This window comes from Dendrobates tinctorius, unplaced genomic scaffold, assembly GCF_039654945.1.
Source record: "Dendrobates tinctorius isolate UK_male_01 unplaced genomic scaffold, ASM3965494v1 ptg000032l, whole genome shotgun sequence".
Classification (NCBI taxonomy): Eukaryota; Metazoa; Chordata; class Amphibia; order Anura; family Dendrobatidae; genus Dendrobates; species Dendrobates tinctorius.
In genome coordinates this window covers 7,454,184-7,572,471 of record NW_027361700.1, presented here as the reverse complement: position 1 = coordinate 7,572,471, position 118,288 = coordinate 7,454,184, and the positions used below count along the sequence as shown (strand labels likewise).

At 46.4% G+C, this 118,288-nt stretch overlaps 3 protein-coding genes across 3 annotated transcripts; 1 reads left to right on the top strand and 2 right to left on the bottom strand.

Moving 5' to 3' along the window:
* Nucleotides 1-19,131: 19,131 nt before the first annotated feature.
* On the bottom strand, nt 19,132-22,563 carry LOC141086386 (uncharacterized). Its single transcript, XM_073572370.1, has 7 exons — nt 21,557-22,563; nt 21,327-21,471; nt 21,181-21,255; nt 20,960-21,043; nt 20,652-20,862; nt 20,297-20,453; nt 19,132-20,183 (listed from the first exon to the last, which is right to left on the bottom strand). Exons 1-7 carry the CDS (start codon nt 21,712-21,714, stop codon nt 19,208-19,210), a joined length of 1,806 nt encoding a protein of 601 aa, XP_073428471.1. The 5' UTR covers nt 21,715-22,563; the 3' UTR covers nt 19,132-19,207.
* A 3,999-nt stretch (nt 22,564-26,562) lies between these two features.
* On the top strand, nt 26,563-45,420 carry CNP (2'',3''-cyclic nucleotide 3'' phosphodiesterase). The gene is made up of 4 exons (XM_073572366.1): nt 26,563-26,711; nt 34,341-35,016; nt 36,293-36,423; nt 38,555-45,420. Exons 1-4 carry the CDS (start codon nt 26,610-26,612, stop codon nt 39,014-39,016), a joined length of 1,371 nt encoding a protein of 456 aa, XP_073428467.1. The 5' UTR covers nt 26,563-26,609; the 3' UTR covers nt 39,017-45,420.
* Nucleotides 45,421-48,316: 2,896 nt separating this feature from the next.
* On the bottom strand, nt 48,317-112,556 carry DNAJC7 (DnaJ heat shock protein family (Hsp40) member C7). The gene is made up of 14 exons (XM_073572364.1): nt 112,398-112,556; nt 104,236-104,324; nt 86,094-86,218; nt 83,517-83,630; nt 83,348-83,422; nt 75,017-75,135; nt 72,644-72,797; nt 71,912-72,076; nt 58,588-58,679; nt 57,701-57,774; nt 54,049-54,195; nt 53,798-53,950; nt 53,572-53,634; nt 48,317-50,581 (listed from the first exon to the last, which is right to left on the bottom strand). The coding sequence occupies exons 1-14, from the start codon at nt 112,469-112,471 to the stop codon at nt 50,544-50,546; spliced, it is 1,482 nt and encodes a 493-aa protein (XP_073428465.1). The 5' UTR covers nt 112,472-112,556; the 3' UTR covers nt 48,317-50,543.
* Between the last annotated feature and the right edge of the window lie 5,732 nt (nt 112,557-118,288).

Below are 118,288 nucleotides of genomic sequence, written 5' to 3'. Positions count from 1 at the left end.
TTCAAAGGACACCGGTGAGTAAAAATCGGACAGCACTTGCACCCATTGACTTGCATTGGTGAGTCTCGTCCAAGAATCGCAGCAATATGCAGCATGCTACGATTTTTTTTTTTTTTTTCTCCGTCCGATTTTGGCTGAGAAAAAAAATCGCAAATGAGATGTCACCTATTGAATAACATTGGTCCGAGTGCAATCCGATTTTTTTATCGGATTGCACTCGTCCGTATTTCTCGCCAGTGAGTATGAGCCCTTAGCAATTAAAAGGTATTAACCACTGAGGACTCTCAATTCTAATATTTTTCTGGTGATAACACCTTTGTCCACTAGTGGGTGCTATAGTATAAAGAACAGTCCTGCTGAACTAGCTATGTCTGCCCTTTTTTCTTTACACTGCGTGAACATACCAGAGCTGACACCTATTCTATTCTCAGAGAAAAAAAAACTGATGAAAATCGGTGATGAAACTAGGTACGCTTTTCTCATATGTTAAAAAAATCTGATATCTGAATGCCGACTAAGGTATTTTTACATATTTATGTTTTTAATGCAATTTTTGAAGGCAAAAGTTCATATTAAATAAAGGCTCAGTAATTTTTTACAGATGTCTCTCACTTATGATTCTTTCCTGGCTTTAGCTTTTTAAAAAAAATGTTTACAAATAAAAAAACTTGAACATACATCGGCTCAAAATTTTTTGTGTGCACATACCCAAGGGGTAACTGAGTGGCAGGAGTATGGCCAAAAACTGCAGCACAATGTAGTAATCAGCCGCATGATTTTGTGGGTGAAACACCTGCTCGCCCTGCAAAAGTAAAACACACACCTGACACTATGCTGAGCTCTGTTTCACAAGTCCATGAATCGCGGATCAGGATTGCATTGCAACACTTGGGCAGACAATCGGTTCTAGTGTGGCGCCCCTGAGGGTTCAGTCGCCACAGAGGTACTGCACCTCCTCCTGAGGTGTGGTACCCCACTATCCAGGTAAGGTGGAGACACCTGACCACACTCCAACACCTGCACCCCACACCACAAAGTAGTGTAGCAAAGCACCTTCGTCGGCTCCCTGCTTGGAGTGTAACATAGCACCCATTGGTGGCTCCCTGCTTGGAACACGAAACGTGCTGGGAGGTGGGTGGAGTTTAGTTTACATAAAAGAGCGGGAAGAGTTGAGTCAGTCGTTCAGTCATTCATTCAGTCAGTGAGTGAGGATGTAGAAGGACAGAGAGTGAGAAAGAGAAGATCCCCGGGAGAGGGATGGAAGAAGGAAGTGCTGCAGCAGGCCACAGTGATCTGGGTCTGCTGGCACAGGAAAGAGACAGAGAAAGGAAGCTTGATGCTCCATTGGGAAGAAGGATTAGCACAGAATGTAAGGAGAATAAGAGAACAAGGAAAAGGGTTAGAGGAGAACCCTTTTCAACTTCTAAGCGCAAGGCCGGGGCCCGGTCCCCGAGGTTGTATGGATACTAATGGTCCTGCAGCAGACACCGGAGGAATAGATGTAGTGACCACTTTATTCCCACACAAGACTTGGGGGCACAACAGCAACAAAATAGTGAGCCGGGACTTAGTAGTAAGGAGTCCCCGAGCATGCTACAGCTGTCTGCTGTACAAATAGAGTTCATAGGAACATCTGACAGGAGGAACTCCAGTGTAACTGGTACAAAGACTGTGCACAAAGATACCTGCGGAAAAAGGCACAGGGTTTGAGATTAGTCAGGGTAGAGGGGCCCTGTGACAATACTGCCCCCACCTCCACCTCCGAAGCGTCGACCTCGACGATAAAAGGTCTTGACGAATCGGGTTGTACCAATACAGGGGCTGTAGTAAAACACTTCTTTAATGCCAGGAAGGAATTTTTTGCGGCCACGGACCAATTTTTTACATCTGTCCCTTTAAGAGTGAGGTCCGTCAAGGGTTTTACCACCTGCGAGAACCCTTTAATGAACTTCCTATAATAATTAGCGAAGCCCAGAAATCGCTGCAACCCCTTCAGATCATGAGGCTGCACCCAATCTGTAATGGCCTGAACCTTTCCTGGATCCATGCGGAATCCCTCCCCGGATACAATTACACCCAGAAAAGACAGTTCTTGCATAAAAAATGAGCACTTCTCCAGCTTAGCATACAAATGGTTCTCCCGGAGTCTCATAAGCACCGTACGCAGATGATGCAAGTGTGACTGACTGTCCTCAGAGTAAATCAAGATGTCATCCAGGTAAATGACTACGTAACGTCCAATCAAATCAGAAGAAACAACATTAATAAAGTTCTGAAAAACCGCTGGAGCGTTAGTGAGGCCAAAGGGCATAACCAGGTTTTCAAACAGCCCCTCAGTTGTCAGGAACGCTGTTTTCCATTTGTCCCCCTCCCGGATCCTTATAAAGTTATAAGCCCCTCGTAGATCGAGCTTAGAAAACCATTTGGCCCCTGTGAGTTGATTGCATAGATTTGGAATCAACGGGAGAGGGTACGTGTTCTTAACAGTAATTTTGCTCAGTTCTCGAAAGTCGAGGCACAGTCGCAACCCACCATCTTTTTTCTTTACAAAGAAAAACCCCGCTGCCACGGGTGAGACCGAGGGCCGAATATGCCCCTTGCGAAGGCTTTCTTTAATGTACTCTTTCATAGCTTGGCGCTCAGGCCCGGACAAATTAAACAAACGAGCCTTGGGTAATTTGGCTCCAGGTACTAAATCGATAGCACAATCATATGGTCTATGTGGTGGGAGCGCCTCAGCCTCGCTTTCGGAAAACACATCTTTAAAGTCTCTCAGAATACCCTCCAGACCGACAGATGACACAGATACAGATTTTATCGGATTGCCAAAAGGAACCAGGTTACAACACAGACCCTTCACCCAATCAATAAGAGGATTGTGGCGTTGCAACCAGGGCATTCCCAATACCAGTCCTGCAGGCAGATTATTCATAATGAAAGAACTTAAATTTTCCACATGAGTGGAACCCACTTTCATAGAAAAAACTTCAGACATAAAAAAAATTCCATCCCGGGTAAGAGGGGATGAATCCACAGCCACAATTTTAACAGGGTCTTTTAACCTGACTGTCCCTATCTTATTAAGAGTCACAACTTGGGCATCAATCAGATTAATGGAAGAACCACAGTCAACAAAGGTGGTGGTCATAACAGAACCGCCAGCAATTTCCAATTCAACCCGGAGCACCATTTTTGTACGTGATAAAAAAAGGACCTGGGAGTCTGGACAACCTCCTCGATTGTTGCCTAGACTCAGTCATTTCTCTAATGGTTTCTCTGAAGGGCAGGAGGGGCAATTCCTTTTCCAATGTCCAGAGGCTCCACAGTAAAAGCATAGTAGGTTGTCTCTACGGTGCCTTCTCTCTTTCTCCTTAACCGAGACTGACCCAACCTTCATGGGCTCAGATACAGGTGCAGCGTCACACAATTTGGGGTACAAGGGAGACTCTTGTTGCATCATTCCTCTAGCACGGAGTATCCGGTCCATACGGACCGCCTGCATCATGGCGTCCTCCAGGGTATCAGGAGGCGGATGTAATGCCAGAGCGTCCTGCAGACGGTCAGAAAGGCCCCTGCGAAACAACCCCCTCAGGGCGGCATCGTTCCAGGATACTTCAGCGGTCCAACGTCTAAACTCTGAGCAGAACCATTCAGCAGAGTGCCTTCCCTGTGTCACACTCATCACCATATCCTCAGCCAGACGCACTCTATCAGGCTCATCATAGATGTGCCCCAGAGCCTCAAAGAACAAGTTCACTGACATACCTTCCGGAGCAGAGGAAGGCAGAGAGAAAGCCCATGCTTGCGGAGCCCCCCGAAGTAGGGAAATAATGACCCCCACCCTCTGGAACTCATCCCCGGAGGAGAGGGGCCTTAGAGAAAAAAAAGCTTGCATCTTTCTCTGAAAGACCTGAACTCCTTTTTATCCCCTGAGAAAGGGTCGGGCAATTTGACCGGAGATTCGGGAGACGCTAATGACACATCCCTACCCCCAGAACTAGAAGCCCCTGCATTGACAGCCCCCTGCACAGTAACCACCAACTGTTGCGGGGTATGGGCCATCGTGCGCTGTTCCACATTGGGTTTATGGAACATTTGGGTAAGGTGCTTGACCTGATCAGCCAAGGCTTGTATGGGATCCATGAGGATAACACACACTTTTTTTTTTTTTTCTCTTCAGAGGTAAAAAAACCCTGAAACGGTCAGTTATAATGTCACGAACACCGCACTGCACTTGCTCACTGAGCCAGAGCGCGTGTCCTGGGTACAAAGACTGTGCACAAAGATACCTGCGGAGCGGGCAGCAGTGGTGACAATGCATGCTCCAGGACCTGAATCACGTGACTGCTGGGGGCATGGCCTAAGCTCCACGGAGCTGGGAGCTGCAGGGAAACTCCTAGCAAGGTAACTACAGGACAATGTTACCAAGGGGCATAGACAGAGACAGAAATCAGATCAAGCCGAGGTCAAAGCACGAGATAGCAATACAGTACCAAAGGGTTAGACAGAATGGATAGCAATAGATCAGAAAACCAGAACGGGGATTAGACGGTACAATAGGGGTAAACTGTAACGGAGTAATGATAGCCAAGCCAGGAGGTCAGAACCAGAAACGACAATGGTACCAAAACGAGAGACGGAGTACAGAGTGAAGGAACAAGCCGGGTCATACACGGGAAGCAATAAAACAATGCAGAATACACGCACACCAGGGGTCAGACACACCAAAACAGCAGTATAACTGACAGAGAATGCTAGTTTGGAGTGAGTATAAATACCCCTCCCAGATCCAAAGAGAGCCCGGCAAAAGTTAACCCTGTGAGAACAGGACATTAACCATGTCCTAAAGATGACAGTAGCAAGGAGTCCCCGAAGCAGGCTACAGCTGTCTGCCGTACGAGTAGAGTTCATAGGAACATCTGACAGGAGGAACTCCAGTGTAACTCAGTACTGTACTAGGAGTACTTCATTCAAAGGCGCTATAAGAGGAGACGTTCAGAAAAGGCACATATGTTGGCGGAGTGTTGGAAAGGAGTACTTCATCTTGTCTGGAAGTTTGCTGAGCTCCTGACCCGGAGGACACGGCACGGATGCGGGCACCTGTACCTGCAACAGACTGTGAGTAAAGCTTTGGAACTACATGCCCTGGTGTCCTCCACTTATTCCTGAGCCAACCTGCCCAGCACTGCTACATCCCTTGCACCTGATACTACACCATCTACGTGTCACTTCACCTACACTGCCCTGGGACTACAGCCCTGCCTGTGGAAGACTATAACATCATTGCTGCACCACACCATCTGTCCCAGAGGATCTGTCTGCAGCGTCGGCTTACATCTCTATTGCTGAACACCACAGGTGGCTTCACGAATCACATAAACTTTCATCACCATAAGCACACTGCAACAACTCCTTTTGCAATGGGCGCCCAGGGCCACGGGCCAGGACCCAGCTTCCGTGACATCTCCCATTGAAGCTCATCGGGCCCGGTACCGAGTACCCCTCAGCCCTGGGAGGGCGACCCACTAGTGGCCTCACATAACTACTTCATAGGCATACATCTGGCAGCTGCTGAAGTTCAGGTAAGGAGACCTGGTGATCAGACTGGGTTCTGTGTTGTGAGTATGGCCCGTGTCTCCCGGACATGTGGAACCAGCATAAGGTCTAATTCAGACATCCGTTTTTTCTCATACTTGAAAAATCGGTCCTATATCATCAGTGTGGTAGATCAGATTTTCATCAGTGTGTCTGTTTTACCATCAGTTATTTTCTTATATGTTAAAAAGGCAGCAAAGTTTCTCCTACTTCTTACATTGTTAAAATGAACAATTCATGGATTGCATACAGATAGCATCCGTGTTGTGTCTGATCTTCATGGCTCTGTAGACTGGAATGGGAGAGTTTGATCCTTTTGCTTAAAAAAATGGACATGTCTCCACTTGGTCTGCAAAAAACACGTAAACTAAACCATAGACCAGGCTCAGACTGGCTCATATAGCAGCAGATGATTTCCCTTATGGGCCTTCGTGCAGCATTTGGTCCCCAACCCTTAGATTGGCTTAGTTCACTTTATGAACTACAGGTGCTTCTCACAAAAATTAGAATATCATCAAAAAGTGAATTTATTTGGGTAAGTGCACACGTAGTTTTTAGGTTGTGCGGATTTTGTTGAAAAATCCGCAGGTAAATCTGCAGGACAAAAGTCCTGCGGTTTATCTGCGGATTAGCCTGTGGTTTTGCCCTGCGGTTTCACACCTAATAATTAGAGTTGAGCGACTTTGGTCGGATCGGGTTTCATGAAACAAAATTTGAGTCGGATGAAACTGGTCCGACTAGGGCAAAAAAAGTCGGAGTTTTCGTCCGAAACCCGACCCCAATGTAAGTCAATGGGGAATAAAAGTTGTCCAATTTGTCCTGAGTACACCGATACCCCATATGTGGGGGTAAACCACTATTTGAGTGCATGACAGACTCTTTTTAATGCAAAAAATAGTTTTTGCATCACCACATTTTGAGAGCTATAATTTTTCCATATTTTGGACCACAGAGTCATGTGAGGTCTTGTTTTTTGTGGGACGAGCTGACATTTTTCTTGGTACCATTTTTGGGTACATGACATTTTTTGATCACTTTTTATTACGATTTTTGGGAGGCAGAATGAACAATTTTATTTTATATAAAAAATAATTATTTTTGCATCGCTTTGTTCTGGTAGCTATAACTTCTTTATTTTTCCAGAGATGGAGCTATATGTCGGCTTGTTTTTTGTGAGACAAGATGACGTTTTCAGCGGTACCATGCCTTGTTTGTTTGTTTTTTTTATAAAAAAGGGTTAACTTTTGGGACAGTTTTATAGGTCAGGTCGTTATGGACACAGCGATAGCAAATATGTGAACTTTTATTGTTTGTTTTTCATTCAAATATTTATTTGTTGATACAATAAATATTGATTTTTTTTATTACTATTATTTTACTTTTTAAAATATTTTTACAACTATTCAACTTTTTTTAACTTTATTCTTACTTTTACACTTTGTCCCACTATGGGACACTCATTTTTTCAGGCTGATCGCTTAAAACCAGGGGAAGAGTCTTGAGGAGATCATTTGCATATTCCCAGTGCCTTCTGGGATAAGTGAAGAGTCTCAGCGAGCTCAACGATCACTGGGTTTTGGCCGTTGCAGCTGAAAAGAGGAAATCGGAATTTTGGCTCATCTTTCATCGTTTTTAAGAAATCTCAAGATGGAAGAGGCCAGGAGCCATTTGGTGAGTTGCATTTCTTGCTACATGTTCACAGATTTACCAGTGGAAAAGCCAAACTTCACATGCCACAAATGCAAGATTGTGTCCCTGTTGGAGGAAAAGTTGCAAAATCTCGAAGCACGTCCCAACTATGTATTTATCATATTACTACCATAACCTGGCGTTGCATTATGTCCAAATGATTAGATTCTAACTCTAGGCTATGGGAAGCCAGAGCACATGTTGAAGACAAAGACATTCCTTTGGGAGGAGGGAGATCACTCACTGGAATCTCACGTTACAATGAGTGTGCGTGTAGAGGGCTGAGAGAGAAGGAGGGAGGGTCGCTTATTTCTGTGCAGCTATGACTGTAGCAGAAAGTTCTGGAAAGTGTGTTATTAAGGGAACCCATAGGTCTAAGAGATACTATACTGGAGTATCTGGAGAAGAATAACCTCATGACCCAATATAAATATGGGTATACAAGGCACCGTTCCTGTCAGACTAATCTGAAAAGCTTTTATGAAGAGGTAAGTTCTGGACTGGACTAAGGGAATGCAGTGTACATGGTGTACATGGACTTTTCAAAAGCTTTTGATACGGTGCCACACAAAAGGTTGATTCTTAAAATGAGAACAATCGGGATAGGGGAAAATATGTGTAAGTGGGTTAAGAGCTGGCTCAGGGATAGAAAACAAAGGGTGGTTATTAATGGAGCACACTCGGACTGGGTCACGGTTAGCAGTGGGGTACCACAGGGGTCAGTTTTGGGCCCGCTTCTTCTTTTTAACATATTTATTAATGACCTTGTAGGGGGCATAGAGAGTAGAATTTCAATATTTGCAGATGACACTAAACTCTGCAGGGTAATCAATACAGAGGAGGACAATTTTATTTTACAGGAGGATTTATGAAAACTTGAAGCTAGGGCTGATAAATGGCAAATGAGATTTAATGGGGATAAATGTAAGGTCATGCACTTGGGTAGAACGAACAAGATGCATAATTATGTGCTTAATTGTAAAAGACTGGGCAAAACTGTCACTGAAAAAGACCTGGGTGTATGGGTGGGACGACAAACTCACATTTAGTGGCCAGTGTCAGGCAGCTGCTGCAAAGGCAAATAAAATAATGGGATGCATTAAAAGAGGCATAGATGCTCATGAGGAGAACATAATTTTACCTCTATACAGTAGCGTAGCTACCGGGGGGCAGAGGGAGCGGTGGCCCCGGGCCCCGCGCTCTCAGGGGGCCCACCCGGCGCTACACTACAGATGCACTTTGCAGCAGAGAAGGGAGAGTCTGGCCGCTATGGGCCCCTGAGCAGGCGGGTGCGCCCAGTGCCAGCAGTGGGCCCCACGCCCATCATCGCAGGGTCAGCGGTGTCGGCTACATGCCGACACAGCTGACCGCATTGATGACAGAAAGATCGAGCGCTCCTTCTCTCATCATCCCCCTGTCAGCGTCTGACGTCACCGACGCCGACACTGACAGGGGGCGCGATGACGTCAGTACCCGGCGCCTGCAGTCGGAGATGAGCGGGATCAGCACAGGAACCAGGAGGAAGAGAGGTGAGTATTTAGTTTATGGGGGAGTGGTGCATTATCCTACAGAGGGTGGCTATGGGGGTGCATATGCATAGGGTAGCTATGGGGGTGCAATACAGAGGGTGGTTATGGGGGTGCATATACAGAGGATCGCTATGGGGGTGCATATACAGAGGATCGCTGTGGGGGGTGCATATACAGAGGATGGCTATGGGGGTGCATATGCATAGGGTAGCTATGGGGGTGCATATACAGAGGATGGCTATGGGGGTGCAATACAGAGGGTGGTTATGGGGTGCATATACAGAGGATCACTGTGGGGGGTGCATATACAGAGGATGGCTATGGGGGTGCATATGCATAGGGTAGCTATGGGGGTGCATATACAGTGGATGGCTATGGGGGTGCATATGCATAGGGTAGCTATGGGGGTGCATATACAGAGGATGGCTATGAGGGTGCATATACAGAGGATGGCTATGGGGGTGCATATACAGAGGATGGCTATGGGGGTGCATATACAGAGGAAGGCTATGGGGGTGCATATACAGAGGGTGGCTATGGGGGTGCATATGCATAGGGTAGCTATGGGGGTGCATATACAGAGGATGGCTATGGGGTTGCATATACAGAGGATGGCTATGGGGGTGCATATACAGAGGATGGCTATGGGGGTGCATGTACAGAGGGTGGCTATGGGGGAGCATATACAGAGGGTGGCTTGGGGGTGCATATACAGAGGGTGGCTATGGGGGGTGCATATACAGAGGATGGCTATGGGTGTGCATATGCATAGGGTAGCTATGGGGGTGCATATACAGAGGATGGCTATGGGGGTGCATATGCATAGGGTAGCTATGGGGTGCATATACAGAGGATGGCTATGGGGGTGCATATACAGAGGATGGCTATGGGGGTGCATATACAGAGGATGGCTATGGGGGTGCATATAAAGAGGATGGCTATGGGGGTGCAAATGCATAGGGTGAATATGGGGGTGCATATACACAGGATGGCTATGAGGGTGCATATACAGAGGGTGGATATGGGGGTGCATATACAGAGGGTGGCTATGGGGGTGCATATACAGAGGGTGGCTATGGTGGTGCATATACAGAGGGTGACTATGAGGGTGCATATACAGAGGGTGGCTATGGGGGGTGCATATATTACAGAGGATGGCTATGGGGTTGCATATACTACAGAGGGTGGATATGGGGGTGCATATACAGAGGGTGGCTATAGGGGTACATTATTCTACAGAGGGTGGCTATGGGGGTGCATTATACTATAGAGGGTGGCTATGGGGGTGCATTCCATTTTAGAGGCTGCCTATGGGGGTGAATTACACTACAGAGGCTGTCTATGTGGAATTCATTATACTATAGAGTCTGCCTATGGGCAGTGCTTTATGTACAGTATAGAGTCTGCCTATGGGGAGTGCATTGTACAATATAGAGTAAAAAAAAAAAAAAAAAAAAAAGCATTATTACGTTCTAGGGGACAAAATTTGGGCACTGTTTTCTAGGGCACTTGCACCCGGCCTTAGTATTTTCTAGAGGGTTGCTTTAAAATTTAGAGGTCACACAGGGCCACACAGCAGGTGCATTAATAGGGTCACATACGACAGCAGCGGATCAGCATTGGGGCATCAGCAGGATGAGGAGTTTGTGCAGGTTGGGGATAGTCCCGTTTTGGACAGTGCTGAAAATGTGAGACGTGAAACATGTCTTTGTTGTATTCTCTGTAGCCGAGTCCTGGCTGGAGAAGTTTTCATGTCGGACTGGGCCAGATGGAAAAGACATGAAAAGTGAACGGTTCCCTCAGAAAGAACGTCAGCGGTAGGTTATTATCTGTAGCTGTGCTGTGATCTCTTATACAGTATGTTCTGTAGGACGGGTATCTACCACTGACCATATGGCGGTAATATCAATGTTGGTCTTTATATAGCAATTATTTTCAGTAACAGCGCGGTCATCTGCTGAGGTTCTCCTCCACTATTAAGGTGCGTCACCCAGTTATAATCAAGGTTACCTGGTTAGGGGCCCACTCAGAAGTTTCGCCCCCCCTGAACCAAAACCCTAGCTAGGCCTCTGCCTCTATATAAGTCACTAGTGCGACCACACTTAGAATACTGTGTACAGTTCTGGTCTCCGGTGTATAAGAAAGACATTGCTGAACTGGAGCGGGTGCAGAGAAGAGCGACCAAGGTTATTAGGGAACTAGGGGGTCTGCAATACCAAGACAGGTTATTACACTTGCGGTTATTTAGTTTGGAGAATCGAAGGCTTAGGGGTGATCTTATTACAATGTATAAATGTATGCGGGGACAGTACAAAGACCTTTCTAATGATCTTTTTACTCTTAGACCTGTGATGGGGACAAGGGGGCATCCTCTACGTCTGGAGGAAAGAAGGTTTAAGCATACTCACAGACACGGATTCTTTACTGTAAGAGCAGCGAGACTATGGAACTCTCTGCCATATGATGTTGTAATGAGTGATTCCCTACTAAAATTTAAGAAGGGACTGGTTGCCTTTCTTGAAAAGTATAATATTACAGGGTATATACACTAGTTTCCTTAATATTGCGTTGATCCAGGGAGCTAGTCTGATTGCCGTCTGTGGAGTCGGGAAGGAATTTTTTTCCCCAATGTGAAGCTTACTGTTTGCTACATGGGTTTTTTTTGCCTTCCTCTGGATCAACATGTTAGGGCAAGTTAGGATAGGATATGGGTTGAACTAGATGGACTTAAAGTCTTCCTTCAACCTTAATAACTATGTTACTATGTTACTATATTTACATTATTGTGACAGAAGGTCCTGGGAGTAGGACCAGATTCCTGATTAGCGCATTGGAGAGGCCATGGACCTGAAGGCCTGTGTGTTGGACGGACAACCTGAATAGCACATGGAGAGGCCATGGAGCTGGATGGTCACTGTGTTGGAAGGTTCCACAAGGGGACTGGATTCCTGAAGAGCACAGGGTGAGACCATGTGTGTGCAGAGTCTGTGACGTCACTGTGTTGGGAAAGATACGGACCTTCTGAGGGTCTGGACTGTCGTGCCCTTGTCCCAAGGCATCTGCTGAGACAGTGATCCCAGTAAGGCATTTTCCCTAGGAGAGAGGACTGACGAGGAGTTAGCGTGTGGAGCAGGAGCTCCTGTAAGGTCACTCCAAACAAGGGGGTTATGGGCAAACAAGTATCTGCTATTGGAACAGACTGTTAATGCCTACGATGCTCCATGGATGTTAATGAACTGTGCGGTCACCCATGGTAACTGGACTTAGTAAGGTCCAGAATGTTTAGAGACTGCAACTTAATGTCGTATCTTGGTGCCTGTTGTGTTCCGTGGACATTAATGAACTGTTCGACGTGCGGTCGCCCACGGTAACTGGACAAAGAAGTCCAGCGTGTTTAGGGACTGCGAGTTTAACCATGTACTAGGAGGTGCTATGGACTATTTGTGTGATGTGTAGCATGGCGGTTTATGCTAAATAAAATAAACCCAAATAGACTGTTTTGTGGAGAAAACGTGCCCGTGTGCCTTCATCCCTTTGCTAAGCGAGTGTCCCCCAACACATGCAGTAAGCCCTGTCTTGCACACCCTGCATGGTTAGTACCTAGTGGCACCTCCTTTTGCAAGTATCACAGTTTGTATACTCTTTTTGTAGCCAGACAAGAGTCTTTCAATTCTTGTTTAAGGGATTTTCTTTAATTCTACCTTGGAAAATTCTTCCAGTTCTGTGAGATTCCAGGGTCATCTTGCATGCACTGATATTTTGAGGTCTAGCCACAGATTTCCAATGATGATCAGGGGACTGTGAGGGCCATTGTAATACCTTCAGCTCGTCCCTTTTGAGGTAGTCTATTGTGGATTTTGACGTGTGTTTAGGATCATTATCCGTTTGTGAAAGCCATCCTCTTTTCAGCTTTTTTACAGATTGTGTTATGTTTGTATCAAGAATTTGTTGACATTTCATTGAATCCATTCTTCCCTCTGCATGTGATTTTTTTTTTTCCTGTGCCATTGGCTGCAACACAATCCTGAAGCATGATTGATCCACCTCATTCTTAATGGTTGGCGAGATGTTCTTTTCCTGAATTTTTTTTGTCCTTTTTTTATCAAACATACCTTTGGATCATTGTGGCTAAAGACTTTTATGTTAACCTCATCAGTCCACAGGACTTGTTTCCAAAATGCATCAGGCTTGTTTAGATTTTTTTTGCATACTTCTGACGCTGAATTTTATGGTGAGGATGCAGGAGAGGTTTTCTTCTGATGACTTTTCCATGAAGGCCATATTTGTGCAGGTGTCTCTGACCAGTAGAACAATGTAATACAACTTCAGAGTCTGCTAAATCTTTCTGAAGGTCTTTTACAGTCTAGTGGGGGTTCTGGTTTGCTCTCTAGCAATTCTACTAGCAGTTCTCCCTGAAATTTTGCTTGGTCTTCCAGATCTTATCTTGACCTCCACTGTTCCTGTTAACTGTCATTTCTCAATTACATTTTGAACTGAGGAAAAGGCAACTTGAAAACGCTTTTCTATCTTCTTATACTCCTCTCCTGCTCTATGGGTCTCCACCATTTTCATTTTCAGAGTGCTAGGCAGCTGCTTAGAAGGACCCATGGCTGTTGTGTTTTGGCACAGGGTTAGAGGAGGCTGGGTTTTTATAAAGCTGGGACATTTGCATCACCTGACCTTTCCTAACGATGATGGTGAACAAGCCATAGCCCTAACAGACTTAAGGTCTGAAACCATGGTCAAAGTTATCTGAGCACACATATCTCCAGAGGTCTCCAAACTTTGCATTGGCCATTTTCCTTTTTGTAATTTTTAAAATGTATAAAAGAACGATATGTATTTTTTTGCCTAAAATACGAAGGAAATCTGACATCTTTAACTTTAGGCCTTTCAGATATCACTTCAACAGTAATCTTTAGCAGGGGTGCCCAAACTTTTTCATGCCACTGTAAAAAGACGCCGGGGACACCGGGGCTAGCAGCGGATACTGCGTCCAGGTCCATACGCCCAGGCACTACACCTGCACGTGTTCATGTAACCTGATCTACTGATACAAGACTGTTAAAGCGCCTCAGGCATTAACCCCTTAGGATTATAAGAAATTTATTTTTCTCTAACATTAATTGGTTCAAGTATCAAAAGATATTAACCCATACCCACCAGGCATAAACTCTTACAGGCATAAAGCCCCTAGAGACTTAAGCTCCATTGCCTGTTCCAATTTCTCCCGGATTCACCAGAGCACTACACGTGTTATAGACAGTTGGTCATTGCAGTAACCTCCAAAATCACTGCCTTGTAATAGGATCTTATATAATTCTCCACTATTAACTTCATCATCTGCAGCAGTCGGCAGACTGACAAAGGCCAATTGTAGGCCGAAACGTCCTTTGTGACTGCCACAATAAAAACTTATTTTCAAAAAGGATCATTCAGTTGAGTGCCAAGTTACTTTTTTATTAGAAACTTTTATTTAAGCTGCATTGATGTATCTGAAAGAACAGTAAACAAACACAACTAAGTTAAAAACTTAATTTCAAGAGATACGTTCATGTCCTTAGATCCCCATTTACACTACGGAGCACGTAGATCATGTGTCACACGGATGCATTGCTATTGCTTGAGCATCACCATTTCGATATACAGGGTGGGCCATTTATATGGATACACCTAAATAAAATGGGAATGGTTGGTGACCCAGATCGGCGCGCTGAATTTGCAGAATGGACAAAATAAAAATTGGAACAGGACCCCCAGTTTACACAGAACATTATGTTCAGTGATGAGGCAAACTTTTTTGGGTGGGCCATTTATATGGATACACCTAAATAAAATGGGAAAATGGCTGACTTCAAAATGGCCACCATGGTCATCACCCATCTTGAAAAGTCGCCCCCCCCATATACTAATGTGCCACAAACAGGAAGCTGATCTCACCAACCATTCCCATTTTATTTAGGTGTATCCATATATATGGACCACCCTGTATACTCCCTGTAAGGTAGCGCCTATTGTTCATGTTGAGAGACACTCACTCGGTAGCGGATTAATCACGTCAGGCATGGGTTGTTCACATAAATCAGTCCATCTGGTTTATTGTGCAGCATAAACCATATAGCAGCAACAGTCTTACATCAGACCAAATGAAGATTCATAGTGGAGCTCCGCTCCCTTAGTCCTGTGGTCACACAGACTGCGCTTTGTCCAGCAACCAGGCTTTACGATCTCAGTTAATTCCCCCTGTCCGGGTTACCTCTTAGCTGCTTCTCAGTCCTGACGTCCCTTCCCTCCTGGGGACTGTCCAGTACTCACAGGCTATTACACACAGGCCACACACGGTCAGCAGCATCCACATGTGCGCTTCAGGAAGGCAGCCCACCTTCCAGAACGACAGCCTTCAGGGACCTTTCCACATGGACCAATCAGATCCAGGCACTCACTCATGTGACCTACCGTGGTCACCTTATATGGTCCGTAGCCACACCCACAGCATCACATGGCTATGACCTCATTGCAGGTCCTTCAGATTCACAACCACACACATAGGCTTTACTTCAGATATGCCCCTGGGTGGGTTTGTAGGTGACTGGTCCTACCCGTCTCACCAGTCACCTGGAAGCTCACCCTGACACACTGTAAAACCTCAGCAGTACCTCTGCTGATTAACACACATTCAAGCTTCAGTCTCAGGACCACCCACCCTGGAATACATAACGGTCATTTACCATCCTGCCGTTTCTCCTATTTCCATTACCACAATGGACATGCCTGTATGCCTGTCCTGGGGTACCCATACAGTGCCCCCTAGCGGACACAGTGGTCACTGCACCACATACCTCCCCCCTCTGTTCAAACTTGTGGGGTTGAACACATGACATCACCCAGGGGTCTCGAGACCGGGCACCCATGTCACCTTGCCCTACCAGTCGAGAGGACCGTCTCAGTCTGTTTGGTGTCATACGGCATCATTTTTACGTTAGGCCTCCCCCTGCCCCAGCAGTCATTATATCGGTCTTGGGCTTTTGTCTTCCAGTCAAAGTCCGTCTGCGTCACCAGACACTTTTTAGTCTCCACACTTTCCCTGTCTGCTCCGTCCCCCGACTTTTCTCTCCACGGCCAGCTCTCCTAGTTGGTGCAGTCATAAGTATTACTTAGAGTCGAGCCCCCTGTCTGGTCTGACCCATTTAGTACATCAAAGCAGCTGCTGTCTAGGTCTCTCAGTCTCATACTGTGAGAGGAACTACCACTTGTAGATTTGCGACGTTCACGTCTTGCTGAAGGTCTTTGGCCAGCCACCATCTCATTATTTGGGGTGTACCTTCTGGTCCTTATACCCCGGGATGCAGGCTGCCGCCATCTGATGTTGCACATTTCTTTATTAAGCTGCAGTCGGTCCAGTCTCAACTGCTCTATCTCCGGCAGGTATGTCACTCGGTATTCCAGGAGCATCTGGAAGTTCCTTAGGCTTTCCATGGAGCCAACCACAATGATGGGAATCATGCCCTCTTCACCAGATACCTGGACTTCACCATCAGGAGGGATCCTCACCCTCGCCACACCGGAGATATCCACAAGGTTTTACATCACTTTACCAAGCCTTCCAACGACTCTCTCCACCAGATATTTGGGTACCGGAATTACATCTTCCCCCAAGCCCAGCCGATTCTTAGCTTCCCTTGCCAGCTCTAGACGTCGAGCAGCTTTCACATTACTCCGCCTGAGCATCTGTTTAGCATGGAGACATTGCAGATGCATATCCATCAGAACAGCTAACCGGTTTGCTGTGTCTTCCCTGTTTGATAGTACCACCAACTGCCGAGTCTCAGGTGCCCAGTGCACTTTACACGCTTTGACTGCCTTTTTAAAAGCCTCATGCACACCTTCATCGGTACAGGCTTCTTGCACGTCTTCGGGTACGTCAATCATGCACTTGAAGGTCGTGGACTTGCTCTCTTCCTGGACAGAAGGCTCTGGGTTTACCACGGACACTTCCCTCAATACAGTTGTCCCGACCGGGGGACTATCTTGTTCAACTTTCCGCTCCAAATCTTCAGGAGATTTTACCTCTTTGAGACCCCTTGCCAAGATGGGTACTGGCAGTTCCGTCTTGTCATCACTCGGGTCCGGCCACTGTAAGTCTTCGTCCACCAACTTCGTCTCCCGCAGAAGACCTCTTAGGCTACTTTCACACATCAGGTTTTCGGCGTCAGGCGCGTTCCGGCGTCGTGCCGGAGCGCCAGATCCGGCAAATGTTTTGTAAAACCGGATGTGACGGATCCGGTTTTCTGACGGATCCGTCTTGCGCATGACAGCCAAAACCGGATCCGTCTCATCCAGTTCATCCGGTTTTCGATCCGTTTTTTGACGGATTACACCGGATCCGGTTTTTAAAAACGCCCCTTGTGGCCTTCCGAACGGGATTGGCTACTGAAAAACTATATATACCGTGTTCCTACAGCCCTTCTTTGACAGGTTGTAGAGGAGAAAGTGCAGGTTGGAGAGAAGAGCAAGTGACTGGCGAAGATGGATGTTGTGATTGGAAATATTTTGAAGAATTTGGCGGATTTTACAGCGGAGGCGAATCGTTTGAGGGTGATTGTTCTGGAGAAGGAGAGAGCGAGACAGCAGCGCATCAGGCATCGTAGACGACGTTTGTGGATCCACCCCATCACAGCCAAGAGAATGACGCGTGGGGTCTATTCTACACTCTGCATGGACCTTAGACGAAACCCAGATAAATTTTTTGGATATGTTCGGATGAAAATGGAGAATTTTGATTACTTGGTGGAGCGCATTGCACACCTCATAACAAAATCGGACACCTATTGCCGCTTCTCTGTTTCACCCGCAGAGCGTCTGATGGTGACTTTAAGGTAAGCCACATTTATTGGATATGCTCGCATCAGAGCACACTTTCACTGCAATCTTGTTGGTGGTAGTTTGTATCTCCAAGTGTTATAGCTGAGTTTTGGTATGTAATGCTGTTATTTTAAACTAATTGATTGTTTTTTAATTCCCCACAGATTTCTTGCAACTGGAGAATCCCTTTCGTCACTGCATTTCCAGTACAGACTCGGGATTTCCACCATATCTGGAATAGTGAAGCACACATGCCGTGCACTGTGGGACTCCTTAGCTGAAGAGTTTTTACCAGAGCCCACAACAGAGAGGTGGATTGAAATTTCAGAAAAGTTTCAACAGATATGTCAGTTTCCGAACTGCTTGGGCGCTGTGGACGGGAAACATATCCGCATTGTAAAGCCAGCCGGATCGGTATCGGAATAATTACAAGAAATATTTTTCAATTGTCCTCATGGCCATCGCTGACGCGGAATACAAATTTATTGCTGTTGATATTGGGGCCTACGGCCGCTCCAATGACTCTCAAGTTTTCAAACTGTCTGCCATGGGGCGTAAACTGTATGGAAACACCTTCCAGTTCCCATCCCCTAGACCGCTGCCGCAAACATCTGGTCCACCTATGCCATTTGTCTGTGTAGGGGATGAAGCCTTCCAGCTGTCAGAACACCTTTTGAAACCGTACGGTAGCAGAGGATTGTCAAGAACAAAACACATTTTTAATTACCGCCTCACAAGAGCAAGAAGAATGGTTGAATGTACCTTTGGTATTCTGACAGCCAAATGGCGGGTCCTATTGACTGCAATCAACCTCAAGACAGAAACTGTGGACGAGGTGATCAAAGCTTGCGTGGTACTCCACAATTTTGTTATCTGCAAGGAACCCATTTCCATTGAGGACACCTCTGAAGAAACCACCTTGCAAGATTACCATGACATTACCACTAGAAGTTCTGTGACGGTTTCAGTAATGAGGGACAATTTTGCACTATACTTTATGTCACCTCAAGGCAGAGTACACTGGCAGGATGACAGAGTGTGAAAGATTTGTGCCCTTAACCAAACTTGTGTACCTTCTGTACCAACAGTATATACCTTTGCCAACCAAAGTTGGCTATCTTGCCATGGTCTTACTATTTTTACCTTTAGGCCACAGGTGTGTACCTGGTTGTGTTTTATGCAAAGTATTTCACCTTTTAACAAAAGTTGTGTACATTGTTAGGAAATCACCAACAATAAACACAACTTTTTAGGTGAAATACTTTGCTTCAAACACAACCAGGAACACAACTGTGGCAAAAAGCTAAAATTTACCCACAGTTATATACCTGGTTTTGAATACCTTTTTACCTTTGTATTTAACCTTTTTTTTAAACATATTTCGCCGCAGAAAGAAATGACAGACAACCAGTGTAAACGATAATTTAACTTTTATTTAAATTTTTTTTTTTTTGTAAACTGTTTTTAAAGTTAAAAAAACTTTTTTAATAAAGGTTTGAAACCAACTAGTCATTTTTATTACAAAACACACATTATAAATTGGTGTAGTGTGGGGTGGAAATACTGCTGGAGGGGCTGCGGGACACTTCGACACTGGGAGTGTGGAGAGAGGACTTGGATCGTGGTGGGGAAGGAACAGTTAGAGGTGAAGGTGTGGAAAAAGCTACAGAATGGGTGGACATGTGGGAGGCAGAAGAGGTGGTGGGTGGTGGAGTGGAGGGTTGGGCAGGGACTGTAGGAGCAGATGATGTTGATGGAAAATTGTATGGGGAAGGAGTTTGGTACAGGGAAGGAGTTTGGTACGGGGCAGGTTGCTGGAAGTGGGGAGATGTCTGGTACTGGGGAGGTTGCTGGTACTGGGGAGGTGGCTGGTATGTAATAGGAGGGGGAGGATGGAAAGTGGCTGGAGGGGGTGCAGGTGGAGGAACTACTGGGGTGGGAGGAGGAGGTTGGGAGGTAACGTGCTGGAGAGCACCGTGGCACGAATGCATTACATGCATCTGCTGGCTAGGAGAGAGTGTTTCCATGCGCTCCACAACAGACCTGAAAAAGGTGTGGTTTGGCGAAGATCTTGCTTCTGAATGCATGGTTTGCAGAAGTGTCTTCACCTCCAGAATGCTGGAGTTGATCTGCTGAAAGCCTGCGGAGATTTGCTCTGACAAGACTTTTAGACAGTTCTGGAAAGATGCATTCAGATGCAAGAACTCTGGCGCATAAGTCTTTTCCTGACCCCTCTGCCGCTGCCGCCCAGTACCCGCAGGTGTACTAGAGGTGGCAGGGGCAGAAGGGTGGTGTAAAGGGAAAGCGATCTCCTCACCAGCAGCTTCATGTAATGTAGGCGGCCACGATGCTCCTGTGCTGGTGGATGGGATAGATGGGTCGAATGTGTGGGAAGGCTGGGAAGGTGCAGATGTACCGGGGCGGTCGAAGTGTCCCTCGGTGCCGGTCTCCTCAGGGATCGCCTCAGAAGGGTCCAATCGTGCAGGCTCCTGAGTAATGCTCACCGTGCTGTGGAATAAAGAGAAAAAAAACAATTAAAATAGTGACATGGCATGGCCCTGGCTGAAAAAAAATTGTTACATCTAAACATTTTTTTTTTACATGTGGTGTGTAATATTTACCTTCTGGTGACCATTGTATCCCGGAGGAACGACAGGGCTCGTGCGTACTTGTACTTGCTCCTGCATCCTCCAGATCCACTCGGGGCCCGCATCTCTTTATTGAACTCCTTCTTGAAACGATCCCTCACAGACCGCCACCGCTTCACAATTCTGTCCCCTGAAACGAGAAAGGCCAAAGTGGTTAGTATACAACATCAGTGTTTCCCAAACTCCAGTCCTCATGGTCCCCAGGGGTCATGTTTTCAGGATTTCCATAGTAAATAGAAATCCTGAACACACGATCCGTGGGGACCACGAGGACTGGAGTTCGGGAAACACTGGTTTACATCAAGCAACCGGTACTGTATATACTTACACTCTTTAATCTGGGCCCGAGCATCGAGGTCCTCCCAGCGGTCCACAAGGAGCGAACAGATTTCCTCCCAGAGCCGTCGGGTAACAATCAGGTCAGCATGGCGGCGGTCAGCCATATTCCATAGCGGCTCCCTTTCTCTGACGAGATCGATGAGGTGGTCCACATCTATTCCTCCATCCTCACCGTCAGAGTCGGGAGCACGCTGTGAAGGCTGTTAAAGTAAAATAGAAAAATAGCACAATTAGTCACCACACTTTAAGACATGAAATAAAAAGTGTACCAAAATTTAACTTAAATATTATACTTACACGCTGGTGACTGCCGCGTTGCTGTCGCCGACGACCCTGGGAGGCACTGCGAGGACCTCTTGGCCGAGCACCAGATTGGGAAGACTAGAGAAGAAAAGAAAAAAATGTATGTGCTTGGATGTTGCCATATTTGTTTGCTGTGTGATGTCTGCGGTACATTGTTTTCTATGTGTTGTGTGTAGTGTGATGTTGTGTTTCTGCGTTTGATGAAAAAAACTTACCAATTGTGAGCCCACTCCAGGTGTCTGTCCACCCCTTTCTTCTTCTTCTGGGAGCTCCTCTTCAGCTTGTGATTCCTGTTTTGAAATAAAAGGCAATGAATAGACATATATTACAGAGATGATGGATTTTGGAAATAAAAACTTACCGTCAAACGCTGACGATGTGAGGGAGGGCTCCCAGAAGAAGATGTGGTGTCCTCTTGCTGGCCAGACTCCATGGCTGTGGGTGGTGCTGCTGCTACTGCTGCTGCCAGTGCTGCCAGTGCTGCCGCTGCTGCATCTCTTGGGCGGCTGTTGAATAAAGAGAAACAAAGGGCCAATGAATATCTTGATATTCCATGGCCCTAGTTTTGAGGAATGGGGATTTGATAATTACCGTCTCTCATCTGCTGGTGGACTCCCCTCCCGTTGTTCGGCATTCTCCCTTTGCTGCTCCATTTGTGGTGGTGGTGCTGCAGTGGTCTCCTGCCTTCTCCTGCGCCTGGTTCCAGTCTTGGGTGGCATGTTGGGTGTGGCTGAGTGTCCCACTGTCATGCTTTTATATATGTGTGCTGTGGGCAGAGCTACTGAGCATGCTCAGACCCAAAAAACCGGATCGGATCCGGCGCATTGCGGCGCTCATAGACTTTCATTGTGTGAAAAAGCCGGACGCGCCGGTTCCGGAGGGTCCGGCTTTTTCGCCGGAGACAAAAAACGTTACAGTAGCCGTTTTTTCCAGACGCCGGATTGCGACACATTGCCGGATCCGGCGAAAACCGGACGAAACGCATGGCCATCTGGCGCAAATGGGGGGGGGGGGAACCGGATCCGGCATTGCATTTCGCCGGATCCGGTTTTTGTCAAAAGAGCCGGATCGCGCCTGACGGCGAAAACCTGATGTGTGAAAGAGGCCTTACAGTTTCTTTGAGCACTTTCACATCTTCTCTTAGGCCTCTTTCACACATCCGGTTTTCAGCATCAGGCGCGATGCGGCGAAAAGTGTAAAAACCGGATCCGGCGCCGGTTGCCACCGGATCCGGTTTTTCCCCCATTCAGTTTCATTATTGCCGCATCGCGCCGGATACCTATGCGGCGTATCCGGTTTTTGCCTGATCCGGCAAAAACAGCCTGTCCGGCGTCTCGAAAAAACGTTCCATGTAACGTTTTTTTCCAGCGCCGGACCGGCTTTTTCCACAGCGCATGCCCGGACTCTGTGAATGTTAACCCCACAAGTGCCCGGCGAGAGAGAGATCTCTCTCTGTCACCCGGACACTTGTGAGAGATCTCTCTCGCCGGGCACTTGTGGGGTTAACACTCACAGTGTCTGGGTGAGAGAGATCTCTCTGTGGGGTTAACCCCACAAGTGCCCGGCAAGAGAGAGAGATTCTCTTGCCTGGACACTAAGTGTTAACCCCCCATGTCTCTCTCTCTCCACCCCCCTCCCCTCCCCTCCCCTCTCCTCCCCTCTCCTCCCCTCACCTCCCTTTCAGCAGCTGTCTCATTGGCTGCCTCTGTCCACCTCGTCCTGCGGCTCCTTTAATAATGTCCGAGCCGTATCGTCTCGCCGCACACACATCCGGTGTCACGGCTGCAGGCCGGATCCGGCGGCCCGGCTTTTCGCCGCACGCCGCCGGACCCCACACACCGGATGTGTGAAAGTAGCCTTAGGGTCTTATTAATATTTTGCTACGTTGACAGGTGATCTCTGAGCTACAAGACTTCTTTCTCCAGCTCATCCACTCTGTGCTCGGCCGTTTGTCTCAGGGCCTTGAATGCCGAGAGCTCGGACTCTAGGTGGCGCAGCTGCTCAAACTGCGTGGAGTTGGCGACTTCTATACTCACCACCTTTAAACATTCCTTCGCCAGCTGTTGACAGATCTCTTTGCGCTCTCTCTCTGAGTTTCGTATGTGCGCTTCTACCTGGTGAAAACTGTCAACTCACTCTTTCCACATGATACAGGAAAGATTTATATTTTTGTACCGTGTTAGCCAGTAGATAGAAAAATATTTAGAATTGAGAGTCCTCAGTGGATGATACCTTTTAATGGCTAACTGAAAAGATGGTAACACATTGCAAGCTTTCGAGACTACTCAGGTCTCTTCTTCAGGCTAGACTAATACAAAATCTGAAGAGTCACATATTTATGCACAATACAACACAGAAAAAATGCAATGGATAAGACAAGTGACGTGAAGCAGAACTATCAATATAGGAGAGGGAGAAACATAAATATTGGACCAGTACATAGATAAGGAGTCCGGATGTTTTATGGTCCTCTGATTGGGGTCTCCTAATGTATCTACCTAATGATCTACTAACAGCTAAATCAAATGGTCATTGCTCAATGCTAATTCTCTTGGATCTCTCTGCAGCATTCGACACGGTGGATCATCAGCTCCTCCTCACTATGCTCCGTTCCATTGGCCTCAAGGACACCGTTCTCTCCTGGTTCTCCTCCTATCTTTCTGACCACTCCTTTACTGTATCTTTTGCTGGTTCCTCCTCCTCACATCTTCTGCTTAGGCCTCTTTCACACTTCAGTTTTTTGCATCAGTCACAATCCGCCAAAAGGACGGATGGCGGATCCGTTTTAGTACTGATGACAACGGATGGCACCCGTCCGTTTTTTTGACGGATCCGACAAATGAAGAATTTTAAAGGAATCGCAGCCTGGAAAAGGAGAGAGAGAGAGAGAGAGAGCACCCAGAAAGAATTTCTGGTTAAATGAGTGTCTGGAGGATCCGCCACAGAAAAAAACGTTGCAAGCTCCGTTTTCAAATCTTTGAGGATTGTGACGGACAGGAACTTTTGGCGGATCCGCAAAAAAAACGGATGCAACGGACAGCAATTCGTCACTATCCGCCATTAATGGAAGTCAATGGGGAAAAAAACGGATCCTCAAAAGAAAATTGCGGATCCGTTTTTTTCAAAACCTGGCGGATTGTGACTGATTGTAAAAAACTGAAGTGTGAAAGAGGCCTTACTGTTGGGGTTCCTCAAGGATCAGTCCTAGGCCCCCTCCTCTTCTCCTTGTACACTGCCCCTATTGGTCAAACAATCAGTAGATTTGGTTTCCAGTACCATCTCTATGCTGATGACACCCAATTATACGCTTCTTCTCCTGACATCACGCCAGCCTTTCTAGAAAACACCGGTGATTGTCTAAACGCTGTGTCTAACATCTTGTCCTCACTAAATCTGAAACTGAACCTGTCAAAGACTGAACTCCTTGTGTTTCCTCCTGCTACTAATGTACCTATACCCGACATTGCCATTTCTGTGTGTGGTTCCTCTATTACTCCCCAGCAACATGCCCGCTGTCTTGGGGTCATACTTGATTCCGAGCTTTCCTTTTTCCCCCACATACGATCACTGGCTCGCTCTTGTCATCTGCACCTCAAAAACATTTCTAGAATTCGACCTTTTCTTACTTTTGACTCCGCAAAAACTCTTAGGCTGTGTGCCCACGATGCGATTTTTAAGCGTTTTTGCCGCGATTTTCGGCGCGAAAACGCTGCGAAGACGTTTAAAAAACTCGTACAGAACGCACCCCATGCATTCCTATGGCATTCCGCACATGCTGTGCTAATGCTGCGCTTTTTTCCGCGGCGGAATCGCGGAAAAAAACGCAGCATGTTCATTCTTTTTTGCGGAATCACCAAGTATTGCCGCGATTCCGCACCCATAGGAATGCATGAGAACCGCTTACTTCCCGCATGTGGCTATGCCCACCATGCGGGAAGTTAAGCGTCTCAAGTGCGGTTGGTACCCACGGTGTGGAGGAGAGGAGACTGTCCTCCAGGCCCTGGGTACCATACCCCTGTAAAAAAAAGAATAAAAAATAAAAAATCGGGGTATATTTACCTTCCGGTGTCATGCGCAGTCTTCCCGGGCCTCAGCGGCGTTCCCAATAATGCCTTGCGGCAAGGTCCTGTGATGATGTAGTCTCGCGTTACTCTAGCGGTCTCGTGAGATCGCTATAGCAACGCGAGACCAACGTCATCACAGGTCTCACAAGGCATTGCTGGGAACGGGAGCGTCGCTGAGACTGCGCGGGACGTCGGAAGGTAAATATACCCCGATTTTTTTTTTTTTAATCATTTTTAACATTCTATATTTTACTGTTGATGCCGCATAGGCAGCCTCAATAGTAAAAACCTGGTCACACTTGTCAAACACTATGTTTGACAAGTGTGACCAACCTGTCAATCACTTTCCAAGCGATGCTTCAAATCGCTTGGAAAGTGCTTGAATATCGCACGCGAAAATCGAGAACATAATCGCAGTAAAATCGCGTGGAAAAAACGCGCGATTTCTGGGAAGGAGTCCGGTTTTCAGTGTCCGGATTTAAACGTAACGTGGGCACATAGCCTTACTGTTTCTCTTATTCATTCTCGTCTCGACTATTGTAACTCTCTTCTAATCGGTCTCCCTCTTACCAAACTCTCCCCTCTCCAATCTGTCTTGAATGCTGCAGCCAGGATCATATTCCTCACCAATCGTTACACCGATGCCTCTACCTTGTGCCAGTCATTACACTGGCTACCCATCCACTCCAGAATTCAGTATAAACTTATTACCCTCACCCACAAAGCCCTCCATGGCTCAGCACCACCCTACATCTCCTCCCTTGTTTCAGTATACCACCCTACCCGCGCCCTCCTTTCTGCTGATGACCTGAGGTTAGTATCCTCAATAGTCAGAACCTCCCACTCCCGTCTCCAAGACTTTTCACGTGCTGCGCCAATTCTTTGGAATGCACTTCCCAGGTCAAAACAATTAGTCCCCAATCCCCACAATTTTAAGCGTGCCCTGAAAACGCATTTATTCAGACTGGCCTATCGCCTCAACACATTAACCTAATCTATCCCTGTGTGGCACAGCCAAAAGTTTTACCATAACCAGATTTCCCGCATCATGTTCCCACATGCTTTATGCATCCATTAGCCCTTTGTGTCTGTACTGTCACACACCTAACATTATGGCTGGTCCATACAATCAGGGCAACTGTTACCACCCACCTTTCGTGTCTACCTCCTTCCTCATAGACTGTAAGCTTGCGAGCAGGGCCCTCATTCCTCTTGGTATTTGTTATAATCTACTGTATGTGATTATTGTTATGCTGTAATGTCTATTGTCTGTACAAATCCCCTCTGAAATGTAAAGTGCTGCGGAATATGTCGGCGCTATAGAAATAAAATGTATTATTATTATTATCTAGCTCCCAGCGATCTCTCTGTGTGCACAGTATATAGTACTGGAGCTCTCCTCTGTGTTACACTATGGCAGCTCTCGGTGCGACACGCGGCCTCTGCTGTGGTGACGCGGTGTGTGAGGATGAGAAGCAGCACATTGTGTGCCCACAGTACAATGCCCAGTGTAGGGGCTGTGGAGGGGGCGTGCATGGCAGGAGAGCAGTGCCCATACAGGAGGGAGGAGCCGGACAGATATGGCCTCCTCCCTGCTGCTCTTCACTGGCCCGCGCTCGCTGTTCCCGTCATTTGGACTTTACAACCCGCTGTGGCAGCTGACAGGGGGCACCTGCTGGAAGGTAGGTTGCTCTGTGCCCGTGTGGTGCTCGGGCAGGGCTGGCAGCAGCTTTTCTTGTATCAATAAGAAAGTGAACGCTCCATGTGTGAGGAAGTGGCGGGGAGTGGCGGCTGACCACCCACAGGGAGGACTGGGGCAGCTGGTGCCTGTCTGATGGGAAGGTGGCAGAGACGGCATGAGGGTATTTGATGACTGGCACATGCCCCGGTGTCTGTGTATTAGGAGAAGACTGGCACATGCCCTGGTGTCTGTGTATTAGGAGAAGACTGGCACATGCCCCGGTGTCTGTGTATTAGGAGAAGACTGGCACATGCCCCAGCGTCTGTGTATTAGGAGAAGACTGGCACATGCCCCGGTGTCTGTGTATTAGGAGAAGACTGGCACATGCCCCGGTGTCTGTGTATTAGGAGAAGACTGGCACATGCCCCGGTGTCTGTGTATTAGGAGAAGCCTGGCACATGCCCTGGTGTCTGTGTATTAGGAGATGACTGGCACATGCCCTGGTGTCTGTGTATTAGGAGATGACTGGCACATGCCCCGGTGTCTGTGTATTAGGAGAAGACTGGCACATGCCCCGGTGTCTGTGTATTAGGAGAAGACTGGCACATGCCCCGGTGTCTGTGTATTAGGAGAAGACTGGCACATGCCCCAGCGTCTGTGTATTAGGAGAAGACTGGCACATGCCCCGGTGTCTGTGTATTAGGAGAAGCCTGGCACATGCCCCGGTGTCTGTGTATTAGGAGAAGCCTGGCACATGCCCTGGTGTCTGTGTATTAGGAGATGACTGGCACATGCCCTGGTGTCTGTGTATTAGGAGATGACTGGCACATGCCCCGGTGTCTGTGTATTAGGAGATGACTGGCACATGCCCCGGTGTCTGTGTATTAGGAGAAGACTGGCACATGCCCCAGCGTCTGTGTATTAGGAGAAGACTGGCACATGCCCCGGTGTCTGTGTATTAGGAGAAGCCTGGCACATGCCCCGGTGTCTGTGTATTAGGAGAAGCCTGGCACATGCCCTGGTGTCTGTGTATTAGGAGAAGACTGGCACATGCCCCGGTGTCTGTGTATTAGGAGAAGACTGGCACATGCCCCAGCGTCTGTGTATTAGGAGAAGACTGGCACATGCCCCGGTGTCTGTGTATTAGGAGAAGACTGGCACATGCCCCGGTGTCTGTGTATTAGGAGAAGCCTGGCACATGCCCTGGTGTCTGTGTATTAGGAGATGACTGGCACATGCCCCGGTGTCTGTGTATTAGGAGAAGCCTGGCACATGCCCTGGTGTCTGTGTATTAGGAGAAGACTGGCACATGCCCTGGTGTCTGTGTATTAGGAGATGACTGGCACATTCCCCGGTGTCTGTGTATTAGGAGAAGACTGGCACATGCCCTGGTGTCTGTGTATTAGGAGATGACTGGCACATGCCCCGGTGTCTGTGTATTAGGAGAAGCCTGGCACATGCCCCGGTGTCTGTGTATTAGGAGAAGACTGGCACATGCCCCGGTGTCTGTGTATTAGGAGAAGACTGGCACATGCCCCGGTGTCTGTGTATTAGGAGAAGCCTGGCACATGCCCTGGTGTCTGTGTATTAGGAGATGACTGGCACATGCCCCGGTGTCTGTGTATTAGGAGAAGCCTGGCACATGCCCCGGTGTCTGTGTATTAGGAGAAGACTGGCACATGCCCCGGTGTCTGTGTATTAGGAGATGACTGGCACATGCCCCGGTGTCTGTGTATTAGGAGAAGACTGGCACATGCCCTGGTGTCTGTGTATTAGGAGATGACTGGCACATGCCCCGGTGTCTGTGTATTAGGAGATGACTGGCACATGCCCCGGTGTCTGTGTATTAGGAGAAGACTGGCACATGCCCCGGTGTCTGTGTATTAGGAGAAGCCTGGCACATGCCCTGGTGTCTGTGTATTAGGAGATGACTGGCACATGCCCTGGTGTCTGTGTATTAGGAGATGACTGGCACATGCCCCGGTGTCTGTGTATTAGGAGATGACTGGCACATGCCCCGGTGTCTGTGTATTAGGAGAAGACTGGCACATGCCCCAGCGTCTGTGTATTAGGAGAAGACTGGCACATGCCCCGGTGTCTGTGTATTAGGAGAAGCCTGGCACATGCCCCGGTGTCTGTGTATTAGGAGAAGCCTGGCACATGCCCTGGTGTCTGTGTATTAGGAGAAGACTGGCACATGCCCCGGTGTCTGTGTATTAGGAGAAGACTGGCACATGCCCCAGCGTCTGTGTATTAGGAGAAGACTGGCACATGCCCCGGTGTCTGTGTATTAGGAGAAGACTGGCACATGCCCCGGTGTCTGTGTATTAGGAGAAGCCTGGCACATGCCCTGGTGTCTGTGTATTAGGAGATGACTGGCACATGCCCCGGTGTCTGTGTATTAGGAGAAGCCTGGCACATGCCCTGGTGTCTGTGTATTAGGAGAAGACTGGCACATGCCCTGGTGTCTGTGTATTAGGAGATGACTGGCACATTCCCCGGTGTCTGTGTATTAGGAGAAGACTGGCACATGCCCCGGTGTCTGTGTATTAGGAGATGACTGGCACATGCCCCGGTGTCTGTGTATTAGGAGAAGCCTGGCACATGCCCCGGTGTCTGTGTATTAGGAGAAGACTGGCACATGCCCCGGTGTCTGTGTATTAGGAGAAGACTGGCACATGCCCTGGTGTCTGTGTATTAGGAGATGACTGGCACATGCCCCGGTGTCTGTGTATTAGGAGAAGACTGGCACATGCCCCGGTGTCTGTGTATTAGGAGAAGCCTGGCACATGCCCTGGTGTCTGTGTATTAGGAGATGACTGGCACATGCCCCGGTGTCTGTGTATTAGGAGAAGACTGGCACATGCCCTGGTGTCTGTGTATTAGGAGAAGACTGGCACATGCCCCGGTGTCTGTGTATTAGGAGAAGACTGGCACATGCCCCAGCGTCTGTGTATTAGGAGAAGACTGGCACATGCCCCGGTGTCTGTGTATTAGGAGAAGACTGGCACATGCCCCGGTGTCTGTGTATTAGGAGAAGCCTGGCACATGCCCTGGTGTCTGTGTATTAGGAGATGACTGGCACATGCCCCGGTGTCTGTGTATTAGGAGAAGCCTGGCACATGCCCTGGTGTCTGTGTATTAGGAGAAGACTGGCACATGCCCTGGTGTCTGTGTATTAGGAGATGACTGGCACATTCCCCGGTGTCTGTGTATTAGGAGAAGACTGGCACATGCCCCGGTGTCTGTGTATTAGGAGATGACTGGCACATGCCCCGGTGTCTGTGTATTAGGAGAAGCCTGGCACATGCCCCGGTGTCTGTGTATTAGGAGAAGACTGGCACATGCCCCGGTGTCTGTGTATTAGGAGAAGCCTGGCACATGCCCTGGTGTCTGTGTATTAGGAGATGACTGGCACATGCCCCGGTGTCTGTGTATTAGGAGAAGCCTGGCACATGCCCTGGTGTCTGTGTATTAGGAGAAGACTGGCACATGCCCCGGTGTCTGTGTATTAGGAGATGACTGGCACATGCCCCGGTGTCTGTGTATTAGGAGAAGACTGGCACATGCCCTGGTGTCTGTGTATTAGGAGATGACTGGCACATGCCCCGGTGTCTGTGTATTAGGAGATGACTGGCACATGCCCCGGTGTCTGTGTATTAGGAGAAGACTGGCACATGCCCCGGTGTCTGTGTATTAGGAGAAGACTGGCACATGCCCCGGTGTCTGTGTATTAGGAGAAGCCTGGCACATGCCCTGGTGTCTGTGTATTAGGAGATGACTGGCACATGCCCCGGCGTCTGTGTATTAGGAGACTGGCACATGCCCTGGTGTCTGTGTATTAGGAGAAGACTGGCACATGCCCCGGTGTCTGTGTATTAGGAGAAGCCTGGCACATGCCCTGGTGTCTGTGTATTAGGAGATGACTGGCACATGCCCTGGTGTCTGTGTATTAGGAGATGACTGGCACATGCCCTGGTGTCTGTGTATTAGGAGATGACTGGCACATGCCCCGGTGTCTGTGTATTAGGAGATGACTGGCACATGCCCTGGTGTCTGTGTATTAGGAGATGACTGGCACATGCCCTGGTGTCTGTGTATTAGGAGATGACTGGCACATGCCCTGGTGTCTGTGTATTAGGAGATGACTGGCACATGCCCTGGTGTCTGTGTATTAGGAGATGACTGGCACATGCCCTGGTGTCTGTGTATTAGGAGATGACTGGCACATGCCCCGGCGTCTGTGTATTAGGAGAAGACTGGCACATGCCCCTGGTGTCTGTGTATTAGGAGAAGACTGGCACATGCCCCAGTGTCTGTGTATTAGGAGAAGGCTGGCACATGACCTGGTGTCTGTGTATTAGGAGATGACTGGCAAATGCCCCGGTGTCTGTGTATTAGGAGATGACTGGCACATGACCTGGTGTCTGTGTATTAGGAGATGACTGGCACATGCCCCGGTGTCTGTGTATTAGGAGATGACTGGCACATGACCTGGTGTCTGTGTATTAGGAGAAGACTGGCACATGCCCCTGGTGTCTGTGTATTAGGAGAAGACTGGCACATGCCCTGGTGTCTGTGTATTAGGAGATGACTGGCACATGCCCCGGTGTCTGTGTATTAGGAGAAGCCTGGCACATGCCCTGGTGTCTGTGTATTAGGAGAAGACTGGCACATGCCCTGGTGTCTGTGTATTAGGAGATGACTGGCACATTCCCCGGTGTCTGTGTATTAGGAGAAGACTGGCACATGCCCCGGTGTCTGTGTATTAGGAGATGACTGGCACATGCCCCGGTGTCTGTGTATTAGGAGAAGCCTGGCACATGCCCCGGTGTCTGTGTATTAGGAGAAGACTGGCACATGCCCCGGTGTCTGTGTATTAGGAGAAGACTGGCACATGCCCTGGTGTCTGTGTATTAGGAGATGACTGGCACATGCCCCGGTGTCTGTGTATTAGGAGAAGACTGGCACATGCCCCGGTGTCTGTGTATTAGGAGAAGCCTGGCACATGCCCTGGTGTCTGTGTATTAGGAGATGACTGGCACATGCCCCGGTGTCTGTGTATTAGGAGAAGACTGGCACATGCCCTGGTGTCTGTGTATTAGGAGAAGACTGGCACATGCCCCGGTGTCTGTGTATTAGGAGAAGACTGGCACATGCCCCGGCGTCTGTGTATTAGGAGAAGACTGGCACATGCCCCGGTGTCTGTGTATTAGGAGAAGACTGGCACATGCCCCGGTGTCTGTGTATTAGGAGAAGCCTGGCACATGCCCTGGTGTCTGTGTATTAGGAGATGACTGGCACATGCCCCGGTGTCTGTGTATTAGGAGAAGCCTGGCACATGCCCTGGTGTCTGTGTATTAGGAGAAGACTGGCACATGCCCTGGTGTCTGTGTATTAGGAGATGACTGGCACATTCCCCGGTGTCTGTGTATTAGGAGAAGACTGGCACATGCCCTGGTGTCTGTGTATTAGGAGATGACTGGCACATGCCCCGGTGTCTGTGTATTAGGAGAAGCCTGGCACATGCCCCGGTGTCTGTGTATTAGGAGAAGACTGGCACATGCCCCGGTGTCTGTGTATTAGGAGAAGCCTGGCACATGCCCTGGTGTCTGTGTATTAGGAGATGACTGGCACATGCCCCGGTGTCTGTGTATTAGGAGAAGCCTGGCACATGCCCTGGTGTCTGTGTATTAGGAGAAGACTGGCACATGCCCCGGTGTCTGTGTATTAGGAGATGACTGGCACATGCCCCGGTGTCTGTGTATTAGGAGAAGACTGGCACATGCCCTGGTGTCTGTGTATTAGGAGATGACTGGCACATGCCCCGGTGTCTGTGTATTAGGAGATGACTGGCACATGCCCCGGTGTCTGTGTATTAGGAGAAGACTGGCACATGCCCCGGTGTCTGTGTATTAGGAGAAGACTGGCACATGCCCCGGTGTCTGTGTATTAGGAGAAGCCTGGCACATGCCCTGGTGTCTGTGTATTAGGAGATGACTGGCACATGCCCCGGCGTCTGTGTATTAGGAGACTGGCACATGCCCTGGTGTCTGTGTATTAGGAGAAGACTGGCACATGCCCCGGTGTCTGTGTATTAGGAGAAGCCTGGCACATGCCCTGGTGTCTGTGTATTAGGAGATGACTGGCACATGCCCTGGTGTCTGTGTATTAGGAGATGACTGGCACATGCCCTGGTGTCTGTGTATTAGGAGATGACTGGCACATGCCCCGGTGTCTGTGTATTAGGAGATGACTGGCACATGCCCTGGTGTCTGTGTATTAGGAGATGACTGGCACATGCCCTGGTGTCTGTGTATTAGGAGATGACTGGCACATGCCCTGGTGTCTGTGTATTAGGAGATGACTGGCACATGCCCTGGTGTCTGTGTATTAGGAGATGACTGGCACATGCCCTGGTGTCTGTGTATTAGGAGATGACTGGCACATGCCCCGGCGTCTGTGTATTAGGAGAAGACTGGCACATGCCCCTGGTGTCTGTGTATTAGGAGAAGACTGGCACATGCCCCAGTGTCTGTGTATTAGGAGAAGGCTGGCACATGACCTGGTGTCTGTGTATTAGGAGATGACTGGCAAATGCCCCGGTGTCTGTGTATTAGGAGATGACTGGCACATGACCTGGTGTCTGTGTATTAGGAGATGACTGGCACATGCCCCGGTGTCTGTGTATTAGGAGATGACTGGCACATGACCTGGTGTCTGTGTATTAGGAGAAGACTGGCACATGCCCCTGGTGTCTGTGTATTAGGAGAAGACTGGCACATGCCCCGGTGTCTGTGTATTAAGAGATGACTGGCACATGCCCTGGGGATTGTGTGTGCCCGGATGACTGTATTTAGAGTTCTAGGGCGGTAAATGCCCTGTTTGTGTTGTATTAGAAGAAGTGCAGATGTCTGTGTTTCCTCCTGCACCACCTGTGTGTTAGCTGCAGAGTGACCAATCTAATATACAAGAGGCAAATTCTGTATAATCCATTGTTGTATTGCAATTATATAAAGTATTATATGGTGCCATCTGTCCCGGAGCCAGTGGGCTCACAATCTTCTTTCCATTAATCTTACATATTGGGGTTAGATAGACAACGTACATCTCGGTAATCACTTGCTTTCCACCCTGGTGAGTATTAGGGTTGAGGATTTATTTTATTACATATCTGCTGCATAATCTGATATGACAAAGGATATAATTTGGGGGGAAGTCCAGATTATTGCTATTCTTTAGTCCATAAATTTGGGAAGAGTCTTGTAGACTTGGGTTCTTTCCCATCTTCTCAACAAGAAGATAAAGTGTTAATTCTCCTGACAATGGGCAGCCTGTTGGTCTATGTGGAGATGTCAGTGGGTAGCAGTGAATGGTATTGACCATTGTGTCGGGCTTACATACTACACTCATGTTTTGTTTATAGGGGGGATCTATTGGTTGGGTTATTGGGCTGAACAATGGCCACTTTACTAAACAGAACTGATAACATTCCTCTGCCTCCAAAAAGGAATACAAGATAATATTCATATAGTAGTCGAGAGCTAAAAATGTGTTTGGTCAAACTAGAAATATATACTGTAATAACTGTACTGTAGATTAATAACACATCCTATATCATTCTCATTAGGTTGGATCCATTTTGAATAGGTTTATACCAGAAACAGCCAAGGTTCTCCACCGCAGGATGTCCTCACAAGCCTCAAAAGATCATCCAGACGGCCAGAAGCCCCCTCTTCTAGTGGATGACCACACTGTGGCTACAATTAGAGATTCCAAAATATTAGTTCTTTTGAGGGGTCTTCCCGGGAGTGGTAAGTCGACCCTAGCAAGAGATATTGAACAAAAATACAAGGACACCTCTCGACTGATCTCTGCTGACCAATATGAAATCAAGCCGGTGGTGAGGAGCTCTGGTGGAGGAGATTACTCTAAATTGGATGATGAGCTGTCAACTTGCTTAGAGAAACGTGAAGCCAGTATGGTCATCCTAGATGACACCCACCATGACCGAGAACGACTTGATAAGCTCTTTGATATGGCCAACACCTATCATTTCACAGTAGTTATCCTGGAACCTAAGACACCATGGAGACTGGACTGTGCTCTGCTGAAAGACCGGAACCATTGGAAGCTATCATTGGAGGAGTTGAAGAACCTGAGGCCCACACTGGAGAAGGAGTTTCTGCCACTGTACTTTGGTTGGTTCCTTGCAAAGAGGGATGAGGATTTGCTGAGAAAAGCCAGCCATGATTTCTTGGAGCAGCTGGGAAACCTTAAGGCCTTCAAGAAGCGTCTGCCAGCATGTATGTGTTACTTTTATATTGTTGCAATGAGGTGGCTGTTGTTGTTTTTTCTTTCTTCTGGTGTGTTTGGTTACCGTAACAAGTCATGATGGGATGTATTAACTGTGTCATTATCTGGACTATGATTCCAGAAATTTCAACATTTCATTTAATATCTGGTGGCCCAACCTTTCCTGTAAGAGTAGATAGCTGGAAAAATATTGTCTTTGTTGTTTAGACTTGTCAACTCAAGTTAACATTTGTGCTAATTGTCTTTTTTTAGGTTGTATTCTATCTGCTTAAGAGGACTTAATTTTATTTCCAGCCTAGAAAACTTAAGACCTTTATAGTTTTGCAAAAATTTTGTGCAATGTGTAGACGCTTACAAGGTTTGCAATTTTTGATATTATGCCAGCTCCACCATCTTTTTTTTTTGGAAAGTCCTTAGTTGGTAGGAAGCATGGTCAAGCTCGACTGACAAATTCAACAAAATGCAATCCCCTACTCCCCCCAAATATTGTTAATTATGACAGAAATATACACTAGGACATGGCAGATGAGCGACACACAAAAATTACACATGCGTTTCAATGAATGTGGTGTATCAAGTGGACAAAATATCAGTCTTGGTGAATTGGAGCCTAAGTCTGTCTCTGGTCCAACAGTTTGTGAAATGAGTCTTTCTTTAGTTAAAGTTGGAGAGAATGTGTTTCTAGAAAAGACAACCACTAATCTTTTGTAGAAATATGTTCTGGTAAATTGTTGAGTTCCTTCCTGCCCCTCAAACAGCAGTAATGAAAACTGTAATCTTTCTGGTTGGGCAGGAGATACAGGAGATGTTTAATGTCAGTGCACGCCTTATGGCCACCTGGTTTTTGCCTTGTTAATTTAGTGTAGCTTCAATAAGAACACCCATAGCTAAGACTGGCGTAGACTGCATACCAACCTATAGCACATGGTGATGAGTCCAACCTGCATATTCCATTTAGCACAACATTAATCCTTGAATGGGACTTTAAGTCCGAGCAGTGAGGAACTCAAGAACAAGAGGGTCCCATTCTTAGGAGAGACGGCCTTGCCAACAGTGCTCTCCATAGCAGAATGGGAGTTATGGAGACCCTCCTAGAGAACAGTAAGATTTTAACCGTCTTATCCTAAAGGAATAACCTTCAAAAGGTCCTCCATCTGCCCGCTTCTCATACAGTTGGCATGCAATAGGGGGTAGCACCAGGAATTGTCGAAGAGATCTGATGTAGTTTTTGTACATATTCTTATTTTTAATACTTTTCTCTTCCAGTTGGCTATGAAGACAAACAAAAATTGGATCTTCTGAAGCATTTTGCCAAATCTCCCAACATTCTACACTGCACTGCCAAATTCTGTGATTACGGGAAGGCTTTGGGGTCAGAAGAATATGCCCAACAAGAGGTGAGTGGTTATTGGATAGGTGACAACTGTATATTGGGACATAAGCATATATGAGTCTGGTTGCATCAAAGATATCAGCACTCATATATAAAAACAATTTCAATTTCAGGGTAAACAGTGAGATGCTGCTGAGTTTCAAGAAAAGTCATTAGTTCAAACTTACAAAACTGCTTTTTTTTTTTTTTTTTTTGAATGCGCCAAGCAGAATGCAGGAGTCAGGAATATTACTGTCTGACAACTATCTGACATTTGTTGAAAGCTCTAAAGTGTAATCGTCATTTTAACTTTTTGTCATAAGTCAGTAGTACTTGGGAAACTAAGAATATATTGTAATTATTCTTATTCGGGACACCTGCTTCTTTCTCCTATTGGACTGATCTTTCGTTCTTAGAATTCTTAATTTTCAGATAAAATCCATCTTCAGTGAATAGAGACTTTCCCATTACTGAGATAAGAGATGACGATTGGTGCTAATAAAGTGCTCGCTGTCCTTTGAGGAGAACTTGCAGTACGTTGTCTGCCTCCAGCTCTTCCCCCCTCATATAAGATGATAGATGCTGCTGTTAAAATTATATCTGTCATGTAAAAATCTGTCTTTACTGAATACAGATTTTACAAATTTTACCCATGAATTGAGAATGAATGATCAATCCAGAAGCAGATTTTTCTGATAGGATATATTACAAAGTTGCTTCTTTTTTTGTGTTCTGCTGATTTATGAAATGAAGGTCACTCTTTAAAGGGAACCTGATAGCGGATACATGCTGCCCGATCCACGAGCAGCACGTATCAGGCACTGGCTGCATGAACTCATTCAAGTATGTTTGACTCTGAATTGTTGCGACACATCGGAGATAAACATACTTAAAAAGCCGCAGGAGACAGAGCCACTTGGGAGGCTAGTCGGGCAGGGGGATCACTAACAGCTTCTTCCCACCAGCTACCCTGGAGGGATAGGTCTCTCCCTATACATTTGTGCAGGTACCCGACTGTCCTACTAGTCTCCCGTGCAGTTTGGTCCTTGACAGCTTCTAAAGTGTCAAGAAAACAGAGAAAAAACACTTAGCACTGCTGAATCGCCCTGACCTCAGGCAGCATTCCAAGAGGTCCAATGTCACACCACTGAGTTTTGCCAGTACTGCCCCACTTAGAACGGGTGCTCAATCCAAAAAGCCACAGTGTGAAAGATCCAAATGCAAAGAAGAGAAGGATGGCACTCCCCATTCAAACAAATTCAAGGCGTTATTCAAGATTATACAGGCATCGGCAAGGGAGAAATGTGCAAAGTATGGATTACGGCTGTTTTGCGCTACCGCGCTTCAACGGGTCCTGATCAGGACCCGTTGAAGCGCGGTAGCGCAAAACGGCCGTAGTCCGTACTTTGCACATTTCTCTCTTGCCGATGCCTGTGTAATCCTGAATAAAGCCTTGAATTTCTTTGAATGGTGAGTGCCATCCTTCTCTTCTTTGCATTTAGAGCTTCTAAAGTGTGTTTTTCTTTAAAGTGCCGCAGCGTTTGAGTCAAACATTCCTGACTGAGATCATACAGCCAATGCGTGATACATGCTGCCTGGTTCACTTTATACTAGTGTTATACATTAGATCAATATCTTCAATATTTGCCAACCCTGCTGATTTTGGGGGAATGATCAAAGACGTAATGTGTTTGGAGGCCTCCAATAGTTGCCTGACGGCAGGTGCCGATGTAAAGGAATCCCGCACATTGGGTTCCAGTAGCCAAAGGCAGTGACTTATTCACCTTGGAAATTGGCATATGTACACTTTTATGGGGAGGTCAAGGTTGTAGCTGCTGGCTGATTACCTTTTTAATCATCGCCTCTGCTCCCATGATTTGGCTCTGGTGATTCTGCAGCGATGACATTGTGGGCTCATGACATGACTTGCTAGGCCAGTGATTGTCTGCAGCCGCAATGTGACCTATGGGTGTGATGTCATCAATGTAGTTTCTGCAGTTTTTAACACCTTAGTAACCCATCAGTCCTTATTGGAGACATTCAGCCTTTACTATTCAGGAATTGTTTTCTGGTTCATTCAAGAACTTAAAGTGTTTAATACTGATATTGTGCCAGCGATATGACTAAGTGTGGTGTGTCCGACGTTCTCTTTACAGACCGTGAAGAAGGCTTACTCGAGGGGCTACACTCTGCACATCACCACTTTATTCGCCACCCCCAGAACAGTCGGAGCACAAGTAGAACTCACAGCCGACCAGCTGCTGGTATGGCCTCTAGATGCTGAGAAAGAAGTGATGCCCAGGGATAACTTACCTAGGGGAAGCCGTGCCCATATCACCCTGGGCACCGCAGCGGAGGTGCAGGATGTTCAAACTGGTATTGACCTTTTGGAGTTTGTAAAATTGCAGCAATCAGAGGGAGATGGGGAAGGTTTGGGAGAGGTGACCGGACTGGTCGCTGGTAAAGTCTCTTACTATGATAATGCTATGTGGATGCTGAACCTGTCTAGAAAGATTGAAATGAAATCCATCTTTTCAGGTTATTATGGGAAACCTGGTGTTAATGTCCCTTTACGGGGCAGCAAAAAGGGTATGTTAAGTAACTGTCAAATTATGTGAGTGATGACAACAAAATAGTTGGTCCAAACTTTTTTTTTTTTTTTTTGTAACTTTTCAAGGTATCACTTATTTTTCTAACCTGTATCTAAATCCTCCATCTTGTGAAAATGAAATGATGGTACAGTTAAATTGTGTTTTTGGACTTTCTCATATAGTATGTAAAACCTAACAGCAGTAACTGCTTTACACATAGGTTATATGTAGTATTAAGTCCCTTTCAGGGGTGTAACTATAGTAGGTGCAGGAGTTGCAATCACACCCAGAGCCTGGAGCCTAGGGGGGTCTGCAAGGTCCCTTTAACCCATATGAAAAGACTATTACTATTAATGACCTGTGATCATTTGGGGCCCTGTTGGAGCTCATGGCGCCAATGTGTAATCTCCAAGTAACGTCACCGGTCCCTTTAGTGACTAGATTGTCTAGCAGGCATGTGGCTTCTTGTCTTCACTTGTAGTACTCAAGTAGTAAAGAAAGTTTTATTTGCTATATAATACACTGCTTCCTCATGCTCCACAGACTTGTTTTAGGGTACCGTTACGCTTAGCGATGCACCAGCGATCCCGACAACGATATGGATCGCTGGTGCATCGCTAAGTGGTCGCCAGTGAGCTGCCACACAGGCAGATCTCACCAGCGACATAGGAGGGGTTGGGGGTCGCTACTTACCTGTCAGACGAGGTGATCCTGACGTCCTCCCGCCCTCGTCCACGCGTTGCTCGTCGGCGCCACAGGAAGCGCCCGACGAGAAACGGTCCAGGCCGTTCTCGCGCGATCAGCGATAATCAGCGGGGGAGCGGTCGGAGGTAAGTATCACATGTAGCGATATCACTGGCAATATCGCTGCTGTGTCACAAAACCAGCGACGTTTCAGCGATATTGCTAGCGATATCACTATGTGTAACAGGGCCCTTTAGACACTCACCTTCATTCAAGTGGAAACAAAAGGAGATAACGGAATGAATCAGGAGGCTTCAGGATGGTAGCAAGTAGGAAATATGTAATAGGAAAGATTATTGGTAATTTGCCTTTTTTTTTTTACTATTATTGAGTTTTAGAGGGGATGTATTTTTGCAAATGAAACTGGGTTTTAAATATGTATTGTTAGAATTGCTATAAATGGCCGCATTGAGTTCAGTCGTAGTGGTACCAAGTTAAATATCTTGGTTGCTTACGTCATTTTATTCTCGTGAATCTTTTTTTTTTTTTTCCTCTGGTGGGCGGTTTTGATCGTTCGGATAGTAAATGTAGAAATCTGAAGCCAAAGTTGTATTAGAAATCTTCATTCTAATATATTAGTGATGATACGCACATAATGTTCCTTGATTTTTTTATTTTTTTTTTGCTCCCAGGGGCAACTTCTGAGGTGTGTGGTTTCCACTTACCTCTCTCTCCCATGGGCCAAACAAAAAAGTGTTTCTCAAATTAGAGGTGACGATTTCAGGGTAGAAGTCCTTTTTAGCTACCAGTTATATCTGGTCACATTAGGTCGGCCCGAAGTATGGACTTTAATAATTTTAGAGAACTGGCTTGCACACAACCTTTGGAGGATGTGCTATGAGACCAGGGAACTATTCCTCCCAAATAGCCATAAAAATTAAGAAAGTTCAGTACACACTCTGGAATTGATGCAAGGGACCAATTGGGTCTCCAGAGTTTTGAGCTTCCCGGGTCTTTATGTGATCATATATATGGTTCGATGAAAGGAGTGGAGGTTGTTGGAGCTGTGGTACATTGTCCCATGTCATTCTTTGCGACGTCAGGTGATGGAAATGACGTTCTTCTACTTGTTTCTGAATATAGTGTGTTCACTGCACATTTGAGGTCTGGAAGTGTTTTGAGCATGGCTTAGTCTATGCACTTTCATTTTGTTCTTTAAAGGGAATCTGTCACCCCTTTTTTTTCGACTATGAGCTGCTGGCACTACCATCAGGGGCTTAGCTACAGCATTCTGTAATGCTGTAGATAAGCCCCCGATGTAACCTGAAAGATAAGAAAAACGAGTTATATTATACTCACCGGCTGGCGGTCCGGTCTTGCTCCGATGGGTGTTGCGGGCCGGCGCCTCCCATCATCTAACAGTGACGTCCTCTTCTTTGCTTCCCGTCGTGGCTCCTGCGCAGGCTGCTCTGCCTTGTTGAGGGCAGAGTAAAGTACTGCAGTGCGCAGGTGCCAAACCTCTCCCTGCGCATTGCAGTACTCTGATCTGCCCTCTACAAAGTAGAGCAGTGCGCCTGCACAGGAGCCACGACGGGAAGCAAAGAAGAGGACGTCACTGTTAGAAAATGGGAGGCCCCGGACCGGACCGCAACACCCATCGGGCCAAAACCCGGACCGCCCCTGGGTGAGTATAATCTAACTCATTTTTCTTATCTTTCAGGTTACATCATGGACTTATCTACAACATTACAGAATGCTGTAGCTAAGCCCCTGATGGCGGTGCCGGCAGCTGATACTCGAAAAATGGGATGACAGATTCCCTTTAATTGTCATAAGTAGACACTGCTTCATGACCAAAAGTAAAATGTTTATAGAACCTCATAAATTGTACTCCAGCCTTAAATTTACCCTTAATATAAGATCTACAGAGGTTACGTAGAAATGGTCACATCGAACACTTACAATACTATGAGAAGCCTTCTGCATTGACAACATATCTAGTTAGTCTAATGAACCTATGTTCAGACAGGTTTTTTTTTTTGAGCGAACCCACTGGGAGCAGCACTTTATTGGGTGCTGCAGATCTAGCAGTTCTCTGAATGCCGAGCTCTGTATAACCCCACCCACACCACTGATTGGCTGCTTTCTGTGTACGCTGTGCATAGTCAGAAAGCTGCCACAGTGGTGCGTGGGCGTGGTTCAACTACCTGGCAACAGGCCATGTAATCCCCTGGTTGTATCTCCTGCTCATAAAAACAAATGAATTAAAACCAAAATACAGCAAGCAGCCCATTAAGTGACACATTGCTGGAATCATGGTCTGTATTCATTATGTTCCTCTCAAATTAAGTAGCAAAAATCTGGTGTCAAATTCCCTGTAAAATTAAAACTCTATTCAATGAAAAATTCTATATTCAATATTTTTCCTTCATATTTTCAAGGACGCCTGAAGGATAAAAAAAAAAAAGTACATGTCATTTCTTTATAAACCCTGATAAAAGATCGCTTCAAAAAAATTAAAACTCGAAAACTTCCTCCCAAAAAGGATCTCTTGTACAGTGGCTTTAGCATAAAAAAAAACCTTGGTTTTGAACTCCTCAGCCTCCTAAAGCCCTGTCTGATTATAGCCTGATGATTACCAGCTCATACATATATTTTCAGTGGTATTTCTCACTATCGGTTAGGTCTATTTCTGGCGGTCCGTACATTCTAAAGCCCATGGGGCTGGAAAGTTCTGCATTAGTTTCTATAAGGAAAACTGGTTTCCATACCAGACAAGAAATAATGTTTTGCTATTTATTATTTTTGATTTTTATTACTTTTTTGCTTTGCGTTCTACTGACTTATTACAAACATTAATTTAGTTCTAAAATTGCCGCCTCTTCATATTTGTGCCTTTTGAAACAAAAACAATGCAAAAAAGATATTTCCATCGATCACTTCTATCTGAAAAATGGTTTAAATTTCTATTGACCTTGTTAGCCATCATCCGTGCACAGTGTGGAGCAGGGTCGTGGGGCGCCGACGTGTTACCGCCTTCTATTCCGGATCGGAATGTGAGCAATGTAAATGCTTGGGAAGAAGGATGCACGGCGTTCCAGTACTTACCCTAAACTTATACACTAACTTGGACATAACTATTTATAATGTGCCCATGTCATACGCAGTGGGGCAGGCAGTTTGTTTTAGGCGTAGTGAAAAGAAAAATGTAATGGTGCAATAGATGAAGTCGATTCACAGGAGACCAGCTTTGCTCACTATGGATCATTCATCCTTGTATCAAATAATAGTGTCCATACATATAAGAACCAACCCACCCCAATGATCTAATGCAGGGTTCCCCAACACCAGTCCTCAAGGCCCACCAACAGATCATGTTTTCAGGATTTCCTGAGTATTGCTCAGGTGATAATTGCTTCACCTGTGCAATACTAAGGAAATCCTGAAAACATGATCTGTTGGTGGGCCTTGAGGACTGGAGTTGGGGAACCCTGATCTAATGTGTATTTGGCCACCGAAAACTCTCCTGACTGCAAATATAAAGGGAAAGAATCATCAGGTAAAGGACCATACCAGCAGTTTTTTCTTCTTCTTTATTCCCCCTTAGTTATTAATCAGTAATGAGTGCGTTGAAATACTTACCAATTGCTGTCTTCTGCCGTTCCCAGCCCAGCTCCGGTCCTCTCCTTGATCTCTTCTTTGTAGATTAAAGCTACAGGGTGTGTGCACACGTTGCGGATTTGCTGCGGTTTTAAAGCCGTAGCATGTCACTTCTTTGTGCAGATTCCGCAGCGGTTTGGCACCTGCTCCATGACCGCAGGAAAATCCACAGATAAACAGCAGGTCTTTTGGCCTGTGGATTTAGACAAATCCATTTAGACAAATCCAGCAGAATCTGCAGCGTGTGCACACACCCTTAGTGTGCCGTTACACTAAGCGACGCACCAGCGATCCCGACAAAGATACGACCTGGTAAGGATCGCTGGTGCGTCGCTAGTGAGCTGCCAAACAAGCAGATCTGCTTAACGACGCAGCAACGATCCGGTGAACTGTTTAGCGACCTCGGCGGTCGTTGGTACCTTGTCACACAGCAGCTATTCTGACGACTCACGCCTGCGTCCCTGAGTTCTGCGTCACCGAGGTCGCTCGTTGGTGTCAAACACAGCAATGCATGCTGGACAGCAGGACACCAACGATCAAAAAATGGCCCAGGACATTCCAGCACGATCAGCGATATCCAGCAGGGGAGCCGGTCACCGCTATGTGTCACATGTAGCGAGATCACTGTTGCATCACAAAATCGGTGACACAACAGCGATCTCGTTATGTGAGACAGTGCCTTTAGAATAAGGATCTATTAGGCTCACACTTAGGCCACATTCACACGGTCAGTATTTTACCTCAGTATTTGTAAGCCAAAACCAGGAGAGGAACAATCGGAGGATCAGTATAATAGAAACACGTCACCACTTCTGGATTTATCACCCACTCCTGGTTTTGGCTTTCGAAGGTAAAATACTGACCAAATACTGACAGTGTGAACGTGGCCTAAGAAAGCCATGGTGTTGACAGGGAGAGGATTAAATTAACCCTTCACGGTTGATCCAGTTATTTCCAAATTATTCCACAGAGTGTTGCTAGCAATTCAAATGACCAAATGGAGACGTGTCTCTGTATGGGACGATCCCATTTATTTTAGTCACTTCTTGTATAATATTCTTCTTTTATAATATTTTACTTAATTATGCAAAGTTCTCAACTACCAATAGCATTTTATCCCAATTACAAAAATTTATCTTAAAGCAACAAAAATGGACAAATGAAACCTTCAGCTTTGATTTTAGTTTTAACCCTTCACAGTGTGAGCCGAAGAGCGCTGCGGAGCTCTGGAAACGGCAGAAAAGTGATTGGGAAGTATCTAATTACACACCTTACTGATTGCCCCCTCTTATCAATCAAAAATTGGCTGGAGTGGGCCTTTAAACTTATACATTCCCGATTCCTTGTTCTCCCAGGAGATAGGTAACTGGATTTGGTTTCTTGCTCTCCCCTCATTAAGGGATCATGTAGGAGAGACTTGGAAACATGAGCTTGTTCAGTAGACAGATATTTGTTGGGTATGACCGCCATTGAACACATCTATACATTATATGAACCCATTTTTCTTAACCACAAATAGATATTGTGGTGATTTTTTAGGACTAATAGACTTGTTTCAGTCCTTTATGCTTGTATTGTTTTGGCTTTCTGTTGTCTTAAAGGGAACCTGTGATTGGATTTTCAGAGAGCAATAATGTTATAATGCTTGGTCAAACCTATATAAGAAGAAATTGTGAAACTTTACACTTCGTACGTAAATCGCTCATCAGGAGTCATCTGGACGGTGTTGGTGTGGTGAAGAAAGGCAGAACGGATGCACTGACATCAAGGACACGGTGTCCTTCATCACTGCAGTACCGCCATGATCACTCTCGGGGAGCTACTTAGGCACAGGGCATCTATTGTAGAAACAGCTTACATAGTAAACTTTGATTACAACATGGCCAGGATTAGAAAGGACCAAGCACTATAACAGTGTGGTATTGGTTTGCCCCCAGAAACACTAGTGACAGGTTCCCTCTTAATTTGTTTAGTTTCTGACTTATGACTGTTAAATAACTTAATAATGTATCAGACAAAAAATGTAAATTATTAAACATGTCTTATAAATATTACCAAATTGTTTAATAAAAAAAATAAATAATAAACAGTATGGTGTGTGATGAAATTCTGGGTACCAAAGGGATATATACAACAATGCATATTGAAATATTGGAGGAAGAGCAGCTACATGAGAACGTTAGAAGAAGCGGATCTTGGAAGATTTGGTCAATGTAGAAATCAACCAACATCATTGGTGCAACTGTGGCCCTCTCTAGATGCTTACAGAATGGTGGACACATTTTTAAGGGGGGAAGGTTAATTTTACAAATGAGCAAAACCCGGCACTTAGACAAAATAGTAAGAAACTTTTGAGGCTGTGTGCCCACGTTGAGTGTTTTTGAAGCGTTTGTGCCGGCTCAGACGCTTCAGAAACGCTTAAAATAAGCTTCCCATTCAGTTTAATGCATTTTTGGCTTTTTGTGCCAATGCATGCGTTTTTTTTCCGCTTAGCAGCTAAAAACGCAGCATGCTCATTTTCCGCATAGCTGCGCGGTTTCAGCCATTTCCAATGTTCCCAGAAACCGCGTGGAAAAAACGCATCAAAAACGTGTTTCTGGGAAGAAGTCCGGTTTTCTGAGCGTTTAAAAACGCTAACGTGGGCACATAGCCTAAAATCTTGGTCTATTGGTGGCAGCAGAAGTGAAACAAGCTAGAAGCTTTTGAGTCATTGGAAAGTACCTCTCTCTATGGAACACTGGTGGATTGTACAGCTGTCACTGACACATCAGGCTTAAGGACATGAAAACTATTTCCCAGTCTAATATTTATCATACCCCTCCCTCCAGCCCCAAGGGGAGAGAAGGGACTATATACAAAATTGGCAGGTACTGAATATCGGGTGGATAAAATGGGCCACTCAACAAAGAAAATGCTCGTTTGTTTTAAAGCTATTGGTCACCTCCAGAAATACTAATTAGCTACCTGCAGATATAGGGGTAACGTGCAGGTAAAATATATAATAAAATCACCCCATGTAAAAATCAAAGAGGTTTTTCAAAACAAACACATGGCTAGATCACAAAATAAAAGTTGGGCACGGCCAGAAAGGTGCCATACGTGAGCCCTAGCCTTCCATGTTACTGTAGATGTATACTTTTTCATTGGACTCTGCAGCATGGAGATTTTGTACTATACCCCTTTCCCCCTCATGCTCCTATATGCCAGCCAGGGAACTCCAGGCACGTTTAGCATTTATACTGGGAGCATTCCCGGCATAACACACACTTGGCAGAAGGAAAGCCTTGCTGTGAACATAGCAATGGTTATTTGTAAAATGTCTTTCTTTTAGAACATTATCCCTGTAGAGAGATTTCAGATGCTTTTTTTTTTATTATTGTAACAGAATTATTCAGCTTAATCTTACCGGTACTGCTCATTTACACTAAATACTGAAAGGACATAATTTAAATCTACTCTTAAGTAATTCAATGCAACCATTTATTTGAAATATCAACCATAAATCATTCTCAACTTCTTGCTGTAAGGCTATGTTCACATCAGTGCATAAAAAACATCCGGAGAACTCGGCCGATTTTCATCCATAGTTATTCGTATTAAATCCCTGTGCCATCCGTGTGTCTGTTTCTATACATCAAGTACCGATATGTTAAAGGGGTTGTCCTCTCCTACAGAATGACTGCAGACTTGTGAGTCACGCACCCTGCGCGCTGTGTAAGGATACCCTTGTGTCGGTGGTCATGTGACCACAAGTACGCAATGTGAATACTCCCGGCCACATTCCAACTAGCTGAGCGTGCCCGTAAACAGTCTAGTCAGAATGTGGCCGGGAGTACGCCTATCACAGACTTGCCGGCTCAGAGAATGCATGCGATATGGGGATTTCCAAGTCTACAGTCACATAGATTTTACCATGAATTTTGGCAACATATCCGTAAAAAGTCGATGCTACAGAGATGATCCGTTTTTTTTTGCGCACCCATAAGTCTGAAGAGTTGATTCTCATATAGAAACTAGTGAAGGCTGGCATTTTGTTTTCCCCCACAATCAGACTTAGTCCATGAAGAAACCATATACTTATTAGAACAGCCCAATTGAATAACATTGGCCCTAGTGAGCCCATGTAATGTCAGTTGTTTCATGGACAGCAATTGGATCGAAATATGGTCATGTGACCACAGCCTTACATGACGGAGTGGCACAGAGAGCAGTATGGAGAGCAATGTGCCCACTCAGGATTATACATGTGCCCCACCCACTGCTTTCTGTGCCAACATGTCAGACTCGCCTCAACGAGGAAACGAAACTAAAGCAAAGACAGAAACAGAACAGCAGGTGTGAATCACCGAGAGGAAAGCAACGAGGCATGTCCCCAACAAGCGTTACCGGCTGATCTAGAAGACAAGCTCTGTAAGGAAGACCCTTCAGCGGCAAACCAACTGGCCTGCTCTTGGTGTACCCCATAAAACGCAGCTTTTGAACCCTAGAAGCCCCCCCAATACAGAAGACATAAATGTCTTTTCTTTTCCCCCACGGAATTCCACATCGGACCACAAAGGCTGCATTAGATTTTTGTTGGCAGATGATGTTACTTGTGATCATCAGCCCAAAAATATCCAACATAGCCACTTGGCGTTCTAGCAGTCATTCAGGAATTGGTTATAGCAAATCATTAGTTTCACCAAAACATCAGAAAATCGTTCATTACGGTGAAAATCAGCCATTTAGGACGACTTCTAGTTTGGTAACAGATACTGTTATGTCCACCCCCCCCCCCCCATAAAAAACAAAAGTGGCTGCAATTTTGTGGGATGGGTTGACATCTTGACTTTGCCATTTCCGGCTTCAAAATGACTCCTGTTAAAAGGTTCCCACAATTAAACCATTTTCTTCAAATGTAGAATCTGCATTTTAGGTACAAAATGGGAAAAAAAAAAAAACTACAATAGCGAGAAATTTGATGCACTACATGTAAGGAGAAGCTGTGGTTTAAAATGCTTTTTATTGAAATCCTTCATATTTACAAATGTAACTCTGCAGTGAATGGAGCTTTCAATGGACACACATTATGGCCCACATTAATAAAAAAAAAAAACTGGGTTCTTCGCGCTTAAGTTCCAACTCTGCCACTCCATATTTATCAAAAGTGGCCCTTTACAAATGAAAGTGGAGCCAGTTACACCTCTGCAACTGTAAGCATGGTGGTATACTTCCCAATGTTACAGTAAGTGTTACATGTCACATCTATGCTGTAATTGTGAAAATTACATTTTTTTTTTTAATATGTTAAAATAGTACAATTCCCAATGAAAAAATAAAAAAAGCTGGAGTCCAAGGCGTCGTGTGTCGCACATTAATATATAAAAATCACAAACAAGTCACAAACTGCGATTTTGAACACGCGTTTAAAACAGTTGCAATAAATGTATTCGTTTCACGCCTTTTTAAAGACTGCTATACACTGTCTAGAATGTGTGACTTTTTTGCAACTTTTATGCAGAAATGCCACCATAGAAATGTTGCATTTCACACCAAAAACTTTTTCAATTCATTTTAAGCTTTGGCATAAGTACTGAAAAATTAAGTCATAAATGGCATAAAAATTGATACCTTTAAGTTAGGCATTTATGACAATGAAACGTCACAGTTTGCGCAAAAGTTTTGTGCAACCGCAACGATAAATGTCCCATTATCAGTTTATTAAAGTAGCACTCCGAGGATTTTTCTGCACATATGTTTACTCATTAGCATAAAAAATGCTAGCCTTGATGAATCGGGCTCATGCTCTTCCTGCCATGTTCAGTTTCACTGCATGTCATTTCATGTAGCTGAGAAAATAATTTCTGCTGCTATCTAAAAGGGAAGTGGTAAAGTAGGAGAGCCTATACAGTGATTAGCTGCAGCTCCCCTAATACATACACCAACAATCAACATCTAAATACTGCGTGAAGAATCTTTTCCCTGCCTCCAACTTGTTTGAGCTTACAGAGAAACTTATCACAAGCAGATGACAGGGGAGACATTACTGACCTCTACCTCACTGCTCTTAGATAGTACTCAGAGTAGAGCAACTGCAGCGATGAGATGCCACCAGCTGCAAAGCCAGCGGTATCATGCAAAGAGTAGCTTACATTAGGGGAACCACATCAGAGGAAGAAAATGGATAAATATGGCAGACAAAAATATACTGGAGTGCTGCTTTAAGTAGAACATATTTTGGTAGACAAATCTACTACTTCTTACAGATTTGGGCCTTTATCTACTAAAACTACCCAAGTGTTGGCATTTCAAAGTACAAAGAAACGTGCAGTTATTCTAAAGTGTTTTTTTTCTTGCAGCCCACATACCTATGTTCAATTTATACACAGAACACAAAAAAAAAAAACAAATAAAAAAACTAAGCCTAATAAAACATTGAAAGAGTCCAAGTTGGTTTACTTATCGCTGTCTTGTCACGCCGCAATGTGTACCAGCTGGATAACATCGCAACTGCATGGGCAAGGGCTAATGGAAACCAGGCTTACGATGCTCTGAACCATTCCAAATGTTGTGTCTCAAAACTCAAGTAGATTTCCAGCGATCCCATTCTGATCTGCCCGGATCAGCAGCAGCAATAATTAAGAGATCCAGTTCTGCTACAGGTAAAATCATATGCAACTTCCAAGTTTGTGTGAACTCGGATCAGATTAATCCAGAGACGTGTAGGTGGGGATAACAGAGTCTATACACGAGTGGTTCTGATGCATGATAAAAGGAATCCAAATATGTGTATACAGGCAATTCCGGAGAATTACAGAACCTTCCGCGTAGGAGCTTTGAAGTAGGCAAAAGGGGATGAGGAACAAGTGTACTCCCCTACCCAAAGACACCAAACACTCTGCAGGCAGTGCGATGGACGAAGTTATACTTATTAGGCTCTTACATTTTATTTGAGAATTTCATTCATGCCTTGCTCAGTTTTTCCTTCACACATGAGCACACAAAGAGGTATTTAAACCGAGATGGAGTCAAAATAATATTAATTAAAAAAAAAAAACACACTTCTCTAATAAACAGAGACATAAGATGCTGCTGACGTTGAGAAGTCTGATTAAATATTGTCCTTATTCCAGGTTAAAACACTTGTACGGAGAAGGGATTGGAGGGCAGGAGGAAAGGCAGGTGGGATACAAGACTTTTTTGAGAGTGGAGGTTCAGGGACGCGGGCTTGTTAACCGAACTGGAAAAAGAAGTTTCCGGGTCCAGATGCTGGAAGAGATAAAGAGAGTTTATTAATAAACAGCTTCTAATGTACACATGTATCAGACAGAAGAAGCATTAAAGAGTATACAATATTTAGAGGATCACCAGATTTTTTGCTACCCAGAGAGCAGCATGATGTAGAGGCAGAGGCCCAGGTTCCAGTCATGTGTCACTTACTTTACTGCGTGCTGCAGTTTTGATTAAAAATGGTTTTATGTGCTGCAAATCTCATAGTTCTCTGAACGCTGTATAATACCGCCAACATCACTGATTGGCAGCTTTCTGTCTATGCACAGCAGACAGAGAAAAGAGCAAATCAATGGTGGGGGCAGGGTAGGAGTACCTGGTAACATTGCCAAAAGTAGTCCTACAGTGAATCTCCTGATAATGTTATAAAAACTACCATGCAGCCCTGTTACAGATACATGACTTAAATCAGGGTCTCTGCCTCTACATCATGCTGCTCTCAGATGGCATGGCAAACACCTGGTGACCGATCAGTTGAAGCAGTCTATTTATAAGGGGTGGCCTCATGAGGACAACCCCAATCCATGTGTCTTATTAGGGTATACGAGTCAGAAATCATGTATCCGAATGGCCACCATGTAGTACAACAACTGGAATCCGGTGGCTAGCCTCAACTTACCCAATCAATATTATTTTGTCATGGGGTATGTGAACTTTTGCAACCAATTATCTTTCATTGTTCCAATGCATCAAAAATAAAATTAAGGCATCTTCAAAGAGATCTGCGCTGCATACATAATTTATGTTTTCACCATATCACTTACAAAATTTGCTTTATTTGCATTTTTAATATGTTTTGGGATAAAATGGTTGCAAAAGTGTGCATGACCTTAAAATAAAAAAACAACTAAATACATATATACAGTGTTTTATCACTTTGGCACGGCAGCATGAGTCCTACCCAGCTCGGCACATATATGGCAACCGAGCACAGCATGCGTATCATCTATATAATGGTGTCAAGAGAAGGGTCCCCCGAGCAGCTGCACATTACATAGATAGATGTACAGTGTCTGAGTGTACACTGAATACCCTTCTCCTTACAGAATGTGCACAATACGGTCAATTCACAGCAGATCCTTCTTAGCCATTCATTTGCATCAAGTCTCCATTGATATGAAGTGTAAGAAACAAGAGAACACAAGACAAATCTGTGTGTTATCAGGGCCTCGTATAAAATTAAATAGTAGCAGCATTTTATTTTTTTTCACCAGTAGAAGTAAAGAAACTTTGTAATATAAATGACATATGCTTCTTTCCGCATCTAATCAGCCACTTTTTCTCAGCACTGGTCAATCATTTTAAAAACTGCTCAAATCTGTTTACAGATCTGTCTTCAGTGGGAGAATCAAGTTATACATTTGCCTATGAATCTACAGTGAGGGGAGCTGGTGAGAGACAGGAACAGAGAGACGCAGAGAAACTGCTGAGACTTCTGGTGCAGAGGGGGAAAATGCTAAAAAAAAAAAAATACAAGGTACAATTCATAAAAATGGCCAGAAATAACAGTAGACCTCATGTACACACTCAACAGATTATTCTGAAAAGTCGCTTGAACGTGTAATTACACTTTACATGGTCAGAAAATAACCTTTTAATCACATATACCATTTCTGTGGAGGTGCTTATTATTTAGGATAGGAAATATAAAAAGACGGACAATTTCTACTTTATCTTAGAGCTGGATCAGAAAATGGCCCCCGAAAAATGTTTTCCAACCTTAAATGGGAATAGGTCAGTAGGTTCAACCTGCCTAAGCCATCTATATGGGCATGTAGGTCATAAAGAGTTGTAAATTATAACTTGATATATGCGGTCTGATGTTTTATGCCTGAGAAATCTACATTTTTCTTAATAAGTAAATGAGTTGTTAAGGTCTATGGGCTGGACATAGATCTCACCGAGAATCGGCTTCCAGAGATTATTTTATATGTAAGGGAGTGTTACCAGTGTGAGACATAGATCAGAAGAGCAGACTGTCAGTCATAAAACGTCTCATACTGGTGTCATCCCCTTCCATTTTAAAATAAGCTCTGGAGGCAGATTATCAAGGATCAGTGTCCTGCTCATAGATCTTAACGGCTGTTTTACATATTAAGAAAAACATGGATTTCTCTGGAATAAGACATCGGATCGCAAATATCAAGGGATCATTTTATTGAACTTTCTGTGATCTACATGCCCATACAGACAGCTTAGGAAGATTGATCCTAGTGACAGATTCCCTTTAAGGTCCCTATACATATTAGAAAAACGTTGGACAAATCTGTCAATTTTGGCGGATCAGCCTAGCATCTAGTGTGTAGCAGGGACTTCCAACTCTTGGAATTCCAACAACTACTCTCAATTTGCCTCCGGAGATATGCCCATGACAGACGTAGCTGTCAGCAGATTTCTCCACTCTCCCCTGAAAAGACAAGTACTCAGCCTCACCAAACACTCATGTGGACAATGGAGTTGGGAGAGACAGATGTCGGCAGGTGACGTGACATAAGATGAATGGGCACTTGAAGGGATGAAAGGCCATATTAAGACCCTAATTAATAAGATAATGCAGCCATTACTGATGGCAATTTGGATGCTATGTCCTACAACTGCTTGGCATAGGAGGGAATTTTGTTTTTTTACCATCAGACCTGTAGATTTATAAATCGTGGTGATGTTGGAGAATATTTGGTTACATTAATTCCTAATAAAAAGATGGAGATTCACTTATTAATGGCAGAATATGTGCAGGGCTCCAACTTTCCAACAAGGCCATGAATGAGGGCTGAGGAAGGTAGCCTGGAATACCAACGTTCCATAAACGAATAACTGGTTTCACCATTCTGAAAAGAGTATCTACAGGAAGAGCCAGACATCTTCTGCACATATCCTTTCCTTATAGAGCAGATAATGTATCAAGCCTTCACACCCAAATGGCTCTTGTACAAGCCAAATTTGTTTTTCTATGTTCTCCATAAACTCACCCTCAAAGCTGAAGCCTCCGGGACTACTGAAAAATGCCTTAAATATATTGTTGGCATCAAAATCTGAAAAAGAATAATAAATCATTTTAATTTGATGACGATACATGTGAAGTGATGAGTGGCTCCATAATTAGGGTTGTAGATATCAACCACATAGAGAACCACCAACTTGTCTGTCCATGGATCGGGTAATGTTACATAGTTTGGCCACCACACAATGTCTCACCTCCCATGTTCATTCCATCCTCCTCCAAGTCCTGCCCGCTGTCATAACGAGCTTTCTTCTTCGGGTCTGACAATATTGTAAAGGCCTCACCAACTTCTTTAAATTTCTTTTCCTCCTCCTTCTGGATTTCTGTCGTTGCACCACTGTGTCTGTCTGAAAACAAAAACCAGAAGACGTGTGTGTAGAGATCTGTGAAAAGCCAAGATCAGGTCATTAGTGAAGGTATTAGTTATGGTGGACAATCAGATCACCTGGATGATGCATAAGCGCTCGTTTTCTGTATGCTTTCTTGATCTCATCCTCTGACGCATTCTTGTCTACCCCTAGGATCTTGTAGTAATCTTTCCGCTTGCTCTTCTTTAATTCCAGCTGTGCATTCTTGAGGAATTGCTTGTGTTCTGGTGAGAAAAGGGTGTAAGGAGAAAAATGTCCAATGAAAGCCTCATTGTTTCCCCATACACTATTGTCTGCTCACAAATGTGGAGAACCCAGTGAGGGCTCTTCTTGGTACAGTGGCACGCCATCTGCCATTCCCACCCCCACCACACATAATGACACATAAACAAACACTGGGGTATGTATTCGACAAATGTTGGGCTTTTGCCCAGACCACCAACTTCCCTGAAGTATGCGCTTACTATGGCATTGTCCATGAAAATCTAAGCTATGCGAACATGTGTAATGCCTGACTGCTATTTTGAACAATGCATCTCAACTCCTCTGGCATGCAAAATTAAAGTATTTAATTTGTCATCATTTCATCAAGGCTGTGCGGGTATTAATAGGCTGTCCAGCAATTAAAAAAATATATTATGAATTAAAAAAAAAAAAATTCTGATCTCACAATGCTCTGGTTCCAACTATTACTGTATATACTTGAGTATAACCGATGATTTTCAGCCCATTTTTTGGGGCTGAAAGTCCCCCTTCTCGGCTTATGCGCGAGTCATATACACCAGGGCGTCGGTGGGGGTGTCAGATCATACTGACCCTCCCACTGGCGCGTCTCTGGCCCCTATGTTCAGGGTCACCTGGTACCGCTCATTAAAGTCATGAATATGCGCATATTCATAGGGCTAAGTGACAGCACATGTGAAAAAGACTTGGGTATACTAATAGATCACAGACTGAATATGAGTCAACAGTGTGATGCAGCAGCAAAAAAGGCAAATGCAGTTCTAGGATGTATTAACAGAAGCATACAGTCTAGATCACGTGAAGTCATTATTTCCCTCTACTCCTCTTTGGTCAGACCTCATCTGGAATATTGTGTCCAGTTTTGGGCACCACATTTTAAAAAAGACATCAACAAACTGGAGCAAGTTCAGAAAAGAGCGACCAGAATGGTGACCGGTCTGCAAACCCTGTCTTATGAGGAAAGGTTGCAGGATTTGGGAATGTTTAGTTTGCAAAAGAGAAGACTGAGAGGAGACTTAATTGCTGTCTACAAATATCTAAAGGGCTGTCACATTGTAGAAGGATCAACTTTATTCTCATTTGCACAAGGAAAGACTAGAAGCAATGGGATGAAACTGAATGGGAGGAGACACAGATTAGATATTCGAAAAAACTTTTTGACAGTTAGAGTGATCAATGAGTGGAACAGGCTGCCACGAGAAGTGGTGAGTTCTCCTTCAATGGAAGTCTTCAAACAGAGGCTGGACAGACATCTGACTGGGATGATTTAGCGAATCCTGCTTTGAGCAGGGGGTTGGACCAGATGGCCCAGGAGGTCCCTTCCAACTCTACGATTCTATGACCGCTGAAGGAAGGAAGGAAGAGCTTCCGGAGACCGTGGGAGAAGCAGGGGCTGCATAGACTGCGCCAGGAGAGGGTAAGTATATGCGATATTCACCTGTCCCTGTTCCACCGCTGCACGCCGCTCTGTCCTCTGGCTGTGACGCTCAGGTCTGAGGGCGCAATGACGCGGTTAGTACGCGCCGCGCCCTCTGCTGCCTGAACAGTCACTGACAGAGGGACCCGGAAGACAGAGCGGCGCGTGGCGGTGGAACGGGGACAGGTGAATATCTCAGGTGGCGGGGCCCTGAGCCAGCGGCAACACTGGCACCTGGCCCCCATAGCGCGCCGATGTCCCCGCCTGTTCAGGACACCAGCACCTGGCCCCCCAGCGTCGAGAGGTGAGCATGTCATTTTTTTTTATTTGCATATGGGGCCATAACCTTTATGTACCAGCATATGGGGCATAATCTATGGCGCATCATTATTAACCTTTGTGCAGCATTATATGGGGTGTATTTTGTATGGAGCATCTTATGGGGCCCATCATGAACTGTATATGGAGCATTATATGTGGTATATTTTGTATGGAGCATCTTATGGGGCCCATCATGATCTGTATGGAGCATTATATGGGGTGTATTTTGTATGGAGCATCTTCTGGGGCACATCATGAACTGTATGGAGCATTATATGGGGCTCCTGATCCAATATGGATATTCAAAAACATTTAACCTATTGATGTCTCAATTAATTTTACTTTTATTGGTATCTATTTTTATTTTTGAAATTTACAAGTAGCTGCTGCATTTTCCACCCTAGGCTTACACGTGAGTCAATAAGTTTTCAGTTTTTTGTGGCAAAATTAGGGGGGTCGGCTTATACTCGAGTATATACGGTACTTTTCTCCAAAGTATAGCTGATTCTGGCACAGTGCTGTCTAGCCACATGACCGCTGTAGCCAGTGATTGGCTGCAGTAGTCATGTGACTATACGATACTTGATTAGCTGTAGTGAAGCGTGAATACCAGAGGTGAATCGGTAAGGCAAATATGATTTCTCTTTTTTGTGAATAAGCGCTTTAAAAGAGATCTGTCACAAGGAGTTTGGTACTCCATCTGAAAAGCAGCATGATGCAGGGGTTGGGATGCTGATTACCACAATGCATTACTTGGTTGCCTGCTGCAGTTTTAATAAAATCACTGCTTTATCTGTGGCAGATCAACAAATTCGCTGAATGCTGATTTGTATATAACCCCACACAAACCACTGATTGGAAGCTTTCTGTGTTCACTGTGCATAGGCAGAAAGCTGCCAATCACTGGTATGGACAGGGTTATACAGAGCTCATGTCTATAGAGTTCTACATGGCAGGAGGTTTACTAGTTCTCTACTGATGATCTGCTGCTGATAAAAATCACTGTCTATCAAAACTACAGCAAGCAGCACAGTAACTGACACATCGCTCTAATCAGGGTCTCTGTCTCTACGTCATGCTACTCTCAGATGAAATAGCAACTGAATCGATCACCAGGTTTTTAACAAACAGGTCTTTAAAAAGGTCATCTTTAAAATGTTTTCCGGGACTTTCCATTCCGTGGTACAAGCAATAATAAGCTTACAGCGAGCGATAAGCAGTGACAAACTAAGCTAAGGTATCAAGGTTATTACCAGCTGAGGCGCACTACCAGCTACATTTCAGTGGATGTCACTTTAAAAAAAAAAACAAAAAAAAAAACTGTGGACCTCTGCATGAGGATCACAAGGTCAGATCACCAGAGTATCGCTGCCATAGTACAAACACTAACATGTCACTACATTGCTGACATCTGACTTCTTTCACAAATTCTGAAGTTGTTATTCTCTGAAGAAAAAGAAGGCACAGATGGCGCAGAACTGGACACTGGGGTAAAATATATGACAATATGACAAATTCAGGAAAGCTCCCCATTACGGGCGCCCTGCATTGTACTCAGCCTTTTCAGGTTTTTGTAGATGCATTCTATGACTACAACTATGAAAGCAGGTAAGAAAAATCCACAGGTGGGGATGGAAAGTTAAAGATGTATATTCTAAAAGTCTGTGTTTCAATATGTCAGAAATATTTAACACAGCACATAGTAAGAGAACGTACATGAGAGCGCCGCTGCAGAACGGTGAACCTACCTTTTGTATTTTCTGTCTGGTAAACTTTCTCATAGTCTCGAACGGCTTCTTCATATTGTTCTGTGTCTGTGTAACTGAACAGAAATACACGTTTTTTTATGTGTGACGTTATTGAGGCTTGGGCTAAGAAAGATCATGAAATGACGGATTTACAGGTGCTAAAAGAAGCTGGACTGGGGTCTGGCAAAAATAGCAAGGGCCAGGGTGTTGATTACTGAGCAGTCCCTTCTAAACCGACTGATTGGGGGGAGTGATCGTGTGGTCAGCATACTGTGGACCCATGTGATATTTTTGAGCTCAATAGTGGAGAGGCACAGGCCGTTTACCATACAGCAGAGAGCTGAACAAGCCCCCGCATGGGTGGAGGACTGGCGCTGTCATTCTATCTATGGCATTCTTACTCCGGTCACTTCTACATTAGATCAGGGACAGGGGTGACAGACTGGCGCTCTCATCCTATCTATAGCATTCCTACTCCGGTCACTTCTGCATTAGCTCATGACGGGTGGTAGACTGGCACTCTCATCCTATCTATGGCATTCTTATTCCGGTCACCTCTGCATTAGATCAGGACAGAGGTGGTAGACTGGCGCTCTCATCCTATCTATGGCATTCTTACTCCGGTCACTTCTGCATTAGCTCAGGACAGAGGTGGTAGACTGGCGCTCTCATCCCATCTATGGCATTGTTACTCCAGTCACTTCTGCATTAGATCAGGACAGGTTCCCAATAACTGCCATTCACGCACGCAGCCTGGCAGATACCTGTAGGCCTAATGTCACCAACCCCGCTACCCTCTTCATGCAGAAGGGAGTGCGCACCGTTACCACATTAATATTAGAACCAGGCACATGAATACGTTGACACTGCGCATTCTAGTTGCTTACCATTGGGCTCGTCGTAAATACGCCTTGATATACGTTTCGTCCAGTTTTATTGCATTCGTACAATCATCTATGGCCTCGTCCAGTTTCTTGAGCTGTAGAGATCACATCATATAGATTTATATTCGGTGCAATAATTGGATTTAAGATTAAACATTAAAGGGTTTTTTCCGAGAACAAAGTACATTTTAATCCGTAGATCTTGGAATAATACTACCTTCCATAATTAGATGTGCTAAAAATAATGTTTCTGTGCTGAGAAAATCTTATAAATTGTGCCCCTGCTGTGCACTGTGTAATGGCCGGGTCTGATCGTACAGGAACATGATCTGGTCACACCAGAGCTCCTGGGCAGGGAGGAAGTGAAAGAGTATACAGACAGGACAGCACAGAATTACAGATGCTTTCTGTGAGGTAAAACATTTTGTTGCCCGTTTTTTAGCACATGAGCATTTATCACATTTTATAACAAGAAAAAAGCAGCTGTGATCCCACACTATAATGTCTATACACTTCTGCTTCCTCCCCTGCCCAGGAGCTGTAGTATGATCAGACCATGTACCTGAACGGTCAGACACAGCGATTACACAGTACACAGCAGGGGCACAGTTATAAGACTATCTCCGCACAGGAACATTTTTTTTTTTAAACACATACAATCATAGATTTATTTTTTTATCAAAAATCTATTGATTTAAATGTACATTATTTTGTGGGACAATCCCTTTAACGCCATCATTACTATTTAAATGGGACCCCTTGAGAAAGCAGTGTTATTTATCACGTGAAACGTGTCATTTGTTCTCCTTTCTGTAAAATCTTCGGTGTATTCTGGCACGATGGGTAGGAATTTTTACCTTTGACTGTACTATTGGAGAATAAGGTGTCAGTTATTGAGGAACATGTTTTTACAGATAAGTATATATACACCCACCTGTGCATGTTTACCTCATACATTAGTTTTATAGATGTATACACTGCTGGTTACCCCACTACCTGTCTTTTTTATGTTATTGTTTTCTAATTGTTCACTTAAATCTGTGTAACGAATAAATATACTCTTTAGCCTTTAAACTCCAGTTTTCCTCCATTTTTATGCCATGCTTTAAGAAGTGGCCTTTTCAATATATTTTTTGCATAGTTGAGGCAAAATTCCATGGCTGAACTTGAAATAAACATGGATTTTTGTGATAAACTCACCGTAAAATCCTTTTCTTCGAGACACTCATTGGGGGACACAGGTACTGTGGGTGTATGCTACCGCCGCCTGGAGGCTGACACTAAGTGAAAAAAAGAGGTTAGCTCCTCCTCCGCCATATACACCTTCGCCCCGATTGCAGGCAGAAACCACGTTAGTGCAAAAGCAGTAGGAGAACAACAAAAATCAGCCTTAATGCAGATAACATGTCTAGAAAAGAACCACCCTAATATCAACAAAAATGCACATTAATTAAATAAACAAGAGCCAACTGGTTATCAGGGTGGGTGCTGTGTCCCCCAATGAGCGTCTCGGAGAAAAGGATTCTATGGTGAGTTTATCACAAAAATCCATGTTCTCATTCGCCTCATTGGGGGACACAGGTACTGTGGGACGTCCTAAAGCAGTCCCTGGGTGGGAAGTTGACTCACCGATCCAAGCTACATGCACCTTCTGTCTTAAGGTGCACCACCGCTGCTTGGAGAATCCTACCTAGGGTCGCATCCACTGAAGCCTGAGTATGGATATTGTAGTGTTTGTCAAACGTGTGCAGGCTGGACCAGGTTGCTGCCTTGTAAACCTGTTCCATCGAAGCCTGGTGCCGAAGCGTCCAAGAGGCGCCCACTGCCCGAGTAGAGTGTGCTCTGATCCCTGCTGGAACCGGCGCACCCCTGATGTGGTAGGCCTCCTTAATAGTCAGACAGATCCACCTGGCTAAGGTCAATTTTGAGGCTGCAAGTCCCTTCCTGCGTCCCTCAGGGAGCACGAACAGCGTCTGTCTGCCGAAAGGGTGCCGTCCGTGACACGTACCTCCTGAGGGCTCTTACCAGGTCCAATGTGTGAAGAGCCTTTTCCACGCGGTGTACCGGTGCTGGACAAAGTGAAGGCAAGACAATATCCTCATTAATGTGAAACGAGGAAACGACCTTCGGCAGAAAGGGGGGAGCTGGTCTGAGGACCACCTTATCCTTGTAGAAGGTGAGAAACGGTGCTCGGCAGGACAGGGCCGCCAGCTCCGAGACTCACCTGATGGAAGTTATGGCTACAAGGAATACAACCTTCCAGGAGAGGTACGACAAATGGAGCTTCCTGCAGAACACTTAGGACCAGGTTAAGGTCCCAGGCGTCCAGGGGCGCCCTATAGGGAGGTAGCAAGTGGGAGACTCCCTGGATGAAAGTTTTCACCTGCATATTTGTAGCAATTCTGTGCTGGAAAAGGATGGCTAAAGCCGATATATGTCTCCTAAGGGAGCTCGGGGCCAACCCTGAGTCTAAGCCAGACTGGAGAAAGGCCAAGATGTTGGGAATAGAGGATCCAGAGGAGAATAACCGCGGTCTCGACACCAAGCAAAGAAAACCTTCCAGGTGTGATGGTAAATTCTCGCTGAGGTAGGCTTCCGGGCACTAACCATTGTAGCGACCTCACGCCCAAACCCCGCCTGGGTCAGAATCCAAGATTCAACGGCCATGCCGTCAAACACAGGGCCCCTGAGCTCGGGTGGAAGATCGGGCCCTGGAACAGTAGATCTGGGCGCTCTGGGAGTCGCCAAGGAACGTCGGCGAGCAGCTGCACTACGTCTGCGTACCATGCTCGACGGGGCCAGCAGAATTGCTGGAACCCCTTCTGTCTTGATTTTCTTGATGACCCTCGGAAGTAGTGGCAGCAGGGGGGAACAAGTATGGGAGGCGAAACTGGTTCCATGGCAGAACCAAAGCATCCACGGCGACCGCCTGTGGGTCCCGGTACCGAACGACAAACCTGGGTATCTTGGCGTTCACCCTGGAGGCCATCAGGTCCACACAGTTGGCAAATCTGCTGGAAGACCTCGGGGTGCAGTGACCATTCCCCGAATGCAATACCCTGCTGGCTGAGGAAGTCCGCCACCCAGTTTTCTACACCCGGGATCTGGACCGCCGATATCACCGAATGGTTCCTCTCGGCCCAGTGAAGAACGTGCCCTACCTCGCGCATGGTTGCTCTGCTGCGGGTGCTCCCTTGATGATTTATGTAAGCCACTGCCGTGGCATTGTCTGATTGAATCCGGATGGGGGGGCCTGCTAGAAGGTGTTGAAACTATTGCAGAGCCAGCCAGACCGCTCGTATTTCCAACAAGCTGATTGGGAGGCGTGCCTCCCGTTGCGACCATTGTCCCTGGGTAGTGTGGTGGCGAAAAATGGCTCCCCAGCCGAGGAGGCTGGAGTCGGTTGTGACTACTAACCACTCGTCTGGGGGAAATGGTTTCCCCTGAAGCAGGGAGGAACTGGCTGTCCACCACTCGAGCGACTGCCTGACCTGAGAGGCTAACCGGCACCGGTGATCGAGCGTGAATGGTTTCTTGTCCCAGGATGACAAGAGGGCGTGCTGCAGGGGGCGAAGATGAAATTGGGCGAACGGAACCGCTTCCATTGCTGCCACCATTTTTCCTAGTATCCTCATCCCGAAACGAATGGTGTGAGGGACTGGTTGGAGAAGTGTCCGGACTCCCTGCCGGAGCGCTAGGGCTTTGTCTCGAGGGAGAAATACTAACCCTCGGCAGGTGTCGAAGGTCATCCTAAAAAAGAAATTTTCTGGGCTGGGACAAGGGATGATTTCTTCATGTTGACTAACCACCCTAAGTGGGAAAGGGTAGCGAGCGTGATGCTGACACTCTCCTCGCATGCCCGAAACAAAGGGGCCTTGACCAAGAGGCCGTCTAAGTACGGCAAGACGACTATGCCCCGAGAGTGCAAGATGGCCATGACGACTGCCATGACTTTTGTGAACACTCTGGAGGCGGTGGCTAGCCCGAAGGGCGGCACTGCAAACTGTAAATGTAGGCCACTGATGGCGAAGCGTAGAAACCTCTGATGCGGAGGAAAAATGGGTATGTGCAGGTAGGCGTCCTGGATGTCGATAGAGGCCAAGTATTCTCTCTGTCCCATGGCCGATATAACTGAACGGAGAGACTCCATTCGGAAATGTCTGATCCTGTTGAATTTGTTCAGGAGTTTCAGGTCCAAAACAGGCCTGACGGTCCCATCCTTTTTGGGGACCGCGAATAGTTTGGTTTCGAAGCCATGAGCCCTCTCGTGCTCCGGCACAGGGATAATGACTCCGCTGTGCTGGAGTGACTCGATGGCTCCTAGCAACGCCCTTGTCCGGTCTCCCCTTTGGGAAGACGGGAAAGAAAGAATTGCTTTGGGGGGTACCTGACAAACTATCTTGTACCCCGAGGACACCAGCTCTGTCACCCATAAGTTGTGTGCTACGGTGACCCAGACGTGGCGAAACCAGAGTAGGCGGCCGCCTACTTTGCTGATGTCGCCTAAAAAATGCTTCGAGTCATTTGGCTGAGGATCTTTGGGACCTGGTTCCCCTCGATTTGGGCTGGCGAGCACGCATCCTCCCCAACGGGATGGCTCTATATGAGACCTGTCAATCCCTATCCTGGTTGGAGCAACCTGGAGCGGCAGAGCTGGCCGCTGTAGTCCACCCGGGGTTGCGAAAGGCCCGAAACCGTGCCTGAAACTGGTGGCGAAACGGCGGCTTGACCCTTTGTTGAGGGAGAAAACTGCTCTTTCCCCTGTGGCATCGGAGATGAGCTGGTCTAATTTTTCTCCGAATAGGCGGCCACACTGATAAGGCATCAATGACTTCTTGGAGGTTGAAACGGCCCGCCATGTCCTTAACCATAGGGCTCTGTTAATGGAAATTGCATTTGCGGCCGCAAGCGCCGTGCAATTGGCGGCATCCAAAGAAGCATTGATTAAGTAGTCCCCAGCCATAGCGATCTGACTCGCGATCTATGATACCTCGGCAGGTAGGCCCCTATCCTGCAAGGCTCTGTTCAATGATTCTGACCAAGAAATCATGGCCTTGGCTACCCACGTTGCCACGAACGAGGGAGAGAGTGCTGATCCTGATGCTTCAAACACTGAGTGAGTCAAGCTCTCTAGGAGACGATTAGTGGGATCCTTAATAAAAGAACCACTAGGTACAGATAGTATTAAGTTACGTACCGGTAACGGTATTTTTCGGAAGACCATGACAGCACCACGAGAGAGGGGATCCGCCCTTCAGGAACAGGAAACCTACAGATACAAAAGGGCGGCACCTCTCCCACGCATCAGTCGGTTTACAGAGCTTGAGAGGCTACCATGGTTAGTGGCACAGCATATATACAATCTATATATCCAATTTACAATTTATATACAAATCTCCCACATAAGGTAAATCCGTGAAACAATCTTCTAAAAGGAGTGCACACCTATACGTGAACAAGGGAGGGAACTAAGGGTGCTGTCATGGGCTTCCGAAAAATACAGTTACCGGTACGTAACTTAATACTTTATTCGGACTCCCATGACAGCACCACGAGAAAATTACAGAGATGTAAACTAACTTAGGGAGGGATTACAGCCTGCAGCACCCTTAGCCCAAAGGTGAGATCCGAGGAGGCACCCATATCTAACCGATAGTGGTTAAAAAAGGTGGAAGGAGATGACCAGGTGGCCGCCTTACATATCTGGTCAATTGACACTCCAGATTTCTCTGCCCAAGATGACGCCATGGCACGAGTGGAATGCGCCCTCAGATTCTGTGGAGCCGGACCGCCACCTGTAGTAGGCAAGAGCGACAGCCTCCCTAATCCACTTTGCCAACGTGCATCTTGATACCCTAAACCCTTTCTTAAAACCTTGGAAGGATAGAAACAATGCGTTCTCTTTCCTCCAAGGATCAGTAGCTGATATATATTTTAGTAGGCATCTTTTAACATCTAACGCATGAAGCTTCTGCTCTTTAGGGTTGGTAGGATTAGGGAGGAAGGAAGGGAGAACTCTCTCGTGTCCTGTGAAAGTGTGACGCTACCTTGGGCAAGTATACCGGGTCCGGTTTTAGGATTACTCTATCCTGTAAGAACTCTGTATAAGGGGGCAACCTGGAAAGTGCCTGTATATCACTTATTCTACGTGCGGATGTTATTGCTACCAAAAAAGCTGTCTTAAGGAATATAACCTTTAGCGAGGCCAAATCTAGAGGTTCGAATGGCTTCTCTGTCATAGCTGTAAGGTCTAAATTTAAGTCCCATGGTATACATTTATCCCTGTGTATGGGTCTAGATCTAGTAGCCGCTTTGATGAATCTGGCCACCCAATAGTTTCTGTCAATATCACAGGTAAATAGGGCCCTCAAGGCTGAAACCTGTACTTTTAAGGTACTTGTGGAAAGACCCAATTCGAGACCCCTCTGGAGGAATTCTAGAATCTGTTTTGTGGGTATTCCATCCCGGATATTAAACTCAGAGGTGGACAGGAATCACCTCCAGGTTCTAGCATAGATATTTGCAGTAGTTTGCTTCCTGCTTTTCAGGAGGGTATCAATAAAATTTTTGGAGAAACCTCTATTCTTCAACAGTGCCCTCTCAAACACCACACCGTCAAATGGAGTCCCGCTACTTGTGGATGGTTGATTGGCCCCTGGTAGAGGAGATCCGGAAGGTTCGGCAGTACCCAGGGATCGCATACTGACATGGTACTCAACCATGCGAACCAGGTCCTTCTGGGCCAGAATGGGGCAATTAATATGACCCTTGCTCAATCTTCCCTGATCTTTCTTACTACCAGAGGTAAGAGGCTTAATGGTGGAAAGGCATATGCCAGAGAGAAGTCCCATTTTATCAGGAAGGCGTCCACTGCCAGTGGATTTTCCCTAGGGTTCAGAGAGCGGAATGTTTTTTCCTTTCTGCTTTCTTTGCTGGCAAAGAGGTCTACCTCCGGCTGACCCCATTTACGGACAATCTGGTTGTAAATGTCCGTGTTTAAAGCCCATTCTCCTTGCCTTAGGGCCCTGGGGCTTAGAAAGTCTGCCTTCATGTTGTCTTTCCCTCTGATGTGGAGCGCAGTTAAAGATTGAAAATTTTCCTCGGCTATCTGAAAAACACGTTCCATTATCCGCATCAGGGCCTCGGAGCGTGTTCCCCCTTGGTGGTTGATATAGGCTACTGCTACGTGGTTGTCCGAGAGAATCCTCACATGATGACCCTGTAGGTAACATAATGAGTTTTTTAACTGCCAACTCAATCGCCAACAGTTCCCTCTGGTTAGATGAGGTTTCAGTTTCGGAGTCCCAATGTCCCTGCACCACTATGTCCCCCATATGGGCCCCCCAACCCAAGGGGCTAGCATCTGTGGTTATTATGCGGGTTATCTGCGTCACCCAGGGCACCCCTGAGGATAAGTTATTGTCATCAAGCCACCATCTAAGAGATGTAAGAGTCAAAGGGCTCAAAGATACCTGACCCTGTAGAGACCACTCTAAGGCCCTGCTGCTAACTAGGACGTCTCTCTGAAGGGATCTAGTGTGCCCTAATTGTGCCCTCCTGACTGCTGGGATACATGAGGTCAGAGAGCCTAACAGACATGGCTTGCCTGAGGGTCATGGAGGATTTATTAATTGCCCGAAGTACCTGCTGTTGTATATGTTCTAACTTATCTGATGGCAGAAGACACTGCTGAGGTCTCTGAATTTAAACAGTAATCCTAGGAACTTTTGGACTCTTAGGGGCTGAAATCGGGATTTCTCGTAATTTATTATCCATCCGAGACTCTCTAGTCTGGATTTAGCCTTCTCTATCTGGGATAGACAATGGTCCACCAAATTCCCCACAATCAAAAAATCGTCTAAGTACGGGACAATCAAGATATCAGCAAATGAGCCATGACTTCGGCCACTATCTTCGTAAATACCCGGAGCGCTGCTGAAAGATCAAAAGGAAGAGCTCTAAACTGAAAATGAAGGATTAGACCGTCCATTGAAACCGCCACTCTCAGGAACTGCTGGAAGTCTGCGTGGATAGGCAGATGATAGTTCCCGTCTTTCAAATCCACGACTGCCATAAAACACCCTTCAAACAACATCTTTATTGCTGACTGATGGATTCCATCTTAAAGGTGCGATTAACCAAAAACTCATTGAGGGAACGTAAATTAATAATGGTTCTAAATGATTTATCTGGCTTTTGGCTCAGGAACAAGGGAGAGTAGAAACCTCTACCTCTCTCAGGACCTTTTTCAGGCACAGACCCAAGATTTCTGCTTCTAAAGCAGCTTGTTCAAGAGGCGAAGATCTTAAGGGAGTTGGTTTAAAGGTATCCCGCGGAACATAACTAAACTCCAACTTGAGTCCGGTGGATATTACGTTCCGCACCCAGTCACTGTTGGTGATCTGCAACCATGCCGGGAGGAAGGCTGACAGTCTACCCCCCACGGGAATTGCTAGTCATTGGCCCGGTTTCTTTCGCTCTCTTGACGAACGACTGAACATGAAGCCTGTACCTCTTTCTCCTTCTATCCTCCCATCTGGGACGGTCTCTATTAGGTGAAGGATTGCGCCTTCTCCCCTGACCGAATTTCCTTCTATTGAACGGACGTCAGTAGGATGCGGACCACAGATTAGGGAACTTTTTCTTATCGTCCCCGGCTTTCTCAAGCAACTCATCCAGGACTGCTCCGAACAAATATTCCCCTTCACACGGGATAGTGCAGAGCTTTGACCTGGATTGAATGTCTCCCTGCCAGTACTTTAGCCACAGGGCTCTACGAGCCGCATTAGAGAGTCCTGCTGCCCTGGCGGCCATTCTCACCGCATCAGCAGAGGCCACCGCTAGGAAGGCTGCGGCCTCCTGGATTACTGGTAGGGCACCAAGAATTGTCTGTCTAGACATCCCTTGTTTCAACTGAGACTGATCTAACCAGATCATCATGGACCTGGCCGTACATGTTGAGGCTACTGTTGGTCTTAAAGAACCGGATGCCATCTCCCAGGTACCTTTAAGGAACGTATCTGCCTTCCTATCTAGAGGATCTTTAAGGGTCCCCATGTCCTCGAAAGGTAGTGAGGATCTTTTTGATGCCTTTGCGATTGCCGCATCTAATTTAGGGGCCTTGTCCCAAGTGTTCACCGCCGGATCATCGAAGGGGTATCTACGTTTGAGGGCTGGTGGTAGCAAACCCCTCTTATCTGTTTTTTCCATTCTCTACGGATTAGATCTTGAATCTTTTCGTTCAAGGGGAAGACCCTTCGCTTTCTCTGCTCCAGCCCCCCGAACATGACATCCTGCATGGATAATTGAGGTTTAGGCTCCTCCACTTCCATTGTTCCTCTCACCGCCTTTACCAGCTTGTCCACCCGGTCAAGAGGCAGACAAAACCGGCCAGAATCCTCTTCCTCCGAGGAGGATGAGACATGGGAGTCCTTACTTCTCCATTCTACCGAGGACTCCACAGGGTCCCCACCCCTTAAGCTCTCCGGTTGGGACAGCGATTTCAGGGTTTCTCTCATCTCTGCCCTGACTATGTCCTTTAAGCTTGCAGCTATTACGGGTGATTCTTCCACCACTGTCTGCTGGATACAGGGGGGACACAACCTTTTGGGGCATGAATCCGGTAATGGGCATGCACAAAGTGCGCGGAAAAGCGGCCCGACAGGAGGTGCATGCAGCGTATAGGAATGTGTGCGTCTTCACTTTTCCGGCCATACTGTATCTGCCAGGCCTCAATACTGCCCTGTTGGGGGGGGCACTCCTCGATTACACGCAGAGTGGCTCTAGGGTTGGGGTGCATCACTTATCCCCAGTCCTGTGTCCCCACGTGTCTTGGACGTGCCGAGCGCTGCTCCTCTGAAAAACACGCGTGCCTCAGCTGCGGGCAGGCCGTCGGAAGAAGCGTCCTGCCGGTTCTTCCGGTTGCGGCCTAGCCCTGCTCTGAAGCCGGGGGCTCGATTCATTCGGCGCCAGCCCAGGCAACGGGGGGCGGGCCGCCAGAAGTGACGCGGAGAGGGGAGGCGGGACTTCCGCCCGCGGCCTAGCACCGGCCGAAGCCGTGGGCTGGATTTTTAGCATCTGCCCGCGTCGGGATGGGGGGAGTGGGCCGCCGACCACCCTGAGGAAGCGTAGCCGGACGTCAGGACACGCCGCCATGCGCACCAGGTGGGGAAAGGGGACTACCTTCGCCCGACCGAACGAGGCTAAGGGCTCCAGCCCTGTGGACGCTGCTGCAGGAGCCCTCCAAGGCCATCCCCTCCGTGACGACGCTTCCAGTTCAGGTAGAAGGGAGTGGAGCCACATTCAGGACAGTGCAGGCACCCTGGCTCCATCGTTCCTTACCCGGGATGAGGAGAGGGACCGGCCGCCTTGCAGCACTGCAGTCTAGCATTGTTGGAGCAGTGGGGGCCGCACGGACTATGCTTGTGCCTCTGTACAGCCCATGGTTTGAATACCTAGGGGTGGTCAGGGCTCAGTCCGGCATCGTGTCCCGCGTTGCGGGAGAGGATACGTGGAGGCGACACTCGCACGTGCTCGCCCGTTGATGGTTTGGGAAATCGGACCCTTTCGATAGGGTCCGTTGCCCCTGTCTTATCTTCATGGAAGGTAAAAAATAAGAAAAAAAGTCTGGGGAAAAAAGACCAGACATGTCCCACGTTGCGGGAGAGGATACCTGGAGGCGATACTCGCACGTGCTCGCCCGTTGTTGGTTTGGGGAGATCGGACCCTTTCAATAGGGTCTGTCGCCCCTGTCTCATCTTCATAGAAAAAGGGAAAGAAAAAAAAAAAAAGTCTGGAGAAAAAACAGACGTGTGTGCCTCCAACAGACACTAAGCATGAACTGGTTTCCGTCTGCAATCGGGGCGAGGGTGTATACGGCGGAGGTGGAGCTAACTTCTTTTTTTTCCACTTAGTGTCAGCCTCCAGGCGGCGGTAGCATACACCCACAGTACCTGTGTCCCCCAATGAGGCGAAGGAGAAAAATGTACCTGGTTAAATGTTTTTTTTTCCTATTTAAAAGGGGTTGTCTGGCCTTTGGTCATCAATATCAGATGGGTGGGGGTCCAATATCGGGCACCCCAGCGATCAACTGCTTTAGGGCTCCTATTCAATTGCTCCATACTGTTTTCTGGCTCTGTTCACCATTTACATCCAGCCAGCACTGAAAATAGCTGATGGGTGGGAATGCTGTGTGTCGGACCCCCACCAATCTGATATTGATATCAGTATCTCTCATAAGGCCAGACAACTTTATAGGTACAAGAACAATGGCAAAAAGAAGGAACAAGTCATTTCCTTAGTTGTTTGCTTATGTAGTGTAATTGTAAAGAGGTGGAGGGGACCCTCATGTGCCTACTGTCTCCTGAACGCTGTTCACATGTGTCATCTCAATGTTCTTAATATGTACTGTGTATATGTTAAAGGGAACCTGTCACCTTCTTTTTCAGCTATAAGCTGCAACCACTGCCTTTCGGGGCTTGTCTACAGCATTCTGTAATGCTGTAGATAAGCCCCCCAATCCAATCTGAAAGATAAGAAAAACAAGTTTTATTAGGGTATGTGCACATGCTGCGGAATGCTCTGCGGATTTGGCTGCACGGATTTTCCAAAATCCGCAGGTAAATCTGCGGATTAGCCTGCGGTTTTTCATCTCCACAATGGAGGAGATGGCAAACCGCAGCGGAATCCGCAGAAAGAATTAACATGTCAATTCTTTCTGCAGTTTTGAAACCGCGGAAAATTCCGCAGCATCTGCACAGCGTTTTTTTTTCTCCATAGGATATTATGCTACTGTACACCGCAGCAAAAACTGCTGCGGATCCGCAGTGGCCAAATCCGCTGCGGAGCCGCAGCAGAATCCGCAGCGTGTGCACACAGCCTTATACTCACCCGGGGTCTGACCTTTCCTAGCCCCTGCACACTGCAGTACTTGGCCCTGCCCTCAACAGGGCAGATCACTGCGCCTGCACAGGAGGAGCCACAACACAAAGCAAGGAACATGACGACATCGCATGAAGATGGGAGGCACCGGACCCGGACCTGCGACACCCATCGGACCGGACAGCCCCCGGGTGAGTATAATAAAACTTGTTTTTCTTACCTTTCAGGTTAGATCGGGGGCTTATCTACAGCATTCTAGAATGCTGTAGATAAGCCCCGAAAAGACACTGGCTACAGCGTATAGCTGAAAAAGGAGATGACAGATTCCATTTAAGGATTAGGGATAGAAGTAAGAGTAGAGTAATAGTGGGGGTAGAATACAGGGGGACACATTAGAGATAGAGAATAGGATAGATAATAGTATCAGTTTAGGCATAGGCAGCAACGGGTTAAGCAAATGGGAGGGGTCACAGAGCAGCCCAGGACAGGTTATATGAGTAGTGGAGCAGACAGTGGTTGGCTGTGGGGATAAGTCTGCTACGGCAGTAAGGGGTCCCAAGCGGAGAAGAATGCAGTTGGGCACCAGCTCAACAGGACTATCCCCAAGAAGGATCCGAGGTCTAATATCAGGGCGAGAGCAGGTGAGATGGGCGTTCCCAGCACTTTTCCCAATTGGAACCGGACGAGGGACTGATAGGGGGCTGGTGACTTGGAAGGCACAAACTATCCAAAGAGACTGCCCGGAAGGCAGGGAAAAGTAAGGCACGGACAGAACAGAGTCTGGCTAGAGGTACGGCTGTGAACGCCGGGAGGAAAGAAAGGTTACAGAAGGAATAGAGCCTGCCCGGAAGGCAGGGAAAGTACAGGATACGTGGCTCTGTGTGAATTGTGCTGCCAAGTTGATGAGTGCCCTTTTGAAGTTGATGAGTGCCCTTTTGATAAGTTGAACTGTTGGAAAAAGACCAACTCCAGAGTGTTTTGTGGAACTGGGAAATCAGGAATCGGAGTGACAGAACTGGAAGGAACCCTGACAGTAACCGTGAGTGTTCTGCTGCATGTGCAGCAAAAAGGACACTGTATTTCATCTGTGGGGCGCCAGGGTGTGGGAACCGTACAGCCCATTGCCACGACTACCACTCTGGCCGTCTAACATAGTGACGTACTGTTATACATGAGTGGGTTAATTGGGGTACTTTACCCAATGCCCATAGCAAGGACAAAGCAGAAAGAAGCAACACATCATTGTGGCAGTGGAACAAACAGACTAGCAGGTAATTCGACAACTTTTCTGCTATTTTAACAGGTATTTAGAATAGACATTAGAGTGGGAATATAGACGGAATATCCCGTATATTCCTAGATATGTCAGCAGTTGTGCATAATGTTACCATATACAATCCAGAACACACTGACCACGTTGGCAACACGAGTCCGGTCTACAGCTTACCTTCGCATTGACAGTGCCACGATTACAATACAATTTGGCATTTGTTTTGATATTATTGGGGTCTATGCTGAGAGCTTCTGAGTAAAGTCTGTAGGCCAAGTCATAGTTTCCTTCTTTAAACGCCTGGTTGCCTTCTTCTTTCTTGGCTTTTAAGGCCTTGGCATTCTGAAACAAGCAAAGATAGTGCTACGTTACAGCATGAAAAGCTTTTAGAGGAACGCAGTCTCACGGCCATAGTAATAGCCCAACAACCCTGATGGTATTCATGATCCCAAGGGTTGGCACCCAATGCGCCGGTTTCCTTCATCTGTACACCAACATCCAATCTAGTAATGAAATACATGCAGATTTTGGTGAACATTTCACCCTTTGCATTGCAGAAGGTGAAATCAATTGAGAAAATCTATGTAACATCCAAAAAAATTAGAGAATCCAGAGTGCCCTCAATTTTTTTTTTTTTTACAACCTTCTGGATTTGATGAGTGGATTATGCTATGAAAATCTACAGCATTCTGTAGCACGTGTATTCCTCCTCCCCAAAAAAAACAGAATTGTGTGTAGTCACACCTCCGCTAGATGTATATTCATCCAAAGTCCAGATTAAAAAGAATTATACACTGAGAGGTTATATTATCTGCTTTTCCAGTGTGCATTCTGCCCAAGTAGAGAGGACGCAACTGGCAAAGCAGAAGAATGTAAAGCCTAAAAAGTGTACATTTTCACGGCACATACCCTGCAGGCTAATCGCGCTTTCTGGTGATCCGGGAACATTTTTAGAGCCTGCACAAAAAACTGTACAGCCTTCTCAATACAGTCTTCATAGTATAGACACAGACCCCGCACATACAGTGCATCAGCATTTGTAGAGTCCATCCGTAAGATGTCGCTAAAAAAAATAAAGAAAAAATAAACAAATCAGATTAGAAAAAAAAAAACATTTTGCATAGTGTTCAACTAAACCTACTGTAATTTGTGAAATATTCACTATTAAAGGGGTTGTCCGGACCAAATTGATAAGTCTGCAGTGACTCTGTGCCTGCAGACTTATGAATCCCCACAACACATGCACTGTGCGAGGTTTCGCCGGTTTCTGAGCAGAGACTGGACAATATGTATGAGTTATACATACTCCGGGCCAGTGGGTGTGACCTCTCTTCCATACACTTGTATTGAGCAAGGTCGCGCCCTCTAGACGGCCACACCCACTGGACGGCTGCATCACTAGATGGGGAACAGCCTTGCTCTATACACTTGTATTGAGTGAGACCATGCCCACTAGACAGGCTCTGGCCGGGAATACGTATAGCCTACACATACCCTCCGATCCCTGCATCGCACAGTGCGTACGCTGGGGGGATTTACAAGTCTGAAGGCACACAGAGCGGCTGCAGACTCATTGATTTGGACCGGACAACTCCTTTAAGGTAAAGATGTTGTACAGGATTGATGGTAGGACACCGGTAATTCTGCCCCAGTCACTTCAGTGAAGTCCAGTTTGAACTCCTAACACCTAGTATGGAATGGACAAGGCAACTGTTAGGTGGATTCATAACTGGCTTAGTGATCGGACCCAAAGAGTGGTCGTAAATGGCTGCACATCCAGTTGGAAGAATGTCTCAAGTGGGGTACCACAGGGCTCTGTCCTGGGCCCTGTATTGTTCAACATCTTTATCAACGATTTAGATGAAGGAATTGAGGGTAAACAGATTAAATTTGCTGATGACACAAAGCTAGGAGGGATAGCTAATACTAGAGAAGAGAGAGAGAGGATTCAAAAAGATATTAATAAACTGGAGAAGTGGGCAGCAACTAACAGAATGGTTTTTAACAGGGAAAAATGCAAAGTACTACATCTGGGCAATAAAAATGAAAAAAGCATATACAGAATGGGAGGAATAGGCCTAAGCAACAGAACATGTGAAAAAGACTTGGGTATACTAATAGATCACAGACTGAATACGAGTCAACAGTGTGATGCAGCAGCAAAAAAGGCAAATGCAATTCTAGGATGTATTAACAGAAGCATACAGTCTAGATCACGTGAAGTCATTATTTCCCTCTACTCCTCTTTGGTCAGACCTCATCTGGAATATTGTGTCCAGTTTTTGGCACCACATTTTAAAAAAGACATCAACAAACTGGAGCAAGTTCAGAAAAGAGCAACCAGAAAGGTGACCGGTCTGCAAACCCTGACTTATGAGGAAAGGTTGCAGGATTTGGGATTGTTTAGTTTGCAAAAGAGAAGACTGAGAGGAGACTTAATAGCTGTCTACAAATATCTAAAGGGCTGTCACATTGTAGAAGGATCAACTTTATTCTCATTTGCACAAGGAAAGACTAGAAGCAATGGGATGAAACTGAATGGGAGGAGACACAGATTAGATATTAGAAAAAACTTTTTGACAGAGTGATCAATGAGTGGAACAAGCTGCCATGAGAAGTGGTGAGTTCTCCTTCAATGGAAGTATTCAAACAGAGGCTGGACAGACATCTGACTGTGATGATTTAGCGAATCCTGCTTTGAGCAGGGCGTTGGACCAGATGGCCCAGGAGGTCCCTTCCAACTCTACCATTCTATGATACGCACACATGTCCATGGGTTGTCTGAAGTAAGCAGCCATTTTTGTCTTTCTGTATAAACCCTTCTAATGTTTTTCTTTTACTTTCACATTACAGGTGGTCAGTGCAGCCTCCATGCATGCTACAGATATGCGTGATCCTTCAGTTTACTACTGCAGCGCTAAAGTTGTGGTTGTAAAGAAAACCTGCCATTAGTGATGAGCGAACATGCTTGGATAACGTGCTGAGTATCTTGAGCATGCTTGAATAATACGTTTGAGTCTCTGTGCCTGCATGTTTAGCGGCTGTTAGTCAGCTGCGGGGATCGCCTGTTTGTCTAACAGCAGCAACACACGCAACTGTAGGGACTCGAACGTATTCTCCCAGAACACCTAAGATACTCTGATAACATGTTATCCTAGCACGTTCGCTCATCACTACCCGTCATGAAAAAAAAAAACCTTTATCTTGCAATGAGAGAACACCAGTCTACACATGTAATTCCAGCTTTAAAAACAAAAGCAGAACTAAGACGCATATACACACCTAGCAACAGACTGGGCGTCTGGGTAGCGGCCAAGCAGCGCCAGGCATTCGGCTTTTAGGATTTTGAAGCGATGGCAGGCAGGGGCCAGATCTAAGGCTCGATCCATGCAGAACACAACCTGACACAAGACAGATGAAGCAAATGACTAGAACACAGCTGAGCATTGAAAGAAATATGTAGAAAATTCGGCATTTTATGATGTTAATAGACCCCTGCAGGGAACTTTCCGTGGTCTCCTAGAACATATGTGCGCATTTTATAGTATGTGTAGAAAGGGAGATGGAAGAGTAATGGGAGGACTAAGTGGGCACCGAACATCTGCTTTCTATATTACTGCAGTGCGGACACTTTCCTTTCACTGCCAGATCTGGGCAATGCAAGAACAGAGTCATGAGAAAACAGTGTATAGATTTAGGGAGCCTTCTAACACAATGTTTTTCAGTATAACACTGCATGTTTAGGGTTTTTCTTTTTTTTTTTAAGCAAAAAACTGCAGATCAATATTTGCTAGTAAATAGGGAAATATTAAAAGTAGTTTTTGGCATCAGAAAACCCCTTTTCCCAGCTAGAATTTATTTTAAAAAACTAACCTGGCTCACCCTTCCCAGGTCCAGTGCTGAGTCTCTGCCACGGATCCCAGTGTCTGCTATTGTCGACAGTGTTAATGTCACATCAACAGCGCTGCCGCCAATCAGTGAGCTCAGCAACTCATGCCATCAATGCAGGCAGAGCTGCCAAGTTCAGTGATTGTCTGCAGACCTGTTGATGTGACGTTAGTGATGCAACAATATTAGGGACAGAAACTCAGCGCCGGACCTGCAATACACAATATATACACTGGGTAAGAGGAAAAGTGCACTAATAGGATTTATTGCTGTAGTCGCCAAAACTGAATCTGCAACTGTTTAAACTTTTAAGATAAAATTTACTTTATATTTTCATAGCAGTTGGATTTGTGTTTCTGATGCAGAGCTTCAGCTTTAAAACAATAACTAAACTTTTGGTTAACTTTTTATATGCTGTAGGCCCTTTAAATTCTGTGCAGATCAGTGGAGGGTCCGGACTCAGACACCAACTAGTCGCCTAAAGATCTTTTAGACATGTACAGCTCAGGAGGCAGAACTACAGCTCCTGCCCTCAGAGCGCACAGAATAGCAATAAAATGGGCAGTCATAGCCTTACAAGTGATCAAACTATCGCTTTCAGGGGATCGGAAAAACAGGATTTTTGGGTTACTTACGGTAAAATCTGATTCTCGGAGCCTTCATTGGGGGACACAGAAACCATGGGTGTGTGCTGCTGCCACTAGGAGGCTGACACTATGTATAGAAAAAGGTTAGCTCCTCCTCCGCAGTATACACCCCACCGACCGGCACTCATTTCTTCAATTAGTGAGAAAGCAGTAGGAGAAGTAACGAAACAGAATGAAAACAGAACAGACAACTCAACTGTAATCAAACATAAGAACAGGAGTTGCAGAATATGGGAGGGTGCTGAGTCCCCCAATGAAGGCTCCGAGAATCAGATTTTACGGTAAGTATCCCAAAAATCCTGTTTTCTCTATCGCTTCATTGGGGGACACAGAAACCATGGGACGTCCCAAAGCAGTCCCTGGGGAGGGAAAAAGCAAACTTCCATTAGATCTGAGGACTCACCACCACCGCCTGCAGGATCCTTCTGCCCAGGCTGGCGTCCGCCGAAGCGTAGGTGTGGACCTTGCAAAATTTGGCAAACGTGTGGATCGAAGACCAGGTTGCCGCTTTGCAGAGCTGCTGTGCAGAAGCTCTGTGGTGCACCGCCCAGGAGGCACCCACTGCCTGGGCAGAGTGAGCTCTAATTCCAGGAGGGGGCACTCGATGCTTGACCCGGTAGGCCTCCAAAATTGCCGATCTGATCCAGCGAGCAATGGTAGCCTTAGAGGCCAGCTGACCTTTCTGCGCGCCCTCTGGAATGACGAAAAGAGAGTGTCTTCCGCAAGGGAGATGTCCTAGCCAGGTAAACCTTCATCGCCCTGACCAGGTCTAGCTTGTTCAAGGAGCGCTCCAGAGGGTGGATTGGACCCGGACAAAAGGACGGGAGAACAATGTCCTCATTTAGGTGGAAAGTGGACACCACTTTAGGTAGGAAGGAAGGCGGAGGCCGCAGGACCACCTTGTCCTGATGGAGCACCAGGAAAGGGGGGGGCGACAAGAAAGGGCTGCCAATTCCGACACTAGCCGGATGGAGGTGATGGCCACCAGAAAGGCTACTTTCCAAGAGAGAAGGGACAGGGAGACTTCCCTGAGATGTTCAAAGGGAGACCGTTGAAGAGTCTCCAGAACCAGATTGAGATCCCATGGATCCACGGGAGCGCGGTACGGAGGTGCGGCATGAGCCACTCCCTGCAGAAAGGTTTTGACCTGCGGACGGGAGGCCAACGTCTTCTGAAAAAGAATGGAAAGCGCTGAAACTTGACCCTTCAAAGAGCTGAGGGCAAGGCCCGCATCTAGGCCTGCCTGGAGGAACGCCAGGATAGAAGGGAGAGAAAAGGACATAGGCGAAATGTCATTGTCCTCGCACCAAATGAAACAGGCCTTCCACGTACGATAATAAATTTTGGAAGACGATTGTTTTCTAGCCCGAATCATGCCATGAATAACCCGATGTGAAAAACCTGACCGCTTCAGAACCGCGGTTTCAACAGCCACGCCGTTAAATTGAGCGGCAGAGAATTGGGGTGGCAGATTGGCCCTTGAGACAGAAGATCTGATCTGTCTGGAAGCTTCCAGGGGGCGTCCGCGAGAAGGTAGATGATGTCCGCGAACCAAGCTCTTCTGGGCCAATCCGGAGCGATGAGGATGACTGGTACCCCTTCCGCCTTGACCTTCTTCAACAGCTTGGGAAGAAGAAGGGGAGGGAACAGATAGGGGAGCTTGAACTGTGACCAGGGAATGGTCAGAGCATCGGCGCCCACTGCAAGAGGATCTTGGGCCCTGGATACAAACTGTGGGACCTTCCTGTTCAGTCGAGACGCCAGCAGGTCCACGTCCAGAGTCCCCCAATGACGGCAAAGCTGATGAAAGACGTCCGGATGCAAGGACCACTCTCCCGCCGCGAGACCCTCACGGCTGAGAAAATCGGCGGCCCAGTTGTCCACGCCGGGAATGTGCACGGCGGATATCGCTGGGACTGATGCCTCTGCCCAGTGGAGAATCTTGGACACCTTCGCTAGCGCCGAGTAGCTCCGTGTCCCCCCTTGGTGGTTGACATATGCCACTGCTGTGGTATTGTCTGTCTGAATCCGGATCGGCAGACCGTTGAGAAGCCTTTCCCAGTGAACGAGAGACAGAAAAATCGCCCGTATCTCGAGGACGTTGATCAGCAGGGTTGTTTCTTGAGTTGACCACCGGCCCTGAACAGTCTGATTGCGAAACACTGCACCCCAGCCGAGAAGGCTGGCGTCCGTTGTCACAGTCTGCCAGTGAAACGGAAGGAACGACCGGCCTAGAGAAATGAGAGGTGACGTCAGCCACCAATTGAGGGACTGTTTGACCCGGGATGAAAGGTGAATTGGATGATCCAGGGAAAGAACAGACCTGTTCCACCGAGACAGGATGGCCTGTTGAAGCGGTCTCGAATGAAACTGAGCAAAGGGAATTGCTTCGATCATCGCCACCGTCTTTCCCAAGACTCTCATGGCAGACCGGAAAGATGGAAGCTGTGAGCTCTGCAGCGCTCGTACATCTCGCCACAGAGATATCCTCTTCTCTTCTGGGAGAAAGACCCTTGATCGACGGGTGTCGAACAATAAGCCTAGAAACACAAGACGTTGAGTCGGAACCAGGCAGGACTTCCTTTTGTTTACGAGCCACCCGAAACTGGACAGGGTGTCGAGAACGATGGTAAGACTTGAGAGTCTGGTGAAAAGACGGAGATTTGATTAGAATGTCGTCGAGGAACGGAAAGAGGACGAGACCTCTGATCCTCAACAGGGCCATCAACGCCGCCATGATCTTTGTATACACTCTGGGCGCTGTGGCGAGCCCGAACGGCAGGGCGACAAACTGGTAGTGGTCCTGATGAATAGTGAAGCGCAGGAATTTCTGATGCCCGGGAAAAATGGGTACATGCAGATAGGCATCCTGAATGTCTATTGAGCACATTAATTCCTGCGCCTCCATGGAAGCGATTACTGAACGAAGGGACTCCATCCTGAAATGTCGCAGGCGGACCCTTTTGTTCAGTAGTTTGAGATCCAGAATGGGCCGAACTGCGCCGCCTTTCTTTGGCACTACAAACAGGTTTGAGTAAAACCCTGTGAATCGTTCTGTTTTGGGAACAGGCACAAATCACCCCGGAGCTGAGAAGAGAGGCGATGGATGAAAAGAAACACGGAACTAGGGCGGGGTCTTTTGGAGGTCGGGACTCGAAGAAGCGATCCTGGGGCCGAGAGACGAACTCTATCTTGTATCCTGAGGATACAACTTCCCTGACCCAAGCATCTTCTACCAAGGCAAGCCAGACGTCCCTGAAAAAAAAGGAGTCGACCGCCGCGTGCTTGCGGCCTTCGTTGGTTGGAAAAAGTTTCTGCCGTAGCGAGGCGGCGGAAAGGCCGAAACTGACGTCTTGGAGGGGGTCTACGAGGTTTGGACTGAGGGAGCAGAGAGCTTGTGCCTCCAGTGGTGTCCTTAATAATCTGGTCCAGCTGGGATCCGAAGAGACTCGCTCCCTGAAAAGGCAGATTGGTAAGGGACTTTTTTGATGACAAATCAGCTTGCCAAGCCTTGAGCCAAATTGTACGCCGGATTGCAACTACGTTGCTGGACGCTTGAGCTGCTCAAGACGCGGCATCAAAGGAAGCAGAGACCAAATATTCCCCTGCATGGGAAATCTGGTTGGGTAGCTCGGCCAGTCGTTCTGGTTGGGCTCCATCAAGAATGCCTTGGCGGAGATCCTCCGCCCAAGTAGCTATGGCCTTTACTACCCAAGTGGAAGCAAAGGCCGGGCTTAGCACCGTCGCAGCCGCTTCGAATGCTGACTTTGCTAAGGATTCTATGATCCTGTCGTTAAAATCCTTCAGAGACGCCACAACTGAAATCGGGAGGACCGTGTTGTTAGATAGTCTGGACACGGGAGCGTCTACAGAGGGGGAAGCCGACCAGCTGTCGGTGAGCTCTTGAGAAAATGGATACAACACGCCGAAACGCTTCCCTCTTTGAAAGCGCCTGGTCAGATTTTCTCTTTCCCTGGTGAGGAGCTTACCAAGCGAAAATTCTGGAAGGCGCTTCTGCCCTTCTGAACGAAACCTCCTGATCTGAGGGTTTCGCAGGGGAGTCTGTGATCTCGAAAGTATGGTTAATCGCTGCAATGAGGTTCTGTACCGTAACCTTCATGTCCGCGTCATGGTCCGAATCCAGCTCTAAAATCTCTTCGGATGGCGCATCAGAGAACGCTTCGCCTGACTCGGATGAGGAGGCACGGGAAGGAGACTGCTGGGACGGACTACGTGGTGAGATGGGGCGAGGAGAGGATTCCGGCCGGAGATCCTGCATGGGCCTTTTGTGGCTCGTGCCAGCTGGCTCAGATGGAGCCTCTTGTGACCTGCTGGATCCTGCAGATGTGTCCAGGGGCAACTTATCAAGAACGGCTACCAAGGACTGAGACACCTTGGTGAGATCCGCCACTGATTTAGATAGGGAAGAAGCCCAGTCAGGAATGGGGGATTCACTCTCATGCAGAGCAATAGGTGGCTCCTGGGAGGCGGGCTGAATGGGATTGCTGCAGTCAAGGCAGAGGGGAGTGGACTGACCTGAGGGAAGTTGGCGTTTGCAAGAACAACATGCAAAAAACTTTACTAAAGTATAAGTGGAAGAAGGGGGACGAGCCCGATCAGGCTTAAAGTTAGACATAATGAGGAAACAGTCACTGGAGGAGTGCCGGAAGGTTAGGGGACAGGAGGCAGAGGAGGGTGTCAGTCTGCAGAGCAGAGCCTACTCACGGTCCAGTGTCCTGTAGATGCTTCCAGCAAACGCTTGTTGAGTCCCCCAATGCTGCACCACTCGTTTGGATCTGCGGAGCCCCCGATGGGGAAGAAGACGGAGTCCGGCTGACAGGCAGAAAAAATGGCGGCCGCCTGAGAAGAGCCGGGTAGAAAAGCGCGCGCTTCCTTGAGGAGACAGGGAGAAGGAAGGGGCAGGCTGACCGCAGTAAGGAGGCGGAAGATGGCGCCGCCCGCTGCCTATGGGCAGTCTAGGGGGCTGAACACCGCCCCCGGAGCGCAGAGACCGAGAAAGAGAGTGGTGGGCGGGCCTAGAGCGGGCGGGAGAGAAGCCCGTCTGAGGAAGAAGGCGGGGGGCGTGGCCGCAACGCCGAAGTAGGCCCAAACTGAAGCCGGGGCCTGTAGTAGATGCGTCGGCCGCCGGGAAGCACGGGGCGGCGCGGAGACAGCGCCGCACTGCCGCGGCGATCGCTCCTCAATGGAGCCATGACTAGCCCGGCTGCTAACCATCGCTGAAGTAAGTGCAGCCGGGAAGGAGGGAGAGATGGAGACCTGACTGCAGCCCGGCTGCTGAAAAGTACTGAGATAAGTGCAGCCGGGGAATTCAGGGAAAGGAAGAGGCTGCTGAGGGATCAGGGTACTATACTTACCCTCTAGTCCTGACGCTGTTCAATGTCTTCTGGTACCTGTGGAGAGAGATGTACCTCTATCATCCAGCCAAAGGATGTCCGCGTCTCTTCCGGACCGACAGGCTCTGGTGGGCGAGTGGGTGGGAGACGGGGGACGGGGACCAGTTGGATCGCCTGACACACGTCCGTGCTCGGGCTCTTGGTCCTTCCGTGGAGAGCTATGAGGATACGGGGTGGCAGTACACGCTGTACTCATAGCCTCCTTGTGGGACTACAGATGTGACTATTCACTCTGTATCCCTCCGGAAAACCTGAAAAGAAAACGACGCACACTGAGGTAGATATGGGTCTAATCAAAGACCCGTGTCCACCTCCTACTGACACTAAGCTAAACTGAAGAAATGAGTGCCGGTCGGTGGGGTGTATACTGCGGAGGAGAAGCTAACCTTTTTCTATACATAGTGTCAGCCTCCTAGTGGCAGCAGCATACACCCATGGTTTCTGTGTCCCCCAATGAAGTGATTGAGAAAGTAAAAATGTAGAAGATATAATGTTTAAAGAATATACAAGTTTTAAAACAGACTCTCTTTGCCAGTTTAAGAATAAAAAAAAAGAAGAAACATTTGGTATTGAACCACCCATAAAAATTAAATCTATGAAAATACAAAAGTGATTAATCCATAAACACCGCAAGGAGAAAAAAAACAAAATAAACAAAGGCACCACATCTGCTCTTAAGGCTGTGTGCCCACGTTGCGTTTTTTAAGCGTTTCCCCACTTGTGGACATCGGGCCCTCATACCACCCTCATGGAGTCTGACAGTTTGAGGAGACACATGGATATTAGTGGCCTGCTGGAGGTAATTTTTCAGGGTTCTGGAACTGCTCCTCCTTGCACAAAGGGGAGAGCGGTTCTGCTGTTGGGCTGTTACCCTCCTACGGCCCCCTCCACATCTCCTGTTAGCTGCTCCATGCTCTGGACACTGTTGACAGACACAGCTACCCTTCTTGCCACAGCTCGCATTGATGTGCCATCCTGGATGAGCTGCACTACATGACCAATCTCTTTGGGATATAGACACTGCCTTATGCTACTGTACCTCTAGGGGTGAGAGCAACCACAAAATACAAAAGTGACCAAAACAGCCAAAAAGGATGGGAAGAAAGAAATGTTCTTTGGTCCCCACCTGCAGAACCACTTCTTTATAGAGGTTGCCTTGCTAATTGCCTATCATTTCTACCTGTTGTCTGTTCCATTTTCACAACAGCAGGAGAATCTGATTCACAATCAGTGTGGCTTCATAAGTGGACAAGTTGATTTCCCAGAAGTGTGATTGACTTGGAGTTATATTGTGTTAAGTGTTCCCTTTATTTTTTTGTGCAGTGCGCATTAAGAACGCAAAACTTAGGGCAAATGAAAAAATAAAATGGCGTTCAAAATTGGACTGTCTCTTCCTGTCTGCAGTGCTGATGTCATTTCAACAGCGCTGCAGAAAATCAGTGAGCTCAGCAGCTCATGCTGTCTACTTGACTGGGAACCAAAGTTCTCTGAAACTTGTAAAACCCTTTTAATTTGAAGCTGCCAAATACTGGATATTAGTGGCATTGCTAAAAATGTTGCATAGTCCTGAGCAAGCCCACCCACATTATGCAGCAGCAAGAGGAAGACAGAGTCCAGGCACGCCTGTGCGGTATATAGAAATACCCATAGAGAAGTCAGCTTACCTTCCGGAAATCCCGCTTTTCAAAGTCGGCTTCCCCAATCCTTTCATACTCTAATACAGCTGCTGCGTTCTTCAACTGAAAGGAAAAGACAAAAAATGGTGAAGATGTGGCGCAGTAGTTCTCTCTTCTGTGGGCACATACCTTCCATGAGGACATTACCATCTCTTACCTCCTGCCTGGTCTGCTCGTTATTTGGCTCCAGTTCTAATACCTTCTGAAAACACCGTGTAGCGGCCATAGCATTTCCCAGGGTCAAGTGACACTTCCCCTCTCGTTGATGGCCCTAGAATTTTATAAATTGTGTAATCATTAGTGATGGGCGTAAGTGCTCGTTACTCGAGTTTGCCGAGGGCGCCCTGGGTATCAGGGTATCGCGAGTGCTCGAGTGAGATGTTCGTGTCCCCATGGCCACATGTTTTGCGGCTGTTAGCCATAAAAGACGAAGGGATTGACAGTGTTTAATCGGCAATCCCAGCATGTTTTGTGGCATGTCACGCGAGCACCCTCGGCAAATTTGAGTAACGAGCACTTACACTCACCACTAGTAATCATTAGACACATTGCAAAGGGTGAAGAACGGAGGAAGAATTTGCAGAAAGAGCAGGAATTTCTTTTGCCTTTTTCTTCCAAGAGCCATATCATCCCCCCCCCCGCATCGACATAGTAAAATGAAAAAATGAATGGTGTCACTCACAGAGCTATGTATTGTACAAAAAAAAAATAAAGTGAAATGGTGAAAAAAAAATGCAATTCCATTATTTTTTGGGTTTTGTTTTTTCCAGTGTACATTGTGAAGTAAAACAACCTGGCAATAGGGTTTTGCTAGTTGGTGTGATTACGGCAATACCAAACTTTTAAAGCCTTTTCCTTTATATTTCAGCAGTTTAAAAAATTGATAACTTGCCACAAAAAAAGTGGTTTACATTTTTCGATACCTGCAACTTTTTTACTGCTCTGTCAGTGGACCTGTGCGAGAGTTTGTTTTTTACGTGTCAAGCTGTTTATATTACTTCAATTTTGGGGAACATTTGACATTTTAATGGCTTATCATTACATTTCTTCTCTTGGGGAGGAAGAAAGCCGGTGATCCAAAAAATGCTAATTCTGGTGGTTAAAGGATTTTTTTTTTTTAACAGATATTTGTTAATGTGTTTTTTTTTTTTTCTACACATTTTTAATGTAATGACCCCTTAGGCCTGTTTCACACATCAGTTTTTTCTGTGAGTTGTAATCCGCCAAAATGGCGGAAAACGGATCCGCCTGCGTACAGACATCAATGTGTGGCACCAGACCGTTTTGTATTTTACGGATCCGGCGAAGGAAGAAATTTGGATCGAGACAGACAGAGAAAGAGACAGACAGAGAAAGAGACAGACAGAGAAAGAGACAGACAGAGAAAGAGACAGACAGAGAAAGAGACAGACAGAGAAAGAGACAGACAGAGAAAGAGACAGACAGAGAAAGAGACAGACAGAGAGAGACAGACAGAGAGAGAGACAGACAGAGAGAGAGAATTTTTTCTCAGCCGCCAGATCGGGATTTAGGCTTAAATTTACTGCAAAGGCGATTCTGCTGGGCATGAGCAATGTAAAGTGCGGATCCGGCCAGCCAGAAAAACGTTGCATTATCCGTCCAGTCTTGTCAGCGGATGCCAAAATCTTGGCGGATCCGCAAAAAAACGGATCCAACGGATGGCCATCCGTCAAGATCCGCCGGTAATGTAAATCTATGGGGAAAAAAACGGATCTGCCAAGAAAAATGGCGGATCCGTTTTTTTTTTTTTGCAAAACGGCGGATCTTGACTGATGGACACAAACGGAAGTGTGAAACAGGCCTTAGGGGACCTGAACCTGCGACGGCTTGATTGCCTATTTCATACACTGCAATAGTGTAATATAGAAGTGCATTGTGAAATTGATGATCTCCTATGATGTTCTTCAGTAGGCCACAGGCTGACAAGATCCCATGACTGCATCGTGCAGTGGACCAATGGCTGACAGCCTATCATATTGAGAGCCATTTACATGCCTGACAGTAGTACTTAAAGTGGCATTCCCATCTCCAAGATTCTATCCCAATATGTAGTAGGTCTAATAATAACATTAGTAAATACCTCTAATTAGAAATGTAGCATACCTTTTCTGGTTCGCTATGTCTCTTTCCTCATGTGCAGGCACTGCAGGACCTTAGATACCCATGGTTACGACCACCGATATAGTGACAGTTAGCTGGTTGCTAGTGGTTGTAACCATGGATACCTAGGGTCCTGCAATGCCTACACATGAGGAAAGACACAGCGAATCAGAAAAACTATACTAAATCTCTAATTGGGGGTATTTGCTAATAATATTATGCCTACAACATATTGGGATGGGAACTTGGAGTTGAAAATACCTCTAAGAAGATAAACTGATGCGATCAGAGTCAGCTGCTCTCAAGTGCCTGCAATGTAACACAGCCAGCACCCACACTATATCACAGGCTCAGTTTTTGAGCCCATTTCTTAAATTAATAATGTATGGCGGCTGTTGCAAATGGCTAAAGTCTGCATGTCATTTTATGTACAGACATGTTTCTGCAGTGAGTGGATGAGATTATTCTCCTGCGGATTCACCAAAAGGAAAGGCTGCCGTTTACCATTACCTGTGAATGTATTCTATGCTACGCTTCTACAGGACACAGCGAAGAGGTGTCCACAAACACCAAGGTATCTCCTCCCGAAAACAGCAGAACCCGCAGGACCTACCTTCACAAAGGAGTCATCAAGCCGAACCGCTTGCTGGGCGTCTTCCAGAGCCTCCCGAAACTTCCCGAGCATTATTAGTGTAGCTGCTCGATTTCCATAGTAACTTGCGTTTTTGCTTGAGCAATCTGTAATCCAATAAAATCTGCATCAATAGAAAATAAAATTGGACTAATACAAGTCAACTAGAGAAAGCCTGCAATTCCACTTAGCATCCTTAGATGGTGCCATTCTCCTGTCAGTGGAAGACACACTCCCATGAGAATGAGCGCAAAATTTACCTTTGGGAAAACGGTAATTAGACCTACCGGTAATTGTGTTTCCAGGAATCCATCCTGACAGCACACTGGAGGACGTCCTTCTCATCCGCAGTGGGACAGGAAACCACGGGAGTTTAAAAGGATCCTCCCCCTACCACCCTTCAGTGATTTCACAAAGTAACACATCTGGATGGATTCAAACAAATTTTTATTTAAACCAACATTTTTCATTCACATGTTACATCACAGTTGTATGGACGTGTTTATCGGGAGGGAACTAATAGTGCTGTCAGGATGGATTCCTGGAAACACAATTACCGGTAGGTCTAATTACCGTTTTCCAGGTCACCAGCTGACAGCACACTGGAGTAGTACCAAAGAATATTGGTCCTAGGGTGGGACTACCGCGGGGAGTACATTTCTCCCAAATGCCAATTGTGCGGAGTCCACGTCTAATTTATAGTGTTTAGAGAACGTACTGAGACTGGCCCCAAGATGCTGCTTTGCAGATCTGCCGAGGCTCCCCTCCTCTCTGCCCATGATGTGGCCATGGCTCTAGTTGAGTGGGCTCTAAGGCTCCCCAGGGGGCTCTGACCCTGTGCTCTATACGTTGTGCTAATAATGGATTTAATCCACCTTGCTATTGTGGATTTCGACGCCTTTTTCCCCTTATTCGGGCCTCTGAACTGGACAAAGATTATTATCCTGCCTCCAAGGCCTGGTTGCGTCCAGGTACCTGAGCACTGTTTCCCTGACATCCAGGTTATGGTAAGCTTTTTCCTTGCTATTTTTAGGAAACTGGCAAGATGAGGGGAGCACTACCTCCTAATTCATGTTCGAGTCTGAGATAACCTTGGACAGAAAAGCCAGGTCGAGTTTTAGGACTAACCGGTCACCGAATATTTGTAAGTAGGGATCTTGGACCGATAGGGCCTGAAGTTCCCCTAGTCTTTTGGCTGACGTAACTGCCAGTAGGAACGCAGTCTTCAGAGAGAGGTTCCCGATACTTATTTCTGCCCCTAGCTGGTATGGCTGTCTACATAGCGCATTGAGAACTAGGTTGAGGTCCCAAGGAGGGACGGTCTTTCTTATCAAGGGTTTATGCCTCTGCACCGCCCTCGAGAACCGGGCTATCCAAGGGTGAGCGGATAGGGTTGTGTCGTAGAACACGCTTAAGGCCGCAATCTGCACTCTCAGAGTGCTGGGTCTAAGGCCCTTTTTGAACCCTGCCTGCAAGAAGTCAAGGATCTTCGGGATGTGGGGTTGGTCAGTCTCGACTGTCGCCTCTCCACAAAAGCTGCAAAATTTTTTCCAGATCTTGTTATATATTGCTGCTGTCACGGGCTTCCTACTTGCTTGCAGAGTGGATATGACTTCGTCCGATAGACCTCTTGCTCTTAGGACCTGCCGCTCAGGATCCAGGCTGATAACTTGAGCGCTTCTGACCTTTGGTGGAAGACCGGTCCCTGGTTAAGTAGGTCTTCTCTTTTTGGCAGAAGAATGGGAACTTCCTGTGATATCTTCCTGAGTAGGGGAAACCAACTTTTTCTTGGGCAATAGGGGACCACCAATATGACCCTGGCTCTGTCCTCGTAGACCTTCCTGAGAACCCGTGGAATGAGAGCTAGAGGCGGGAAGGCGTACAACAGGCCCCTGCTCCAGGACTGTGATAGAGCATCTATCCCTTTTGGGTTTCCCGCAGGGTTCAGGGAGTAGAAGGCTCTGACCTTGGTGTTCCCCTTGTCCGCAAACAGGTCTATTTCCGGTTGTCCCCAGCAGTCGCACAGGCTGCTGAACACCTCGTCGTTGAGTTTCCAGTCTGTTGCGGTTATTCTTCTTCTGCTGAGGAAGTCCGCAACTTGGTTCCTGGTGCCTTCCAGATGTACTGCTGAGATTGAGAGGACCTCTCTTTCCCCCCATCTGAAGATCTGTTCGGCTAGGCTCTGTAGTGCCGGGTGTCTCGGTCCGCCCTGGTGGCGGAGAAAGGCTACTGTCGTGGTATTGTCCGACGTGCTTGTTCTTCACCCGAGACCATGCGACGAGTAGTACCTTCCAGACCGCATGTAGCTCTCTGAAGTTGGAAGACCTGTTGCTGTTCTCCTGACTCCATCGTCCCTGGTAGTACTTTCCACAGTCGTGTCCACCCCAGCCATACAGACTTGCGTCTGCGGTTACTACGATTTCTGAAGACTGAGTCCATGAGACACCGGTTTTTAGGTTTCTCGGGACGGTCCACCACAATAGCAACCTTCTGACCTGGGGAATTAACTGTACTTTCTCGTCCAGTGAGCCCCGCCTTCTGTCCCAGGACGCTAGGACTGCCCGTTGTAGTTTGCGGGAGTGGAATTCACTCCATGTGACACAGGAAATGCACAAAGTCATCAGCCCCAGGATCCTCATTGCGTCTCTGACCGATACCCGGTTCTTTGAGAACTGACGAATCTTCCTTGGCATGCTGGTCTGCTTTTACTCTGGAAGATAGGACATTCTTCTTTCAGAGTCCAGCATGACCCCCAAAAATTTTATTCTGGGATTGGGTGTAAGATCTGATTTTGACCAATTTATGATCCAACCCAACCTCTGCAGCGTGGAGATCGAGGACTGACAGTCGACCCTGAGCTGGGCTGCTGAATCTGCTACGATTAAGAAGTCGTCCAAGTACGGGACCACCGTGATGTTTCGGTGTTTTTAAGTAGGCCACTACTTCTACCATTACCTTTGTGAAGACTCTTGGGGCTGATGCTAGGCCTAAGGGGAGGAAGCGAAACTGGTAGTGGTGTATCCTGCCCTCCTTTTCGACCGCAAACCGGAGATATTTTTGGTGGTCTGGGTGGATGGGGACGTGGTAATACTCGCTGTTTAAATCGAGCGTGCACATTACCACCGCTTCTCCCAGCAACGGAATCGTGGATCTTATTGATTCCATCTTGAAGCGTTTGTATGCTACCCACTTGTTTAGGGGCTTGAGATTTATTATGGTCCTGGTCTCCCCCGATGGCTTTTTTATTGCGAAGAGGCTCGAGCAGTGTCCCCCCCCTTTCCTCTTGCGCGGGTACTGGCATGATTGCCTCCATTTCTAGGAGGTCCTGGATATCCAACCACATGGGGGAGGTCGGACAGAGTCGTGAGCTGCTCACTAAGAACCTGTTCGGGGGTAGGGAGTTGAACTCTATCTTGTACCCTTGAGAAATTACCCGTAGTACCCAGGGGCTGGTGGTAACCTCCCGCCATTCTCCCCTGAATTTGAGCAACCGCCCCCCTACTCTGATGGCGCCATTTTTTCCGGGAGCTAGACTCTGGGCCGGAGAAGATGGTATCTCTGCTCCTATTTCTACCCTCGCCCCCTTTGGGGTAGCTCCATCGACCCGACTTTCCCTTTCCTCTGTGTTCCGTTCTCAAGTTGTAACGGGGTCTACGAAAGGGCTGATACTTTCTACGTTTCTCTTCAGGGAACCCCTTTTTTTTTTTTTTTACATCTGATGCCTTCTCTAAGATATCATCAAGCACGGGCCCGAAGACTCTACTCCCCGAGAAGGGAATTGAGCACCGTTTATTCTTTGACTGCATGTCACCTGACCAACTTTTAAGCCAGATAGCTCTTCTGGCTGTGTTGGACAAAGACTGGCTTCTGGCCGTGAATCTAACGGACTCTGCTGAGGAGTCAGCCAAAAGCCCCGTAGCTAATTTTAGCAAGGGAAGGGATTTTAGAATAGTTTCCCTCGGAGTTCTATCTGACAAGTGTTCCTCGAAATCATCTATCCATAGATGCATGGAGCGTGCCACTGATGTCACGGCTATATTTGTTTTTATGACTGCCGCTGAACTCTCCCAGGCCCTCTTTAAGAGCCCGTCTGCCTTCAGATCTAGGGGCTCCTTTAAACTTGGAGTCCTCGAACGGAATGGCTGTCTTTTTTGATACTCTCGCCACTGGGATATCGATTTTAGGGACCTCCTCCCAGACCTTGACCTCCTCTGGGTCAAACGGCAGGCGAAGCCTGAAGTCTCGGGGAATAGTTAAAGGGGTTGTCCGGCCTTTTCACATAATCTCAGTACATATCTGGGCTGCAGAATTATGACAATAAGTAATTTACTTTCTGTCACTAGTTTGCACGGTTTTCTAGATATTCTGAACAGAACGTCCAAGGGGGGATGGTGTTATGGCACTGAAATGAGAACTAGTCGTAACCTCCTACTCTACACCAAATATGTTCTCTATAGCAACAACCCCACCCTCCATAGCTACAGGCCCTCCCCGTCCTCATAAAGAAGCCTATCCCTCCTCACACAGTAACAAATTCTTCCCCTCCAGCAGCCTCAGTGCAGAGAGCAGAGAGCTGCTCCTCCCCCAGACACACACTGAACAGTTATCTATGGAAAGTGAAAGTAGTGAGGAGGAGTGAAAATCATCCTGTATTCTGGGCCGCTCCATGATTACAATACATAACTCATTATCAGTAATTCCTTCCCTCACTGTCCCAGGCTGCTGGCAGCTGTGAGAACAGACTGTGTGATGGCCAGTGATGGGGGTCTGCAGCTTCTAATCTGCACAGGGGATGGCAGTCACTGATGTAATCTGTTGTGTGACAAAGCCTCTGCTGTGTGAATGAGACAGCTCTGTGTCACTGATGTCTTCACACAGCAGCAGATTTGGTGCAGTGTATGTGCGAAGCTCCACCAAACTCCCAGCAAGCTCCAGTGACCAGCACCACCCACTCATTGGCTGGCAGTAAACTGCACCAACACTCATCTTTATCATCATCATTCCAGCATTGGAAAGAACACAGCAGTGATCCTGTATTTGTGAAAGCAGCACAATACATACATACATACACCCCCCAACACTTCACACTGTTACAGCTGCTGATTGGACAGGCTGCTCCCATCAGTATTTGTGTCATTAGAGACACAGTGCTCACACATACACTGAAGGGTGGTAGGGGGAGCATCCTTTTAAACTCCCGTGGTTTCATGTCCCACTGCAGATGAGAAGGACGTCCTATAGTGTGCTGTCAAGTGGTGACCTGGAAAATAAATAATAATAAAAAAAAAATTCAGTTTTTTTCATCCTTACACCTAGATAAAAAAAACGTTATTATGACAGAGAACCGGCCTATTAAGGACCCAATTAGAGAGATTTTAGACGTTTGCAGGTAATTTTATATTACAACCCATGAGGAATCTTCACTTCAATTTCCTGTGGTAAATTGAGGAAAAATAGTTTAATCCGAGAGCACTTAAGAAAGCACTGCAAATTACAGCTGGTGACAGTCATCATGTACATATACGATCATGCAATAAAGAGATGATCAGCGGCAATCTGCAGTAAGTGTTCACTGTCCTATACTGCCCCTGCAGGGGAAAACCAGCATTACACAGCTCCTAATGAAACCAATGGGCTGTCCAACTAATGTAGGGTCTCCATGAGCTTCACAGGGAGTGACGTGAAAGGGGGATTATACAGCAGTGACACTCATTTTGTCACCTAGACCAACAGTCAGCATGCCCGCGGCCCTTAAGGGAGAGGGAGCGATCAATGCCTTTAGGTTCCACCTCCCTGCAGGCAGGATCAGCACCTTCTGAGAGGTAGTCAGTACAGAGGGTGTGAATCAATCCCCAGGACGTGGCCAAGTGACCAGGTCAGGTCAGCGATCTGTGCCCTGCGAGCCCAGCATGTGGCTCTTTTCGTTAGCCAGCCTGGCATGACGTCCCTTGTATTGTGCTCGACTGAAGACCGCGCCAGGTCGGCTAGTCAAACACAGATTAGTGACCGAGTGACAGTAGTAGGTCTGGCGGCTTCTGCCGAAAACATGGAAGTTGTGCGAGTACTGTACTTGTAAAATGCATGGAAAAAGCCCATCATTTAGGATTATCTGGTGTATTGAGCGCAGGTAACCCGCCATCACGCTGGGCTGCGGGCTACTGTTGGGGCCACCTCTTCCCGTAGATCACTACCAGGTAACCAGCATTGGTGACTGCACTACAGGTCTGCTCCCCGGCTAAATATATCCCACATTATACCCCCCTCTCCATACCCCAGGCTACAGACAGGAGCGTCAGCTGCTCAGTCATCCCGCCTGTTTGTAGAGATGATCCATATGGCTCGGAAGCCATGACATCTGCTGAGGTTACAGACTAATGTGAGCTCAAAGAGGTGAGGCAGGTCCACGGTGTGTGACGGGGGGCCGTGTACTGAAATCCATGCAGCACAATGCAGGCGATCAAAGGGGACACAGCATGTGCAATTATCAATCAGACATTTACAGACTCACCTTGACACCTTAAGCATCAGGCCAATTTTCGCCTTAAAATGCCCACCACCAACACAAATCAACAACTTGACTGCAGTACAGTACCGAGCGGCAGTTCAGAGACAGGAAGCGGCAGTGACCCTATGGGAATGTGACTGCAGTGTTTATACACCGCGAACACTGTCAGCTCTGCTGTGCCGTGCCAGCTCTGATCTCACTGTAGCTGTGTGTGATTATAAGAACAGACCATCAGTCATTACATGTCTCACACAGGTAATGCCCCTTTCATTTACAATAAGCTCTGGAGGCAGATTCTCAGCAGATCTACAGTGGGAGAAATAAGTGTTTGATACCTTGCTGATTTTGTAAGTTTGCCCACTGACAAAGACATGAACAGTCTATAATTTTAAGGGTAGGATAATTTTAACATTGAGAGATAGAATATCAAAAATAAAACCCAGAAAATCACAATGTATAAATTATATCAATTTATTTGCATTTTGCAGTGAGAAATAAGTACTTGATCCCCCTACCAACCATTAAGGGTATGTTCCCACGGTCAGTATCTGTCAGCGCTTTGGACGCAGCACATCTCCGCTCCATCCAAAGCGCTGCCGGCTTTTGAACGGCGGTGAATCCGCATGTGTTTATTGAACCACACAATCACTGTGTCGTATACATTGCACTGGTAATATTTATCTTGCAGAGATTGAGCGTTTCCGCAAGATAAATAGACATGCTGCGGTCTGGAAAGACGCGCCGCATGTCCGGTTACGTAGTGAAGCCAGAGGCGTCCTTGCATGCATAGTGGAGATGGGATTTCATGAAATCCCCTCTACTATGCTATAACATCTAGCATTACGCAGAGTCCAACCCGCAAAGTTTACTGACTGTTGAAACATACCCTAAGAGTTCTGGCTCCTACAGAACAGTTAGATGCTCCTAATAAACTTGTTACCTGCATTAAAGACAGCTGTCTTACATAGTCACCGTTATAAAAGACTCCAATTCACAGACTCAATTAATCAGTCAGACTCTAACATCTACAACATGGGCAAGACCAAAGAGCTTTCTAAGGATGTCAGGGACAAGATCATAGACCTGCACAAAGCTGGAATGGCCTACAAAACCATAAGTGAGATGCTGGGTGAGGAGACAACTGGTGGTGCAACAGTAAGAAAATGGAAGAAATACAAAATGACTGTCAATCGACATCGATATACGGCACCATGCAAAATCTCACCTCGTGGGGGATCATGAGGAAGGTGAGAGATCAGTCTAAAACTACACGGGGGGGAACTTGTTAATGATCTCAAGGCAGCTGGGACCACAGTCACCAAGAAAACCATTGGTAACACATTTTGCTGTAAAGGTTTAAAATCTTGCAGTGCCCGCAAGATCCCCCTGCTCAAGAAGGAACATGTGCAGGCCCATCTGAAATTTGTTAATGAACACCTGGATGATTCTGTGGGTGATTGGGAGAAGGTGCTGTGGTCAGATGAGATAAAAATTGAACTCTTTGGCATTAACTCAACTCGCCGTGTTTGAAGGAAGAAAAATGCTGCCTATGATCCAAGCACCATTCCCACTGTCAAGCATGGAGGTGGAAACATGTTTTTGGGGGTGTTTCTCTGCTAAGGGCACAAGGACTACTTCAGCACATCAATGATAAAATGGATGGAGCCATGTACCATAAAATACTGAGTGACAACCTCCTTCCCTCCACCAGGACATTAAAAATGGGTCGTGGCTGGGTCTTCCAGCAAGACAGTGACCCAAAACAGACAGCCAAGGCAACAAAGGAGTGGCTCAAAACGAAGCACATTAAGGTCATGGAGTGGCCTAGCCAGTCTCCAGACCTTAATCCCATAGAAAACTTATGGAGGAAGATGAAGCTCCGAGTTGCCAAGCGACAGCCTCAAAATCTTAATGATTTAGAGATGATCTGCAAAGAGGAGTGGACCAAAATTCCTCCCGCCATGTGCGCAAACCTCATCATCAACTACAAAACGTCTGACTGCTGCTGTGCTTGCCAACAAGGGTTTTGCCACCAAGTATTAAGTGTTGTTTGCCAGAGGGTTCAAATACCTATTTCTCACTGCAAAATGCAAATAAATTTATATAATTTTTACAATGTGATATTCTGGATTTTATTTCTGATATTCTATCTCAATGTATAAAATTAACCTACCCTTAAATTATAGACTGTTCATGTCTTTGTCAGTGGGCAAACTTACAAAATCAGCAAGGGATCAAATAATTATTTCCTCCACTGTATGCCTGGCCCATAGACCCTACCAGCTCATTTACATATAAGTAAAAGGTTGATTTCTCTGGAACAAGACATTGGATCACAAATATCAAGGTGTCATGTTATCCAGCCTCATTTGACCTATATGCCCATACAGACGGCTTAGGAGGGTCGATCCTACTGACAGATTCACTTTAACAATTTAAATGTTATGCCATTCATGTGCAGCACAAAATAAAACATTAAAAAAAATGCAATTTTTTGTGGTTTTTAATTTATTGATGAGCGAACGTGCTCGGATAAGGAGTTGCAATTTTACAGCATCTTCTCATGGTAAAAATGATTTTGTAATATGATTTTCAGAGTCAGTACAATTACTGCAATGTTAAGGTTATGTGTATAGTTAAATGGTGAAAAAAAACCTGAACATTTGTATATAAAAAAAAAAAAAACTAACAAAAGCAAAATATGGTTTGTGTAGCCGTTCTCTACTACTTGTAGTGTTTTAATCTTTTGAAGTTGATAGAGCTGTGGGGGGGGGGGGGGGGCTTTATTTTATAGAAACAAATTGCAGGAGATAAGATGTTTTGTTCGGTTCTTATGGCATTTTTGGGCGGGGTTCCGGTGACAAAGTTTCCCAAAAACGCAATTCTAGCAGTTCATTTTTTTCCTGTACAGGTTAATTAATTCGACCAAAAAATAGATACACACACCTCTGAAGACCACGAATAATGCGCTTTAAGTGCAGCTGTCACATTGACCAGCATTATGTAGGGACAGAGACCATGATTCCAGCAATGTATGACTTACTGGGCTGCCTGCTGCAGTTTTGATCTCTGAATCCTGAGCTAACCCCACCAACAGCCCTGATCGGCAGCTTTCTGTGTACACTGTGCATACTGGGAAGAGAATGGAACGGAAAGAAGGACCTTTCCTGCGCTGCTGAAGACACCAACAGCTGGTTCCACAGACTGATGGAAGAATCCAGGAGGCGAGATACAGAGAACTGAGGTTTTATTAGCTGCAGGTTTCAAACTTTACAGACTTCATCATCAGGACAAACTCTCTGTAGTTCGCCTCCTGGATTCTTCCATCACAATCTGTGGAACCCACTATTGGTATCTTCAGCAGCGCCAAAAAGTCCATCTTTCCGTGTTATCCTCTTCCTAGAATTCACGTAGTGGATCTGCAGACGTTGTTTTGTCTCACCACCCTGCCAGGTGAGTATTTCCCTGCACCTCCTGTTTATCCATCATCTTCCAGGTAAGACCGTATATTGCGCTATTGTTTTCTAGCTCGCCAATTGTCTACACTGTGCATAGGCAGAAAGCTGTCAATAAGTGGTGGGGGTGGGATTATACAGAGCTAATGAATATGGAGGACTACACGGCAGTAGGTTTACTAGTCCTCTACTGATAAAACAAGCATTTTATTAAAACTGCTTCAAGCAGCCCACTAAGTGACACATTGCTGTAATCAGCATCTCTAGCCCTACATCAAGCTGCTCTAAGACCTGCTGACAGATTTAAAGGGGGGTTTACTAGCAGTGGGCAAAGCAGTAGCCAAATGCTGACACACACATCCAGCGCTTCAGCCCACATACACGATGACCTAACTACCAGTATATCCATCTTCTGGAAGGGGTTAATATACCCAATTTCAAATATTTATACTTGGTCCTTTTGCAAAAGAAAATAACTTTAAAAAAAAAATTCTTATTATAATACTCTGGGAACTTTTGGATCTTTTTTTTTTTGTTTATGGAGCAAAGTGAGGTGAGGGTTTGTTTTTTCCTTAACAAGCTGTCGTTTACCTTGGTACCATTTTGAGACTCATGATTTTTTTATTTATTTAATGTTATATAAGGTATGATGAAAAAAAAAAAATTGCAATTCTGTTGTAGTTTCATATTTTTATTTGCAGTAACCCCTATGCAGGATTTACTTATTTTACTCATTTATATAGCGCCATTAATTCCACAGAGCTTTACAGACATTATTGGCACTGTCCCCGATGGGGCTCACAATCTACATTCCCTATCATAGAATCGTAGAGTTGGAAGGGACCTCCTGGGCCATCTGGTCCAACCCCCTGCTCAAAGCAGGATTCGCTAAATCATCCCAGTCAGATGTCTGTCCAGCCTCTGTTTGAAGATTTCCATTGAAGGAGAACTCACCACTTCTCGTGGCAGCTTGTTCCACTCATTGGTCACTCTGTCAAAAAGTTTTTTCTAATATCTAATCTGTGTCTCCTCCCATTCAGTTTCATCCCATTGCTTCTAGTCTTTCCTTGTGCAAATGAGAATAAAGTTGATCCTTCTACAATGTGACAGCCCTTTAGATATTTGTAGACAGCTATTAAGTCTCCTCTCAGTCTTCTCTTTTGCAAACTAAACATTCCCAAATCCTGCAACCTTTCCTCATAAGACAGGGTTTGCAGACCGGTCACCATTCTGGTCGCTCTTTTCTGACCTTGCTCCAGTTTGTTGATGTCATTTTTAAAATGTGGCACCCAAAACTGGACACAATATTCCAGATGAGGTCTGACCAAAGAGGAGTAGAGGGAAATAATGACTTCACGTGATCTAGACTGTATGCTTCTGTTTATACATCCTAGAATTGCATTTGCCTTTTTTGCTACTCAGAATAGGATTAGATACACGGCTCAGCAGCCGGTATCACAAAGGTTAGGATTAGATGCATGGCTTTTATGTGCAATATAATCATTATAATTTGTTATAACTAACCACAGTTGGTTACTATGCCCAGGCAACGCCGGTCATCATCCTATTAGCCACAGCCACCGGACAACTACCAGTAATATCCCACATCATCCCGTCAGCCTGGAGTCAGAACCAGAGCACTGAGTGGATTGGTCCTAACTTCCATACCGGGGATCCCTTTAAAAGGGGCCTGGCGTCAGAACCAGAGCGCAGAGTGGATTTGCCCTGACTTCCATAACAATGATTCCTTTAATAGAAGACTGAGGTGAGAATCAGAGTGCTGAGGGATTTACCCTAACTTCCATACCGGAGATCCCTTTAAGAGAGGCCTGGGGTCAGTACCAAAGCGCAGCGTGGATTTGATCTCACTTCCATACCGGGGATCCCTTTAAAAGGGTCTGGTGTCAGAATCAGAGCGCTGAGTGGATTTGCCCTAACTCCCATACCGGGGATCCCTTTAAGAGAGCCTGGGGTCAGTACCAGAGCATTTGAAGGCAATTGGCCTGACTTCCATACCGGGGATCCCTTTAAGAGGGGCCTGGGGTCAGTACCAAAGCGCAGAGTGGATTTGCCCTAAATTCCATACCAATGATCCTTTTAAGAGACCCTGGGGTCAGAACCACAGAGCTGAGTGGAACTGTCCCAGCTTCCATACCAGGGATCCCTTTATGAGAGGCCTGGGGTCAGAACCAAAGCGCTGGATGGATTTGCTCTGACTTCCATACCAATGATCCCTTTAAGAGGGAAGATGTGCCTACGGGATGGAGGATGTGTGCTGGGGATATAGGCACGGGAGGGGGGGGGGGGGGGGATTCATTTCTGTCATGTGCTCTCTGCTCCTTTCAGGGGGGCAGACAATGGCAGGGAGCTTATGTTCCCAGGGATGCTAGATTTCTCCCACCATGTCAGTGTCTGCTGAGGTGTTGTCAAGTGGGAAAACTGTTGCTCATAGCAACCAATCACAGCTCAGCTACCTTTAACCAGCTCTGGTGAAATGAAAGCTGCTTCGTGATTGGTTGGCGACACACACACATATATACAGTGCCTACAAGTAGTATTCAACCCCCTGCAGATTTAGCAGGTTTGATAAGATGCAAATAAGTTAGAGCCTTCAAACTTCACACAAGAGCAGGATTTATTAACAGATGCATAAATCTTACAAACCAAAAAGTTATGTTGCTCAGTTAAATTTTAATAAATTTTAAACATAAAAGTGTGGGTCAATTATTATTCAACCCCTAGGTTTAATATTTTGTGGAATAACCCTTGTTTGCAATTACAGCTAATAATCGTCTTTTATAAGACCTGATCAGGCCAGCACAGGTCTCTGGAGTTATCTTGGCCCACTCCTCCATGCAGATCTTCTCCAAGTTATCTAGGTTCTTTGGGTGTCTCATGTGGACTTTAATCTTGAGCTCCTTCCACAAGTTTTCAATTGGGTTAAGGTCAGGAGACTGACTAGGCCACTGCAACACCTTGATTTTTTCCCTCTTGAACCAGGCCTTGGTTTTCTTGGCTGTGTGCTTTGGGTCGTTGTCTTGTTGGAAGATGAAATGACGACCCATCTTAAGATCCTTGATGGAGGAGTGGAGGTTCTTGGCCAAAATCTCCAGGTAGGCCGTGCTATCCATCTTCCCATGGATGCGGACCAGATGGCCAGGCCCCTTGGCTGAGAAACAGCCCCACAGCATGATGCTGCCACCACCATGCTTGACTGTAGGGATGGTATTCTTGGGGTCGTATGCAGTGCCATCCAGTCTCCAAACGTCACGTGTGTGGTTGGCACCAAAGATCTGGATCTTGGTCTCATCAGACCAGAGAACCTTGAACCAGTCTGTCTCAGAGTCCTCCAAGTGATCATGAGCAAACTGTAGACGAGCCTTGACATGACGCTTTGAAAGTAAAGGTACATTACGGGCTCGTCTGGAACGGAGACCATTGCGGTGGAGTACGTTACTTATGGTATTGACTGAAACCAATGTCCCCACTGCCATGAGATCTTCCCGGAGCTCCTTCCTTGTTGTCCTTGGGTTAGCCTTGACTCTTCGGACAAGCCTGGCCTCGGCACGGGAGGAAACTTTCAAAGGCTGTCCAGGCCGTGGAAGGCTAACAGTAGTTCCATAAGCCTTCCACTTCCGGATGATGCTCCCAACAGTGGAGACAGGTAGGCCCAACTCCTTGGAAAGGGTTTTGCACCCCTTGCCAGCCTTGTGACCCTCCACGATCTTGTCTCTGATGGCCTTGGAATGCTCCTTTGTCTTTCCCATGTTGACCATGTATGAGTGCTGTTCACAAGTTTGGGGAGGGTCTTAAATAGTCAGAAAAGGCTGGAAAAAGAGATAATTAATCCAAACATGTGAAGCTCATTGTTCTTTGTGCCTGAAATACTTCTTAATACTTTTGGGGAACCAAACAGAATTCTGGTGGTTTGAGGGGTTGAATAATAAATGACCCTCTGAATAAACTTTTCACAATTTAAACAAAATTAAACAAAGAAATAACATTCTTTTTTGCTGCAGTGCATTTCACACTTCCAGGCTGATCTACAGTCCAAATGTCACAATGCCAAGTTAATTCCGAATGTGTAAACCTGCTAAATCTGCAGGGGGTTGAATACTACTTGTAGGCATTGTATATATAGGAACCACATTGTTGGAGTATAGGGAAAGATGCCAGATTAGTATAATTTGCTATATTAAGTCATCAGCTACTTATATATTAAATACAAATGTAACCAACCCTTCAATGACCGGTGCTTAGCAGGGAAGGAACTCTATGCTCAACTTAAATAAGTGGATGCAATTCACAGCCGTAAAAGTTTTATTCAATACAGATGTGGAATGATTACTGCCCTGTGATAAATTTGACTTTAAACTTTATGATTGAGCGCCGCAATTGTCTTCTGGATGTAATATACAGTATGTGATCTGGCAGGAAAGGAAGAGACATCTATAAGGAAACTGGTACCTTCGGTGCGTCACCCTGAGTTAAGGGAATACACTTGCCACTCATCCACTAAACGCTCTCTATCACGCATAGACTATATATTTGGTTCTGGCGGTTTGGCAATGTGGGTGGCTGATATAGAGCATGGAAGTAGGGGGATCTCAGACCATAGTCCAGTTATACTTAAACTCAAATTTGGGTATGTGAACAATGGGACAGCTTGGAAGTTGAATCCTTTCTGGTTAAAACTGATGGGGTCTCCTGACAGAAAGATTGATCAGTTGAATTGTTTCATTGCGTCCCATCCGGAACCCCCAAGATATTAACTTATTCTGGGATGCCCTTAAGGCATACCTGAGGGGCTGTTTGTCCTCCACGATCTCTTATATTAAGCGGGTGACCGCAAGGAAAGATGACGAGGTGGAGCAACGACTGAAAGACGCAGAGGCTACATATATATCTAACCAAACTAGCGGGAACAGGATTGAGTGGCTGGCTGCCCAAAGGTTATATACTCAACATGTGGATACTAAATCTAAGCGCAAACTATTCTTCACCCGTCAATCCTATTTCGAATTGGGGAACCAGATGGGCGCATTTTCGGCCTATCTGGTGCGCCAACATAGCATCTCTAATACGATATTGCAGATTCGCAGGGTGGACGGTACACTGGTGTCTTCGACCGAGGATATTCTCGGCTGTTTTCAGGATTACTACAGGTCACTATATGAATCTAAAAGTGACTTTGACACTTTGGGGTGTTTAGACTATGTGTCAGATATATCATTCCCCACATTAGATTCGGAACAACGAGCCCTTAGGAGGAGAGATAGGAGATAGATAACGCTATGACAGATCTGACTTCTGGGAAGGCCCCTGGACCTGATGGGTTACCTATTGCATTATATAGGAAGTACCGGGATATACTGACGCCACTACTGGTAAAGGTCTTTCGGGGAATATGGGGGGGGAATTCTATGCCTGAGTCCTTTTATGGGGCTAATATCATAGTGCTTCGGAAGGAGGGGGAAGGACCCTTTAGAATGTGGATCCTATCGTCCCATTTCATTAGTGAATGTTGACTGTAAAATTTCTACCAAGATTCTAGCTACCAGGCTGAATTCCATTATATTGAATCTCATACATCCAGATCAAACAGGCTTTATGCCTGACAAAAGTACCTCTATTAACATCAAAAGAGTCCAGTCAATAGTCCAATATAGCTCCCTGGTACCAGACAACAGATGGGCATTGGCATCGTTGGATGCGGCCAAGGCTTTTGACTCTCTTGAATGGCCTTTCCTTTCAGCATGTTTGCAGAGGTATGGCTTTGGCAATAAATTTATAACATGGATCAAAATATTATACATGAAACCTAAGGCCCGTATTATAATAAATAATTCTATATCTGAGTCTTTCATGTTGCATAGGGGAACTCGTCAGGGTTGCCATCTTTCCCCGGCTCTCTTTGCCCTTGCGATTGAGGCACTAGCAATACATATAAGGTCCTTCCCCAATATCCGAGGTATAGATATAGCAGGCAGGGTAGACACCATTGGCCTATATGCCGATGACATGGCAATATTCTTGAATGATGTGGAAGAAACTTTGTTGCAGGTGATATCCCTTATAGATAGATTCAGTAAATACTCAGGTTTACATATAAATTGGGAAACATCTGCCCTGTTACCCCTTTCCCATGCTCCGACTCCCCAGCTAGAGGCTCTCTCCTCGCTGCCTATCGTATCTAGTTTTAAATATTTGGGTATCCACATCTCTAATAATAGTACACTTGATCTACAACTTAATGTCCAACCGCTGCTGGACCTAGTTAAAGCTAAATTTGTGTCTTGGAGTAGGCTCCCATTATCTGTGGCTGGACGCATTAACCTGGTTAAAATGATATTACTCCCTAAATTTGGCTACTCGCTCCAGCACAGTACGGAAGCGGTGCCTAAGTCCTTTTTGTTAATCTTAACTCTCTGGTCACGTCCTTTATTTTGGGGGAAAACTAGGCCCAAACTTACACTGTCCATTTTACAAAGACCAAAGAAGAAAGGTGGGGCGGCGCTGCCAGATTTTTTTCCTGTACTACTTGGCTGGGCAGGCTAAAGCTTTAAATAAATGGATGCCGGGTAATTGCCTCCCTAATTTTGAAAGCCACCTACTTCACGCTGCACAAGCGGATTGCCCATTGGGTTTCCTTGAGTTTGTAAAAACCAATGCTCCACGTCTGCTACCCCTGCTCCGGCTGGTACGATTAATATGGAGGCAAATTAAGAAGGTAATAGGGTTTAAAGATGTTGTAGCTGAAATGCCCCTGTGGAGTAATAACTATTTTCCGGAGCTACTGAATCACCCATCCGCCGTTTTTTGGGCTCAGTATGGCATTTCTTCAGTGGGAGACTTGTATGACCAAGGACCTTAAAGTCTTTTGAACAGTTACAAGCCGCGCATGATATCCCGAGGTCTCAATTTTTTCGCTATTTACAGCTGAGATCGGCTCTACAGTCACACATGAGGGACAGGGGTGTGGACCGTACCATTTCGTCGTTACCTCTGATAGGAATTCTTAACTCGCAGGGTCCCCAGGGTCTCATATCTTCTTTGTACACATATATGCTGTCAGTAGGGGCAGAATCGGCCATAAGCTCTATAAAGATGAAGTGGGAACAACTCATCCCTGATGCGCAAAGAGAGGAGTGGGAGGAGATTCTGGAGTCTCCGATTGTAGTATCACCATCTATCAATAACAGAATGATACAAAAGTATATAATAAATCAATCATATTTGTCTCCGTTGAGACTTTTTAGGATGAGTCGGCTTCAATCATCAAAATGTATGTGATGTCACTTGCCAGATGCTGATTTTATTCATATGGTGTGGCAATGTCCCACTATTCTACACTACTGGAAAGAGGTGACCACACTACTGACATCCCTGGTGCAGGCCCCTGTCCCTCTAGAGCTATTGGTCTGCTTGTTTGGGGTATGGGAGGAGGAGATTGGGATCGCTATGCTGGGGTCTTCTTGCACGAGACGCTGTTTATGGCGCGGAAGGTGCTGGCACTGCGGTGGATGGGGGGCTCATGTCCTACTCTTAGATTTTGGATCAAGTTGGTAAATTCAATTGTTCCATATGAGCGCACGTTATACCAAAACAGGGGATGCCCAGGTAAATTTGAAAAGATCTGGGAGAGGTGGAATTCCTCTCACCTCACTTTGCAAGACTGAGACATTACATGTGACACCATATGATATAGGAACCAAGCTGCGGAAATAGTAGATATTAGTTGATGTAGTGGGAGTTGTAGCTTAGGAGGTTGTTAGATCTTACTGTTGCAAGATATGACAAGGTTTGTGAAACTGGAATGATATACATGTAGTAAAATGCATAAACAATTATCCTATATATATATATGCTTGCAAGGAAACATATATATTACCTTGTTTATCTATAAGAGTGTGCAATTTTTTTTTTTTTTTGTATTATATTTTGCTATGGACGGAGACACGTGTGCTTTGTATAATGCCTATTATCACAATCATTGTGTATGTTGTACTTTCTTTGCATCCTGATGTTTAAATAAACGAACTTAAAAAAAAAACAAAAAAACAACTGGTACCTTCCATGCTTCTCAGTGCCACGGCTATCCAACACGAGCAGGCAAGCTGGGCGATGGAAAGGCATCAAGCCTAGTGATGCCAGCAGTACTCACCAATGGCCTTCGTATAGTAGTTGCAAGCTTCGCTGTACTCCTTCTGCACATAGTACGCATTGCCCTTCTCTTTGTAAGCCTCGGCCTCCCTGTAACATAGAGAAAGAGAAAAAAAATCAGGCTATCATCTTGTAGTAATCCCTCAGGGGAGAAATGGGTAACCAAAGTTATTTTTCCTAATCATGATCAATCCCTTTAAAAGAAGCTCTACGTAAACATTGAACGATTTGAACAGAAGACTAAAGTCCAGCTTTAAGGCTGGGTTCACACATAGCGGAACTCTCACGGAAATTACCGCGAGAGTTCCGGAATTCCATTCCACGGGCAAATCGCATTTTAAATTCCCACGATTTTCCCGCGGAAAAACTAGCATTTGGCAAGCGTAATTAGCTTGCAGAATTGCTAGCGTTTTCCAAGCGATCTGTAGCATCTCTTGGAGAACTGATTGACAGGTTGGTCACACTCGTCAAACACAGTGTTTGACGAGTGTGACCAACTTTTTACTATTGAGGCTGCCTATGCAGCATCAATAGTAAAAGATAAAATGTAAATAATAACAATAAAAAAAATATATATATATTCTCACCTTCCAACGTCCCGCGCAGCCTTCCCGCCTAGCCTTCCCGCCTCTCTCCACGCTCCCGGTCCCAGTAATCCTTTGCAACAATTACCGCGATGACGTCTATTCTCGTGGGATCGCAACGTCTCGCGGTCATTCGCAATGACGTCGCACAAATGACCGCGAGACTTCACGATCCCGCGAGAACGGACGTCATCGCTTGGAAAGGCTTACTGGGACCGGGAGCGTGGAGAGGCGGGAAGGCTGCGCGGGACGTCTGAAGGTGAGAATAACTATATTTTTTTTATTTTAAATTCTTTTTTTTTTTACAGGGATATGGTACCCAAAGCCCGGAGGACAGTCTCCTCTCCTCCGGACGGTGGGTACCATCCACAAACGTTCTGCTTACTTTTTGCATGGTGTGCACAGCCACATGCGGAAAGTAAGCAGAACAATGCATTCCTATGCGTGCGGGATCGCCGCGATTCCGCGAAATTAATGAGCATGCTGCGTTTTTTACCGCAAAGCAATTTCACCGCAGTAAAAACCGCAGCATTAGCACAGCATTGCGGAATCCCATAGGAATGCATGGGATGCTTATTTTTCGCAGTAAAAACCGCCGCGGAAACGCGAAAAAAACGCCACGTGTGAACTCAGCCTAAAAGACAAAGGGTGTTAGAAACACTTGTCCAGCCGTAGGCTGTTCCCAACAACTCCCCTTTAGTATTTTGTATGGAGAGAATAAACACCCCCCCATATACATTAGACGGCAGTCGGTTGAATGATGGCTAGATGATAGTTCGGCAGGCAGCATCTCTCCAGATTCTTCCATACACAGGACAGCACCTTCTGCCGAGCACACCTGTGTTCTCTAGTGGAAGATACAATGCCAGACATTTCTGGCGGCGGCTTATTTCAGGAAGAACAAAAGGATTGACAGTTAAAGATCCAGCATGTCAGATTTCTATCTTGACAATCATCTGTCCAGAAGCCTCATGACTGTCTGAAAAAAAAACATCAATCTTGGAAGGTACGACCAATGTTAGATTAATGTCTATTCGGGGTTTAAAATGCCAGACCCTCTGACAGTGGTGTCCCCTGATAAGAGGATTGGACACTAAAATGTAACCTGTTTGGTCCTGCTTTAAAATTGGTGGATCTGGTTGGCCCAAGTCTAATGTGTATGGGCAAAGTTAAAAACCAATTCGAGTCCAGAAGGGTAAACTGCAGGGACTTTTGTACCCCATGCTCTCTGCAGCCATTTTTTTCCCCCCGTCACACTGCTGATCTCACCCATGCTCTCAGTGAAAAAAAGAGAAAAAAAACATGAGAAAAAAAAACATGAGATTTGGACCAGAGTTCAAATACATGATAGATGTCTAAGGTTCTGAATTTTTTATTCTTTGTTTGGTTACTTATATAACGTTCCAATATATTATTGGAAAGGATTGCCTTAATCACGCGAGTAACAGGTTCCAAAGGACAACTACTGGGAATCAAAAACTGCTCAGTTTATCATGTAAAAGTTCCCACTGATAATCGAAAAATATCCGAAAAGTAAAGTGAATAGCTAGAATAATGCCAAGGATCGTAATGCAGATATCAATACAGAACACAAAGATGGGCCCGCCAGCAGCTTACTGCTCGATGCTCCGGCTCCCCGGGACTTGTCTTGCCCTGTAAGGGGAATCCTTTATAATATGACTGAGCAGTAAACAGTCGCTTCCCCCCCTGGCTGTTAACCAGGAGACTTGTACCATGAGGGTAGGGGCTGCAATCATACAAACAGGACATGGGTGGGGGACGTCTTCACCCACAAATACCTGCAGTATGAGCTCATGCATACAAGCTGCTTACACACTCTACCAAAACAGGGGCTTACAGACCCCACTGGGCCTCAATGTAGTGAAAGCTTGACATAAAATTGAGACACAGTAGACAGATGCTGCCCTCGCACTATAGAAAGGTCCACGGCGAAAGGGCTCAGCATGCATTGTTGACATGCACTACATATCCTAGCAGACCCTTCACTGTTCAGGTGATGGAGACCAGGACACACTTAACATTATGAACATTTGTAATCTGACAAACCACAATATCATCAAGAAGTCAGCTCCTAGTTCTCTAGGGCCACCATGTGATGGGCTTAGCTTAGTAAGGTGGTGGGGCTTTATCTGGGGAAACAAACTTCAATGGGCAAAGAGAGCAAATATTTGATTACTGAACAATGGAAGATAACTGCTGGTCAGCTGAATCCAGATTCCTGTGGTAGCATCCTGATTTGAATCAATGAACAATTCATGTTGGGTGTCAGCAGTGCAGGCTGCTAGAGGTGGACAATGCTTTCTTGGCAAACCCTGGGTTCTCTGATGGACAACAGGACTAGGCTGCCTCATCCCTTAATGGCAGCGATTTCCCCGATGACAGGACACTTTCACCAGGATAATGTTCCTTGCTACAAGGGTTGTGGGGTCATAGATTGGTTCAGAAATATGACAGCTGCTTTTCCATTCTTCCATAGCTTCTACAGTCCTCAGATCTTGATCATAAAGATCATCGCTGGGACAAAGTAGACCAGGCTGTCCTAAATAAGTCAGTACCTCCATCTAATTTGCGACAACTACAAGAAGCTACCCTGTTTGCTTGGGCCAATATTCCATACACCTAGTGGAGTCGATACCACAATGAATAGCTACATTTCTGAGGGCCTAAAGATCTAAAAAAAAGAATTACATGGGCGTCGCTAATAAAGTAGTTGATCAATGTATACTGCCATTGAAAATTACGTTAAACAGGATTGTCCCATAAACATATTCCCGATCCCCAGGATAGATAGTAAATTTATGACCATTCACAGTCCACAAGAATGGTGGGGCCCAAAGTCCCTTTATGAGTGGAGCAGCACATGTGACCACAAGTCCTATAGGCATATGATCACTACACTTTGGGAACCCTGTTTTCATGATTAGTGATATCAGACCCCCAGCAATCATAGATACACAAGTACAGTAGTGTTCAATTACTGGGATCATCTCACGATAGACACTGCTGGACTATGGATTGAACATTCCTCAAATATCTGATTGGCAAGGGTATGATCATGTTGACCCCCCCCAATAGATGGTAGAAAAAGTAGCAGAGGTTGCTGAGAAATGCTCCACCACGCGATGGGTCCACTAAGCTTTCCTACTTTGTTCTAGCATGAAGACAATAAAACTAGCTCCGGGGTGAGGGAAGCGACTCCTAAATCTACAGTCCTTTGCCAACCTCTGGTCTTTATTACCCGACTGGAGACTTGGCAAGGTCTGTATCATGCAGCGCCCTTTGACTATCTTCTGTCTTGCTGGCACTGGGCGCCCTGCTACCAGGCTGAGATAGGAATCTAGTGTAAAGCATATGCTATGCATAGGCACTGCCCCAGCAGGGGTGCAAGGACAAATTCACGGGGCAGGGACTGAATGCAGCTTTACCATCCTCACAGCCGTCAGGACAGAATTCATCAATTTTATCTAAAGATATAAACTGGGAAGTGTTGGTGACATTTATTCAGCGGTGATAAGACTGCTGTAATCACCCTCGTGTGCCAGGCATCCGCTCCAGCAATAACTGCGCAGTGCAGAAGTGAATGAGCTGGAAAGCCACAGATGACGTGATGCCATCAGCGTGCAGAACGGCGGCCCTGCCATCTGAAGCCCGTGCTATAAATAAGAGCTGTTTACGTCGGAAGGAAAACTTTGCTGCGCTCCACACAGACGCGCTCACGGCGGAGGAATCAGAGCTTTACGCAATCACATAACATCGTCCTACACATCTGAGGACGCTGTCAGAAAAGCAGAGCGTGGGAAGATGCTACTTATAACGCCGCCTGTCATTTCCATCAGAACATCCTGATAAAAGGGAACGTAGCAGCTGGAGAAGGCAGGAGAAATGCACTCGATCTATGTAGGATGGTAGGAACATTGAGGCCATTGTGCTCTCTTAAAGGGAATCTGTCACCTCAATTTGGCACTGTATGTAAATGAGTTGTGTCAGCTCCGATGGGCGGTGTTGTGGCTCCTTCCCTCCACCCCTCCTTGGCCGCTGTACGCAATCTTTCTTGGAATTTCCGTAGTTGTCGTCCATATTACACGCGTGCACATTGCAATCTCCAATCGCGCGTGCGCAGTATGCTTTGCCCAACTGTGGGCAAAGCTAAAAAGCATTAGTGCGCATGCGCCAGTGAACTATGTCCTAGAAGTATTTCGCTGCCATTTATGTGTTTCGGGACATGGTGCGCATGCACTGGTGAACTATGTCCCGGAACACATAAATGGCAGCAAAATACTTCCGGGACATAGTTCACTGGCGCATGCGCACTAATGCTTTTCGGCTTTGCCCGCAGTTGGGCAAAGCATACTGCGCACACGCGATTGGAGATTGCAATGCGCACGCGCATAATATGGACGACAACTACAGAAATTACCTTAAAGATTGCGTACAGCGGCCAAGGAGGGGTGGAGGAAAGGACACGAAACACCGCCCATCGGACCAGACAACTCATTTACATACAGCGCCAAATTGAGGTGATAGATTCCCTTTAAAGGGAAGGTTCATGCTCAACTCCATTGGACTGGAGACGTAACAGGTTACAAGTTCCTCGCAGAGAGAAGAGCCATTGCCTTCTCTCTTTACTAAAGTGTATGGGTCTCGATGTACACCGCTCATCCGGAGCGTGGCATAAATGGAAGAAAACAACAACCGTAGCCCCGTGCTCAGCCGAGGTCACTGAGACCAGCGCTCTGTCTAGGAGAAAGGTTTAACCCGTCATGGCCCTATTCTGATCTGATCGCAGTGTTAAATGATTTTTCCCACACGAGAAATTGTTAAAATAGCAAAGCGCATGTTAAACCAACTTTGCAGATTACTGATCAAAAATCCTCTCTATTCTAAAGACCAGAGGGATTTTTAATGATGCCGTTTACTGCTCGTTGCCAAGGTTCCTGGCCACCTCTGCGGTCTAATCAAAAGTGACTGGACTCCCAGGTAAGAAGTGCACACTTACAAAAGCTAGGGATGGCCAGTGCTGCACTGAGCTCCCAGGACGGCTGGCTCAAGCCTCAGTCCCCCTGCGCTGCTCTGGTGCTGCAGAGGTAACACTACCTCTGCCAGTAGCCTACGGGAGTGCACAGCTCGGGCCAGTGGCCCAAATATGCCCATCTTTTCATCTTCAGGAATGCCTCGCCCCCCCGCAACAAAGAGAAAGGCAGAGGAGCAGTACACTCCTGAAGACTGATATGAAGAAAACTCCGTTAAAGCTACGCTACACTACTTTTGTCACATGGCATAAAGTCATGCATCCAAAAACGAGTGTGAATTGACTAAACCTTAGGGCTTACTCACATGAGCGTATAACTCGGACGAGTGCCATCAAATGTTTATATATTACACTTATGGGGGAAATGCAGATCTGTACAGACTGAATTGGTCTATGGACGGGGGGGGGGGGGGGGGGGACAGCAAGCTACCAGTGGCTCCGCAAATCAGATCATGCACACCCATTCAAGTCTATATGTGCGTGTAAAAGATCGGACTGGCCGATGCGCTTCATGTATCCGGGTTCCCTCTGCAGCTTATTCGGTAAGCGCTATAGCGGCCGAATGAGAGGGAACCTGAAGAAATTTGCTCAACTCTACTGGAGAGCACAGCCTTGATGGGTAGAGGTATATAAAGCCACGTACATGCTAACCCAATCCCAGCCCCACACCTAATAATCCATATTATTACAGAAGAACCATCCACTTCTATGGGCTCCATCCTTGCTCAATGGCCACTTTGTGACAACTCAGATACACTATGTAATTTCCATCATACATTATCTATCACTATAAACACTGCGTCCAGAGAAGAGGTGCAGTCTGCTGAAATTAATGGGGTGACAGGCACCTCAGTGCCCGGGATCGGCCCCAATAATCAGACAATCCCTCCAAACTGCTAGGAATGTGGCTATTAACCTGTAAGACAAGCTAATTGGCTCTTCAGAGAAGAAGAGGACTAGAACTCCAGCGCCACCTATTGGAAGTAACAATCCTAAAAGTCATTGACCCTTTAAAGGGAATCTGTCACCCTTTTTTCCGACTATGAGCTGCTGGCACCGCCATCAGGGGCTTATCTACAGAATTCTGTAATGCTGAAGATAAGCCCCCCCCCCCCCCCGATGTAACCTGAAAGATAAGAAAAACAAGTTAGATTATACTCACTGGGTGGCGGTCCGGTCCGGCGCCTCCCATCTTCATACGATGCCGTCCTCTTCTTTCCTTCCTGTCGTGGCTCCGCCGCAGGCGCACTGCTCTGCCCTGTTGAGGAGAGAGCAGAGTCCTGCAGTGTGCAGGCGCCGGACCTCTCTGACCTCTCCCGGAGCTTGCACACTGCAGGACTCTGCTCTGCCCTCAATAGGACAGAGCAGTACGCCGGAGCCATGACAGGAAGGAAAGAAGAGGACAGCTTCGTATGAAGATGGGAGGCGCCGGACCGGAAGGTGACACTCATCGGATCGGACCGGACCGCCCCCTGGGTGAGTATAATCTAACTTTTTTCTTATCTTTCCGGTTACATTGGGGGCTCAGCATTACAGAATGCTGTAGATAAGCCCCTGATGGCGGTGCCAGCAGCTCATAGTAAAAAAAAAAAAAAAGGGTGACAGATTCCCTTTAATGAGCCTTGTCACATGACTAAGGGTACAAACCAAACCAGAATGTCAATTTGCATACACTGTTTCGGGGTGTTGCCCCTCATCAGTGCAAAGTGTGAGACCTGGTCTGGCTAGTCTTCTTCCTCTCTGAAGAGCAATTTGCATATTTAATTTCCCAAAGGAGTATGCACAGCTTATAAGCCTCCTCACTCTGCCATGCCAGGCCTGGCTGGTCACTTTCTATGAGGAGAAAGATTACCCGTTAGAAACCCGTAAGACGCAAATTACAACCCATGCATCTGCTCTGTGCTCCGGACCAGGCCGAGCATCCTTACAGTAACATAAGGGGCACTGTTGCCATAGAAACCAGTATATGACTCTTATTTACTACACTTTAGCAGATGGATTGTTCTGGGCAATGGAACGGAGCACACGACCTAACACACGTGTTCTATCATCAATCCAGGGGTGGTCTAGTGCGTACGGCCTCCTACACAGGGTCCGGTCAGGGAGGTCCTGCTGGATGAAGCCCACAATGGATCAGTTGTGTCTCTATTACACAGCTGCCATCAGACAGGAATCAGTCACCGGCATTTCTCCCCATACAGCGCTTGCTGGGATGTCACCGCCCTAGTGGCCATTCTATAACATTGCACACAGATCGATGACATGAATGATTCCAGGACTGAGCCACCACCACCACCATACACAGTGCCATCAGCTATCAATGGGACGAGCAGGTGTCACTCACAGTAATGGGGGCTCCATGTGGCAGGGCACAGCCCGGGTACACAGAAGCCCCCAGGACGGTGACACTGACTGGTGAGGAGCCCCAGTGAGGCCTCCGGCTGCAGGCCACCCCTCCCCCCTCGTGCCCATCACCACAGCCGATACTATCAGCCCCATCCCAGAAGCGTACACATTCATCTCACATACCTATCCCGCTCCTCCGCACTCCTCTCCGGCTCTGCAGGCGCCATCATCACATCGCAGTCCGCGGTTGCCGCCATCTTACCGCCGGCTTAGAAGGGAAGGAGAAAGGGAAGCGACTTCCGGGTCCTCCAAACCGACATGAGTGCAAATGAGACTCAGAAACCACCATAGAGATGGAACAAGAAGACAGTCAACCGCACCGGAAGTTTGTGGGCGGCCATCTTAGAAGAGGGCACCCGCAGAGAGGAAGTCATGTTGTCATGGAGACTGAGACGCCTGCAATGCACAAGCATCTGGTTACACGGCTGTATGCATCATCGAGAGGAGTGTCAGGCCACGGTCACACTAGCCGTATTTGGTCAGTATTTTACCTCAGTACTTGTAAGCCCAAACCAGGACTCCATATACAGAGCCCCTAATTGCTCGAAGAGCAGAATTCACCCTCAAGTGACCCCATTTTGGAAATTATACCCCTTTGGGAATTTATCTACAGGAGTAACAATTTTGACTCCTCATGGGTGTCTTGCAGAAACAAGCAGCAATGAATGGTGCCGACTGAAAATTGCAAACTGCCATTGTAGTGACCAGTACGCTGTAGTGACCAGTACGCTGTAGTAACCAGTACGCTGTAGTGACCAGCACATTGCAGTCACCAATACATTATGCCCAGCCTGTGCTTCTGCAGACATGCACCAATAAGTTAGGCGGGCTCTCATCAATACAGAAATGCCAAATGTGGACGCTAAATGTGGATTAGGGTCACGGGCTCAGAAGGGCGGGGAGTATTTGGATTTCGGAGCGCTGAATTTCTTTTAAAGGACGAGGAGCCATTTTGCTTTTCCAGAGCCATTTTACTTATCAGTAATGTGGAAGCCCCCTATATTTCCATTAACAGATGACGGCTCTGAGTGGAAGCTTTTATTGGGAACATTTTACATAACGTTTGAGATCACAGTTATCCGGCGCTCTACACTGAGCACTTTGTGGTTTCCATCTAAATCTCCGAGTGACGTGATTCAGATGAAATTCTCAAGGGATCCATTCACTATAATGAGGCAGCATAGTTACTCTGGACTCCGTCTGGCCTCTGTTCAGCAGTGTCTTTCTTTTCAGAAGTGCACAAAACTGTGGCCGACGGCATTTTTATGCAATTCTAAAAAGACAGATACTGCCGGATCACAGGTCAGAGACGGCGTCCACAGTGCCTCCATCTGCCTCATTATAAGGAATCTTCCGCCAGAGGTTCCATATGAATCACGTATGTCAGAGATTTACGTGGAAACCCTGGTGCAAGCGCTCAGCGCAGAGCGCAGGATAAATGTGCGCTGAGCCTTGCAAGCGATCTTAGGGAAGCAGAATGGAAAAATCAACAGCAGGTAAAGAATTTATTTTATTTATTTTATGCTGTTCCTCGTGCAGTATAAGTGATTAGACAATTTTATTCTTTGGGTCGGTGCAATTACAGCGATACCAGATTTATATCGGGTTTTTCTGTTTGGCAGCTGCCACACACTAAAAGATGCTTTTTATTGCAAAAAAATAGTTTTTGCATCACCACAGAAGGGTTAAAAGTTGACCAGCAATTTCTCATTTTTACAGAATTTACAAAACCATTTTTTTTTAGGGACCACATCACATTTAAAGTCACTTTGAGGGGTGTACATGACAGTAAATACCAAAAAGTGACACCATTCTAAAAACTGAACCCCTCAAGGTGCTCAAAACCACATTTATGAGGTTATAACTCTGGAACGCTTCAACGGATCCCGCTGATTCTGAGACTGTTTTTCCGTGACATATTGTTCTTCATGGTAGTGGTAAAATTTCTTTGATATGACTTGCGTTTATTTATGAAAAATTGGAAATAAGGTGAAAAATTTTGCAATTTTCAAACTTTTAATATTTATGCCCTTAAATCAGAGAGTCGTGTCACACAAGATACTTAATAAATAGCATTTCCCACATGTCTACTTTACATCAGCACAATTTTGGAAACAAAATTTTTTTTTGTTAGGAACTCCTTAGGGAACTTATCTAGATGTGTGGTGAGCACTTAGAACCTTCAAGTTCTTCACAGAAGTTTATAACGCAGAGCCGTGAAAATAAAAAATCATTTTTTTCCTCAAAAATAATTTTTTAGCCCGCATTTTTTATTTTCACAAGGGTAACAGGAGAAATTGGACCCCAAAAGTTGTCCAGTTTGTCCTGAGTATGTTGGTACCCCATATGTGGGGGAGAACCACTGTTTGGGTACACATTGGGGCTCAGAAGGGAAGCAGTGACATTTTGAAATGCAAACTTTGATGGAATGGTCTGCGGGCATCATGTTGCGTTTGCAGAGCCCCTGATGTGCCTAAATAGTAGAAACCCCTCACAAATGACCCCACTTTGAAAACTAGACCCCACCATGGAGCTTATCTAGATGTGTGGTGAGCGCTTTGAACCCCCAAGTGCTTCACAGAAGTTTATAACGTAGAGCCGTGAAAATATAAAAATCATATTTTTTCCACAAAAATGATGTTTTTACCCCCGAATTTTTACTTTCGCCAGGGTAACAGGAGAAATTGGACCACAAAAGTTGTGCAATTTGTCCTTAGTGCGCTGATACCCCATATGTGGGGGGAACCATTGTTTGGGTGCATGGCAGAGCTCGGAAGGGAAGGAGCGCCGTTTTGCAATGCAGACTTTGATGGAATGGTCTGCGGGCATCATGTTGCATTTGCAGAGCCCCTGATGTGCCTAAACAGTAGAAACCCCCAAGTGACCCTATTTTGGAAACTAGACCCCAAGGAGCTTATCTAGATGTGTTTTGAGCACTTTGAACCCCCAAGTGCTTCACAGAAGTTTATAACGCAGAGCCTTGAAAATAAAAAATCATTTTTTTTTCCACAAATATGATTTTTTAGCCCCCAATTTTTTATTTTCCCAAGGGTAACAGGAGAAATTAGACCCCCAAAGTTGTCATCCAATTTGTCCTGAGTACGCTGATGCCCCATATATGGGGGTAAACCACTATTGGGGCGCACGGCAGAGCTCAGAAGGGAGGGAGCACCGTTTGACTTATTGAACGCAAAATTGGCTGGAATCAATGGTGGCGCCATGTTGCGTTTGGAGACCCCCTGATGTACCTAAACAATGGAAACCCCCCAATTCTAACTCCAACCCTAACCCTAACTCACCCCTAACCTTAATCCCAACCCTAGTCATAACCCTAATCACAACCCTAACCTCAACACACCCCTAACCATAATCCCAACCCTAACCACAACTCTAACCCCAACACACCCCTAACCCTAATCCCAACCATAACCCTAACCACAAACCTATCCCCAACACACTCCCAACCCTAATCCTAACCCTAACTTTAGCCTATCTCCAACCCTAATGGAAAAATGGAAATAAATATATTTTCTTTATTTCAGTATTTTTCCCTAACTAAGGGGGTGATAAAGGGGGGGAGTTATTTACTATTTTTTTTATTTTGATCACTGTGATAGGGTTTATCACAGTGACCAAAATGAACCAATAGGAAAAATCTTCCTATTGTTGCCGGGTGCCGGCCGGCAGATCTCGGCGGGCGCACTGCGGATGCGCCCGCCGTTTTCTTACTGGAAGAAGACGCTGGCGTCCGTGGGGGAAGACAGGAGACCCATGGACACCGAGAGGTACCGGGGGGGATCGGGGACCCTATTTCTCTCTCCTCTGATGTGTGATCACATCAGAGGAGAGAGAAATTAAATGGCACATCGGCCTTTTTTTTTTTTCGGTCGCTGTTATATGGTTAAGGCTGGAGTCACACTGCCGTATTTTTCGTCCGAGAATCGCATTGTAAAACTTGCACTGGCTGTCGGCTCTCCTGATCTGAGCTTGACAGCTGCATAGTACTCCATCATGCTGTCATGCTCAGGTCAGGAGAGGTGCCGGCCAGTCCGTTCAGTGCGATGCGATTATCGCACGAGAAATACGCCAGTGTGTCTCTGACCTAAGGGAGAAATCAGAAATAGGATCAATAGTGACTTGTGGGTTTGCTGTTTCCAACAAGAGGTGCTATAGAGTTCAAGTCCTCTTCCTCTCTGAAGAGGCAATTTGCATATTTCATTTCCCAGAGGAGCATTGCATGGCGAATAATTACCTTGGCATGCCAGAGTCAGTATGTGACTCTCCACAAAGAGAAACCTTACCCTGTAGACTATAGAGGATGACATTCAAAATGTGTCTGGGATGACAGCTATCCACTTTTAACGTTGTATTGCCAGCACAAGGTTTTCCATAAATGGTGACATTAATTTTATATTATATCATATGCCCCCCCAATAAAAACTGCTTTTTTCTTTTAGTTTGCCTTAGTAAATATGAATAAGATCATTTCGATAATTAAGTCAGAAAGGTGACCTAGTGTTTCATTTCATTATCTATGATGCCTAATTTTTTATTTCATTATTTTTGTTTGCTATGTCAAACATTGTTTAAATTTTGGAATATTGTGTATATTTTGACATTTTAATTTATTTATCCACTACACATGTGTTTGCATATAATTAATTCTAGTGATGTCACTGTGGAGGGAGTGTGTTAATGTTATTAAAGGGAATCTGTCACCCCATTTTCGGCCTATAACCTGCGGCCACCGCCATCAGGGGCTTGTCTACAGCATTCTGTAATGCTGTAGATAATCCCCCAATGTAACCTGAAATATAAGAAAAACAAGTTAGATTATACTTGTCATGATCCAGGTTGGATTATGACAGATTTTGCACAAGTAACCTTTTTTCTTCCTTTAAGCTGTTTGCTTAAAGTTAGTTTTGCCCCCGGTGGCCATTAGGGTCATTACACTGTAGTTGTTTCAGTTCTAGTTTTGCCCCCGGTGGCCGTTAGGGTCATTGCACTCTGGTTACTTTAGTTGCCCCTGGTGGCCGCTAGTGTTATTGCTCGTGATAATGAAGCAGGTGTGATTCCCTGGCTGCTACCTATAATGGAGTAGCAGTGGTCTCACTCACTGTTGGTGATATTGCTCATTTCCAACCAAGTCTGGTGAAGGAAGGAACTACAGAGAGGAGTTCCTGGCAGCTCAGGGGAGCTCTGGTGTAATAGCTTCAGGCGGAAGCTGAATTCAGGTGTCAAGCTTCAGGGGTGAAGCTGAACTTTGGTGTCGTACTCTGTTGCTGGGAGCAATAGTAACAGAGCAAAGCTAAGTGGTGTTTTTCCCTGTTTGTTATTTTCCTTGTGTGTATATTAGTGCAGTGGTGGGATTAGTTTCTGCACCGTCCAATTCTCTAGAAAGGGATAGGTGCAGGGCGAGCTAGGGATTTGAGGTATCCAGTTCGTCGCCAGGTGCGGAACCTGCCTAGGGATCGTCAGGAGTGTAGGGACACTGACTCAGGGGAGTGCAGGAGGTCTCCACGTCCCCGTTCCCTATTGCAGGGCCCTCCATTGTAACGGTTTCCCCGGTGTTTCCCTTAACTCTGTGTAAATTTGCCCTGCTGGAGGTGGTGTATCCATGGTCACGGGTGTTATAGAAATTCGCCCTGCTGGAGGCGGTGTATCCAGCCACACGTGACATTACATTACTCTCCGGAGGGGAGGAGGCGGTCCGATGGGTGTCGCGGTCCGGTGCCTCCCATCTTCTAGCGATGACGTCCTCCTTCTTACTTCTGTCGCGGCTCCTGCACAGGCGTAATTTCTCTGCCCTGTTGAGGGCAGAGTAAAGTACTGCAGTGCGCAGGCACCGGACCTCTCTGACCAGTGGCGTAACTACAAAGTTATGGGCCCCGGTGCGAACTTTCAAATGTGGCCCCCCCATGCCAAAATATACGCACATCTCCTCTCAGTCCACCTCGTACACACGCGGCTCCTCTCCGTCCACCTCGTACACACGGCTCCGCTCCGTAGACCTC

Excerpts from the sequence above, each read along its gene's own strand:
- DNAJC7 (XM_073572364.1), bottom strand. The coding sequence starts at position 112,471 with ATGGCGGCAACCGCGGACTGCGATGTGATGATGGCGCCTGCAGAGCCG. Across the intron at positions 53,951-54,048 it reads AGCGCTTATGCATCATCCAG|ACAGACACAGTGGTGCAACG; the intron begins GTGATCTGATTG and ends TTTTGTTTTCAG. Across the intron at positions 50,582-53,571 it reads CGGAGGCTTCAGCTTTGAGG|CATCTGGACCCGGAAACTTC; the intron begins GTGAGTTTATGG and ends TATCTCTTCCAG.
- CNP (XM_073572366.1), top strand. The coding sequence starts at position 26,610 with ATGGCCTCCTCCCTGCTGCTCTTCACTGGCCCGCGCTCGCTGTTCCCG. Across the intron at positions 26,712-34,340 it reads CAGGGGGCACCTGCTGGAAG|GTTGGATCCATTTTGAATAG; the intron begins GTAGGTTGCTCT and ends CATTCTCATTAG. Across the intron at positions 35,017-36,292 it reads CAAGAAGCGTCTGCCAGCAT|TTGGCTATGAAGACAAACAA; the intron begins GTATGTGTTACT and ends TTTCTCTTCCAG.
- LOC141086386 (XM_073572370.1), bottom strand. The coding sequence starts at position 21,714 with ATGACAGTGGGACACTCAGCCACACCCAACATGCCACCCAAGACTGGA. Across the intron at positions 21,256-21,326 it reads CACATCGTCAGCGTTTGACG|GAATCACAAGCTGAAGAGGA; the intron begins GTAAGTTTTTAT and ends ATTTCAAAACAG. Across the intron at positions 20,184-20,296 it reads GATACAATGGTCACCAGAAG|CACGGTGAGCATTACTCAGG; the intron begins GTAAATATTACA and ends TTTATTCCACAG.